The following is a 144,179-nucleotide window of genomic DNA, read 5'->3' as shown; positions in this document are numbered from 1 at the left end:
CGATCTGGCCCCAGGGGGTGCCCCCACGGTGGCCTGGCCCGCGATCGGGGCCCACCGATCCGCGGGCGGGCCTGTGCCGTGGGGGCACTCTTTCCCTTCCGCCTCCGCCACGGCCTCCACCATGGCGGAGGAGGAAGTGACTCTCCCCACTGTGCATGCACGGGAAACTGTCGGCGGCCGCTGACGCTCCCGCGCATGCGCCGCATTTCCGCGCCAGCTGTCGGGGCAACAAACGCCATTTCCGCCAGCTGTCGGGGCAACAAACGCCATTTCCGCCAGCTGGCGGGGCGGAAATCCCTCCGGCGCCGGCCTAGCCCCTCAATGTTGGGGCTCGGCCCCCAAAGATGCGGAGCATTCCGCACCTTTGGGCCGGCGCGATGCCCGTCTGATTGGCGCCATTTTTGGCTCCAGTTGGCGGACATCGTGCCGTTGGGGGAGAATTTCGCCCTTGGTGACTAAAAATATGGGAGAATTGCTAACAATGCTTGGGGAAATGGGATATCAGGGCAAAATTCTCCGTAATCGGCGCGATGTCCGCCGACCGGTGCCAAAAACGGCGCAAATCAGTGCGGCATCGCGCCGCCCCAAAGGTGCGGAATCCTCTGCATCTTGGACTGGACCGTGCTGAACTGATTTCCGCCCCGCCAGCTGGTGGAAAAGGCCTTTGGTGCCCCGCCAGCTGGTGCGGAAATGACATTGCCGGGCGGCGCATGCGCGGGAGCGTAAGCGGGCGCTCACGGCATCCCCGTGCATGCACTGTGGAGGGAGTCTCTTCCGCCTCCACCATGGTGGAGATCGTGGCGAAGGCGGAAGGAAAAGAGTGCCCCCACGGCACAGGCCCACCCGCGGATCGGTGGGCCCCGATCGCGGGCCAGGCCACCGTGGGGGCACCCCCCCCCCCCGGGGCCAGATCGCCCCGCGCCCCCCCAGGACCCCGGAACCCGCCCGCGCCGCCTTGTCCCGCCGCTAAGAGAGGTGGTTTAATCCACTCTGGCGGGACAGGCAATCTAGCAGCGGGACTTCGGCCCATCCGGGCCGGAGAATCGCCGGGGGGGGGCCCGCCAACCGGCGCGGCGCGATTCCCTCCCCCGCGGAATCTCCGGTGCCGGAGAATTCGGCAACCGGCGGGGGCGGGATTCACGGGGGGTCGGAAAATCTCATCCCAGCTCCCAGAGGAAAATTCTTACCGACAGCAGAAACCCAACTTTACACTGAATTAAATTATGATTTTCAGAAAAAAATCCCTCTGAAAGATAAGACTCTGGATAAAGGAAATGGCAGCCGAGATAGTGGATCCATTAGTTATAATATCCCCAAATTCCCTAGATGCAGTAAAAGTTCCAATGGATTGGGAAAAAAAATGCTAAAAGGGAGGGAGGCAGAAAGTAGGAAACGATAGACCAGTAAATTTAACATCTGTCACTGAGAAATTGTTAGAATCCATTTTTAAGCAAATAATAACAGGTCAAGTCACAATCCATCAGAGTCAGCAAGGTTTTATGAAGGGAAAATCATGTTTGACTAATTTGCTTGAGTTCTTCGAAGATGTAGCAAGCAAAGTGGATAATGGGGATCCTGTAGATGTAGTATATCTGGACTTCCAGAAGGCAAAGGTGCTGCACAAAAGGTTAATGAACAAGGTAAGATCACATGAGATTAGGGGTAATTTATTAGCTTGGATAGAGCACTGACTGACAGACAGAAGGCAGTATTGGGATAAATGGGGCTTTTTCTGATTGGCAAGATGTAACTAATGGGCGCCACAGGGTTCGATCCTTGAGCCCCAACTATTTACAATATATATTAATGATTTGCTGCAGGGATAGAAGGTACTATAGAAAATTTTCAGATGAATCTAAAATAGGTGGGATGGTAAGCTGCAATGAAGAATTAAGACATTTACAAATGGACATAGACAGGTTAGGTGAGTGGGCCAAATGGATGGAGTTTAACGTGGATAAATGTGAGGTTATCCATTTTAGTCAGAAAAATAGAAAGGCAACTTATTGGCTCAATGAGGAGAGACTTTGGGGTGCTCCAGTGCAGAGGGATTTGGGTGTCCTCATGCCTGAGTCACTGAAAACTCGCATGTAGGTGCAGCAGATAATAAGGGTGACAAATGGAATTTTGATCTTTTTAGCTAAAAGAATTGAGTATAAAAGTAGGGAAGTGTTGCTGCAACTGTCTGAGGCATTGGTGAGACTGCACCTGGAGTACTGTGCACAGTTTTGGCTGCCTTATTTAAGGAATGATGTAGTTGCAATGGAAGCAGTTCAGAGGAGTTTACTAGATTGATTCCAGAGATCACCCGTTTGCCTTATGAAGCGGGATTGAGCAGTTTAGGCATATACTTTCTGGAGTGTAGGAGAATGAGAGGAGATCTAATCAAATAATAATAATCTTTATTGTCACAAGTAGGTTTACATTAACACTGCAATGAAGTTACTATGAAAAGTCCCTAGTCGCCACATTCCGGCGCCTGTTCGGGTACACAGAGGTAGAATTCAGAATGTCCAAATTACCTAACAGCATGTCTTTCGGGACTTGTGGGAGGAAACTGGAGCACCTGGAGGAAACACATGCAGACACCGGGTGAAAGTGCAGACTCCGCACGGACAGTGACCCAAGCCGCGAATCGAACCTGGGACCCTGGAACTGTGAAGTAACAGTGCTAACCACTGTGCTACCGTACTGCCCCTAATCAAGGTACATAAGGTGATACAGGGGATTGACAAACTTGACATAGAGACGATGTTTCCGCTTGTGGGGAAATCTAGAACGAGAGATCATAGTTTTGGGATAAGGGGTAGCAGATTTAAAACAGAGAGGAGGAGAAATTACGGCCTGATACTCCGTCGGCCAATGCTGGAATTGTGAAGATTTTTTTTGCCGAAATCGTAGCAGGCGCCGGTTTCATGCCAAATCGCAATTCTCCGGTGCCTCAACTGCACCGTAAATGTGTTCCAGAATGCACATACAGTAAACATTGGCCTATCATTAGCGGGCCTGACCCGGTATTCTCCGGGGCCTCCGTGATTCTCCTTCTCCGCTGGATCGAATTCCCAACGGTGAGGTTCACTTGTGCTTTTACAAATTGTGAAACTGACGGCGTGGCTGTTGAGGGAGAGAGAGGGGCTATGGAAAGTGTCCACCATCGTCAAAGTTTGCTGACGATCGTGTCGCTGGCTGGCGGGCTTCTGCCAGGGCCGGGGGGAGTAGTGAGGTGATTGCCAGGAGCTGTGGGATCGGAGTGGGGACATGCACGGAGCACCAGTGCCGCAGCCGGCAAGGCAGCCATGCAGCTGCGCACGCCGCTGACTGCCCGCTGTGAACTTAGGGCCACGGGTCATATGAGTGTCCCTCCAGGGCACTTCCCCTAGGTGCCCTCTGGCCCCAGTCGACCCATCAGCATGAAGGGCACGCTCCAGCGCAACCCATGCCATCTTGTTGGCTGGGATGAATGTGTGTGGGGAGTGAAGTGTGTCTCTGCGGCTGCAGCTTTTCAGCCTCCGAGTGCCAATCACGGACCTAGCAAATCCCGCACTGTTTCTCATTTGCATCAATTGTGTTCCACGTGGTGCCGGTGCTAGCCCCTCCATGGTCACTGAATCGGTCCAGATCGGGCACAAGTTTTGCTGTCGTGGAAGTCCACGAATCTTGTCCCAGCGTTAACACTTAGTCTCAGGAACGGAGAATCACGCTGTACTTCTCTCAAATGGTCGTGAATCTGTGGAATTCACTATCCCAGAGTGCAGTGCATGCTGGGACATTGAGTAACTTTAAGGAGATAGACAGATTTTTAATTCGTAAGAGTTGAAGGGTTATGAAGAATGGGTAGGAAAGTGGAGTTGAGACCAAGATGAGATCAGCCATGATCGTATTGAATTGCGGAGTGGACTTGAGGGGCTGAATGCCTACTCCTGCTCCTAGTTCTTATGTTCTTGAACTCTGAAGACCCAATTTAAATGCAGATATTTGGAAGTGGCTACATTGAGAAATGGTCATCTTGGTTTTAAAAAGCTCAAGTTGACAATATATTAGAAATCTAAACTGGAAAGGACTTTCCCCTTAAAAGGCTGCCTCAAAGATGGCCTGTCAGACCTCCAAACAAAACAAATATCACAAGAAAGATTCACTGCTTCATGCAGTGGAACAGGGCTAGCAATGAACTGGTTAAATACTTCATTTAAAAAAAAGGGTTAGATATGTTCAGCACTGCTGATCTTTCATTACTCTGAAGGCCACTGAACCTCTGAATGTTCCCAGTGTGAGACGATAAGTACCAGGTGGCCAGCAACATTACTGTGTAATCATATGAAAAGCAGTGAGGAGATAAAATATTGCACTTTATTTACTGGCAGTTTAACTATTTAACGTCTTTTCAGCAATATGCACAATGGTGCTTGCTGTACGATATACATAAACAACAGTTACATCTGGTAGCTGAATGTGTATAAAATATACATTTTTTGTTTACTCATTCTTGCGATGTAGGCACCTCTGGCAAGGCCTGAATTTATTGCTTATCCCTAATCGCCCTTGGGAAAGTGGTGGAGAGTGTCTTCTTGAATTGCTGCAGTCCACATGGTGTAAATACACTCACAATGCTAAATATAAACATATATATATACACATATATATAAGGGCAGCATGGTAGCACACATATATACATATATATATATATGGGCAGCATGGTAGCACACATATATAATATGTATAAAAGGGCAGCATGGTAGCACAGTGGGTAGCACTGTTTCTTCACAGCTCCAGGGTCCCAGGTTCGATTCCCGGCTTGGGTCACTGTCTGTGTGGAGTCTGAACGTTCTCCCTGTGTCTGCCTGGGTTTCCTCCGGGTGTGCCGGTTTCCTCCCAAAAGTCCCGAAAGACGTGCTTGTTAGGTGAATTGGACATTCTGAATTCTTCCTCTTTGTACCCAAACAGGCAGTGGAGTGTGGCGGCTAGGGGATTTTCACAGTAACTTCATTGCAGTGTTAATGTAAGCTTACTTGTGACAACAAAGATCATTATAAAGATCATTATTATATATAAAAGTTCCTGACCTCCATTTCTGACCTCCGTTTCTGACCTCCGTATAGAGCCTGGCTACACCCGGCCTCCTTGCAGATCTTGATTGCTCTATGAACTCCTATGGTAGCCCTCAGCTCTCCTTTCCACCGGAGTACTCCAACCTACCCTTTAACTGCCTCACCAACCCAGCCTCCCCTCATTCACTCACCCTGGATTACACACTGTACAATCTTGGATTATTGTCTGAACAATTCTCCATGACCTTTCCTCAGTTACTAATAATAACAACATCCTTTCAGCCACAATGATGAAACAAAAGCTACCACAAAAGAAGTGTTCCAAAATCAAGCTCATCAATCAAACCATCCAAAGCTCCATATAAAAGTCAACTTGTGCATTCCCTTAATAAGTATCCTCCATGTGCCTTTGCCTGAACTCGACCCCAGTTGCTACAGCACCATTCGTGAATGTCTGCTGACTTATCAACGGGGTGACTGAAGGACGTCTTGGAGTAGCTAAGGCCTGACCTGGCCTGGCACCAGCATGGGCAGCAGTCAGTCAGGGCTAGCCGAAGCCCACTGCAACGACACTGCTAGTTTGGTATTAGAGGGAGGACAAATGCTGTCATCCTGAGAGAGGTGATGTAGAGATGCCGGCGTTGGACTGGGGTGAGCACGGTAAGAAGTCTTAGAACATCGGTTAAAGCCCAACAGGTTTGTTTCGAATCACTAGCTTTCGGAGCACTGCTCCGTCCTCAGGTGAATCCTGAGGAAGGAACTGCGCTCCGGGAGCAAGTGATTCAAAACAAACCTGTTGGGCTTTAACCTGGTGTTGTAAGATTTCTTACTGTCCTGAGAGAGGACAGTCGGTTTGTGCTTCACGAATCCACCGCCATTCGCTCGGGGAAACGCCTCTGCAATACCAGCAGTGTTCTCAAGCACAGATTGCTAGACCGCTACGGCACCCTGCAAATCCCTTTTCGCAGTGATATCCACAGCCACAATGACAGCAGTCTGAAATTGCCTGGCCTCAATTGGAGATTCCATTGCAGCATTCAGAGGCTGGAGGGCTTCTGCTTGTGCTACAAGGGAAGATGAGACATCAATCTTTAGACACTTGGCGCGACCTAATGGCCACGCTGCGCCAGAAAAGCCGCTTGCCGTGGTGCAGCGTGGCCGATGAAAGCCGGGAAACCCCCACTTCCGGGATCTACCCAGCTCGCCATGCCTCGTGGGATCCAATGCGATCTCACGAGGTGTCGCGATGTAAATCCCGCCCATTGTGGGCGGGATCACTTTTTGTCAAATCTGCATGTTAGAGCGAGACAGTTAATCTCACTCTAATGTGCAGATTTCCCGACGTACCTGAGGCTTTGGGATTCAACCCCTTTGCCTCAGAGACCTGGGGTTAGTGCCGCTCCGCACTGGTCCCCACGAACGGGGACCAGATGAAATGGTGCTCATTGGGGTCTCCTAAGGAATCGGAAGTCCCCAACTGCATGCCCTTTGAGCTGGATGGTGCCCTGGCACTTCTGGTGGCAGTGCCAACTGGTATGGGCACTGTCAGGTTGGCACTGCCAAGGTGCCAAGCTGTCATTTTCTGCGATTGGACCGGGGGGTGCCTGGCGTGGATTTTGATGGGTGTACAGGGGGGCCAGGATCCTTCCATAGTGTGTTTGGTCTTTGGGGGAGGTCGGGGATTGTTTCAGGGGGCCTCACAAATTTTTTAATGGCGTCCCGATCTCTCGCTACACCAGGGAGTTTCGGCGAGCGGAGCTCCCCACACAAAACGGGACTATGTGTGGCCTCAGCCATGCATTCCCCATTCAGGCCCCTTATACAACGCAAGTCACGTTGAATAGCCATGTGTTTATCGGCACTGCGAGTGCTAGACAACACACAGCTAATACCAGTTCATTAGGGTACTATGTTCCCTCTTGGGAGAATCGCTCCCACTGTATCATGAGTGGGTTCACAACTGTGCTGATAGAGCTGACACCACTTTCCCAGTGACAGTGATGCTTCCAAACTCTGCCCAAAACCCTGTGCAAAGTTGGTACTGGGTTTCTGTGTTTTTATTGACAGTGACAGTAGAACTTCTAGTAGGTTTGTTTGTGCACCAAGCAATTTTTGTGCACACCCATATGCCTTTTTATACAAAACTATTAAAGTTCTTATCTGAGTCCTCTGCAACAAAACCTGTGCGCAACTTCACCCTCACAAAGTTGACTGCTGCGTTCCTGTTGCCCCCTGCCCTAGCTGCAGGCCATGAGGTATCTCACCACTTGTAGATCCTGCCTCTGTGCTACCCTCTAAGGTCTGCACAGTGCCATTATTTGAGCTGGTAACTGTGAGTGGCAGAACGAGTGGTGGTCTGTCATCATCGTTAGTCTCACCTTTTTCTCTTTGCACTTTACATTCCTTCACCACTGTCTGCCCAGTTGGCAGAGCTTGTGTATCTGAAAAGAGAAAGTCACAAGTACAAGGTTACAGTGAAGGAAGGTGGTGCAGGGTTGGGAGCAAGAGATGCATGGCCGTAACACCTGCAGTTTCTAAATCAGAAGAGATTTTGGGGTGAGGACGTGAGATTAGTTTAGATCATACCATCATTGTCAATGCTTTCAGCCCCATCCACTGGCCACAGATTCAGTCACGTCTATTGCAATGATGTCCCACAACGTCTCCTCCATCAAGATGTGAATATGCAACCATGTGTGTCCTTCCGCTGGTTAGCTGCTGCTGGCTGTGCTAATGCATCACCTTGTCCTGGAAGTGAGAGGGAACGTGTCAGTGAGTGCGATGCAATGTGTCATGATGATGTGCCTGTCCTGTATGAACAACTCTCAGTGTTCACGAGCTCCGAGATGTGGGTGAATAACTTCCAGCAGTGCTAGGTGTGAGAGAGTGAGGTGAAGATATGAATGTGAGGTATGAATGGTTGGTAGAGATTGTTGGTAGCTGAGAGGTATCGGTGTAGAGCATTGGGCAGTATATGATGCCAGTGGTACAATGGGTGTGGTATGGCATGTTTGGATGCATTCACTGAACTTGACCACTCATATGAGGTCATTAAACTGTTCATGGCATGACATCTAGGTCCTTGCAGCTGCACTACTGAAATTGGTGGTGAAGGTTATCCACTCCCATTACTTTCACAGCCTCTGCCCCCAGAGGCCTCCTTGGTTCACTGTGGGTAGGGGATCTATCTATTCTTTTCACCTCCTGCAAGAAGACCTCCAGTGCTCCCCAGGAGAAATTTGAAGCACTCTCCCTGCCTTATTGTGCCATTCTGGGGCCTTTCTTAGGTCAAACTGACTTCTAGAATGACTTCCATCGCAAGAACAGGTGGTATGAAGTTTGTATGCTGGCTGTATCTACAGCAACGGGCACATGTTAATCGTGATCTCCCCCTGCCTATTTTTGGTCAGATTTTGACCCCTCTTGTCAGTTACCTGTATAAAAAAGAATGACTTAAATTTCACAGCCTGTTACCAGACAAGGTATTCCTAAAGCACATCTAGTAGCTAGTTGCCATCTCTGGTGGAGACAAAGGGACATGTTAGCCATCTCATCAAGACATTTCCTGTGTAATGCCCGGACCGATTTTGTGGATTGACTTTCCCATTTGGAATGTACAAAGTAATGCTGAAGAGCTGTCCCAGGTTATCCATCAGTGTGTGTAGTCCAAAAGAAAAAGTACTGGAAGTTGGGCACAGAAGTAAAAGCCAGCACTTCTGTAACTACCATTTTTGCAGGTGTCTCTCTTTCTCAAAACAGGTTATGGAATCAACATGATCACCAACCCTTTGTTTAGAAAAGAATGTGTGAAAAGTGAAATGGTGAGCAGCCCTGTTTCTTGGTCCACTTAAAGGAACAGCTAGAAGCTGTTTTGCCATTAATTCTACCAAATGTCATTGAAGTAAGTTGTGGGACATTAGGCAGCCTAAGTATGTAACTATTCTGATTCATCCGTGAACCAACTTCTCAGAAATTTTATGAAAATAAATCTCGCAACCCGCTGTGAACCATTCACTGTATAAGACCCTCTCACTTCAATTTTAACTCATCAAAACCATTCAAAAGAATATTGGCGCACCATGTGGTAAACTGGAGTTCATAAATCAGATTGAGGTAACTATAACCCGTGAACGTGCACTACCTATCTGTATCTAATCTTTGTTTGTGAATGTCTATGAGAATGAGTATGTGAAATGTTGCATTTAATTTAGGTATCTGTGTGCGAATAAATTTGTTTTTAAATGCACAAATGCTTGCTGCTGAATTATTTAATAGGGCCACACTCTCTAAGGGTTAAAAAAGCTCCTCAAGGCTATTTTGCCATTCAGTTAGATAATGGCTGATCTATACAGCAACCCCATGTCCTGGGTAGTGTTGCAATATTGTTAGTGGACTAGTAATCCAGAGCCTCAGAGTAATGCTCTGGCGACCCGGGTTCGAATCACCTTAGCAAGCGATCAAATTTGAATTAAATAAGAACACCTCGAATTAATAGTCTAATTAGATTGGATTGGATGTGTTTATTGTCACATGGACCGAGGTGAAAAGTAGTTTTCTGCAAGCAGCTCAAACAGATCATTCAGTACATGAAAATAAAATAAAATATAAAATACATAACAGGGCAACGCAAGGTACAAAAGGTAATATGACCATAGAACCATTGTTGATTGTTGTAAAGACCCATCTAGTTCACTATTGTCCTTTAGGGAAGGAAATCTTCCATCCTTACCTGCCATGTGATTCCAGATCCACAGCAAATGTGGTTGACTCATAAATGTCCTTGAAATGGCCTAGCAAGCCATTCGGGCAAAAAAATGCTGGCCCCACCAGCTACCCCACATCCCATTAATAAGTATAAACTGTGCATCCTTTGAAATTGGCAGGCAACAAAAATCCATACATTTTAGTCTTGAAAATTTTACTTAACCCAGCATTCACATACATTCAAGTGAGAGCTCCAGAAATCGAAGACCCTTTTGTATGAACAAGGGCTTCCTGATTTCACTATTTAAAAACCTAGTTATAATAATATTATGCCCTCTTGTTTTGAATTCCCCCATCAGACGACTGGTCTACAGGATCATTTGAAATTAGCAATCACGACTTCTAGAATTTAGGAGACACTGGTGACAACAAGTGACTTTTTGTTTGGCTGAAATATATTTAGATGTTACGAATGTCAAATGTGATTTTGCGAGATGAAATATTTGCGCTTACTGAGGAGTGGTTTTCAGGTGGAAAACTAGCACTTTTCTGCGGTGGAAAGCTAGCACTTTTCTGTGACTTTATTTGACTTTCTCCACCCACCCTGAATTCAATCTTCCCTTGGTATTCATGCACTTTTAGCAAGAGTAATTATTTGGCTCGTGGCCAACTAATGAAAATTCTGGCTGGAGATTTCATCCTTCCTAGGTGTCACTGAGGTGATGAAATGCAGTGTCTCACTGACACCAGCTGGCTCAACCCTGGTTTGCATTGAGGAGGAATCCAACAAAAAGAATAGTGACTTTTTTTTTCCCGCAAGAAACATTCAGTTAACCTCACTCCTGATCACACTTACAGAAAAGTATTGGAAGCTACATTTTAGGAGGTGCAGTACAAGAAACTATCTTAGCATGTTTGTCTGTATGACATGTTGTGCTACTTTAGATCACCTTAAGAATCGCATCAGCTCGATCATCAGATGTAGCAATATTATGAAAATTTCAATTAGATCAGTGGATTGAAGTGAATTAGCAACTTCACTTTCCTGACCTAGGGCCCAGTCAACACTTCCTGGCTTCTGCTACTTTATAGATTGACATTTGTTAAAGCTATGCTCATGCCTAACGTACGTCTCCTGTATGAAGGTCAATCACTGGTTGCCCACTTTGTGTAATGAACAAAGTGAAGGTTATAAATTGATGTTCTTTGTTGAATTAAGCTTACGATATTGAATGTTAATCCACTTGTGAGCTCTTCAAACCCTAGGTAATGATGGCAGCAGTGTGCTCAACAGAATCAAATATGAATGACTGGCCAATCGATCATTGAAATTTCACACAATAGATTGTGAGACTGTGTGGCTTAAAATCTTTACACATGCATTACACAGATTAAACATTACAGAAAAGTGGGAGGTGTGAGGAGCATGGAGGAACTGAGGCAAATAGAGAAATAGGGTGTGATTTTCTGGCCATTCATGGTGGCAGGATTTTACAGTCCTGCCAATGGTTTTGCGGGTGCATTCAACGGGAAACCCATTGACAATAGCAGGACCAGAAGATCCCTCCACCGACTCCTGGTGAATTGCCCGAGGCTGCTGCAGATGTGCCACGAATGGGGAGGGGGGGGGGGGGAGTCCTGCCTTACGGAAATAAAGGTGGGTGGATGAGATGGGAGACGGTGAATGGAGAGGTTTGGAGAGGAAATGGATATGGTGTGCTGGGGATGGAGATAAGGGATGGTTGGGACCATAGAAAGGTGGATTGGGAAGATGGATAATATGGAAAAGGGGAATAATGGAGGAATGTGGCAAAATGGGGTTGGTGGAGAGAGGACTTGGGCAAGAGAGGAGGATGGAGGAGAGAACAAAAAGATGGGGAGCGAGGAGTGGGGAGGGAGGAGGATCAGGAGAGAGAGGTGTATGAGAGGAAGGAAGTGAAGAGAGAAGGAATATGGAGTGGGGAGATGGGAAAAAGAGGAAGGTTGGATCAGTGGGGAGAGGGGGATACATAGAAACTAGAAGCTGGCGGAGGCCATTCGGCCCTTCGAGACTGCTCCGCCATTCATAAGGCTGGTTTAGCTCAGTGGGCTAGACAGCTGGTTAGTGATGCATAATAAGGCCAGCAGCGCGGGTTCAATACCTGTACCAGCTTACCCGAACAGGCGCCGGAATGTGGCGACTAGGGGCTTTTCACAGTAACTTCATACTTGTGACAATAAAAGATTATTATTATTATGATCATGGCTGATCATCAAGTTTAATACCTTGATTCCGCCTTTCCCCCATATCCCTTGATCCCTTTAATCCCAAGAGCTATATCTAATTCCTTCTTGAAATTACACAACATTTTGGTCTCAACTACTTTCTGTTGTAGTGAATTCCACAGATTCACCACTCTCTGGGTGAAGAAATTTCTCCTCACATAAAAGGTTTATCCCTTATCCTCAAACTATGAGTCCCTAGCTCTGGACCCCCCACCATTGGGTACATTCTTTCTAAATCTACTTGGTCTAATCCTGTTAGAATTTGATAAGTATCTATGAGATCCCCTCTCATTCTTCTAAACTCCAATGAATATAATCCCAACCGATTTAGTCTCTCCTCATATGATAGTTTCACCATCCCAGGAATCAGCCTGGTCAGCTTGGCTGCACTCTCTCCAGAGCAGGAACATCCTTCCTGAGATAAGGACACCAAAACTGCACGCAATACTCCACATATGACCTCACCAATGCCCTATAATTGCAGTAAAACATCCCTATTCCTATACTCAAATCCCTTCGCTATCAAGGTCGACATACCATTTGTCTTGAAAGAGAAAAAAGCTTTGACAAAGATCATTGGACTCGTAACGTTAGCTCTTTTCTCCCCCTACAGATGCTGTCAAACCTGCTGAGATTTTCCAGCATTTTCTCTTTCGTTTCAGATTCCAGCATCCTCAGTAATTTGCTTTTGTACCATTTGCCTTCTTTACTGCCTGCTGTACCTGTGGGAAAGAGGGGAATGATTGGAGAAAGGAGATGAGAAAGAGAGAAGAGTGGAGAGAGCAAGGAGTAGCGAGAAGAGAGAGCAGGATAGGGGAGAGAAGAGGACGAAGAGAGGTGTGATGAGAGGAGAAGGAGGGCGGTGTTATAAAGGTGAGAGAGACAGGAAAGGATGTGGAGAGATAGGGAAAGAGGGTGCGGGAGGAGGAATGTGGAAGGGGAGGAGTGAGAGGAGAGAGGAGGAGGACAAGAGGGGGAGATCGGGAGAGAGGAGAAATGGGAAGGGAGAGAGAGGAGGATCAGCAGAAAGAGGAACGGGAAAGAAGGTGGGAAAGATAAGGGGAGTGGAGAGAGGAGGGTGGAGAGAGGAGAGTGAATGGGAGAGAGGAGGGGAGAGAGAAGACAGGAGGAGGGGAAGAGTGCAGAGAATAGGAGGCGATAAAGCAGAAAAAAGAGAGAGCAGATGAAGAATTAGTAAATAATGGCGTGGGTGGAAACAGCCACCAGAATGCACTTGTTTTAACGTATCTGCTTTGATGTTCAACTTATGTTTTGAGTTTGTTGAGCTAACGATTGCTGCCAGTTGTTATTTGGTACATGAATCATGCAGCCTCCATCCTGGCACTTTTCCAGTGTGGTTTCCTGGTTCCAGGAATACAGGGAGCTCAGTGTGGCCTCAGGTCACTTCCAACAGTAAATAAATACACATTCCGAATTGTAATCACTGCACAGTAACAAAGCCCCTCAGTTATTAACTTTTGTCATAAAAATTAAAAATAAATAAATTGCTGGGAGCCATAGCAGCCCGAGTGTGAGAACGTTGGTTCACAAGGTGACTATATTCTCTGTTCCATGTCCAGTTTGTGTTACTCTATATGTTCTCTGTTTGATCACCACATGAAGGCTCATACAGCCAGTGTCCCAGCCCTTGCTCCGGATTTGCAGCCTATTTGAGCCAAGCAAAAGCAATCTTGACATTCATGCCTTGCTGTTCAAATCCAACTCGGCATCCTGATGTCCTCCCTCACCCTGCCAACCCAACACCCCAGTCATGCCCCTCCCTCTTCAAATCACCACCCGCACCCACCCCCCATACCCCCAGCAGCAGCAAGCTGCTTTACTTGTGTCCTGACATTGCATACCATCTTATTTCCTGTTGCCTTTGCTTCATTGTCAGTTGTCTTTTCTCCAGCCACTAAGATCCCTGTTCTGTGGGACTCCCCACATGCCCTCAAACATCCTTCAATAGCCCTCCCGAGCCACTCTTTTACCCTCCTGCTGTTCATTGCCATGTTGGGCACTCAGAGATGTGTCTGTCTCTGTGAATTGCAATGGAACCTATTTGTCAACTTCCCTTCGGTTGTTTATAACATCCATGAAACTTTACAGCACTATCGATTAATCGAGAAACAAAACCTGCAAAATCAAGACACGCAGGCAAATGTTTTGGGGACATGGGTGGAGGCGTGGCTTAAGTAGGGTGCTCTTTCCAAGAACCGGTGCAGACTCGATGGGCCGAATGGCCTCCTTCTGCACTGTAAATTCTAAGATTCTATGTTCCTTAGGGAAGGAAATCAGCCGTCCTTACCTGGCCTGGCCTACATGTCACTCCGGACCCGGTTGACTCTTAACTACCCTTTGAAATAGTCCAGCATACTACTCAGTTCAAGGGCAATTAGGGAAGGGCAACAAATGCAATAACACGCACGACCAATAAAATAAAATAAAGTCAAACGATTGGTTGCAGAGCATGTTATCTCTGGCTCATCAGAAGGAAGCCATGCGATGGATAACAGGAACTGTAGATCAGCTAGGATGTGCGTGAATACAGAATGTGGTGATCGGTTTTCTGACCCATGACCGAGGCAGCGTCCAAACTGATGATCCGTCAATGGAATCTGTCTGTTTCGGCTCCCCCTTCCCCAGCCAGTTAAACGAAGTGTGGATGGCCGGATGTACTGAGAAGACAACAAGACCGTGTCCATCTCCAAGCCGGTCAATTTCTTTGCTCCACTCCAGTTAATTGGTCAGACGTGGTCCAAACTCACACTGGAATCATAACTGAGCAGTCTGTGAGAGTAGTTCTTTCTGACGCAAGTTAACAGCTGCAACAAACATCTGTCATTACTGGAAATATCCCAGCATCCCTTTCTTTCTTTGCCAAGAGCTGCGGAGGAAAAAAGAGATCTGGGGCGAGAATCTCCGACCCCCCCGCCGGGTCGGAGAATCGCCGGGGGCTGGCGTGAATCCCGCCCCCGCCGGTTGCCGAAGTCTCCGGTACCGGAGATTCGGCGGGGGCGGGAATCGCGCCACGCCGGATGGGCCGAAGTCACGCCGCTAAAATGCCTGTCCCGCCGGCGTAAATTAAACCACCTACGTTACCGGCGGGACAAGGCAGCGCGGGCGGGCTCCGGGGTCCTGGGGGGGGGGGAGCGCGGGGCGATCTGGCCCCGGGGGGGTGCCCCCACGGTGGCCTGGCCCGCGATCGGGGCTCACCAATCCGCGGGCGGGCCTGTGCCGTGGGGGCACTCTTTCCCTTCCGCCTCCGCCACGGTCTCCACCATGGTGGAGGCAGAAGAGACTCCCTCCACTGCGCATGCGTGGGAAGCTGTCAGCGGCCGCTGAAGCTCCCGCGCATGCGCCGCCCGGAGATGTCATTTCCGCGCCAGCTGGCGGGGCACCAAAGGCCTTTTACGCCAGCTGGCGGGGCGGAAATCCCTCCGGCATCGGCCTAGCCCCTTAATGTTGGGGCTCGGCCCCCAAAGATGCGGAGCATTCCGCACCTTTCGGGCGGTGCGATGCCCGTCTGATTTGCGCCGTTTTGGGCGCCAGTCGGCGGACATCGCGCCGTTTCCGGAGAATTTTGCCCGTGATTAGAGAAGGAAGGGATAAGAAACATAGAAACATAGAAAGTAGAAGCAGGAGGAGGCCTTTCAGCTCTTTGAGTCTGTTTGTCATTTATTATGTCCATCGTTGATCATCAAGTTCAAAGAGAAAGGAAGGATGAGTGAAGTGATAGATAATGAAGGGAGGGACAAGGGATGGAGGGATAAGTGAAGGGATAAGGGAAGGGAGGAATAAGGGTAGGAAGGGATAAGGGAAGGGAAGGATCAGGGAAGGGAGTGGTAGGAGAAGGGAGGGATAAGCAATTGGAGGAATAAGAGAAAGTAGGGATAGGGAAGAGAGAGATCAGCAAATGGAGGGATAAGGGAAGGGAGGGATAAGGAAAGGGAGGGATAAGAGAATGGAGGGATAGAGAAAGGAGGGATAAGGGATGGAGGGGTAAGGGAGGGGAGGGATCAGGGAATGGAGGAATAAAGGAAGGGAGGGATAAGGAAAGGGAGGGATAAGAGAACGGAGGGATAGAGAAAAGAGGAACAAGGTATGGAGGGGTAAGGGAGGGGAGGGATCAGGGAATGGAGGAATAAGAGAAGGGAGGGATAAGGAAATGGTGGGATCAGGGAAGGGAGGGATAAGGGATGGATGGTGAAGGGAAGAGAAGGATCTGGGAGGGAAGGGATAAGAGAATGGGAGCAAAACGAGAAGGAACAGGGATAGAGATTCAAGAGGGGAGGGACGAGGGAGATATAAGGGAATGGAGGATAAGGGGAGGGATAAGACATAGGAGTAGAATTAGGCCATTTGGCCCATCGAGTCATAGAACATAGAACATTACAGCGCAGTACAGGCCCTTCGGCCCTCGATGTTGCGCCGACCTGTGAAACCACTCTAAAGCCCATCTACACAATTCCATTATCATCCATATGTTTATCCAATGACCATTTAAATGCCCTTAATGTTGGCGAGTCCGCTACTGTTGCAGGCAGGGCATTCCATGCCCTTACTACTCTCTGGGTAAAGAACCTACCTCTGACATCTGTCCTATATCTATCTCCCCTCAATTTAAAGCTATGTCCCCTCATGCTAGACATCACCATCCGAGGAAAAAGGCTCTCATGTCCACCCTATCTAATCCTCTGATCATCTTGTACGCCTCTATTAAGTCACGTCTTAACCTTCTTCTCTCGAACAAAAACAGCCTCAAGTCCCTCAGCCTTTCCTCATAAGATCTTCCCTCCATACCAGGCAACATCCTGGTAAATCTCCTCTGCACCCTTTCCAATGCTTCCACATCCTTCCTATAATGCGGCGACCAGAACTGCACGCAATACTCCAAAAGCGGCCGCACCAGAGTTTTGTACAGCTGCAACATGACCTCATGGTTCCGAAACTCAATCCCTCTACCAATAAAAGCTAACATAACGCACGCCTTCTTAACAACCCTATCAACCTGGGAGGCAACTTTCAGGGGTCTATGTGCATGGACACCGAGATCTCTCTGCTCATCCACACTACCAAGAATCTTACCATTAGCCCAGTACTCTGTATTCCTGTTACTCCTTCCAAAATGAATCACCTCACACTTTTCTGCATTAAACTCCATTTGCCACCTCTCAGCCCAGCTCTGCAGCATATCTATGTCCCTCTGTAATCTGCAACATCCTTCTGCACTGTCCACAACTCCACCGACTTTAGTGTCATCTGCAAATTTACTCACCCATCCTTCTATGCCCTCCTCCAAGTCATTTATAAAAATGACAAACAGCAGTGGCCCCAAAACAGATCCTTGTGGTACACCACTAGTAACTGAACTCCAGGCTGAACATTTCCCATCAACCACCACCCTCTGTCTTCTTATAGCTAGCCAATTTCTGATCCAGACCGCTAAATCCCTCAATCCCATGCCTCCGTATTTTCTGCAATAGCCTACCATGGGGAACCTTATCAAACGCTTTACTGAAATCCATATACACAACATCAACTGCTTTACCCTCGTCCACCTGTTCGGTCACCTTCTCAAAGAACTCAATAAGGTTTGTGAGGCACGACCTACCCTTCACAAAACCGTGTTGACTATCCCTAATCAAATTATTCCTTTCTAGATGATTATAAATCCTATCTCTTATAATCCTTTCCAAGACTTTGCCCACAACAGAAGTAAGGCTCACTGGTCTATAGTTACCGGGGTTGTCTCTACTCCCCTTCTTGAACAAGGGGACAACATTTGCTAACCTCTAGTCTTCTGCCACTATTCCTGTAGACAATGGTGACATAAAGATCAAAGTCAAAGGCTTTGCAATCTCCTCCCTAGCTTCCCAGAGAATCCGAGGATAAATCCCATTTGGCCCAGGGGACTTATCTATTTTCACACTTTCCAGAATTGCTAACACCTCCTCCTTATGAACCTCAAACCCGTCTAGTCTAGAAGCCTGTAACTCAGTATTCTCCTCGACAACATTGTCTTTTTCCTGTGTGAATACTGACAAAAAATATTCATTTAGCACCTCTCCTATCTCCTCGGACTCCACACACAACTTCCCACTACTGTCCTTGACTGGCCCTACTTTTACCCTAATCATTCTTTTATTCCTGACATACCCAAGGAAAGCTTTAGGGTTTTCCTTGATCCTACCTGCCAAAGACTTCTCATGTCCCCTCCTGGCTCTTCTTAGCTCTCCTTCCTGGCTAACTTGGAACTCTCAAGCGCCCTAACTAAAGCTTCACGTCTCATCTTTACATAAGTCTCCTTCTTCCTCTTGACAAGTGATTCAACTACTTTAGTAAACCATGGTTCCTCGCTCGACCACTTCCTCCCTGCCTGACAGGTACAGACTTATCAAGGACACGCAGTAGCTGTTCCTTGAACAAGCTCCACATTTCAATTGAGCCCATCCCTTGCAGTTTCCTTCCCCATCCTATGGATCCTAAGTCTTGCCTAATCGCATCATAATTGCCTTTCCCCCAGCTATAGCTCTTGCCCTCTGTATATACCTATCCCTTTCCATCGCTAAAGTAAACGTAACCGAATTGTGGTCACTATCACCAAAGTGCTCACCTACCTCCAAATCTAACACCTGTCCTGGTTCATTACCCAGTACCAAATCCAATGTGGCCTCGCCTCTTGTTAGCCTATCTACATACTGTGTCAGGAAACTCTCCTGCACACATTGGACTAAAACTGACCCATCTAAAGTACTCGAACTATAGCGTTTCCAGTCGATATTTGGAAAGTTATCTCTGGAACTTTTCAGAGGCCTATAGAAAACTCCCAACAGGGTGACCTCTCCTTTCCTGTTTCTAACCTCAGCCCATACTACCTCAGTAGACGAGTCCTCATCAAACGTCCTTTCTGCCACCGTAATACTGTCCTTGACTAACAATTGCACACCTCCCCCTCTTTTACCACCTTCCCTGAGCTTACTGAAACATATAGACCCCGGAACCTGCAACAACTATTCCTGTCCCTGCTCTATCCATGTCTCCGAAATGGCCACAACATCGAAGTCCCAGGTACCAACCCATGCTGCAAGTTCACCCACCTTATTCCGGATGCTCCTGGCACTGAAGTAGACACACTTCAAACCACCTTCCTGCCTGCCGGTACACTCCTGCGACCTTGAAACCTTACTCGTGACCTCACTACTCTCAACCTCCTGTACACTGGAGCTACAATTCAGGTTCCCATCCCCTTGCTGAATTAGTTTAAACCCTCCCGAAGAGCATTAGCAAATTTCCCCCCCAGGATATTGGTACCCCTCTGGTTCAGGTGTAGACCATCCCGTTTGTAGAGGTCCCACCTACACCAGAATGAGCCCCAATTATCCAGGTATCTGAATCCCTCCCTCCTGTACCATCCCTGTCGCCACGTGTTCAACTGCTCTCTCTCCCTATTCCTCGTCTCGCTAGCACATGGCACAGGTAACCCAGAGATAATAACTCTGTTTGTTCTAGCTCTAAGATTCCACCCTAGCTTCCTGAACGCCTGACTCACATCCCCATCCCTTTTTCTACCTATGTCGTTGGTGCCTATGTGGACCATGACTTGGGGCTGCTCTCCCTCCCCCTTAAGGATCCCGAAAACACGATCCGAGGCATCAAGGACCCTGGCACCTGGGAGGCAACATACCAACTGCGAGTCTCTTCCGTTCCCACAGAATCTCCTATCTGTCCCCCTCCGTCATTCAATTATGGCTGATATTTTTCTAATCCCCATTCTCCTGCCTTCTCCCCATAACCCCAATCCCCTTATTAATCAAGAACCTATCTATCTCTGTCGTAAAGACACTCAGTGATTTGGCCTCCACAGCCTTCTGCGGAAAAGTGTTCCACAGATTCACCATCCTCTGGCTGAAGAAATTCCTCCTCATCTCTGTTTTAAAAGATTGTTCCTTTAGTCTGAGGTGGTGTCCTTTGGTTCTAGTTTTTCCTACAAGTGGAAACATCTTCTCCACATCCACTCTATCCTGGCCTCGCAGTATCCTATATGAGAGGAACAAGAGAAGGGGAGGATAAGAGAAGGGAGGAATAAGGGAAGGGAGGGATGAGGGAATGGAGGGAGAAGGGAATGGAGGGATAAGGGAATAGAGGGATAAGGGAATGGAGGGATAAGAGAAGCTAGGGATTGGAGAAGGGAGGGATAAGGGATGGGAGGGATAAGAGAAGGGAGATAAAAGAGAAGGAAGAATCAGGGAATGGAAGGATACGGGTATGGAAGGCTAAGTGAAATGGAAGGCATAAGAGATGGGAGTGATAAGAGAAGGGAGGGATATGAGAGGTTTAAGTGAATGGAGGATATGGGAAGGGATGATAAGGGAATGGAGGGATAAGGAAAGAGAGGGATAAGAGAATGGAGGGATGAGTGAAGGGGAGGGATAAGTGAAGGGCGGGATATGGGAAGGGAGGTTAAGTGAGGGATAAGGGAAAGGGATAAGGGATGGGAGGGATAAGGGAATGGAGCGATAAGTTAAGGGAGGGATAAGGAGGGGATAAGGGAAGGGTGCGATAAGGTAAGTGTGAGATAAGGGAGGGATAAGGGACGGGAGGGATAATGGAATGGAGGGATATGGGAATGGTTTGATAAAGGAATGGAGGGATGTGGATAGGATAACAATAATAATAATCGCTTATTGTCACAAGTAGGCTTCAATGAAGTTACTGTGAAAAGCCCCTAGTCACCACATTCCAGCGCCTGTTCAGGGAGGCTGGTACGGGAATTGAACCCGCGTGCTGCCTTGTTCTGCATTAAAAGCCATTGTGCTAAACCAGCCCCTAAAATAAGTGAAGGGAGGGATAAAAGAAGGGAGAGATAAGGGAAGGCAGGGATAAGGGAAGGGTGGGATAAGGAAAGGGAGGGATAAAGGAAGGGAGGGATAAGGGAAGGGATGGATCCGGGAAGGGTGGGATAAGGGAAGGGAGGGATAAGGGAAGGGAGGGATAAGGGAAGGCAGGGATAAGGGAAGGGATGGATAAGGGAAGGGTGGGATAAGGGAAGGGAGGTATAAAGGAAGGGATGGATAAGAGAAGGGAGAGATAAGGGAAGGGTGGGATAAGGGAAGGGAGGGGTAAGGGAAGGGTGGGATAAGGGAATAGAGGGATGTGAAGGATAGGATGTGAAGGGAGCGTTTAGGGAAGGGAAGGGATAGAGGGATGAGGGAAGGGAGGGATAAGAGACGGGAGGGATAAGGAAGTGGAGGGATATGAGACTGGGAGATACGCTAAGGGAGGGATAAGGGAAGAGAGGGAGAAGGAAATGGAGGGTAATGGGTAGGGAAGGATAAGAGAAGGGAGGGATAGGGGAATGGAGGGTACAGGGAGGCATAAGTGAATGGAGCGATAAGGGAAGGGAGGGAAAAGTGAAGGGAGGAATAAAGGAATCGAGGGATAAGAGAAGTGAGGGATGAAAGGGGGGGTAAAAGATGGGAGAGTTAAGGAAAGGGAGGGATAAGGGAAGGAAGGGATAAGAAATGGAAGGGATAAGTGAAGGGGGGTATAAGAGAAGGGAGGGATAAGGGAAGGGAGGGCAAAGGGAAGGGAGGAATAAGCGAATGGAGAAATGAGGGAGGGCAGTGTTAAGAGAAGGGAGGGAGGGATGGAAGGATAAGGGAATGGAGGGATAGGGAAGAGGAGGGAGAAGAGAAGGGAGGGATAAGGGAATGGTGGGGTAAGAGAAGGGATGGAAAAGGAAGTGGAGGGATAAGGGAAGTGGAGGGATAGGACAAGGGGTGCAATAAGAGAATGGAGTTATATGAGAAGGCAGGAATAAGGGAAGGGGAGAGATAAGAGAAGTGACAGATAAAGGAAGGGAGGGATACGGGAAGGGATGGATAAAAGAAGGGAAGAATGAGGGGAAGCAGGAGGAGGGGGCAAGACAGAGAAAGATGCGAGAATTATATCAAAAGATGTGCAGGTTATTTGGAGTTTTGGATATAGAGTGAGGGAATGGGTGTGGTAGGGTTCTCTTTCAGAGGGCCAGTGCTTACTCAATGGGCTAAATGGCCTCCTTCTGCATTGTAGGGATTCTATGATGCTATGAAGGAGGAAAAGGCAGAAGGGACTAACAAGGCAAGGGATATACAATGAATGGTAGTACCCGAGGAAGTACAGAGAACCAGAGGGAACTTGGGGTCCATGTCTATAAATCACAAATTTACCAGAATGACAGGGAGTGGGATAGCTTGATCTTGGTTTCGGACAATGCTTGGCACAACATCGAGGGCCGAAGGGCCTGTTCTGTGCTGTACTGTTCTATGTTCTGAAGCAGCAGAACTGGTAGATAAGGTGGTTAAGAGGGCAAATGGGCTTCTTGCCGAGGCATATTATATAAGAGCAATGAGGTTATAATGGAGCTATATAAAACACTCGTTAGGCCACAGTAGAATACTGAGTGCAGTTCTGGTCGCCACACTATAGGAAGGGAGTTATTGCACTAGAAATGGTGCAGAGGAGATTCACCAGGATATTGCCCGGGTCGGAGAATTTCAGCTATCAAGAGAGGTTTGTTAGACTGGGGTTGTTTTCCTTGGAGCAGAGAATGCTGAGGGGGGACCTTATTCAGGTATATAAAATTATGAGGGGCATAGATAGGGTGGATCGGAATAAACCTCATTGGAGAGGTCAATAACCAGGGGGCATAGATTTAGGAGGTTTAGAGAGGATGTGAGAAAATACTTTTTCATCCAGAGGGTGGTGGGAATCTGGAATTCACTGCCTGAAAGGGTAGTAGAGGTGGGAACCCTCACAACATTTAAGAATGATGTGGAGATGCCGGCGTTAGACTGGGGTGACCACAGTAAGAAGTCTTAGAACACCAGGTTAAAGTCCAACAGGTTTGTTTCAAAAACTAGCTTTCGGAGCACTGCTCCTTCCTCAGGTGAATGAAGAGGTGGGTTCCAGAAACATATATATAGACAAAGTCAAAGATGCAAGACACTGCTTTGAATGCGAGCATTTGCAGGTAATTAAGTCTTTACAGATCCAGAGAGAGGGCTAATCCCAGGTTAAAGAGGTGTGATTTGTCTCAAGCCAGGACAGTTGGTAGGATTTCGCAAGCCCACGCCAGATGGTGGGGGGTGGGAAAGAGTGGGTCAAGAGAGAGTAAGGAAGGGAAAGCGAAGAAATCAGGAGAGAGGGGACAGTGAGGAAGAGAGGGGGACGAGACTGAGGCAAAGAGGTGGAGATTAAGGTAGAAGGGAAGGAGCCAGGGAGAGAACAGGAAGGAGAATGGGGAGAGGAAAAGGAGAGAACAAGGGGAGAAGAGAGTGGGTGGGATGGGAGGAAGAAGGGTGGAGGAGAGAGAGAGAGAGCAAAGGAGGAGCTGGGGATAGATTGGGGTGGATGAGAGCAGGCGAGTTACTGAAGAGAGGGTGGGAGATCTTGGGGAGAAGAGGGGCATGGAAGTATGGGAATGGATGGGATAAACGGGGAGTGGAGGGATAGGAAGAATGTGAGTGAGGTGAGATGGTGAGGGTGTAAGTCCATTCCCATAGCGGCAGCAAGTCTTCAAGGTGAACAGCCTCTGGCATGTTCGAACAATGTAGGTAAGGAAAGTTGGCAAGTTAGATCTATAACTTCAGGATAAGGACTGACTGTAAGGGCTGGGATGGGCGGGCTGGGATGCGAAGCAGGGGTGTGCATGTGCCACGGCTGCATGAGGCACCAAGGAGACCAACTCCCTCACCATCACCAGGCTAAGAATCGTCATGGCTGTGGACAAGCACCATCATACCTCGCAAGCGTACCTCCGACCAGCCCAGATACAGCCACCTCGGTGGATCCTTGCACACAATTCAATGGGGTGGCACTAGGTGATGACCCCAACATGAGTGATCAGGAGGAGGTGAGAGAGGCCGAGCCAGCTGTGGGGAGTTCTGCTTGGAGGATGGAGGGCAGACACAGCCCTGCTGAGCTGGGCACAAATAGGGAGTCCAGGGAGTCACTGGAAAGGATCTTCTGCCAAGACAGGCAGCAACAGATGTGTTTCGACATGTGAAATTTCTCTGTAGGGACAAATGGGAAGGCTGGCTCCTGATGCTCGGGACCTTCTGCTGACAGTGTTGTCCTCAATCACCACTAGACCCAGAATCTGAAAGTGGTGCACCCTGTACCCACTGCTGCATTTCTTGTGTTCGCCCCCTGCCCTCCCCCAATTGTGTTTGGCATCCTTGTCCCTCCTCTTATGACCCCTCGATGCCTAGAGGGTGACCACTCCGACACTGCCTGAGTTCATTTTGAAATTCTCTCCCCTCAACATGCCAATGGCCAAGTTCCCCTCTATACCCTTCACCCTGGGATGGCAGCTTGCTATGTGTCTGCCTGCATTCAGCTGGCTTGCCCTAGACAGTGCATGCAACCCAAGAGCCCCTCAACAAACTCTCATTGAGCTCTTTATCCATCTTAATTTACCTGCTTAATGGATTGGATAGATTCTCAAGAGTCACCCTCCTTCCGCCCTGGGTACAGTGCCAGGAAACTGGTATCCCACCCCCCCCCCCCCCCCCCAACCCCAACCCCAACCGCTTCCCTCCCTGCCCTTGATGGGGCCTGAAAATTCAACTCCTAATTGTAGCCACGTAAAATGGGTGTGTTCCGATTAATCTGGCCAAAACCCAGTTTGAAATGGCTAACCCGAAAGACTGCTGGGAAAAGCAGCTAACAAGACACAAGCAGGCAGCTGCAGACAGTATTGCATATTCGGCTCTGGGGAAGTTAGCCCAGATCGATACTCAGGGCTATCAACAGTCCATCAACCCAGGTATTTGCAGTTACATTCAGGACTGTTTGCAGCCCATCTATCCAGACATATGCAGTTAAATCGGCTATCCCTGGGAACAATTGCAACATATTAGCAATTGAATACCGGGCCAGACCTGTCGGCGCCTGCAGTGGCCGAAACAAAGACAGGTGAACGACCACCCCCCGATCGAGGAATCGCCTCACCATTGGACACATCGACCCCAGGGATTGGGAACAAATCCAATCACTTGGGACTCAGGGTCAAGGGCCGCCCCGGGAGGCGGGAAGCCCCTGGGCCCTATAAAAGTGAGGGGCCAAGTTCAGATCTCTCTCTCTCTCCTCTTCGCCTGCTCGAGACCTTCGCAAGAACAGCAACTGGCAACAGTAAGTTTGAATCCAGCGATCACTATCCGGTAGAGACACCTAGCCACCGACCTGTAGCAGCCTTTTGAATCCCGCGGGCCAGATCTGATTGGACAAGCCATTCGTTTCCCTGACCTGGTGGGCTCTTCCTAAGTTAAGTATTGGCCAGTAGTGATAGGTTTATTATATAGAAAGTAGTATTAGGGTATTAATATTGCTTGTTGTATATAATAAATGACCGTTGTTTTAATCCTTACTAAGCGGTGTGCTGTATTATTAATCATAACCTGAACTTGAACCACGTGGCAGTATCATAAAGATACCTGCCGACTCATGAGCAAAGGTGACGTAATCAGAGCAAATAGACTAAGGTTAAAAAGAGCAACATAATCTTAACTGGTGCGCCCAATTTCCGCCATAATCAGATTCTCCCTCTCAGTTTTGTTTGGGGACCGAATATGCTCTTCCAAATTGTAAATGGCTTCAGAAGTTCAGTTCAAATAAACAATAAAACAATGCCAGCTATAACCTCGTGGGCAGTGGCTCAAAATTGTTCGATCCCCCGCCCTCCCCTTAAGTAGAATAAATAAGACGGATCTGCTATCATGTTCCTAACAGTATGTGTTAGACACGAGGAGAGCTCCTCGGGGGCTCAACTGACATAAATGAAAGCATCTGATGGGGGTGGTTTGGTGTGTGTGTGTGACCAATCATGGTGTGGTGGAGTAGAAGTATAGTGCTGTGCTTCGACAGGGATTGAGTTACAAACAGGGAGCTAGTTGATGCTGCACAGTGTGGTGAAAATCTCTGGCTCCCAAGTCGGGACTCGTGCGGGTTTTGGAGGTTGTTTCAAAGATGCCACAAGGCAGCACCGACGTCCCGCACAAAGCCTCAAGGTGTGGCATTCGTAGCCAGGAGCGAACAACAGAGGGAAGGAACCCTGGCGGCCTGAAGCCAGCTATTTCTTTCTAAAGTTGGCAAACGCGTTCAAAAAGTCTTCACATTTGAGCTGAGTGAAGACGGGGCTCCTGAAGTGACCGGAGGTGAACCGCAGCCCGGGCTGCTCGGTAAGTTCCCCCCCCTCTCCAGTTCTGAGGAAATCTCCATGCTTTTCGTGTTTTCTGCAAGGACATTTCATTATTGTGGCGACCCCCCCACCCCCGTCCTTGTAGTGAGTGGCAGCTCCTTTGATCCACATACTCTCCGGTTACTGATTTATCCCAATCTAACCTCGATACTGAGCAAGAATCCAGCTACAACCTTTTGTGCAGAAAACTGCCTTAGAGTTCCCTCCAATTCGGCCAGATCCCTTCGTCCCCCCTTTTTCTTTTGTACAATGGCAGGCAAGAGACTGCTGGACTTCTCCCAGTAGAATCGCCAGCTCAGGGGTTTCATCTTGGTGGGGAATGAAGCTGATAAGTGTGTGTGTGTGTGTGTGCGTGTGTGTGAGGATGTGTTTTTTAAACAATATATATACAGCATTTGAGCTAAGACTCACTGCCCTCCCCACCCTAAACGGCGTGGACAATCACAGTTGTACCAAGATGCTGGACATTAACAACGAAGTTCTGTCAGCATCTGAAAGAAGAGCTGGATTAAATCCTGGGCATGAAATCCTTCCGACCCTTGCTGAGCCTCTGTGTGTTTTCGGTTTGTTTAAAATTCTGACCAGTTTGTTTTCTCCCCCTTTTCTAAATTAGAGTTTGCACAACACTTGTGTTACCAGTATGTGTGATCATACAGATAATGGAGACAATGCAGATTGACTAGAACACTGACAGTTCGACACATCAGTGCAGATCCACACACTAAAGAGGGATTGCTTTGAAGTGTAATAGCACTTGATCATGTTACAATGCTAACGTGTCTTGGGTGAGATATTAGACTGAGGTCCTGTGTAAATTGTCGATACCATAACATGATTCCAAAGAAGAACAAGGGAGCTATCCCTTCTGGCCAATATTGGTCCATCAATCAACGTCACAAAATCAGATTTTTAAAAAATAAACATTTTATTGAGGTATTTTTGGTAAAGTGACAATAACAAAATAAACAATATACATGAAACCATAAACATAGTGCAAAAGCCATTTACCTCTCGTACAGGTCCCACCCTTATTGACCCCCTACTCTGATCTAAACTACTCCCCCTCCCCGTCTGCTGACGATTAATTTCCTGCAAAGAAGCCGGTTGCTACCTCTGGGTGAACCGTAACAGTGACCCTCTCAAGGTAAACTTGATTTTCTCTAAACGGAGAAAGCTAGCCATGTCCAATAGCCAGGTTTCCAACTTCGGGGGCTTTGAGTCCCTCCATGCTAATAGTATCCGTTTCCGGGCTACCAGGGAGGCAAAGGCCAGAACGTCTGCCTCTTTCTCCTCCTGGATTCCCGGATCTTCTGACACCCCGAGAATCGGCACCTCTGGACTCGGTGCAACCCTTGTTTTTAACACCGTGGACATGATGTCCGCAAACACCTGCCAAAATCCCCTAAGCTTTGGACATGTCCAAAACATGTGGACATGGTTCGCTAATCCTCCCGCACATTTTGCGCACCTGTCCTCCACCCCAAAGAATCTGCTCATCCGGGCCACTGTCATGTGAGCCCGGTGAACAACCTTAAATTGTATCAGGCTGAGCCTGGCACATGTTGTGGACGTGTTGACTCTACTTAACGCGTCTGCCCATAGACCATCCTCTATCTCACCTCCCAGCTCCTCCTCCACTTGCGCTTCAGCTCCTCGGTCTGCGTCTCCTCCGACCCCATAAGCTCCTTATAAATGTCCAAGACGCTCCCTTCTCCTACCCACCCTCTGGAAACTAACCTGTCCTGAATCGCCCCTTAGTGGTAGGAGCGGGAAGGTTGATACCTGTTTACGAAGGAAGTCTATGTACATATCCCCCATCCTCTCAACCCCCCCGCTCTCCGCCATAACCGGATTCTCCCATCCATACTCCCCGGGGCAAACCGGTGATTATCACAGATTGGGACCCAGCCCGGTGCTCCCACATGCCGCCTCGACTGGCCCCAAACTCTCAGGGCCGCCACCACCACTGGACTGGTGGAGTACCGTGCCGGCGGGAACGGCAGAGGTGCAGTTATCAATGCCCCCAAACTGGTGCCCTTGCATGAAGCCGCCTCCACCCGCACCCATGCCGACCACTCCCCCACCACCCACTTCCTGATCATGGCTGATCATATATTAGCCGCTCAGTGATAGTTGCTAAAATTTGGCAGCGCCAGCCCGCCCTCTCCCCGACTCCGCTCAAGTATTACCTTCCTTACTCGCGGGGTCTTGCCCGCCCAGACGAAGCCCGTGATCACTCTGTTGACCCGCTTAAAAAAGGACCACGGAATAAAGATGGGGAGACACTGAAATACAAATAGGAATCTCGGGAGGACCATCATCTTCACCGTTTGCACCCTCCCAGCCAGAGACAACGGAAGCGCGTCCCATCTCCGAAAACCGTCCTTTATTTGGTCCACCAGCCGGGCCAGATTCAATTTATGCAGCCGGTCCCATTCCCGCGCCTAGGTACCTAAAGCTTCCCTCTACTAACCTAAAGGGCAGCTCAACCCAGTCGCCTCTCCTGTCCCCTCGCCTGGACCACAAACATCTCACTCTTTCCCATATTAAGCTTGTACCCCAAAACCACCCCCCCCCCCCCCCCCCCCCCCCCCCGGACCTGTCCTCTCCAGCCACTCGAGGCTCTCAGAATAATTGCCAACGGCACTATAGCCAGCGCAAACAACAGTGGGGAGAGGGGGCATCCCTGTCTCATCCCCCGGTGCAGTCTAAAATAGTCCGATGTTGTCCTATTCGTCCGTACACTTCCCACAGGAGCCTGATACAGCAACCTGACTCAGTCAATAAAGCCTCGCCCGAATCTAAACCGTCCCAGTATCTCCCACAGATAGTCATTCTACACGATCAAAAGCCTTTTCTGCATCCATTGCGATCACTACCTCCACCTCACTATTTTCCGGGGGCATCATGATCACATTTAACGGCCTTCTTACATTTGCCACCAATTGCCTGCCCTTAACAAACCCCGTTTGGTCCTCCCCAATAACATCGGGAACACAATCCTCGATCCTGGAGGACAAGATTTTGGCCAGCAACTTTGCATCTACATTCAACAGGGAGATCGGCCTGTAGGACCCACACAGCTCTGGGTTCTTGTCCCGCTTAAGAATCAGTGAAATCGTTGCCTTTGACTTCGTCGGGGGCAACACCCCTCTTCCCTTGCCTCATTGAACATCCTCAACATCACCGGCCCCAATATCCCCGAGAACGTTTTATAAAACTCCACTGGGTACCCGTCCCGACCCGGGGCCTTACCCGCCTGCATGTCCTTCAAGCCCTCCACTGTCTCCTCCAGCCTTTCATTTTTTATTAGCCCAGAAACCATATCAGATGGGTTTTTTTACCTCTAAAATGAATGGCCTGCTGACAAAATCAATAGAATTTGCAGAATGTGTGATTTCGTAGAATGAAATTTTGTTTGTAACTTTATCTGCTCTGGAACATGGTGCCTGTTCTCCATTTTGTTTGAAGAGGAATTTTACCCATAAATATCTTCAAAAACCAATGCCTTCAGAAATGGTGTTGCACCTGGTCTGGATTAAGCAGATGTTTCTTGAAACCATTTAATGACTCGGACTCCACCGCACAATGGGGTAACAAGTTCCACAAATTCACCACCCTCTGCCAGACGTAGTTCCTCCTCACCTCGGTTCTCAATCTCCCGCCTCTTAACCTATATCTGTGACCTTCATAGAAGAGAATCCCTATAGTGCAGAAGGAGGCCAATCGACCCATCGAGTCTGCCCCAACCCCTCGAAAGACCACCCTACCAAGACCCGATCCCCTGCCCTATTCCTGCAACCCCACCCTAAGGGGAAATTTAACATGGCCAATCCACCTAACCTGCACATCTTTGGACTGTGGGAGGAAACCGGAGCACCCGGAGGAAACCCACGCAGCCACGAGGAGGAAGCGCAAACTCCATACAGAGGTCAGAATGGAACCTGGTTCCCTGGTGCTGTGAGGCAGCAGTGCTAACCACTGTGCCACCATGCTGCCCCTCATTCTAGATTGCCCCCCGCAAGGGCAGTTGCCCACTCAAATGTGCCAATTACATTTTACAACAAATACTTAAAATCCAATGGCATTTCGCAACATATACTTAAAAGTTTACACCTACACTGCCAGATTCATACATGTGAGTTGTTACCTTACATCATTTGCAAGAAATGGATTTGCTTTTCCCTCTTCTGTTTCTGTATAGTAGCGAGACATCAAAGGAGTAAACTGACCGTCACACCAGCAAATGATGAACAGTTCCGAGAATACTTAAACTGTATTCACAGTTGTGAGGCTTTCATGTTTGTGAAGTAGTTCACCAGCAGCCAGTGATTGACTAATTAGGTCTGAGGGAAGTGTAGGACTTGGATGCAGGTTCTGTACTTATGCTGGACCCGTGTCAGAGCAATAAATGGCTCTTTTCATCATGACTTTGGACTGGTGTGGGAGGCTCCTAAAGATAGCTGTAGGCCAAATTAAAAATTGCAGGGTGTTTTGCATCTGGCAGGATCGGCAATGGGAACAGCTGCGAAACTACTAAGGATTTGAATGGTTTACTCTGAATCTTGTCATCAATGGGCTTGCACTCTCTTTCTGTTTTTTCCCGACTGATTTCGTGGATGTATAATTTTTTTGATATTTTTATTTAAAACAGGGCATTTGGTGAAAATGCAAAATGGTCAGGAGATGATGTTGGGGCATGAGGCAGGATTAGGTTGGGATTGGTTGTTGTGCTGCTGCATAAGTGCAGTGTGCAGATGCAGTAAAGAAGACCTTGGGGTACACAGCCAGAGTTTTTATTTGTTTGTTTATGGGACTTGGCTGTTGCTGTCATGGTCAGTATTTATTGTCTTCAAATGTGGTGGTGAGCTTTCTTTGTTGAACTGCTGTAGTCGGTCTAGTGTAGGTTGTTATGGGCCAGGGCTTAGAAACTCCAAAGAGTATTGTGAAGTTCACCTGACCTATAACCTTTATGTAGAATTTGGCTAGGACGAGCACAAGAACCTTCACTTCAGGTGTGATTCATCAGACTTCCTGGGCGCTTTTATCAAAACAAAGTTTATTATGAAAATGTAGTAAACATACAGCAAGAATTTCAATTACAAAAATAACAGCTGCAGTAATTTATGTATATAACTCTTAATGAATCCCCCTTCGTAGCTGTTCCAATTCAATACAAAATCCAATGAACCTAAACCCATTTCAAGGGCGTTGCCCAGCACACTAATCTCACTTGAATGGGACTGGTCCTTTCCTTGAGATCCAGCCTCCAATCAGCAGATTCAAAACTCCTTCCGGAAAGCAACTCCATCTTTAAAGTTACTGAGGCAGTTTGCCACACCCAATGTGCTTTCAGTTCCCTGGAACAACTTTAAAATGAAAACAGGGAAACACTACTTCTGCAGTCCAGAGCAACAACCCAAAACTGAAACCCAAACACTAAACCCCCTCTCACCTGACAGCCACAGCCCAGCTCAACCCACAAATGACATCACTGAAGCCGTGCTACAAGTCATGTGGTCAGACTAAACCTTTCTTAAAGGGACACTCGCTTGACAAGGTACAATAGTGCCGTTGGAGATGGAGTTCATCATAGAATCATGGAACTTACAGTGCAGAAGGAGGCCATTCGGCCCATCGAGCCTGCATCGGCCCTTGGAAAGAGCACCTTACCTAAGCCCACACTTCCACTCCGTCCCCGTGACCCAGTAACCCCATCTAACCTTTTTGGACACTAAGGGCAATTTAGCATGATTTTTCCACCTATACTGCACATGTGGGAGGAAACCGGAGCACCCGGAGGAAACCCATGCAGACACGGGGAGAAAGTGCAAACTCCGCATGGACAGTGACCCAAGTCGGGAATCGAACCTGGAACCCTGGAGCTGTGAAGCAACTGTGCTAACCATTGTGCTATCGGGCCCCTACCATTGCATGATTCTGGCCCAGCAATAATGATGGAATTGCAATATATTTCCAAGTCAGGTGTTCTACTCCAGAAAGTTAGGTGAAGGATAGAACCGGAGCCCAACCTGTGTACTTTTAATAAGCATTTATTTATAATTTACACATTACAAGCAGGTACCTCTTAACCAACAACCACATTTTTAGGCTATGCCATATGCAATCAACAACATGTGACTTGGAGATGTACTCACAGGTGATGTAATGTTCTACATACTTGCTGCCTCTGTTGTCCAGGTGGTAGAGGTCACTGGTTTGGGAGATACAACCGAAGAAACATGGCAAGTTGACACTGTCTTATAGGCCGTGCATACGGCAGCTAAGTTGCATCAGTAGTGAAGGATGTGAATGCTTAATGTGGTAGATGGGGTGCCATTGAAGCAGGCTGCTTTTCCCTGAATGGTATTGAGTTTCTTGAGAGTCGTTGGAGCTGCAGTCACCCAAGCAAGTGGAGAGCATTCTCTTGTGCCTTGTGGAAAGACTCTTGGGTGCCTGGAGGTGAATTATTCACTGTGGAATGCCCAGTCTCTTGACCTCACAGCTACAGTATCATGATTGGTACAGATGGAACATAGAGCCCAAGGGATAATAAGAAGAGTCTTGTATATGGCACTAGTTTATTCCCATTTGGACTACACAATTTAGTTCTGTAGTGTTTTGAAGAGGGTAAAGCTGAAGTCAGCCAAAATGGTACCGAAAATTGGGCATCAAGCTGTGAAGGCAAGTTATTCAGGGTTTTGAGATTCCAACTGACCCCAGAAAAATACTCCAGGCATTGATACCACCTCAGAACAAGGAAAGCAACAGGCAGCTTTGTTACTGGATTCTAAAACATAAAACGAAAAAAGAAGAGGAGTAGACCATGTAGCTCTTCGAGCCTGCTCCGCCAATTCAATATGATCATGAATGAGCTTCTGTTGCAACTCCACTTTCCTGCTCACCCGCCAAATTCCATGACGCCTGAAGAGTCCCAAACATTGTCTACCTCAGCCGTAAATGTATTCAACGATGGAGCATCCACAACCCTCTGGGGTAGAGAATTCCAAAGATCCACCACCCTTGGCATGAAGTAATTTCTCCTGATGTCCTAAATGACCGGCCCCTTATCTTGAGTCTGTGCCGCCATGTTTAGACTTCCAGACCAGTGGATTGCCCAAAGGGATTGTGGAGGCGTGTAGTCTCAACAAATATAAGATAATCTATTTTTGACATGGCAAATGATGTGAGGTGAACGCAAGAGAAAATGAACCAGATGGAACTTGGTGGCCTTTCTGCTGCTGCATATTCCAATGTTTTATTTGTGGAACCATGTTATTATGCCTTTACCACAGCTGACATGCATGTGTGCTTTCATGCCCATAATGAGCCCAATACAACCTTCCAGCGATTGTTATAACTGGCACCATAGTCCCTGAAAATAGATGGCTGTGCATTGCCAATTGTCTCTATGCCAAGAACCCGCTCAATTGGTATTGGTTGAACGTACATGCCATTCACTGAAAACCGAAGCTTTAATCTTGTAATCACTTTTCTGTTTTTCTGAACACCGCTCCATTTAGTTGTAAGGGAATGTGAGAACAGGAATGGCTTACTCATCCCTTATGCCTGAGGGAGGGATGTTGGGTCTTGGGTGGAGAGTTCAAGATTTCCACTGTGAAGAATTGTACGATATCCCTGAAGTTACAAGTTCTAACAATTTTTTAAAAAATACTTGAAGATAAGTAATCATTACAACAGGTATTGTGCCAACATGACACCCCAGAATGTCTTCCAGCCAGTGACGTATTTCTGAAATGTATTCACTGTTGTAAGGTTGCTCTTTCCCTCGAGTGGATTTGATAATCAGCTTAATCATTTCAAAGATTGGATTTCCTTTTTAATCTTCTATATTCGAGAAATTATAAAGCTGTGCTCTGCAGCCTGTCTTCATAATTTAATCCCTTTAGTTCCAGTTCCATTTTGGTGAATCTGCACCGCGGTCCCTCCAAGGCCAATACCCATTTTTCCTGTGGTGTTGTGCCCAGTATTGAATGCAGTCTCGATTCAAGGTCTTAAGTTTGTGCTGTTTTATTTTCGCTGTCACCCTTTTGTATTTTCGTGCTCTTTGAGATGAAGGCCATTAGGCATTGTAATTATGTTTGTACTTTACCACTGCTAGGGTGGAAGGAGGTCTTGTAGCACAGTGAGTAGCATCCCCATCTGAGCGGGAAACCCCAGGTTCAAGTCCCACTTAAGAACTTGATGGGCCAAATGGGTTGATTATCAACTTAAAGATCGTTCAGATACACCTATGAGAGGTGGTAAGGAGCAGGAAAGCCTCCTGGTCAGTCAGAACCTGCAGAAGGTAACAGCTAAACACTGCAATACCTTGAGAAACATAACCATGAGCCAACACATGGAAGTACATGGTTGACCATGCCCTCTCAGGGCATGATCTCTGAAGAGAGAGAGAGACTTGTCCACTAGCTTGTCGGTGACTTTAAGGGAGTACTACATTGTAAATAGTCTTTACGATGAGATATCAAACCAAGGCCCTATCTGCCCCCTCAAGTGGAGATACAAGGCCCCAGGGAATCATCCGGAGAAGATGTGTCCTGGCCAGCATTTAATTTCCAAACATTATCGCTAAAATTGATTATCTGGTGCACAAATTGACTGCTGCATTTTCCTGCGTGATGGTACATAATTGAAGCTGCAAAAGGTACTCAATAAATGCATGTTCTGTTTTTGTTTATTTTCAAAAGGAGAAAATAACATTTTATTCTACACTAAGAATCAGAATTTGCAATCTAGATTTAAAACTAAATATTTGAAGAGAGATCTGGTTTGGTGGAGAAGAGCCAGTAGCATCTAGAAAAATATTTGGCAAACTTTTCTTTTGCAGGGGGATGATTAATAGCCAGAAGTGCTGTGCATCAATTGAGAGGTTAACAGTCCCCTTTTCACTTTTTACTGTAGGATATGCAGGTTGTGTATAAGAGGGAAAGCCTATAAGTTGAATGAAACTTTCTGTGTCTCTTTGGGCAAAAAAAGTACCAGTGTGTCCAACAGTATATACAATGCCTCTGTACATATGCACTCTTTGTTCTACTGATGGGTGTGACATACTCCTTGTTCTACTAGTGGGCGTGGAGGAAGAATGCAGAATCTATTGGAGTCATTGAACAAAGGTATTTTTAACTTAAAATATTATGATTTAGTGGGCAATTGTGTCAGATTCTTATTTAATATATGGTACTCAAACTTTGGATCCAAATATGATTCGGAAAATAGTTATTTGCCAGAATTCCGAAGGTGAAATGGAAGGTAAATGTTACAAATGGCTATTTTATTTAAATAGGTGGAATAAGTCTAATTCCATGAGAATTTTTACAGAATGACCAGTAAATCACTCAACAAATTACACAAATACATTTCCCATTTGTATTACGAGGAAAAATGAGAGTTTGCCATCTGTCCCGTGGAGAAAGTGGGATTTGAGGTTGGAATCATATTGTGGGTGGTCCATTCAGAGAGCAAGATAGCAATTAATATAATGAGATTCAATACCTCAAGTTAGTTTACGAATAGTGCTTTTATGAATACTTTTAAAAATTACTGCGCTGAACATTGAAATATATAGTGATGTGTACAGCAATTGGTAGTTAGGCAATAATTACAGAGTTTCCTGCCCACTTTTTTTAAGTATAGACAAAATTTGGCACAGAAACTGTAGTATTTCCATGGTCAGAATAGAGTTTAGAAAAGCATTTTCATGCTATCATTGTTTGTGCGTTTCCTTGTTGGATTTGGATGGGTTCTGCAGTCAAAGCCAGTATCGAAACTGAGTATTTCAGATGACTGAGGTGATTATAGGTGGAAAGCAGACAGGCTTTCAAATGAATCTTTTTTTGTTAGCGTTTTTACACAAATTGATACATGGAATGTCAGAGGTTTGTATTCCCGTGAGTGGAGGACATTAAGGGATGGTTTTACCAAGGATTTTATATGGACGATTATGGAGAAGCTATTTCGGCAACTATGGCTGGGATTTTCTGCGACCGATTGAGATAGGCGTGTTCAGTGTCGAGATTTGAAAATTTCACGAGGAGGCATGGCTGCATTTCCCACTTAATTTTAATAAATTTGCATTTCATCATTGAGGCCACAAGCCGGAATCATCCCTCGATGGCATCAGATGTAAATCCCATGTCTGTGTGATTTACAATAGGCTTTGAAAGGCATTCACCTGGCGACCTGAACCTGGAGGTGAATTCACACAGCTTAGTGTAAGGAAATGGCTCCTTGGATTCAGAGGGGGTCACGGGTAAGTCTCCATAATGGCTTCTGCAACATTACCAGAGAGAAGGGAGAATAGGGAAGCTTGGGCAGCAGTGCAAGAAGAGGTCATGGCAGCACGACTGAAGGTTGAATGCAAACACATGTCTCGGTAATAGTGGGAAGGGGGGGTGGCGTTGAAGAAAATGGCCAGGCAAATGGAAAAACATGTTAAATATGAGCACTCGTCCACAGCTGAGACCACTTGGCTTGAGCTCAATTGAGTAGGTCTAGTCCAGGGATAGTACCCACTCACACAGCACTAATTCCTGAGAGTGCTTGGTCAGTATTCAATCTCTCGAGTGCAATGAATCCTAAGTCCAATGAAGACTGTGGTGCTGCAGAACCATTGGGTGACACCGCAAGCTTGAAGATCCCCTTGGAAAGGTGGCCATGGAACATTGAATGGTGTGCCCCTAATCTCATGGAAACATCAGCCTAGTGTTCAAAGCAAACCAGAAAGCTATGGAATGCAGGTTAGGACAATGCATGTACCTGAGATGAAAACTCAGGATGCCACCAAGTGACTGAAGCTGTCGCCATGGTGGGAATTTTGAGCAAATATCATGTTCAGTAAACAATGGCATCCATTTGGTGGTCAGGACTCGTGCATCAAAGGGGCCTTGAGAGGCAGTGACCAGGCGTGGTCCTTAAGAGACACATGCTCGAATTTCTTTGTGGTACAGCAGTGAAGAGAGACAGGATGTTGGACCCTGGTGATCTCTGTGTACCTCATTGCTTATAAGGAGGAGAGAAGACCAAGATGAAATGCGATGGTGGCACTTGGATTACCAAAGGCAGGAGCAGAACCCTCCAGACTAAGGGGTGGTGGGGCCTCTGCACATGGAGGATGAACTCCAGAGTGTCATCATTCCTAGGTGCATCAATAGAACCAGGATCTATAGACAGCACATGTGCTACATGCAGATGAGCAAGAACCAGTGTCCTGACTACTGCGCATATCAAGAGAACTGTTCACATACACATGCCACCTTCTGCAGGTTTTGGTGCCATTGGGACTAGAGGGCATCTAGTGACAGTGAAAGTGAACGCTGCACTCAATTGGGGATCTCTCCAGCCTCCATCCACAAATGCACCCGGGAGGTCATGGTGCCATTTTTTCCAAGCGACACAACATTGTCAGCTTCGACCAAGATCAGGCTAGCTAGGAAGCTAGGGTTGGTATTTTGTGGATTCCGACAGATGCAGGGTGCTACCAACTGCACTAGTGTGGCCCTTAAATCTCCCCGGCAACAAGCAGCCCAGTATCTGAACCACAGAGGCTTTGATGTTCAGCTGGTCTACGGCCGTAACAAATGGATCATGCAGGTTTGTGTGCATCCACCGGCAGTGTACATCCTCCGCAGGTCTCTGATCTCTGACTGCTTCCAGGGACAGCAGAGGCTGCAGGATTGGCACCTGAGCCAAGGGCTTCCGGCAAAGGACATGGCTGATGCTGCCCATACAGCAGCCTCCAACCCTGCTGAAATGAGAAATGAGCTTACCCCAGGCTCCGACTCCTGCTGAAAGAAAGTAAAACGAGGGTATTGCCGCAACCCGGAGTTTGGTGGAATGTAAGATGGGCACCAAGATTCGGGTGTCTTGATCTGGCTGAGCACTCCGTACACCCCAGAGGGTGTTATGCGTCATAATGGCTTGCTGCGCGCTACATAACCTACCGATGGGGGGATAAGCTCAATGATGGGATGAACAACTGCACGTCTCCTCCGATAAGGCTATTGAAGGTGAGGATATAGCCCAAAAAGGCAATTGCTCTGTGCAGACTATGCAGATGTGCTCATGAAGCCCTCGTAGCCACAAGATTCCAGGAGGTTCAGGACATTCTTGAGAACTTAACATTGCATCTGGGAATGTCAGCCACCTATCTGGCTGAGTGCAGCACACACACATGAAATGCTGCTGAGATATAGCAGGCACATGGACTTTACCAGCGCTTGATGCTTTGAGCATCACCTATTCCCCTCAGCACCACACCTTCCCCTGTCAGGAATACTAACACGATTGGGGCAGGGACGCCTCTTAAGATGCTGAGCACACATGAAAGAACCTTGTGAAGTTTGTGAATGGGATTCTTACAGCAAATATAAGCCACTTTGAGTACAGGCATTGCTGACCTGGAGGGTGACTTTGAAGCCAGTCAGTCACCGTGCTCGAAAAGTTGCATGCTCCACAGGGGAAAGGCTCTGAAGGCCGACATTTTTGTTTTGTGCAGGAACCAAGATTTCAGATCTGACTGACATGAACACTGCTCATCATAACAAGGCGCCTCTTGGAAGTGTATTTACAATGATCTGTATTACATCATGCCCACATTGTGGAACCACGTTTCCTTGACCTTTCTAACCATGTTGCTATGTCTTGGGTGCATCCACAATGGTAGCCGCCTCGGACTGCTGAATGCCATACGCCCTGTGTCTGTGATGACTTTGGGTGTCCTCTGGAGTGTCAAGACCTGGAGGGCCTCGGTCTTGTTGCGTGGCAGGCCTCCCTCTGCATGTGGGGTTGGAGCTAATGAGATGACTGAGAATCTAGGATAAGAGGTCACCGGTTGGGAGGTGGTAGATTTAAAACTGAGATGAGGAGGAACTACTTCTCGCAGAGGGTGGTGAAATTGTGGAACTTGCTGCCCCATAGTGCGGTGGAGTATGAATCATTTAAACGGTTTCAAGAAGGAGATAGATATATTGGGATATGGGGAACTAGTAGGGAGGTGGATTTGAGATTAGCCATGATCTGATTGAATGGTGGAGCAGGCTCAAAGAGGTGAATTCCTACTTCTGCTCCTAATCCCTACGATTGGAAGAGGAGATATGTGTGGGTCACTCCGTGTCACCTGGATCGATTGGCCCTGATGTGTGCCAGCTGATCCTCCTTATGGGTTCCCGAGGGGCACCTGGCTGATTCCTTGAGAGGCTTAGAAAGATTAGAGGGGGATCTTATTGAAACATGCAGGATACTGTGAGGCCAACATGCAGTGAATGTTGCAAGGATATTTCCACTGGGAGGAAAAACTAGAACTGAGGGCACAGCCTCAGACTGAAGGGATCATCCTATAAAACAGAGATGAGCAGGAATTTCTTCAGCCAGAGGGTGGCGAATCTCTGGAACTCTTTGCCGCAGAAGGCTGTGGAGGCCAAATCAATGAGTGTCTTCACTACAGAGATAGATAGGTTCTTGATCAGGGGTTATGGGGAGAAGGAGAATGTGGATGAGAAACATATCAGCCATGATTGAATGGCGGAGCAGACCCGATGGGCCGGCTCTGAGACCAAAGTCTTATGATCTTAGTTAGAAGCAACTGGGTTGGAAACAATTTTTCCCCAACATGTGACTTAATCCTCAAATGGGCTCTCGATCCAGCACTTAAAGACATTACAATTGATGAGAAGGTCATTGACGAGAAACTCTGCTTATCAGCTCAGAATGTCAGGGCTCATGCTATAGAACTGCAGAATACTGGTAAAAGGTACGATGAAGCGGAGGAGAGAATCCTTACTGTCGAATGTAACTTTTTGGTTGAAGCCCGCTTGCAATCCTTCTGTCAGAATTCCTGAATGATCTGGCAAACCAAGACAGTGGAAAATGTCTGGGTTGTTGATTTACCAGAGGGAGCTGAGGGTAAGCTCCCAGTTAAATTCTTTGAGAGCTGGCTACCAAGTTAGTCTGGCTACGAAAGCAGGGCGAATTAAGTTAGAAAGGGAACATTACATCCAATCTTTTGAGGCCAAGGTAATCAGCTCCCTGGCCTGTAACTATGCATTTTCATAATTTTGCCAAAGAGTTTTTGACGAGGAGTGAGGTAATGATGGAGCAACATGTTGCCTCTTTCTTTCAAGGTTTCTCGGTGGTGATACAACAAAAGCATAAGGGTTTGATCAAGTTGGAAAACAGCTGAAGGCTATCAGATTGCAATATGCCGCGCTGTATGCTGCTACATTGAGGGTGATATCCAACAACTCTGTGAAGATGTTCCACAATCGGTCAAGGCTTTGTGAACCCTATAGAAAGACATTTTGCAGTTTACTGTAAATTCTGGACTCTCTTCCTTGTCATTATAATTCCTTCCTGATTGTGTTATTATTTATCATGCTGGTAGGGCTGATTTAATAATCACAATGAGTATTTTATCCTTAATACCAGAGATTTCCTTCTGTTTTGAATAGAAAACACCCCTCAGCATGCTCCTTCTAGTTAAGGAGTGTGCTGTGCAGGTTGTATACTAGGGCTGTGAGATAGATATCCATCTTTTTTTATCTGTACATTTATATTGGTAGTATATGCTTTATGGTCTCCTTTGCTTTAATCATGATAAGGACATGTTCGCAGACTTGCAAGCGAGGGGCACCCTTCCTCCTCCGCTAACACAGGTCACGATATTGCTGATACCCAAAAAAGACAAGGACCTGATAGAATGCGGATCATATAGACCCATTTCACTGCTTAATGTAGACATGAAGATACTTGCAAGTGTCCTGACCAAGAGACTGGAGAGCGGTGTGTCGGAGGTGGCCGCAGAGGACCAAATGGGCTTTGTCAAGGGTAGGCAGCCAACTGCGAACATCAGACAGCTGCTGAATATAATAATGACCCCCTCCAGAGAGAGAACACCAGAGGTGACCATCTCCCTGGATGCAGAAAAGGCGTTCAACAGAGTTAAATGGAAGTACCTCATTGAGGTACTGGAGCGGTTTGGCCTGGGGACAAGATTCACCACGTGGGTGAAACTCTTATATAATTCCCCCAAGGCGAGCATTCGGACCAACATCACTAGCTCGGAATACTTCCAGCTGCACAGAGGCACAAGGCAGGGATGCCCACTGTCCCTGCTCTTGTTCGGCTTGGCGATCACTCTGCGAGACGCAAAAAGCTGTAAGGGCGGCCAAAAAGGGGGCAGAGGGCACAAAGTGTTGCTCTATGCAGAGGACCTGCTTCTCTTTGATTTGGACCCACAGAACGGCCTGAAAGCAATCATGCAACTTCTGGGAGGCTTCAGATCCTTCTCGGGCTCCAAACTCAACTTGGGCAAGAGCGAGGCATTCCCGGTGAACCCGAACAGGGAAGGGACAGAGCTGGAGGGACTACCATTCAAATCATCCCAAAACAAATTCCGCTACCTGGGGATCCAGATAGCCCATGACAGGACACAGATCCACAAGTGGAACCGGATGAGTCTGGCGGAGGAAGTAAAAGACTTACAGAGATGAGATGCACTCTGCTTTCCCTGGTGGGGAAAGTGCCGACTGTGTCAAAATGAACGTGCTTCCGAGGTTCCTCTTCCTGTTGAGATCCATATCAATCTTCATCCCCAAGGCCTATTCCCACACAGTAGACACAATGTTTGTGTGTGGGGTAAGAACAAGAGGATCCCTAAGTCTACACTGCAAAAGAGGAAAAACATGGGCGGTCTAGCCTTGCCAACTCTCCATTACTACCACTGGGCAGCCACAACCAAGATGGTGAGAGGATGGATACGAGAGTCAAACTTGGAATGTGTGAAGCTGGATCCTTCTGCAAGGGAATGATGCTCCACGCACTCGCCGCTACAGCACTCCCATCTCCCCATCAAAATCCACATCCAGCCCAGTGGTGGGAGCCACATAGAAAAAATGAGGCAACATTTTGGTCTAACCAAGATGTCCTCCACGGCCCCCATCTGTGATAACCACAAATTCCCATCAGCCATGCTTGACGCCACCTTTTTAAAAAATGGAGAAAGGACGGGGGGACGCGAGTGCTTAGGGACCTTTACACAGGGGACAGACTTGTGACCTTGGACTTGCTGACGCAGGACTTGGACCTGCTGACAGGAAAGGAGCTCCGGCACCTTCAAATGAAACAGTTTCTCCGCAAGGAGAAGGCAAAGTACCCCAGGGTCCCGAAAGACACCCTACTAGAGGAACCAATCAACACAGACAGTAAGGAGGGGCGGGGGGAGAACTGTGGGAGCATATACGGATAGGGCAAGACTACCACTGGACGAAGCTAGACAGAAATGGGAGGATGAATTGGGGACGGAAGTGGGTTGGGGACTCTGGAGTAAAGCACTAGCTCCTGCGCTAGGCTAAGCGTCATGCAGTTTAAAGTGGTGCACAGAGCCCACCTGACCAGAACTGGAATGAACAAGTTCTTCCCGGAGGTGGAGGATAAATGTGAACAATGCCAGAGGGGCCTGGCCAACCACGCCCCACATGTTCTGGGCCTGACCCAGACTGTCCGGTTCTGGACAACCTTCTTCGAGGAGGTGTCCAAGGTTGTAAGGGTGGAGCTGTGCCAGAGATTGTGAGGTAATGCATTTTGGACGGTCGAACACAGGTAGGAAATATACAGTGAATGGTAGAACCCTCAAGAGTATTGACAGTCAGAGAGATCTAGGTGTACAGGTCCACAGGTCACTGAAAGTGGCAACACAGGTGGAGAAGGTAGTCAAGAAGGCATACGGCATGCTTACCTTCATTGGCCGGGGCATTGAGTATAAGAATTGTCAATTCATGTTGCAGCTGTATAGAACCTTAGTTAGGCCACACTTGGAGTATAGTGTTCAATTCTGGTCGCCACACTACCAGAAGGATGTGGAGGCTTTGTAGAGGGTGCCGAAGAGATTTACCAGGGTGTTGCCTGGTATGGAGGGCATTAGCTATGAATAAACTCGGTTTGTTCTCACTGGAACGTCGGAGATTGAGGGGCGACTTGATAGAGGTCTACAAAATTACGAGGGGCATAGACAGAGTGGATAGTCAGAGGCTTGTTCCCAGGGTAGAGGGGTCAATTCAATAACTAGGGGGCATAGGTTTAAGATGCGAGGAGAAAGGTTTAGAGTAGATGTACGATGCAAGTTTTTTACACAGAGGGTAGTGGGTGCCTGGAACTCGCTGCCGGAGGAGGTGGTGGAAGCAAGGACGATAGTGACGTTTAAGGGGCGTCTTGACAAATACATGAATAGGATGGGAATAGAGGGATACGGACCCCGGAAATGTAGAAGATTTTAGTTTAGACAGGCAGCATGGTTGCCGCAGGCTTGGTGGGCTGAAGGGCCTGCACCTGTGCTGTACTTTTCTTTGTTCTTTCTTCTTTGTTATTGGCAGCCTTTGGGGTATCAGACCAGCCAGATCTCCATACTGGGAGGAGGGCCAACACCCTAGCTTTTGCTTCCTTAATCGCAAACCGGAGAATCCTGCTCAGCTGGCAATCAGCAGCACCACCCACAGCTGCAGACTGGCTGGCAGGCCTGGAGAAGATCCAAGTGCACCATCTGAGGGTCGGAAGAGGTCTTCCGCAAAGCGTGGGGGCTATTCATCAGCCTGTTCCAAGACCTATTCCATTCCAACAGCGACTAGGAAGAGAAGGGAGGGGGAGAAAGAAGGAGGAAGGGGGGTGGGGAAGAGTGGGAGGGAGACAAGGGAAAGCACACAAAAGAGAATGGGGCAGATGGCGGTAGGAGAGGGAAGGGAACCCAAAAGAAGCGCAAAACGAAGCACATGGGGAAGGGCTATGCAGGCCCCCCCCCTCCGCAACAACATAAACAATACAAAATAAAAGCCTCAGCAGAAAGAAACGGAGTACAGTACGTGGCACACACGGCAGACGGCAACATTAAAGAGGGGAACTAAACTACCAACGAGGGGCGGGCAGGAGGGAGGGTGGGACCTCGTGTAAAAACCATTGTTTGTAAATATCAGATATACTTGAGCTGTTACTCTGTAAAAACTGGAAATACTAATTTAATTTTTTTTAAAAAAAGTGGTAAATATGAGTAGCGCCACTGCTGGGAGGTTGGCGAATACAGTAAGGGCATTTGGAACTCCTCAGTGTGGTATTTTGAGGGGGAAGATGTCTTGTGTAAAGTTGGAGAGCCCTGCAGGTCCTCCCATTTTGTGAAGAGTACCCCCTTAAAACTAGCAATGGCAGCTGCTACTTTAAAACTTTGCTCCTGGAACGTGCAAGGAGTTCATCATCCTATTAAAAAGATTTTGTCTTCCCTTAAAGGAAATAGTTGACATAGCATTAGTGCAGAAACTCATTGAGATGACGAGGAGCACCTCCAATTGAACAGGGACCGGGTGGCGCAAGTTTGTTTTTGCCTCATTCTCGACCAGTAGCTGAGGTGTTGCAGCATTATTCAATAAAAATGTGCCTTTTAGAATGGAGGACAGTGTGAAGATAAGGGAGTTAAGTATATGATCGTGAAGGGGTTACTGTATGGGGAAAGTGTCTTGATAATGAATGCCTATGGTCCCCCAAATTATTTCCCTGATTTGTTATTAAGGTCTTCATGGGGTTTGCTGAATTAACATCAACTAATTCCTTTTATAGGTTGGGACTTCGACTGTCAACTTAATCCTTTGGTGGACAACCTCTCTGTAACTAGGAATCTTCACTCCCCCCACCCCGCACCCAACAGGCAAAGGCATCAGTTTGTGAGGAGGTAGGATGTTTAGATGTGTGATGAACACTGCATCCAAAAAGTTCACTTTCCTTTCTGCTCCCTACCAATGTCATTATAAGGCTGAATTTGATCCCTACTCAGTTCATTCTCTCTCCGATGTAAGACCTTCAACCCTGTGGGAAACCTGCACTGGCGAGATGAATGTTCTGCCGAGGTTATTATATCCTTTACAGATGCTGCTAATCTTGCTGTAAATGAAATTAATGGGCTGCCCAGTTCTTTAACAGCGAACAAAAAGAAACCTTGCTTAAAAATAGCTAAACTGCAGCTTCCCAGTTCAAAGTGGGGGTGGGGGGAGGGAGGGGGGGGGGAGGGCAGGGATGGTAAGCGGTGCTGAATATTAAAATATATCAGTTAGCTTCTCATCTTAGATTCAAATAAGAATGGGTCATGAAGACCCTTCCTGCATTTGGCTCGATATTGAAGTTGGCCAGTTTGTGTACTCCTTACAGGCCCTGTTGTTTCTCAGGGGTTTCAATCTGTGCAGTCAAGTGTGAAAATCCTACAATTAACACTCAAGCATGGTCTGTGAGCTGGAAGGGAGATCTTCCACTCTCTCCCATTCAGGGCAATCTGGATTTCCCACCAGGTCTTATGGACCATGGACTTGATATCTTGAGGGATAGGATTCTTCTTAGGCTGTGAGATATGTTTAGTGGTGCTTCCTTCTCTTGTTGAACAACTATGTCAACAAATTGATATCCCAAGATACTCCTGATTTTATCTCCTGCATCTTTGATGCTAATGGCTCCCTGGGAGAAAGAATCTTCATATCCACGAAACCTTAATCAATTAATCAGCAAGTTTTATGACACCATGTGAATATACTAGAGACCCTCTGTTTTTTGGGAGTATAATCTTTGCAGTGAATATTGATGAAGAGACCTGGGCAATATATGAGAAAATAATAATAGAATCCCAGACTGTAATAGATGAAGGAAACTCAGTTTCAAATTCTACACCATCTGCATTACTTGCCAAGCTTAAGACACCGGTTAGACCCTACCATATGCTTGCTGTACAAAGTAGTCGAAGGAGACTCCAAACATTGGGCTGAATTCTCCGTTTTGCCGGCTGTCCGGGGGGTTCCCGACAGCGTGGGGCTGCCCCACAATGGGAAACCCCGTTGACTGGTGAAACGGAGGAACCCGCAAATTGTCTTTGCTCCTGTGTCAAAATTAAATCCTACTGGTCTAGTGTACTTCAAGACCTTGAAAAGATATTCAATACGCCATTCAAATTTGTTAAATTTGAGCTCCCAGATTGAAAGATAATTGACAACAGTGGAAAAAGGCGGTATAATATTCTAACATTGCAGCATGGAAGAATATTCTTTGCTCCTAGATTAGCGATAAATCTCCTTCAGTACAGAATTGGCATAAGAATTCCTGACCTGGTATCTTCTGATGCAAATCAGATGCATTCCGAAAAATATGGGGTACTTATCTCCAATATATAGTGCTCCTACCAGCTTGGCAGTTCCACCCAGGCACCTTTGCAGTTCCAGGGTGGCAGTGCCAATGTACCAGCTGGACATTGCCAAAGTTCCTGCATTTCATGGGGAAGGCCAGAGAGCCACCCTGTATTATTCCTGGCCACCCAGTACTCAGTGTGGACCAGTACTGAACGGCGCCCGGCTGCAGTCTCATGGGGGAGGCTGGTAGATCCCGGGAGGCTGTAGATCCCCAGTAAGCTCGCCTAAGTAGGTTTAAAACCTAATGAGGAGCGCCGTTTGGTCATGCCCCTTTTCGGCAAGATTCTGATTTTGGTGCCTCGTGGGACTTGGGTATATCCTGCAAGCCATAAAGGCTGCCGGGAAGCCTGCAAGAGACCTCTCCCGGGATCTACCGCCACGTTGCGCTCTCGCCCGAGCGCAACGCAGACAGTACATCGCACCCAACAGTTGGCAAGGGAAAAATCTGAAAGACTTGTGAGCCCCTGGAATCTCTTCAGAGAGCCTCATTTGAAATTGTTTAACAATCTTGTATGGGCATTATTAGCAAGGCCAGCATTGATTGCCCATCCCTCCCATCCCTATTTGCCATCAAGGTGGGTACTGCAATCCATGCTACCTTGATCCAAGATCAGTTCTGATGGAACAGTAATATACTTCCAGGTCGGGATGGTGTGTGACCTGCAAGGAAAGATGTAGGAGGTGGTGTTCCCATTTGTCTACTTGTCCTTGTGGATTTGGAATGTGCTGTCGAGAGAGCCTTGGTTAGCTGCTGCAGTGCATCTTGCAGATGGTATAAACCTACCTTGGTGGATGGGGTGCCAGTTACATGTACTGCTTTGTCTTGGAGTGCAGTTCTGCACGCTGCACTCATCTAGGTTCTAGTGAGGGAGAGGGTGGTGTATGGGTGCCCAGACTAATTCTGGGGTTAAGGTTTCAAATCCCACCATGGCTGCTGGTGGAATTTAAACTCAGTGAAGGATGGTGAGCAGGAAACCATTTGTCATTTTAAAAAACCTGTGACTTCAAACCCACAGCCCTTAACTGCCTCTTGAAATGGTGTGACAGGCCACTTTAGTTCAAGGACAATTTGGGATGGGCAGCAAATGCTTTGTTTGCCAGCAACTCCCAGATCCCCATGGATTTAAAAAAAAAATCCATCTTGTGTTAGAAGGTGAGCCACTTACTACAGGATTTCCAGCCTCTGACTTGCTCTTGTCGCCACAGTATTATGTGACTGATCCAGCTTTGTATGCAGCAACTCCCAGGATCCTGTTTAGAGGGGGAAATTCAGCAATGATAATGCAGTTCCTTTTATAAAGATCCAATGAAACTAAGCATTGTTATTTTTACAGCTTCTAACTTAAAGAACCAGATTAAACGATGTGCTCATTGGATAGTAATCACAAAGATCATCTCCAATCTCCCTCCCTCAGAGAAGCACATCTGGTTCACCTAATGTCCTTTTGAGAAGGAAATCTGCAGTCCTTGCCCAGCCTGGTCTCTGTCTGACTCTAGACCCACAGAAATGTGGTTGACTCTTAACTGACCTCTAAAATGGCTTAGTAATCTTCCAAAGTCACAGATCATAGAATCCCTACAGTGCAGAAGGAGGCCATTCGGCACATGAGTCTGCACTGACCCTCACCGGCTCAGTCTCCCACCCTATCCCCATAACGCCATCTAACCTTTGGACACTAAGGGGCAATTTGTTATGGCCAATCCACCTAACCTTCACATCTTTGGGCTGTATGAGGAAACCGGAGCACCTGGAGGAAACCCACTCAGACTCGGGGGGGGGGGGGGAGGGGATGCAAGCTGACAGTCACCCAAGGCCAGAATTGAACCCGGGTCCCTGGTGCAGTAAGGCAACAGTGCTAACCACTGTGCCACCGTGCTGACATGGGAAATGAAAGAGAAGCATAGAGATACCCTTTGTGAAGACTATTCATTGAGTGTAGCTATCTCCCAAGGTGTACTGCAGCAGTTTACCAAGGCTCCCGTGACGCCTTCCGAACTCACGAGCAGTGCTACTTAGAAGAAGACGTACAGCAGACACATGGGAACACTGCCTCCTACTACTTCCCCTGCAAGTCACACACCATCCTGACTTGGAAGTATGTTACTGCTCCTTCAGAACTGATCTTGGATCTAGTAGCATGAATTACAGCTATTTAAGGGCCAATGGGGATTGGCAATTGGTGAAACTTGTGGATTTGGATTTGTTTTATTGTCACATGCACCGAGGTACTCAGGAAAGTATTGTTCTGCGTACAGTCCAGACAGATCATTCCATACATGAAAAAAAACATAGGACATACATAAACACATAATGTATATACATAGGCACAGGCAACAGCTGAGCATACTGAGTGCAGTACTGCTCAGTAGAGTAGATGCGTGAAGACATCAGTTCAGTGGTAACGGCGGGGAAGAGGCTGCTTTTGAACCTGTTAGTGCGTCCGTATTCTTAGACTTTTCTATTTCCTGCCTGATGGAAGAAATTGGAAGAGTAAATAATCCGAGTGGGAGGGGTCTTTGATTATGCTGCCCGCTTTCCCAAGGCAACGGGAGGTGTAGACAGAAGCGATGGATGGGAGGCGGGTTTGTGTGATGGACTGGGCAGTGTTCACAACTCTCTGTAATTTCTTATGGTGTTGGGATCAGCAGTCATACCAGGCAATGCAGCAAGATAGGATGCTTTCTATGGTGCATCTGTCAAGGTTGGTAAGAGTTAATGTGGACATGCCGAATTTCCTTAGTTTCCTGAGGAAGTATAGGCGCAGTTGTGCTTTCTTGGTCGTAGCGTCGACATGGGTGGACCAGAACAGATTGTTGGTGATGGGCACACCTAGGAATTTGAGGCTGTCAGCCATCTCCACCTTAGCCCCGTTGATGCAGACACGGGTGTGTATCATACCTTGTTTCCTGAAGTCAGTGACCAGCTCTTTAGTTTTGCTGATATTGAGGGAGAGATTGTTGTTGTTACACAACGCTACTGGGCTCTCTATCTCCCTCCTGTACTCTGACTCATCGTTGTTCGAGATCCGACCCACTGCGGTCCCCAACCAATGAGGGAGGCCCTGTGCCGGGCCGGTGCACTGGACATCCAATTAGAGGCTGATTACTCATCAGCAGCGGTGAGTCTGAAAGAGTGGCAAAACTGGTAAAGTACGGCTAAAGCAGGCGCCCGCGAGGCAAGAGAGGCTGCTGAGGTTTGCGAATCAAACCACGAGGTGAGCAAGTCTGCGTCAGATGTCAGTACTAGCGGATCAAGGCCAGCAACAGGTGCGCGAGGTGAGATGCCCTGAATCCAGCCACGAGGATCTGACTAGCGGAGGAGCGGACCCAGGTTCGCAACAGTCACGCGCCAACACCGTGAGGTGAGAGAGAATTGTGGAGGCAGGCTGCCTTGGAAGACCAGACAAGCGAGGTGAGTGAGATTGTGTGAATGGGAGTGAGGAGTGGGGGAGGGAATTGGGTTGTAGACTTACAGGGAGGGAGTGTGTGAAGGCCAGGTTGCATAATGGAAGGAGGGAGAGTTTGTGATGAGGTTGTGGGGTCCACGGGTGTGGAGAGTTTTAGTGGGGGGAAAATGGGCAGAGGAAAGCAGTGTGAGAGTTTGGAATCCATGATCCGAATCACGTCTTCATAGTTAAAAGATGAATCCCATTTTTGCATAGCTTGAACTTGATTTTAAAAACGTGGCATTGAGGTTCCAAAAAAACACCTGCTCCTCTGGACACTTTGTGTTTCTTAAAATCAAGATCAATTTCTTCAGCAGTGTGAAGACTACCAATCTGGCAGTCAAAAATGCAGAAAATTGAAGGTGAGGCAAGAGGACGAAGTATTGAACAGTGCACAAACTGCACTGCATTGATCCTCATCCAAAGTATCGGGAATCATCTGATGACTTGGACTTGATGATTTCTGGAGATCCTACATCGCCTGAGAAAGTTGAACAGGAATTGGACTTTGAAATGGCAATGGAACTACTAGCTATTCCTGATTCTTCTGTCGAAGTGAGGGAAGAAACCTACCCTGAAGATATTGCCTTATGGCCAAAATCTGTTCCACTGGGTATGAAAGAATATTTTGTACTTAAAAAAAAAAACCCAGAAAACATTGGCAATATGAAAAATTTGAGAGAGTTTTGTGATGAGGTCGAAAGCAGGCTGGAAGTCTAAAGTCTAAATCCCTTGGGTGAAGAGATATGGGATGACGGAAATTAAATTGATTGAATTTTTTGTTTGGGAAACCTCTAAAGCTGTTTGCAAATTATTGCTTGACCCGAGTGATGCTGCCAGACAAGGACACTGATGTTGGACTTGGACTCACTGGGCACTTCACTCACGTGAATTTATAGCAACTTCCTTTTGTGAGAGGAAGTAAGGAAATTGACATTTTGTGAAACTGAATGAGACTCTGTGAAATAAACAGAGTGGCAATGTATGCATCTTGTTGTTTGGGTTATTTCCTCCTGCACTGGCCTTTGCTACAGTGATGTAATCATCTGATTTTCTTTCCATTCCATTGCTCATCGGCATGTTCCATGTTTGCTCACCTCAAGATGCACATTGCACCATTGACCATCTTTAACGTCACTCTGACAAGAGGTAAACCTGGATTACAATTCCGCAATTATTCATATAAACATGTATTTACAAGTTTAAAAAGCAGTGATCAATGTGTATATTTTTGGATTTGGGGGCGCGCAGGGTGCAGAAAAGATGAGTGCCAGGCTTCGCGAACTGTATACCTAGCAATGGGCAATTAATGGAACCTCAATGAGCCTTACTACATCACCAGATTGAATTTAATCTGGGGGGGGCGGCATGTTAGCACAGTGCCTGGGTCCCAGGTTCGATTCCCGGCTTGGGTCACTGTCTGTGCGGAGTCTGCATGTTCTCTCTTTGTCTGTGTGGGTTTCCTCCGAGTGCTCCGGTTTCCTCCCACAAGTCCCGAAAGACGTGCTATTAGATAATTTGGATATTCTGAATTTCACTCTGTGTACCCGAACAGGTGGCAAAATGTGGTGACTGGGGGCTTTTCATAGTAACTTCATTGCAGTGTTCATGTAAGCCTACTTGTGGCACTAATAAAGGTTATTATTCTTATGTCCTTTGTTCATCTAAATCACAGGTACTTGGTTGCATATGTGCTCCTTGTTAGATATTATGGTCTGGATTACACTGTCTGAAGGGGTGGTGGAAGAAGATACAATGGTAATTTTCAAAGGGGAATTGGATATATAATTAGAGGAAAGATAAAGGAGGCGAGTGGGACTAATCAAACCAGTCTGATACTGGTCTGATTTTCCTTTTAGCAAGTTTGAATCTTAATTTGGCCAGTGGTTTAAGATTGCTGTTAGAATTTAAGTGCCGTTGTGTCCTCACAGCTGTGGAATAAGTTGAGTAAGTCGACCTTTAGAAGCTTCAAAAAATCTTTTCAGAAATGTGGGTCGACTGAGCATAAAATGTGTCCCACTGGTGTTGGCCCAGGAGGACTCATCTCTGTTCATTGGTCACCTCTTGTGTTATCCTCTTGGCTACATGGCCCGTACTGCCTGCTTGATCTGAGGTGGAATATGGGTAGAAAAATGAAATGGGGGGAGATCTGAAGCTCTGAGCCATGCTTGTGAACTGAATGGGGGTTTTCTGCAGTGCCATCACCCACTCTATGCTTGAATGTAGAGAAGGTTGTATTGTGAGCAGCAAATCTAGTCTATTAATCAATTTATTCAAGTAAATAGCCAGTCCAGTTGGAAAGAGTGTTTCTGCCTTGGACCGTGAGATGCGAGGAGATAAAAGGGCAGGTGTTGTACCCCCTGCGCTTACATAGAAAGATGCAATAGGAAGGGGAGGCCATGCAGAGGATGACTGAGGAGTGGTTGATGGTGTTGAGGATGGAACTTTTTCTTTGGAATGCTGAAAGGGGAGGCCAGGGGAAGATGAGTATGTTGGTGGCAGAAGTGATTGAAATTGTGGGAGTTGGTGGTGTTGAAGGTGATGACAAGTGGGGGAGGGGTACCTTTTTTATTGTGGTTCTGGGAGGGACAGGAAGTGGTGAGAGCAGTACAGGAAATGGGACAAAGATGGTTGAGGGCTCGGTCAATCACAGTGGTGGCGAATTCCCAGCTGAGGTGAAGTGTGACATATCTAAAACACCGCTGGTATGATCCAAACAATTGCGACAGTGATGGAGAAACTGCGGGAAAAGAAACAGCTGTCAGAGTCAGTAGGCTTAGAATGAATATTGGTCAACAGCCTATCCCTAGCAATGGAGACATGGGGCAGGATTTTCCACTTCTGAGACCGGAAGCATGAATAAGGCCATTTCCCGACATTGATTTCCCTAATTCTGAAAGACATCCCATTCACACGGAATTTTCAACTTCCAGAGTCCTAGTAAGCCTGGAGTCCTGACAGCCTCCTCACTCTGCAGGCCCAAGGCGGGGACTGAGGTGGCAGATGCTAAGGCCAGCAAGTTAGAAGGCCCACCTCTCTTCACTCGGACAGGGGCCCAAATCTCTGTCATCGTTAGGGCCCCTACTCCTTACATCGTGTGCTCCCCTTCCCCATAAATGCCGCCATACATCTTCCAAAACCACTTACCCTGTATCCACTATGTACAGAAGCCATAGAATAACACTGGGAAGCGTTTCAAAGACTTCAAGAAATGAAAGAAAATCAGACATTCAAACCCTAGTTGGAATAAAAGCCCCTCTAAAAATTCATAAAAAGCTATTTATCGAGCACAACCATTGAATAATAATCATCTTTATTGTTGTCACAAGTAGGCTTATATTAATGCTGAAGTGAAGTTACTGTGAAAATCCCCTAGTCGTCACACTATGGCGCCGATTGGGGTACACACAGGAAAAATTCAGAATGTCCAATTCACCTAACAGCACGTCTTTCGGGACTTGTCCGAGGAAACCAGAGCACCCGGAGGAATCCCACGCAGACACGGGGAGAACGTGCAGACACTGCACAGACAGTGACCCAAGCGGGAATCGAACCTGGGACCCTGGTGATGTGAAGCAACAGAGCTAACCACGTGCTACCATGCCACCCATTACAATCTCCCCTTGTAAAAACACACTCTCATCACAAGATGGAAGCAAAGTTGATTCTGTTGTTATTGAATTCAAATCCGACCCCCTGTTTGGCCATCCCATTGAGGGAGGCAAACAACAGATTGGCATTTAATTCTGACTTGATATTCTTTACCAGACTTTGTTTTGTAGGAAAATCCTTCACAACAGACGTTTTCAAACCCGCGGGCAGGTTTTGGGAGGGTCGCGGTGTTCCCGATCGCAGGAGGAATGGCAAACGTCTGAGACCGGCTTTTAAAAATGCCGTCCATGACTGGCTTTTGAGATTACTGGACATCCTGCGCATGCATGACGGACCAAGCAGTGCGCAGGCCCAGGGCCCAGTGGGTTGGACCACTTCCTCCTGATGTCAGCACGCTGATCAGGCCCAGTTTTCTTTTCAGCAAATTACCTGAGTCCTCCCACCTTGAAGCGGCGGCAGAGAGCAGGTTACGCGCCCCTTATGCTGATGTCACGTGTTCTGGGCACAAGAGAGATTCCTCCATTTTGCAGCTGCCAGCTGTGCTGGTGTGAACTCCAGGATCTGTGGTGAACAACCCATGAAGAAGAAGCTGAAAACAGAAACAAAGCAGCATAAAGATTGAGGTACGGTTTATTAATTATGCCACTGCAAATCAGGATTCAAAGTTTATGTGCGTTATATGTAGAGAAGCACTGGAAAATGCAAGTTTCAAATCCTCAAAACAAGACATTTGAAGACTAAACATGGCGAGTTTGAGGAGAAACAGCTCTTGATTTTTTTCAATGGATGCAGTGAGATCTTCAATCATTAGCTGAAGGCATTATCAGAAATGTAACATTGAATAACAAAGCAAGTGAGATAGTGAGGATCAAGCAGGCTGACCTGTCGCATGAAAGGTAAGTGAGAATGGTGGATTGCAAAGATCGGCCGGCATGGGTCCCAAAGGATGGCTGGTTGGTACAAATGGGTCCCGGCCAAAAATGTTAGAAAAAACACCGCTTTACGATACATCAGCTTGGTTCAGTTGGACACCTTTTCCAACCGAGGCAGAAGGCTGTGGTTTTCAACACATATGGTGTTCTTTGTGCTATCTTTCAGACCACGTGTTAACCAAAGCCTCTGTCTGCCTGTTCAGATGTCTGCAAAAGAAACCTTAATACTATACAATAAAGCACAGCGAGTCCTCTTACTATCCAGACCAATATTCATTCTTCAATTGAAACCAAAAAACATACAAAACCAATCCTCCATCTCAATTGCTGATGGTGGGACTTTGCTATGTGCAAATTGTTGCTATATATGCCATATAAGAATAGGGACTACAGTAATAATTGAATATGAAGCATTTGAGCATTCCTGAGGATGTGAACAGTCACTATAATGTTTTTCTCTTCGTCCTCACTGACCTGATTATTGTACCCATTTCTGCAACAGAAATGCTTCATAATATAGTTTATAGACTCTATAAAAGGCAAGTTCAAATAATGTTCACTGAACAATCAGCATTAAACCTTTGCCTCTCTCTCTCTTGGAAACTTAATCTTTTCATGTTGGCAGTTTGCAGAAGATATTTTTAACAGTGGGTTTAACACAATCATGTCGGGTCTATTGATGGAAACCAGTGATTTCCGTTCCTGTTTTCACAGTAAAAGGTAACAAAATACCTCACGTGGTGCATCCCTTCAGAAATAAATGCATTTCCATGTTACTGTGTAGGAAATCCCCAAAACGAAAATACTTGGGATTTGTTCAAAATGAATACGTTATACAAATTGGTGGGATGGAGAGAGGGAGGTATCGGACTGGTGTCAGAAATTGGCAAGAGGGCTGGCCATGCTGGGAACACGCGCTTGATCATGAGGCCAAGAGTCAAAGCAAAGAAGGTCTCATCTCCTCCAATTAAAGCCCCAGAGGCCAATTAATACCCGGACAAATTCATGACATGCAGCCGTCTGTCCTGGGAGGGGTTTTGAGGTAAACTGGGCAGAGGTGAGAGTCTGGGCAGGCAGCCGCTCACTGTATTGCTGGTACTAGCTTTCAAAAGAATGCTTGCCGATCCATCGGGAGTGTTAAGTGATACCTTTTTTAAAAAAAACACTCGTTAGGCCAATATAAAGCCAGAAAAACTGCATGGAACATGAGCTTCACCCACTGTAGTGGGGTACTACTATAGAATTGAGGCCCATGCTCGGAATATTCAAGGTTTAGGTTGGTTTAGGTGGGGCACTGGGCACGCAGAGCTCACTGTCAATATCTAGGTGAGATTGGGGGTAACTGATTGTGTCTGCAAATTGGTAGCCTCTCCAAAGCCCAGAACTTTATTTTTGTTTTCCAAGAAATGAGCGATGGAACTATGGGTGCGATCGAACCATGTCACATAGCGAGTGCATTTAGCCACCTGTCTCCTGGCACTCATAATGAGAAACACAACGAGGCGCTGCGTAGTGTGTCCCAGTCACCGGTGGGCATTGCCAGGGCACTCCAGAGCATGTCCCAGTCGCCAGTGGGCATTGCTGGGGCACTCCAGAGCATGTCCAAGTCACTGAGGAGCATCAGAAAGTGTTGACACCGTGCTGCAGACATTGGGGAGCCGCCAGGGCAGGTAGAACTAGATGACACAGGCAGCCAGGCTTCGATACAGCTGCCCCTCCATCCTGAGGTGAACCCCAGGGCTCTATGGGCACCAACTGGGAAGAGGGGGCACTGTGTGGCAACAGCGGCCACCAACCCCTGAGACCCACCCCTGACAGCGGCGCATCTCGGAGTCAGCACCCAGAGCAGGGTGGCAAGGTGGAGCATGTGCTGCCAGCTCTCAGAGAGTTATCATCATCCTGCCGCCTTCGACAATGACCCGCTGACAGTGTCGACAGAGTCCTATCTCCCTGGAGTGATGTTACACAGACCCTGGGAGGGTGGAACAGAATTGGGGTAAGGAAGAGAAAATGGGGAAGGCTGGGGGAGGGGGGAATGATGGATGAGGCCATGCCCTATGTGAAGCAAGCGAGGATGAGGGCCTCTGGGCTTGTCAGACCCTCGCCGCTACCACCTGACCTGTCCTGCGGGTCCTCCCCAGACACGTCCTCCGGTCCCTCCTTGTCCGGTGGTGCCTACTTGGAGGTGGTCACATGTTCCTCCACCTCCATATTGTCTTGCTGCTGTGCCAGGTTGTGGAGGACAGAGCAGACCACCACAAAGCGGATGATCCTCCGAGGGTGTACTGTAGTGCCCCACCGGAGCTGTTGAGGTATCGGAACTGGATTTTGAGGAGACCGATGCACCGCTCAATGACACGACAAGGCCCACGTGGCCACTGGGCTTACAGGTCTCTGCATCGGTGATCGGCCTCCATACTGGTGTCATTAGCCAGGTCCTCGGTGGGTACCTCTAACCCTCCAAGAACCAACCGGCAATCCTGGGGTGGTCCTCAAGAGGCCCGGGATGTCCGACTGCCCCAGGATGCACACTTCCTTGGAAGTATGCACACATGTGCATGAGCTTCATGTGGTGGTTGCGCAAGAGCTGGATGTTCAGGGAGTAGAACCCCCTTCCTGTTGATGGAGGGCACTCCCTGATAGCCTAATGAGTGGACGGCAATATGTGTGTCATCCACTCCCCCTGGACTTGGGGCGTCCCATCGATGCCGGAGAATCCTGCTGCCCGTACATCCTGTTGGGCCTGCTCCATGTCAAAGTTCACATAGTTAGCTGCCCTTGCAAACAGGGCATTGATGACCTCACGGATGCACTTGTGTGCTGTAGTTTCAGATTCCACACTGTCCCCATTCTAGCCCTGGAATGATCCTGAGGCGTAAGAATGTCAGGGCTGTGGTGACCTTGATGGCCACCGGGGGGGTGGGTATCCTCCTCAGGTGCCAAGTCCACAAGGACGTGGCACAGGTCCATCCTGTGTAATATCTAATAATAATAATAATCGCTTATTGTCACAAGTAGGCTTCAGTGAAGTTACTGTGAAAAGCCCCTAGTCGTCACATTCTGGCGCCTGTTCGGGGAGGCCGTTACGGGAATTGAACCCGCGCTGCTGCCATTGTTCTGCATTACAAGCCAGCTGTCTAGCCCACTGTGCTAAATCACCCCTCTAGAGAATTGGAGAGTGTGTGAGACTGACAACCAGCAGCGTCGTCCACCATGGCCCCCCCTCCAATCCCTGGCCATCTGGTACACCCTGTGCCCCTGACACCCGCATGTAACGTTAGCTGGACTGGGCGCTGGTCCCCTTCCCAGTGCACACCCACCTCAATCGCCGGAAAGTCCCCGATGCAAGGACCCAGCCTTTGGATGTTCGTATGTTGGTCGCTATGTCCATGGTGTTGCCCCCTACAGTGTTCAGGCACAGTGTCGCGACATCACAGTCTGAATGGGATGCTAGGCGATAACTTCTGCATGCAACATGGCATGTTCACTCATTGGAATCCACTTAGTAGCTTAGAATTGCACACTTAACTACGTTTGCCAATTATCCTTTAGCCGCGTGGAGGGTACGTGGTCAGCAGTGGGAGTTATGACTGGTCGGTGGTGCAGACAGGCAGGGGTTGAGATTGCACCTGTAATGGGAACATATGATCCAGGGGCTGGCATGTCCCCCCTCCCCCTGGTCGGGCCCTGACCCTTGGCAGTGCCATTCTGACACCTGGGCACCCTCGCCCTGGTGATGCTCCTGCTGGCTTGGTAGGGCCCCCTGGGCTCCATGGCAGTGCCAAAAGATGAGGGCCTGAGGGCCACCCTGCACTATCCTCTTTGGAGTGAGTTAGCAGATCTCAACATGGAAGACAATGGCACCACAGGAGTCTTAGTACTCTCGGCCTGGAGAAGGCCACATCAGCCAGGATTCCCCACTTTAAAGTCTATCTCCGTGGACCTTAAATGAGATGTGACCCATATCTAACTGCAATGCTTGACATTGATTAATGGCCATCTGGCAATCCCTGCCTAGATTCCTATATCGGGAATAACCATCTGGGCTAATTATTGGATTGAGCACTGGTGTAAATGTACCTTCGCTCAGTTGGTTGGATGGCTGATTTGTGATGTGGAGTGTCGTCAACAGCGCAGGTTCAATTCCCGTTGAGGTTATCCACGAGGGCCCCACCTTCTCAAACTTTCCCTTGCCTGAGATATGGTGCCCTCAGTGTGGCACAGTGGTTAGCACCGCTGCCTCAGAGTGCCATGGACCTGGGTTCAATTCTGGCCTTGGTGACTGTGTGGAGTTTGCACCTCCTCCCCATGGTCTGCTTCGGTTTCCTCCCACAGTCCAAAGATGTGCAGGTTAGGTGAAGTGGCCATGCTAAATTGCCCTTCGTGTCCAAAGGTTAGGGATTATGGGGATGGGGTGGGGGAGTGGGTCTAGGTCAGGCCTTGGTTGGTTCAGATGCGATGGGCCGAATGACCTCCTGCACTGTAGGGATTTTATTCCGCAAGAAAAAATAGCGCTCCCTGTCAAAGGGAGGAGCGTCCTATGGGACTGTGGCAATTTTCATTTCACCTCAAAATACCAACCCCATGAAGAGGGGAGAGGACAAAGAGGTAGGAAGCAGCATATCCATTTTGTGATCTGTTTGACGTGAAAGAATAAAACTGTACAGGTCAACTACAAAATGCACCTTGACCAGGTCTCGTTCTGGAATATTGCTAAAATACACTGCCAGAGGAGAGATCAGTGTTTGTAAGTCAAGGAAGTATTTGTTCAGTAAACTGCCATCTCTGGCTATCTTCCAACCAGTTCCCTTCAAGAGCAAGAGTAACAATGGATCCCAGTGCACTGACTATAAGAATCATAGCATTCTCACAAAGGAGGCCATTCAGCCTATTGTGGTTATGCCAGCTCTTTGAAAGAGCTTCCTAAATAGTACCACTTCCCTGCTGTTTCCATATTCCCTGCAAAATCTTCTTTGACAGGTATTCCCTTTGAAAGTTACCACCTAATCCGCCTCCATCACCTTTTTCAAGCAGCACATGCTGGATCACTGTGCGGAAAATCATTCTGCCAGTTATCAAGCCTCCTGTCACATATACTTGCATAGTTTAAATGGCTGCCTATGTCATTTTATTGTGTGTTATACTCACTGTAACAGAACATTCACAATAATCCAAGTGAGCACTCTGCTACCTCTTTGCGATTACACCAGTGAAATTCTCTTTTGTGGATTGACTACCCTTCTAATTTTTCATGGGTGACGCCACTTATTTGTCCATGGAATGTGAGCACCACTGACCAGGTCAGCATTTATCACCCATCTCTAATTGCCCTTTCAGGAGGTGATGGTGCACTATCTTCTTGAAATGCTGCTGTCCATGTGGTGTATGTGCATACATTCGGTGTTGTTTGGGAGGGAATTCCAGGACATTGACCCAGCATCATTGCCTCTGCTGTTGCTGTGTCCGCTGCCTTCAGCTGCATTAATATCAAATAGAGCGAATCAAATTGGCATCAGTGAATTCCATCTCTACATACGTCTTAAAGATGGCACAAGTCTCTTTTGGAATAGAGCACTGTCCAAATGTTCAAGGGCTTGGAGCTGGATCCACATCTAGGATGAAACTGACAGAATGAAAGTTGTTTTTCTCCACTTTTGGCTGTCAGGGCCTAATGGAAAATATGTTTGTGCCTGAACTTCAATCGATTTGCGATGCAAACCTGCACTTGCAGCACAAAATCTGCGCCTTAATTTATTACTAATTGGCAGTCCTCATTCTGGGGAGGCCACAGGTGGGTAGTGTGGGAAATGGAAAGTTGCCAACTGCTCCAGTAGGCCATGCTCCTCCGAGAGGCTAGTTTTGGGGGACATTGTTGGCAGAGTATACAGTGCTTCTGCTGTGCATCTTACCGGTGCTAAAGCCAACCTGGGTAGATTTGATGCTGACAGAGGTTGCCGAGAAAGCAATTCATAGGATCATAGAATTTACAGTGCAGAAGGAGGCCATTCGGCCCATCGAGTCTGCACCGGCTCTTGGAAAGAGCACCTTACCCAAGGCCACTCACCCACCCTATCCCCATAACCCAGTAACCCAACACTAAGGCCAATTTTGGATACTAAGGGCAATCTATCATGGCCAATCCACCTAACCCGCCATCTTTGGACTGTAGGAGGAAACCGGAGCACCCGGAGGAAACCCACGCACACACCGGGAGGATATGCAGACTCCGCACAGACAGTGACCCAAGCCGGAATCGAACCTGGGACCCTGGAGCTGTGAAGCAATTGTGCTATCCACAATGCCACCGTGCTGCCCAATTCTTCATTTCCTCAGCATCAATGTCCCTCCCACTTGACGGGAAACGAAGAGACAAAAAGAAAACGAGTTCCGTAAGAAAATTTCAGCCAATGAAATACCGACTTCAGCTTCAACAAAATCTGCCAGCAAAATTGCTGAAAATGCAAAGATAAGTTTTCAGTTTCATGGGTTACGTTAGCGTGTTAAAGTGCAGGGAAGTGTTAAATTCATTTATATTTAGTCAGGTTTGGATTGGTCTAAGGCGGTCATCTTTTTAACAAAGAAATACTGCTGTCAAGAGTTAAATAGAAAGAATGTGTTCGAAGCCATCCTCGTCCCTTCTTGCTCCTGCAAGCTTAATGGATTTTAAATGGCCCAACATCACAATCCCAGGAGATGTTGGTCCAGATGGTCTGTAAGTGCAATAGGAAGTAGCAGAACATCATAGATTAAGAGATAGTCACGTCCACTTGTATATTTAGTGGAAGTCGATACTACAAAATTATAGTGTTTATTCATTGCTACTCTGTAACAAGTCAGCGATGTTCTGAACTTCTCAGTTCATTTGCTGAGCAATTATCAAAATACCTGTGTGTGACATAGGAACAAGCCAATTGTAAATTGTCTCTTAAAGAAATCATTGTTTTCCCAAAAGGAAAAAACAGTAAAAACTGGGAAATAAGAATAGTGGTCTGAACTGTTTTTTTTCCTTCTGGGTTGGAGTTTTTAAGAGAAGACACTGGAAAATAATTTGCGTGATTATAAGCTCTTAAACAATCAGACACAGCATTATATGTTTGTGGGGTGCAATAATGAAGTTGTCTTTTTTTTTAGCTGAAGCTGCAGTTTTGGGTGAGAGCTCTAAAAGTGAGGTCTCCGATCGATCAATCTTTATTGAACGTGTCTGACCCTGTCATGAGCACATTTCCTGTCATCTAAGCAAATGCTGAGTGTCTTCAAAAGGTTTTTGTTTAGATTTTGCCTCCCTCCCACACACCACCCTATGGATTTGATTGATTGAAGTAGATGGTGAATGAATAAGATTTCTTCTGGGAGGCGTAAATTAAATCGTGAAGTTGGCGGGACCGGGGGGGGAATTGGCGAATTGAGTTGACTCATTCAAGTTTTCGATTTAAAAAAAGGAAAATGAAAGGAATAATTATATTTGTTATGGAAAAATACAAAAAAAAATTCAATGCCACATTTGTGCAGATTGATGGACAGACTCAGCTACATGCCAAAAATGCTCATCAAGCTGGTACTTAGTTACAGCATATAATCATGTTTCAGGACGAGAGATTCTTGAGGCGCAGTCAAAATGGGTTTGAATCAAATCTCATTAATTCAAGAATCTGCAGCAAACCTCATGTCTGTTCAGCCAAGAGTCCTTTTTTATGGGGCGGCACACTGGGTACCAGGAACCAGGTTCGATTCTGGCCTCGGGTGACTGTTCTCCCCATGTCTGCGTGGCTTTCTCCGGGTGCAACAGTGTACAAAGATGTGCAGGTTCGGTGGGGTTACGGAGGTAGGCAGGGACTGGGCCTAGTTATTGGAGGGTCTGTGCAGATATAATGGGCCGAATGGCTGTCCTTCTGCACTGTATGGAATCTATGGAAATCTTTGAAATTATTATTTCATCCTCCTGCCCCTTTATTATTGAATATTTGTTTGTGCAATCCTCTTAACGTCCCTCCCATCAACTTTGACGATGCTCAGATTGAAGAACAAGCCTGCATTGAACTGTCAGGAATCTAGATTCAAAGTGAATCTCAAATGGGATTACCAAGTGAGTGAAATGAGTTATGAGCAGGTGAGAAGGGGTGAAGTGGCTTTCCACTACTTTCCAACCTCCTTGGTTAGTCACAAGAAAAAGGATTTAAGTTTATTTTTCATGAGGGTATGCACTTTTCCAAATCTTGAGTATAGTTTACTATTTAAGCTGTGAGCAATAAGAAGACAATCAAAATAAGGTTTTCTTGAGACAAGGAAAGAGCATGGGCGGCTCATGCCGGAATCGGGAAACGTGATTGGGCGGAGATTTGGTTTTGATTCCAAAATCGTGCGGGCGCAAATTTCACGCCAAATCACATTTCTCAGGTACCTCGACAGCAGCGTCCGTCCAGAACGCACGTACAGTAAACGCCGTTTGCATATCATTAACGGGCCTGAACCGGTATTCTCCTGGACCTCTGTGATGCTCCACCTCCACTGGAGCGAATTCCCACCGGTGAGGTTCGCTTGTGCATTTAAAAATTGTGAAACAGGCGCTGTGGCTGCTGAGGGAGAGAGAGAGGGAGTACGGAAATAGTTTGCTGACAGTCACGTACCTGGCCACGGGGCACGGTTTTTCTTCATCTTTGATCCGTAAGTTCTAAATGTTGCAGTCAATTTTCGATTAGCTGATTTTTTTTTTTTGATGCCGTCAGACGTGGAAAATGTTACCAGCAAACCAAGATCTCGTAATAATTGTAAGTATTTGGTAAGTTGGCATCTCAAACCAGGCGACATGCTTATTCCAAAAGAATGCTTCCTGTTCTTCCCTTGCATCTGCGAGTGAGAGAGTGAGTGACTGCATGAGCACCCTCCAACATGGAGGAACACAACCCTTGGGTACTGGATGGAGGCTGCCTCCGACTTCCCTTCTCCTGCCAGCTGGGCTGCCCATTCCTTGAACTTCCTGAGGTATCTTTCTCATACTTGCAGTTTAACAAACAACCCACTGGATTGTGTGTGAGGGTAATTGATGCACTGCAGGTTGTCCAGAATGTTTCTGGGGCAGCGCCCTCCAGACCAGTGAGCCCAGACATATAGGGAGGATAAGGCTCCATATAGCAACACATTAGCAACACTTGCTAGTTCCTGCCCCCCCCTCCCTTCTCTCTGACAGCATCTGAACTTTTATGGAAGGGTCAGCGACCCACTGTGGGACCCTCCACCTGCAAACTAGCTGTGGGGCCGTGAGGCATCACCTCATCACATTGAGTAGCTCTTGTTTGCATGAGCTGCACAAGATGGTGTCCTTGACACCGAGGCCCATGTCCTCTCTGCCATTCAGTAGGTGAGTGTGAGCAGTGGAGGGTTCACTTATCCTGATGGAGCGAATTAAATCAATGGCCGCGATCTAACGGAAAGATTTCAGACAGGTTTGGCCAGGAGTTCCTCCCCGGTTCTGTCGCTGACTTCCCACTCCTATCTAACCACACTTCTTGGGTCTTGGGGAATTTCTCTCCCAGCTAGCCCACACTGGGAGGAAAAAGCGCCGCGGTGCAACATGGCCGGTAACTGCTGGGAGACCCGCTCCCAGGATCTACGCGGCTCGCCATGACTCACGAGACATTGGGAGGTGACCTAGTCCCCTTGTGAGCGGGATGACATTTTGGGAAATCTGCATATTGGAACGAGACAGCTACTGTAATGTGCAGTTCCCTGAGGTAATCAAGGCGTTGGGATCTGTCCATTTTGCCTTGCAGACCTTGGGTGAGTGCTGTTCATTACTGGTCTCCACAATAGGGAACAGATGAAATGGAACTCGTGGCAGCTTCCCAGGGAGTTGGAGGCCCCCAGGTGCATGCCCTCTGGGCAGCATGGTACCCTGGCACAGCTGGTGCTACCTGGGCTCCTTGGGAATGCCAGCCTGGTGACCTGGCAGTGCCACCTAGATGCCAACCTGGCACTACAATGGTGCCAAGGTGGCATTGCCAGATAGCTGCGGCAAGGTGCCAAGCTGGCATTTGTGCGGCGGTGATCGGGCTGAGTTGTGGGGGGGGGGGGGAGAGAGGGGCTCTGGTGACCCCCCCCCTTAGTGAGTTGGGGCGGGAGGTGGTTTTGGGGGTCATGTTGGGGTCTCGAGATCGGGATGCCGTTTTTAAATGCTGTCCTTATCTCTCCTTGCACTGAGGAGTTTTGGCGAGCGGGGCTCCCCATGTTGGAAATGGGACTAACTGCAGCCTCGGCCGTGCGTTCCCCACTGAGGCCCTCTAACCGGAGTCGCGTTAGATTGCGTTGTACTTCTCGGAACTGCAAGTGCCGGGAAACAAGCGCTAAATGTGCTCGCTATGGGACAAAGTTCCTATCTGGTTCAATCGTGCCCTTAAAATTATTTTCTTCACTGGGGAGCTGAATTCACTATTCAGACCAGCTGCTCCGAGATCAGGCTACCATTTTGAAACAGTGCCCACACCTCTAAGTGATTGAGGGTCCCACACACCCACCACCCAAGGGCAATGTGACCCCACACATACATGGGCACCACCCCACAAGTGAGAACACCCCGCTATGGGGTCACTGAGGGTCTTGACCCTGGTAGTGCTCCTTTCAACATGGCAGTGGCATCTGGGTACCTTGGATGTGCCATGGTGGCAGTGCCAAGGTGCCAGGGAGAGGCAGGGGGCCACCCTGCCCTGTCCACCCAGGGGGCTCCAATGTCCCACCCCCGCATCCCGGTGCCGTTCTGCCTAGTCCAGGTTACTGTGGACCAGTACTAACTGGCGCCTGGCTGAGGTCTCCCTGGGGAGGCCGATACATGCCAGGAGCAGGTTAGATCCAGTGTCAACGTGCAAGACTGGGTCGTGCCCATTTTGGGTGGCACCAGATCACGACACCTCGCGAGACCTGGTTAGATCTCGCAAGGCACAACGGCTGTCAGGAAGCCTGCGTGAAGTTTCTCCTGGCATCTACCAGCCGGGTGGCGCTCCTGATCGGATGGGACGTGGCCTGTAGATCGCACCCATGATCTAGTTCTTGCACTGCAGGGTAGTCCTCTGATGGAAGCTGTGGGCACTGACCACCCTGGAGACTTCCTCCCTCCCATGCTGGGTTGGTCAGACGGTTTGCTGCCCTCCTTCCATCCTCTGGGTAGAGGATGCTCCTCCTGGCTTCCACTGCATTGAGCAGGATTCCACAGACGCGTCTCTGAATTTCCTGACCGGAACTCCCCATAATCAGTGGGCTGTCTCTTTTTTTTTAATATATTTTTTTCCAAACTTATACAAAAGGTTACAAAACATAAACAATTCGGGGAACAAACTCCCCAAACACATTTTCCCCACCCCCTCGTGACAAACAGCTTCTCAAACAAGCAGTGTCCACTACTGAGCTCTGGTGCTGCCAGGATTGATGGATCTGGCAGCCAGTCAGATTGGTCAGTAACTCCTGAGAGCAGGACTTTCTCTCACTGAGGGGCGGAAATCTCAGTGAACAATATAACCTGCCCTTGGTGTGTTATGTCTGCAAACGGGCTTCCTCAGCAAGCAAGTCAGACACAGAAGGCAAAAAAAAGTTTGACCCAGTATTCTTATTTCCCTGCTTTACTGGTGTTCCATTTTAAGTATAAAAGACCAGTTCAGATCAGTAATCTTATTTCCCCGTTTTACTGATTTTTCTTGTTTTGTTTCACCCTTGATACAGCATATTTAATATTTCTATGGCTACATGGGAAATCCAATAACAAAAGTAATTGTGGCCGGAGGGTGTTTCCATGAGGGATGGGATAGGTTGTTACATGGGAGGGATGGAATAAACGCGATGGGGATAGGATGAGAGGCATGGCATAAGAGTAGGGCATGGGATAGATGGATGAGATGATGGAATTGGTTAGGTGTGGCAAAATGGCAGGGACAATTCTTTGGTTTAACTTGTTATTCCAAATCTCTTTGTGTGCTGACAATGAAGATTCAGTAGATTTAAATGAAAAAATGTTAGAAAAACAGTCAGTGTTGATTCTGTTGCTGAAGAAGACCCATACCCTTCAGAGATTCTGTACAAGTTTCTACGCCGCCTAACTCGAATGAGCATGCCACCAAAACACACTTAAACTAAGGAAGGAGCAGTAATAATGTTGCTACAAAACTCGAAACCTAAACAAAAACTAGGGCCGGAATTCTCCGTCCATCCACGTCAACGGGTTTCTCTGTTCCCGCTGCAGTGAATAGAGTTTTGGATGAGCAAGGGGTGAACTCAAATAGGTAAATCCTGGCCAAGGGGCTGGATTTTCATGTTGGAGGTGGAAACCGGGAGATATGAATTGGCCCTTCATCGTGATTTCACCTCCACCCCCCTTCCCCCAGTCTTGAGATTTACGGCAGGTGGAATCCTCCAGGGTTTCATCCCCTGATTGGCCTGGAGGTGGGGGTGGAGGCGTGCCTAGTCCTGCACTGGCAAATTAAAAGGCCTACCTCTGTAACCAAAAAGCATCGGCACAGTGCTCCCGAAGCACCAGCAGCTCTGCTATATACAGTTGAACTTTCTGACCACTTTTTAAACTTCCCCTCAACCCTTCACTCCCCTCACCATCTTAGCTTTGCCCTCCTAGCACATTTTCCACTTATTGTAACAGTTGAAAACCATTAAATTGCCCATAAAACTCCCTAAGTTAACAGACTTCCAGCCTTGCTACCTCAATGGATGGTCAACTGAATACATAAAATCAATGGGGAAAAAATACACTTGGTTGTCATACTAGGCTGTCCTTTTGAAAATGTGAAATACTCTTTTTATTCATTAGATAAACTCAGCTGAAAACTTATCCACATTTACAATGTTGATCTTTTACTTGACAACTTTTTTCCAGTTGGCAGAACTAAGAATCTTGCAAAGGCATTGTTTGAGTGGTAATTTCATCTTCCAGCTGTATCACTGGAATAACTCCATCACCTTACTGAACACAGATATACTTCATGATGCAGTGTGAACTGGAAAGGGGGGGGGGGGAACATTTCCTTTATCTTTTAACCCTTCCCTTCACCAACCCTTGGTTAAACCCTCCATTGGTCTGGTGTAAACCCTTGGCCTCCTCCAAGAAAATTCAAAAACTTAAAACTTATATTGAGCCCACAACACTATCACTTTCATCCTGCGTTGGTGTGGGCGGGTTGATTTCCCCCACCCTTGTAAAAATGGGGGGGGGAGGGGGGGGCAGGACCTCGGGTCACCCGGTCCTGCCTCCATTAATTCCAGCAAGGTCTTGAACAACAGACCTTGCATCTTGGAACAAGCCGTTTGGAAGCTGTTTTAGGTGATGGTAGGTTCTAATGGGCAGAGTTTCATTTCATTCAGTTTGTGGGAACAGTGGGGGCGATTCTCCGATATTGAGGCCAAGTGTTCGCGCCATCTTGAACGCCGTAGCGTTTCACGACGGCGCAAACAGGGCCTGGACACGACCATGGGGGCCAGCACGGCGCTGGAGCGGTTCACGCCGCTCCAGCATCCGCACCGCGCCATCCCGCGCATGCGCAGTTGGGGCAGCCCAATCCTGCGCATGCGCAGTTGGGCTGCGCCATCCTGCACATGCGCGGGCAACGTCTCACGCACGCCGGCCTCTCACCAACATGGAGGCGGTGTTCTGGGGCCGCGCGGAAAGAGGTAGGCACGGGGGGGAGAGGCCGGCCCGCCGATCGGTGGACCCCGATCGTGGGCCAGACCCCATCGGAGGCCACCCCGGTGAAGGAGCCCCCCCCCCCCCCCCACAGGCCCCCTCCCCCCCAACATTCCCACAGAGTTCCCGCTGGCAGTGACCAGGGGTGGCCGGCGCCGGCGGGAACCTTTCGTGTCGTAGCGGCCGCTAGGCCCATCCGGCCGGAGAATCACTGCTCGCTGGTGCAAATCGCGTGCCGCTGGTCTCTGGGGGGTGGGAGAATTGCGTGCGGGGGTCGGGGCGCCGTGGCGCGATTCGTGCGGCGCCCCGGCGATTCTCCCACTCGCCGTGGGGGGGGGTGGAGAATAGCGCCCAGTGTGTCCATTTCTCGAATAATGTTGAGCCCAACAGATGTAAACCTGCTTTTTCAACTCTGGAGACAATAGTTCTCCATTAAACGTTCATATTCCAAACTATACAAGTCACAAGGTCAGACACACAACGCAATTCCTATTTATATTCCTAGGCCTGTTTTTTTTACACACGGACAGCTTTATGCAGCTTTTTCCAGAGTGTAATGTTAATTATCAAGTCTTTGGTGAAAGAATAAAGAGAAATCCTGTATTTATTGTTACAATAAAGATACTAATTTGATAGAAAATGTTTTGCAGATCTCTGCTAGTATTAAATATTACAATTTTCCATTTTTAAGTGTATCGTGACTAGTTTTGGTACGTTACAACAGTGTCTGTCTTAACTTCAAAAGTTTGTTGTTCATAAAGTGTTTTGGATTGTGCAAAGTCTATGAAAGACACAATATAAATGCAATCAATTTCTCCCTTTGGAGAAAGCCAGAATCCTTAAACTGCTTGGCTTCTCAGTATTATTAAATGTAGCGTGTAAATCTATCTATAGGTTAAATCAAGTTCTTCCCTTCTTGTTTAAATACAGTACTACACCAGGAATTTCCTTTGGGTTTGACCTGCTGAGCTGCTGTGGCTTCTGCCAAAGATACTGTGACAGCGCAGGAGAAGCCATTCCTGATGCATCCCTTCCCTTGGCAAGCTATTAATGCTAATTGCCTCCTACACTTTGAAAATAAAATCCTACTATTGAATCATTCAAATGAAATACCAGCAGCACAGCAAAATGTCCAAAGGAAGCAGCAGATAATTCAAATCAAGTGACTGGATTAAACGGAGCCAGCTGTTATGAGTTATATTAGTAATAATATAGAGCTGATTTGAAACATTTAACCATTTGGCAAAAAGCAAAATCCAACTGTCGAACAAATGAGGCATCATTTCCTCAGGAAGTGTTGTACAGCCTTGTATCCTGTGTCATAATATACACCAGTATATCATGGTGCAGACACACATTGATGGACACACAGTGGGACCAATCAACATACAGAACACCGCAGCCAATCACCAGTGAGAGCACACGCACTATAAAGACAGGGGGCATCAGAGTTCCCGCTCATTCGAGTAGCAGCTAGCTAGGAGCACAGAGCTCACAGCCTGCAACACAGACATTCACCATGTGCTGAGTGCATCAACTGGTTAGGACAAGGCAAAGGTCTTTAGTTAAAGCTAGTATCGTATTTACAGACAGTTCAAGTATGTTTAAATAGTTAACCTTTTAATAAAATAGTGTTGCACTACTTCAAGTGTTGGTGACCTGTATGTGATCCAGAACACCCAACACATCATCCTGGAACTCTTTCCCTAACAGTACAGTGGGTGTACCTACACTTTACTGCAGCGGTTGAATAAGGCAACTCACCACCACCTTCTGAAGGGCAACTAGGGATGGGCAATAAATGCTAGCTTAATCGGCGACGCCCACATCCTTTAAATTAATTTTTTTTAAAAATATGACACAACAGAAGACCTTTGGAGGTAAAAAAGGAGGTTAATACTCACTGCCATTTCCTTTGTACTGTTTATTTTTTTACAGGAACTTGTACAGCAGTTTTTCAAGGAAGGTCAGAAATTATGCAATTTAATACTGGGGAAGTGCAATGCTTTTTAAAAGGAGCGGCAACTTCCATTTTCTCAAGTTGTTTATGTTTTGTTTTTATCTCTGCAGGCATAGATCAGCGGTACAGACTGTAAACTATGGTGCAAAGGCAACAGCATATCAGGAAACCTTGGACGTGACTCCTGCCACAATTGATTGTGTGCTGAAATCTACTGTTTCCCAACTCTCACCTGCTCCTGTACAACGCGCACACCAACGAGGCATGGGGAACGACAGCCAGAACCCTACGTGCTTCACCAATGATTCGTTCAAGTACACCCTGTACTGCACTGTGTACAGCATTGTGTTCATTCTCGGGTTGCTCACTAACTGTACCTCCCTGTACTTCTTCAGCTGCAAAATGAAGATGCGGAATGAAACGACGATATTTATGACCAATCTCGCGGTGTCTGACCTCCTCTTCGTCTTCACGCTGCCCTTCAAGATTTTTTACAACATCAATCGGCACTGGCCGTTTGGCGACGGGCTATGCAAGGTTTCTGGGACGGCGTTCCTCACAAACATATACGGGAGCATGCTGTTTCTCACCTGCATCAGCGTCGACCGATTCCTGGCCATAGTTTACCCGTTCAGGTCTCGGACCATCAGGACAAGGCGAAACACCAGCATAATCTGCGCCGGGGTGTGGCTCCTTGTTCTCAGTGGGGGAATCTCTGCATCTCTGTTCTCCACCACCAACAACAGGGGGGATAACTCCAGCACGACGTGCTTTGAAGGCTTCTCCAAAGACACCTGGAAAACCTACCTGTCCAAGATCACCATATTCATTGAAATAGTTGGATTTCTTATTCCCTTGCTGTTGAACCTGACCTGCTCCTCGTTGGTGCTGAGGACGCTGAGAAAACCAGAGACGTTGTCTCCAATTGGGGCCAACAAAGAAAGGGTGCTCAAGATGATCATTGTGCACTTGTCCATTTTCATAATATGTTTTGTGCCCTACAACTCCATCCTATTTATCTATGCCCTTGTGCGCTCGCAGGCAATTGCAAATTGCTCCTTGGAGAGGTTGGCCAAGATCATGTACCCGATCACTTTGTGCCTGGCCACCACAAATTGCTGCCTCGACCCCTTTGTTTATTACTTTACATCAGAGTCCTTTCAGAAGTATTTCAACATCAGGCCCCGCAGCAAGCTTGATTCCATTTTTAAAAGCGAAACACCCCTAACGGTCAAGGGGGAGCCAACGGCAGAGGGAGCAGTGGGTTCTGTCAATCGGAACGGAGCCAATATTCAATTGGAATCTCAGTTTTAAGCTTGTGTACCTGAGTGAGAGAAAGATTGGCTTCAGGACTTTTTAAGACCACACCTGATCCACAATGTATGCTCTGCGAGGTAATGCTCCAGGATTTCAGAAGGGAAGTGCTGGAGATGACGTATGTTGCCACACGCTGAATAGAATGCAGTACCTTGCTAGAACAAAAACAGCCACTGATTGCAATGATTCTCCAGTAGCAGGATTTTGCACTGCTGTACGTCGAGCAGACACACTTACCACTAGTATGGTTCACTCACAAGCTTTCATGGCCATAATGAAGAGAAATTCCCTTTATTAATTCTGAAATGTCAGTTAAAACCGATGATGTGTAATCTCACTGTACGCCGTATTGCTTTTTTTTTGATGTCCACGAACTGGGCATCCATTCCGTCATTTAGTTGTAAAAGAATGAAACGAAATGAAATTCGCTTATTGTCACAAATAGGCTTCAAATGAAGTTACTGTGAAAAGCCCCCAGTCGCCACATTCCGGCGCCTGTTCGGGGAGGCTGGTACGGGAATTGAACCGTGCCGCTGGCCTGCCTTGGACTGCGTTAAAAGCCAGCTCTTTAGCCCTGTGCTAAACCAGCCCCTTATGGTAAATTGAATATTTAACCAAATTGTGCCAGTTTTGGCTTTTGCGGTTCTGGCACCTAGTTTCTAACTCAAATACTTTACCAAGTCTTTCAATTAATTCCTGCTTTAAAATCAGCAGTAATCTCCATCTGCACTGATGGGCCCCTGACATGAATCATGTTAATATTCAAAGAAGGACTTTAGAGCATTGGCCACCACACTTTTGACACATTGCGTGCAATCCACTGGCCGTGTTGCACCCAAGTGGAGCGCAACGCAGCCAGGAGGTACCAGGAGAGGCCTCCTGCGGGCTTCCCCCACAGCCATTATGCCTCGCGAGATCTACCCAGACCTCACGAGGCTTCTCAATCAGGATCCTGCCCACAATGGGCAGGACCAAGCCTTGCATGCCTAAGTAGGTTTAAAACTAGCTTAGGAGTACTCACCCGAGATCAATCGGGCTCCCGGCATCTAACGGCCTCCTCAGGGAGTCCCCAGCCAGGTGCCGTTCAGTACTGGTCCACACAAATGTGGAGCAGATGGAGCGGTATCTGGGAAGTCTCCCAAGCTATTGGTGGCCCCTGGGTGATCAGGGACAGGGCAGGGTGGCCCCCCTGGCCCTCCCCCATGCTCACGGGCACTTTGGAAATGCCACCTTGGCACTGCCACCCAGGTTGGCATGGCCATGGGTCAGGGCTTGAGGAGGTCATGCCCTGAAAAGAGGGTTGGGGGTGCAGAGTGGGTATGAAGGGGTCTCTGGATGGTAGGGGTGAAGAGTGGGAGTCCTGGAATGGAGAGGGGGTGGCAAGGAAGGCCTGAAAAGGGGGAGCCCTCAGCTACGCCTTAGCGAGGTGTCCTCACTTAGGGGTGTGTGAGGTAGTGTCCATGTGTGTGTGTGTGTGTAATGGGGGGGGGGGGGGGGGAGACATTGTCCGTGTGTAGGGTGACCCTCAAGCCCACTTAGAGATCAGGGCACCCTTTCATAAATAGTGGCCCAATAGAGGAGCCAGTCTGGATCAGTAAGTTCAGCTCCCCAGTCATGAAAATAATTCTTAAATGTGGACTATCCCAGCGAGAAACTCTACAGGGCCCCAAAAAAGTGACCAAGTGTGGTTAGATAGCGGTGGGGAATTCGCCGAGAGAGCCGGAAGTAAACTCCCAGCAAAACCCGCCACAAATGACACTTTTCGAAACGTTTCCGTTAGATCGCACCTATTGTCTTCTCTGACAAATATCAAGGATGTAATGAAACTAGAGGGCTTCAAAACCTTGAGGAGAAAAATATAGCAGAAGTTCAAAAGAAATTTCTAAGCCTTTAAGGCCACAGTTATTTTGATGGGATGGAGAAGACTAGACAACAAATGAATTACATATAGAATCTGAAGCTTGAGAGTCACTATTCTGTGTTGGTAACAAGTCATTCTGTTCAGAAGTAGAGCTGCTGTACTATTTAAATGAAATGTTGCTTTACTTATTTGTGTGTGACTGCACTTAACATAATTAAAATAAATTTGCATTTAAGTGATTGCAGCCTGCCTTAACTAAGTGTATTTGCAAATTTTGTGTCAAGTGTAATCTATATCATCTCGTCACTAATTTTGAGCATTTACTATCTGGATACGTGATCCGTACCAATTGCTTCCAAACATATCACTACACATGTACATAGAGCTGTCCCGTACATAGAGCTGTATTGTAAAGTAAGTTAAAGCGAGACCAGCAGCGCGGGTTCAATTCCGTTACCTAGCCCCTCATCTGAGGAGTGGCGATCCTCAGGTTAAATCACCACCAGTCAGCTCTTCCCCCTTAAAGGGGAAAGCGGCCTACGGTCATCTGGGACCATGGCGGCTTTACATAGAGCTGTTAAGGATAATAGATCCAAGTTCACTGTCTGAACAACTGTGGATAGTCCCATTTCCTTACACTTCTTAATGGACCTTTTCAGTGCTTAGGTTACATAATGGATTTTACTGACAAAAAAGTGAGGCTCGCTTTTGGAAGAAATTGATTGACAAAATATGCCTGTGTATGATTGGATGACATCCTGGTCATGGATACACAGACTTGACTAATTGGAGTAAAATTACAAGCTGGGAATGAGGTTGAAGGCCAAGACACACACTGTTAACCTTGCAGGCTGGCGAGGCAGTCAAGTGATAGGTGCAGTTCCTGCAATAGATTCTCCGTGATTAAGAGGCATTAGGCAGTAGACTGAATGAATGTAGTATTGTATTATTTCATAATGTAATACATTTGCTAGCTTTTGGGCATCCAGCACTAGATTGCTATCGATGTACATTTTTACTGTCCCAACTCTGGAAACTGGTAAGCATAAAATTGAAACTAAGCACTCATGAGGGAAATAGGATGTTACCAGACACCGTTAATCGAGCTCTCTGAGATCAGTAACAGTAGGGTAAGAATGGACAGATGGGAGATTGTTTCAGTGTCTAGTTGAGCAAGAGCAGCTGTCCTCTAAAAGAACAGTTTGTGTTTATTTAGACCCAGAGTTAGCGATTGATATAATCTGGATGCTAATGTGATGCTGTACTGCAGCTGGGTCAGGCTGTAGCCGCAATTTCGCCCTCCCACCCACCCCCTTAGTCTCAGCACAGAACAGAAAATAAGATTGTTCTGATAAAATTCAGCAACTTCCTCTGCTTGCAACACACCTGTCTCTTGCTTCAAGTCACAAGCCTGCCTCAACCCACTGGGTTCTGTCTCTCAGGAGGAGCCTCTCAAAATGCAGCTGCTGTCGCCAGTAAAACGATTTGGGGACTGAGGAATAAAGCCTTCTTTACCGTTTACACTCTAAGCGTCGTTATTGAGGGTACCACAGTAACCCTTAGCTGACAGAATATTTTTCGAATCTCAATTTTCAAATCTTCAACTGACCATCCCCCTCACAACTTCAATGATTTCTAATGTTTAGCAGGATAGACTTTCTGTCGTCCAAATGATCAAAGAGAAAAGAGAGACACATGGAGCTGGATCTTCCAGCCTCTCTCGCTGCAGGATCTTCCGGACCCGCCGAAGTCCGCGGAGATTTCAATGGCTCGCCACATCCGACATGGGGGAAATCGCCACGGCGGGGCCGGACAATCCCAGTCATAAACTCATTCACCCGCACACAAACAAAATGGCTGCAAATTTATATTGGCGGGAATTCCACTTTTTTTTTTGTCTCTTTTTTTTGGAAATTTTTTATTTAAAACTAATTTGTAGCATTTACAGAGAAAAAAGAAGGCCCATATGCAAAAAGCCTTAACATATTGAAAACGAACAGTGGGAAAGAATAAACATATTAATAAGGCACTTCCCCTATCAGCTCTGTTTGCCCATGCCCCACGTGTTCAACTAAACTAATGTGGCTCTAACCCCCCCCACCCCCCCGGGTGCTGCTGCTGTTGGTTTCCTACGCTGGTCCCTGCAAGCGACTTTCTCCCCCGGGAGATCCCTGATCCCCCCCCCCCCCCCCCCCCCTTGCCCACTTAAGTCTTCTCTGCTCTCCTGCCCGGCTGCCCCCCCCCACCCCCGAGGCTTGACCTGCCAGGTCAGCCCTGCGCTTGGCCCTAGCCTGCCCCTTCTCCTACTCTCCCTGGTGCCCCCTGACCTACACTGACCCCTGCCCTTGGCGCCTGACTGTCTCCCGCCCGAGCGCTCGGGCCCTCCCCCCACACACCAAGGACCCATTAACCTGATTGTATCTCCCCGTGCCCTTTCAAGTCCTTTAACCGGACCCTAGCCCATCCCCCCCAACAGAGGCCCCGATCTCCCGCCAAAAGATACCAAGTGCAGGGCCCCCTTTGCAGGGCCCCTCTCTTTCTCTCTCTCTCTCTCTCTCTCTCCCCCCCCCCCCACCCCCTGTCGTTGCAATCTCCCAAAATCACCCTAAGCAGTGCGCCCTCCAGCCCCCGCTCTCTGTCCAGGCTGAAAACAATCTTAGATTAAACATTACAGTACAGGATACTTTAACAGACCGCCGCCACACAAAAGCTCTGTGAGCCCAGAGTCCTTTAGTTCAAGTCCAGCTTCTTTTAATAAAAGTCCATTCCTAGTCAGAGCCAGTTAGGTTAACAGACCGCCGCCACTGTAGAGCACTGAAAAAACTAAGTGCCCGTTAGTTCAAGTCCAGCTTCTTATCTTTAATGAAAGCCCAAATCTGTTCTGGTGCCTCCAAGTAGTGATGAAGTTCCTCAAACATGACCCAAAGCTTCGCAGGATACAGCATTCCAAACCTCACCTACTTTTTGTAGAGGGTTGCCTTTACCTTGATGAATCCTGCACGCCTCTTGGCCAGCTCCGTTCCCAAGTCCTGGTAGATGCGTACCTCGCAGTTCTCCCATCTGCTGCTCCTCTCCGCTTTGGCCCATCGCAGCACACGATCCCTGACAGCAAGCCGGTGAAAGCGGACCACCAAGGCCCTCGGTCGGTCGCCCGTCCTGGGCTTCCTTGCGGGGGCTCTATGCGCCCCATCCAACTCCAGGGGTCGAGGGAAGGCCTCCGGTCCCATCAGCGCCTCGAGCATACCCATCACGTATGCACCCGCATCCGATCCTTCGCAGCCCTCGGGGAGGCCAACGATCCTCAGGTTCTGCTTCCTGGCTCTATTCCCCAGCTCTTCAAGCTGCTCCTGCATCCTCCTCTGGCGGGAGTTCAGCTCCTCCACCTCATGCTCCAGCTCCATTACCGTGTCCGCCTGGCTGGAGGGCTTCACCTCGACCTCCCTGAGCGCCTTCTCTTGGACCGCCTGCGCCTCGACCATTCGATCCATTACCGCCCTCATCGGGTCCAAAGTGTCCCTCTTCAGTTCGGTGAAGCAATTCCTGAAAAACTCCATCTGTTGCTCCCTTGGCCAGTGAGCCTCCGCTCCCTGGTCCCTGCCGTCTGCCATGCTTCGCCGCCTGGTCTGGGGTCCCCGCTGCTCCCGCTTCAATCCTTGCCGCTCCACTCGACCACTTCTGGTCCAACTGTCCATACCCCGGGGGGAAAACCTCTTCCCTTCGTCTCCTCCACCGATTCAGGTCGCCAGATCCCGAACAAATCCTTTGAAACAGGTCCGTTTGCCCATCGCGGGCGGGAGCAATCCGACCTGCGACCTGCTTCCTCGAGGGCGCCACCAGAAGTCGGAATTCCACTTTCTGCAGTTGTATTTGGATGGATTTGGATTTGTTTATTGCCACATGTACCGAGGTACAATGAAAAGAAAAGAAAATACATAACGGGGCAATACAAGGTACGCAATATAACTACATAAACACCCTCATCGGATGAAGCATACAGGGGAGCACCGTTAATCAGGTCAGTCCATAAGAGAGTCGGTCAGCCCATAAGAGGGTCCAGAAGGAGAGATCAGTCACTATCTGACTAAATGACAGATCAATCCTGAGGATTTACATGTTTCCAATAATGTTGCTGTGATGCAAGCAGCGTGCGGAATCAAGTGAACTGTTGCTGTTTGATTGTGAACTTTTCACACACAATTCAGCGAAATGTTGATGCTGGTGAGTGGAATGGATGGAACAAAAACAGAAAATACTGCACAATCTCAGCAGGTCTGACAGCACCTGTGGAGAGAGAAGGGAGCTAACGTTCCGAGTCTGGCTGACTCTTTGTCATAGCTGGAGAGAACTGGAATAGGGTCAGATTTATACTGCTGTGGCGGGGAGCGCGGAGCAGTGGGGTTGGAATGGATGGGCTGCACTTTCTCCCTTTTGCGCATTCTACACGGGGCAGCACGGTAGCACAGTGGTTAGCACAGTTGCTTCACAGCTCCAGGGCCCAGGTTCGATTCCCAGCTTGGGTCACTGTGCGGAGTCGGCACGTTCTCCCCGTGTCTGCATGGGTTTCCGCCGGGTGCTCCAGTTTCCTCCCACAGTCCAAAGATGTGCAGGTCAGGTGGAATGGCCATGATAAATTGCCCTTAGTGTCAAAAAAGGTTGGGTGGGGTTACTGGGTTATGGGGCTACAGGGATAGGGCGGAGATGTGGGCTTAAATGGGGTGCTCTTTCCAGGGGCAGGTGCAGACTCGATGGGCCGAATGGCCTCTTTTCTGCACTGTAAATTCTATGTAAATGCACTAGATTACTACGGTGTAGATTTTGAAATGTCACAAAGATAGAACAGCAGGAACCACTAAACCCAGCTTTTTGAGCTTGGGCATAGCTTGAGGTAAGACATTGCTGAGGTAAGTGACCCTGATCGATATGTGGTGTCACACCACAATCCCTCTGGACAGCTGTCGACTACAACTGAAGCCACCGGAAAGATTATTGTAGAACAAAGCGCAACTGGAAATTTGCTGTGAAGCCCATGTTAAATTGAAACAAAGCAGTGGCAGAATGTAAGTCTATCTTCAACCGTGGCAACAAAACTACAGCAGCTGTGAATCCCCTGAACAAGCTGGAGACACTTCAGGGATTATGCCCGCTGGAAACATCCTATTCAGTCTGTTCTAAACAAACGTTCATTCACTGTCCAAAGAGCTGCTTTTTTTTTTGATCTGGGAATTTGAGCTATGCTTCAGATTTGAAAAAAAAAGTGATACCTTGAAGGTTACTAAAACTGAGCTCGAGCTACAATATATACTGATAATTTGGGCCAAGTGATTGAAGCCACCAGACACACGGTTTGTTCCAGGGCTAGTCATTATGGGGGTATCTTTAGTCCTGGATTAGGTGTAGCGCAACCACTATTGAAATGGTAACTAATGGATGTTACACCTGACGATCCATTCAGTTAACTTCAATGAGAAGGAGGAATGGGTAGGGCTTTCAAGAACCTGAGTGGAAAAAAGTCATTATTCATCCGAAACCATCAGGAGGCATCATTCTTCCAGCCACCTGTACAAATTATTTTTATAAATAATTTCCGAGAGGGGGAGAGAGAGAGAGAGAGCTGGGGAGCAGCTTGGGAACAGGTAAGTGATATAAAAACTTACCCTCAGGTTCCAGCGACCTTCATTTCTGGAAATGGGAGAGAGCGGGGGAGCAGCTTAACAGGTAAGTGATAGATATTCTGCTATTCTGAGTGACCCAACTGGGGTATGGGGGGGGGGGGGGGGGGGGGGGGACTGAAACTCGACGTCACAGGAAAGCTGTGGCCTGATTGGCCTGTAGGGAATCTGCACTAAATTTAAAAATTAAACATTGATAAACTAATAAAACATACTTAATTAATTACTTAATCATAATTTAGAGGGGTATCTAACCCAGAGACTGGAGAGTACTGTATTTAGCATTTACATTTATAGTAGAAATCTAGTGCTAGGAAACATATAGTTAACAGTAACTTTTAATTTAAAAAAAAATTATTTTTAATTTAATTTATTAATTAGTTAACGCAGTGTCAGTCAGAGGGGTGCAGTGCTCTGACTGTGAGATGTGGCAGGTCCAGGAGGCTTCCAGTGTCCCAGATGGCGATATCTGCAGAAAGTGCACCAACTGCGGCTCCTCACAGACCGCATGGATCGGTTGGAGCAGCAATTGGATGTGCTTGGGAGCATGCAGGTGGCAGAAAGCGTCATAGATAGCAGTTATAGTGATGTGATCACACCCACAGTGCAGGCAGAGAGATGGGTGACCACCAGAGGGTAGGGCAGTGGATGTTGTCAATATGGACTTCAGTGAGGCCTTTGACAAGATCTCTCATGGCAGACTGGTACAAAAGGTGAAGTCAAACGGGATCAGAGGTGGGCAGGTAAGATGGATACAGAACTGGCTAGGTCATAGAAGGCAGAGAGTAGCAATGGCAGGCTGGAAAGGCGGAGAAGGGCGTTCACATTGTCAAGCGGCTCCTCTGTAAGGCTGCCGCTGCCGGGTCGGATTTCTGCCTCGCCCTGCTGACCTATCGCTTGGCCCCACCAGCCACTGGTCTCTCACCAGCCCAGCTGCTGATGGGTCGCGCCCTCAGGACCACTGTGCCTTCCATCCTGGCACCCACAATAGACCATGCTCCGGTACTGAACAGAATGCAACTGCAGCGCGGTCGCCAGAAGAGGTCATATGACACACGGGCAACTGATCTTCCCGCCCTGGCCTCTGGAGACGAAGTCCGCATCCACCTACCAGAAGGTGGCTGGTCAGCACCTGCCGAAGTTCTCCGACGCATGGCTCCCCGTTTGTTCCTGGTTCGCATGCCTGATGGATTCGTTCGGAGGCGCAATCGCCGGGCTCTTCGCCTACTTCCACGCTCGCTACGAGACCTTACACTGACACCGTGTCCTCCTGTTGTTCCTGATAGCGACTTAAGTCGAGCTGCCTGCTACCATGCCCCTTCCGTCGTCGCCCGTTGTCAGGCCCGCACCTCAGCCGGTGGTTCCAGACCTACCCTTGAAGCGGTCAACCCAAATTCATCGCCCACCTACTAGACTGGACTTATGAGACTGTTTACACGTTGAACTCATGCAACCACTGTATTCACATGTTTATGTTCTTATCATTACAGGAATTCGTTTTATCTTTCCACATTTCTCCGTTCTTTGTTATGGTACAACCTCGTTATTATGTCACACCCGACATCGCCCCTTGTATATAGTTAAGCCCCATGTACATGCTGTAAATATTACACACACACACATTTAGCTGCACTCAGTACACATCTCTATTTATAACCACGTAGGCACATAATCTTGTAAAAAAGGGGGGGATGTCATGATATTCAAGTGAACATCACAGCACATACACACATACATAATGATGGACAGATCAACGGACCAATTAGCACACACAACACGACAGCCAATCACAGACAAGAGCATACACAGTACAAAACAAGGAACACGACACTTCCTGGGCAGTCCATCAGGAGACGGCTCAGGGCACAGACCTCATTGCCAGCCACTCAGACCGTCACCACGTGCTGAGTACCAGAGTTTACTATGTCAATAGTTAAATGAAATAAAACTGCGTTGTACCATTCGCAACCGTGTTGGTTCGTCTGTGTCTCAGAGTACCCAACACATCAGCCTCCTTCTGCACTGTAGGGATTCTCTGCCTGTCTTGTTTTTATGTTGCAGAATGACCAATATAATTATTGTAAGCATACTTTATTAAGAACAGGATGTATACACACAATGAAGGCCTGTGCAGCCTGGTTTCAACTTACATTTACGTGTGCTTGCTGATCTCTGACCCCATGTCAGGTGACCCACGAAATACTGAGTGTACTGTACTATATCTAATATTGGATTTACTACCACATTCACTCTAATATCATGACAGAGGAAGAACATCTTGAATATCCCTCTGGATATCAACCCAGAAACCAGTACCTAAGCACCAGAATGAATGTTCGATCCATGCACCGGCCAATTCAGAGGAGGCAGATTGTTACTGAGAAAGGCTTATTCTTCACAGCGATCCCTCATTGCTGCACTAAGTGTCAGCTTAGAGTAAGTACTCAAAGGTCCAGGAGTAGGGTTTGTACTACAACATGCATTTATATTGCTCACTTAGCATAGACATCCAAAGCTTCAAAGATGTGGAAGGATTATGAGGGGTGACCAAAAAGCTGATCAACAAAGTGGTTTCTAAGCAGGGTCTTAAGAGGAAGAGGGGTGGAGGGGTTTAGGGGGGCAATGCCAGAGTGTGAGGCCTACTTGGTTGAAAGCTTAGCTTCTGAGCGTGGGATGGAAGTCCAAAAGGGCAGATCCAAATAAGCAGATAGTTCCACAGGTGAGTTGTAGAGCGAGAAAATATTACAGGGAGAGGAAGGTGAAAGTCCATAAAGGAATTAAATACAAGGTGAAATTCTAACTTTGAAACTTTGGGAAGGCAAAGGTGATATAAGTGACTCCCTTTTTTCTTATGTTTTGTAATCTTTTTATTATAGGAGACCTCCTTATGTATCTAATGAAGGATATGATAAGTGCGTAAGCTAATCAAGTACTCTACACTGCAAATTAATGATAAGAGAGTTTTGTATATGTTAAAGTTTACAGAGCGTGGTGGATGTAAGGTTGACAAGGAGCCTATTGGAAAAGGACAGAGGGATGAATAAGTCTTCAGCAGCAGATATGCCAAAGTAGGGGAAAAGACAGGCAATGTTACAGAGGTTGGAGTAAGTATTTTTGGTGATGGAGAGAACCATGCGTTTAAAAATCTCAGTATGCATCCTTTAACAAGACGCTTTTGCTCAGCCCCTGGTGCTAGTTTCCTTCCCCCTCACCTACCCCAATCAGAGAGCTGCCTGCCAGATCCCATTCAGCACCGGCAGCTTCTGTTACAACATATTTCAAAGAACAAAGAACAAAGAAATGTACAGCACAGGAACAGGCCCTTCGGCCCTCCAAGCCCGTGCCGACCATACTGCCCGACTAAACTACAATCTTCTACACTTCCTGGGTCCGTATCCTTCTATTCCCATCCTATTCATATATTTGTCAAGATGCCCCTTAAATGTCCCTATCGTCCCTGCTTCCACTACCTCCTCCGGTAGCGAGTTCCAGGTACCCACTACCCTCTGCGTAAAAAACTTGCCTCGTACATCTACTCTAAACCTTGCCCCTCTCACCTTAAACCTATGCCCCCTAGTAATTGACCCCTCTACCCTGGGGAAAAGCCTCTGACTATCCACTCTGTCTATGCCCCTCATAATTTTGTATACCTCTATCAGGTCGCCCCTCAACCTCCTTCGTTCCAGTGAGAACAAACCGAGTTTATTCAACCGCTCCTCATAGCTTATGCCCTCCATACCAGGCAACATTCTGGTAAATCTCTTCTGCACCCTCTCTAAAGCCTCCACATCCTTCTGGTAGTGTGGCGACCAGAATTGAACACTATACTCCAAGTGTGGCCTAACTAAGGTTCTATACAGCTGCAACATGACTTGCCAATTCTTATACTCAATGCCCCGGCCAATGAAGGCAAGCATGCCGTATGCCTTCTTGACTACCCTCTCCACCTGTGTTGCCCCTTTCAATGACCTGTGGACCTGTACTCCTAGATCTCTTTGACTTTCAATACTCTTGAGGGTTCTACCATTCACTGTATATTCCCAACCTGCATTAGACCTTCCAAAATGCATTACCTCACATTTGTCCGGATTAAACTCCATCTGCCATCTCTCCGCCCAAGTCTCCAGACAATCTAAATCCTGCTGTATCCTCAGACAGTCCTCATCGCTATCCGCAATTCCACCAACCTTTGTGTCCTGGACTGAGAGGTGATGGATGTCAGGAACAGTGTGGGGGGGGGGGGACCTTAGGAACGGCAGGAACATATTTAACATGCCTGATATCCAGGGAAAGCTTTCCCCAACATTCCTCAACAGCCATAGCATATCTCTGCAGCACCAAAGTTACATCACTGTAGCATTAGACTGGCAACTTAGAACAAGATTAGAGACCACTTTGTATCATGCACTTGTGCCCATTAGAAACTAGTGTGAAGCTGCTTAAATTCATAGAATAATTCAACACAGGATGGAGCTGTTCAATCTATTTGGCCTGTTCTTTGAAAAAAAACTATTAGTCCCATCCCCCAGTTCCCTCCTTTTATTACGCTCCTGTATTATCTTTTATTACACTTCTCTGTGTGGCTTGATATGCTGTGGAGTGTAATATGTGTTACCCAAACCTTGGTTACTGATGAGGTCTTCTGACTCTCGATGAAGAAGACTCAAGCTCGTCCAGTAGTAACAAAAGGTTTATTGAGTAACTATAACAATAATTGCGTGAGTTCTTTACTTTAACATTGATATTAGTGATAAGGTTAACAAGATCTAACTACAGTAACTATGTGTAACTACACTAACCATCTGAGCTAATCTGATACTCCTGTCCTGGTCACAGCCCATCAAAAGAGAGAGCGAGAGAGAGACCCAATGTGGTTGCCTTTATACCCCTGTTGGTCCAGCCCTCTAGTGATCATCTGGTGCTACTGATTACACATTACCCCTTATGTACATGCACATATAGAGATCACTACACTCCTGACTTGGACCGTTAGCACAGTTGACTGGACAGCTGGTTTGCAGAGAAAGGCCACCAGCGTGGGTTCAATTTCCATACCAGTCCCGCCTTCCCAACCTCGCCCGAGGTGCGGTGATCCTCAGGTTAAATCCCACCACTCAGCTCTCCCCTTCAAAAGGGGAAAGCAGCCTATGGTCATCTGGGACTATGGCGGCTTTTTACTTTAATCTTTCCTCTCGAAGCTTAATCTGCTTCTACCACTCATTCAGGCAATCCAATACACATCATAATGACTAGATGCACCAAATAATTTCTCCTCAACTCCCCTGTGGTTTGTCTATCACTGATCGTAAATCTGTGTCAGCTGGTTACTGAACTACCTGTTGATTGGAAACAGTGAGCTTGATTTTCACAGAGCCAGGAAGTATTACTACCTACTGGCTGTTCATCCGTCCCCCTACACCCCCTGCTCCAGGGTCGGCTGCTCTCATTCTTGCCCCTGGCGTTAAGGAGGCAACATACTTTCCTAGACTGCTGAAATACCTCTCTGTCCGCCAGCTCTTGAATATCCGATAACAATTGATTTTCCAGGCTTCCACAGATCCCCTTGAACAGCTGATATTCTTGCCATGGTGCCATGGACTCTGGCTGCACTCCTCTGTTGAACCATCACTTTCATCAATCTTCACAGCTGATTACTGGTTGGAGAGTGAGATGCACTCAGGGGATTCATGCATTACCTGCCTACTTTTTTTGACTCACTGGTGGTCACCCATTCCCTCCCTCCATGCATGCTGTTAATCTGCCGGCTGACCACATTGATAAACTCACGATCCACAAAGCTCTGAAATTCATGAATGTGCTGCAGTGATGCTCAAATTTCAAAACCTGGAGCTCAAGCTTCTGCAGATGACAACGCTTCCTGCACATGAGTTGAGGTGAGGTGAGAGTGACTGCCCTTGACATCAACGCTGCATTTGACCGAGTACGGCATCACAGAGTCCCAACAAAATTGGAGCTGATGGGAATCAGGGGGAGCACTCTACGCTAGTTGGAGTCGTACCTGGCACAAAGAAAGATGGTTGTGGTTGTTGGAGGTCAATCAACTCAGCACCAGGACATCACTGCAGGAGGTCATCAAGGTAGTGGTCTCGGTCCAACCATCATCAGCTACTTCATCGATGACTTCCTTCCACCATAAGGTCAGGACTGGGGAAGTGCGCTGAAGACTACACAATTTTCAGCAGCATTTGCAAATCTCAGATACTGACGCAGTCCATGTCCAAAAGGAGCAATACCTGGACGATATCCAGACTTGGGCAGACAAGTAGCAGTGACACTCGTGCCACACATGTGCCAGGTAATGACCATCTCTAACAAGAGAGAAAATAACTGTCACCCCTTGACGTTCAATAGCATCATTATCACTTAATCCCCCACTATCAACATTCTGGGAGGTACAATGGACCAGAAACTGAACTGGATCAGCCATATAAATACTGCAGCGGCAAGAGCAGGTCAGATGCGAAGAATCCTGCAGTAAGTAACTCATCTCCTGACTCCCCAAAGCCTAACACAATCTATAGGGCATAAGTCAGAAGTGTGAAGCAACCATTTCCCCTTGCCTGGATGAGTGCAGCTTCAACAACACTCAAGAAGCTTGACACCATCCAGGTCAAAGCAGCCCTTCCACAAACATTAACTCCCTCCACCACCGACGCACAGTGGCAGCAGTGTGTACGATCTACAGGATGCACTGCAGGAACTCACCAAGCCTCTTCAGACAGCATCTTCCAAATCCACAACCACTACCATCTGGCAGCAGATATATGAGAACACCAACACCTGAATGATCCCCTCCAAGTCAGTCACGAACTTGACTTGGAAATACATCGCCGTTCCTTCACTGCCGCTGGGTCAAAATCCTGGAACTCCCTCTCTAACAGCACTGTGGGTGTACCTACACCACATACACAGCAGCAGTTCAAAAAAACAGCTCACCACCAGCTTCTCAAAGGCAATTAGGGAAGAGCAATGAATGCTGGCCTAGCCAGTGACGCCCACATCCCTTGAATAAATCAAAATAACACAGGAAATAGCCTTGTATTCCCATATGGAACAGCATATGCATTCCTAAGGGTTGGAGCTGCCCTGCCATTCTTCTACATGGTAAATAATAACATTTACTACTTAAAAATTAAGGATCCCCTGCAAGTCAGTTCTCGGGCAGCACGGTAGCACAAGTGGATAGCACTGTGGCTTCACAGCGCCAGGGTCCCAGGATCGATTCCCTGCTGGGTCACTGTCTGTGCGGAGTCTGCACGTTCTCCCCGTGTCTGCGTGGGTTTTTTCCGGGTGCTCCGGTTTCCTCACACAGTCCAAAGATGTTCAGGTTAGGTGGATTGGCCATGCTAAATTGCCCTAAGTGACCAAAAAGGTAAGGAGGGGTTATTGGGTTACAGGGAAGTGAGGGCTTAAGTGGGTTGGTGCAGACATGATGGGCCAAATGGCCTTCTTCTACACTGTATATTCTATGTTCAATGTTCTTGATTCTTCTGACACTGAAAATAGGGAAAATAATTGATATACTTTGCTTAATCATTTTGATATAAAGAACACTGAAATTTTCAATTTTCCAACTGCGTAGCACCCTAACTTTGGAGAATGGGAAACCAAGCTACAATACTCAACAGCCAATCAACTTATGGCCAACCTGAAATGTTGTAGTCTTTGCTTTTCTCTAAGTGATCCCAAGGGGCTGAGCCATTCTTCCGATCTGCTTCATATTGTTCCTGAAATACATCACCCTCCTCCCAGTCTGCTTCACAGTGATCCTGACCTGCTTCGCTCTCCTCCAAGTCTGCTTCACAGTGATCTTGACCTGTTTCACACCCTCCCAGTCTGCTTCACACTGATCCTGACCTGCTTCACACGCTCCCAGTCTACTTCACAGTGATCCTGACTTGTTTCACACACCTCCCACTCTTCTTCACACTAATCCTGACCTGCATCATACTCCTCTCAGTCTGCTTCACACCCTCCCGGTCTGTTTCACAATGATTCTGACCTGCGTCACTCTCCTCCCGGTCTGCTTCACAATGATCCTGACCTGGTTCACAAACCCCCCGGTCTGCTTCACAGTGATCCTGACCTGCTTCACACCCTCCCGGTCTGTTTCACAGTGATTCTGACCTGCATCACTCTCCTCCCGGTCTGCTTCACAGTGATCCTGACCTGGTTCACAAACCCCCGGTCTGCTTCACAGTGATCCTGACCTGCTTCACACTCTTCCCGGTCTGCTTCACAGTGATACTGATCTGTTTCACGGTGATACTGACCTGCTTCACACCCTCCCAGTCTGCTTCACAGTGATCCTGATCTGCTTCACACTCCTCCCGGACTGCTTCACAGTGATACTGATCTGTTTCACGGTGATACTGACCTGCTTCACACCCTCCCAGTCTGCTTCACAGTGATCCTGATCTGCTTCACACTCCTCCCGGACTGCTTCACAGTGATACTGATCTATTTCACGGTGATCCTGACCTGCTTCACACACTCCCAGTCTGCTTCACAGTGATCCTGACCTGCTTCACACTCCTCCCACTTTGCTTCACAGTGATCCTGACCTGCTTCACTCTCCTCTCAGTCTGCTTCACAGTGATTCTGACCTGCTTCATACTCCTCCTGGTCTGCATCACAGTGATCCTGACCTGCTTCACTCTCCTCTCAGTCTGCTTCACAGTGATTCTGACCTGCTTCATACGCCTCCTGGTCTGCATCACAGTGATCCTGACCTGCTTCACTCTCCTCTCAATCTGCTTCACAGTGATCCTGACCTGCTTCATACTCCTCCTGGTCTGCATCACAGTGATCCTGAACGGCTTCACAGTCCTCCCGGTCTGCTTCATAGTGATCCTGACCTGCATCACTCTCCTCCCAGTCTGCTTCACACCCTCCCGGTCTGTTTCACAGTGATTCTGACCTGCATCACTCTCCGCTGGTCTGCTTCACACTGATCCTGACCTGCATCACTCTCCTCCCGGCCTGCTTCACACTGATCTTTACCTGCATCACACTCCTTCCAGTCTGCTTCACAGTGATCCTGACCTGCATCACACTCCTTCCAGTCTGCTTCACAGTGATCCTGACCTGCATCACACTCCTGCCAGTCTGTTTCACAGTCATGTTGACTGCTTCACCTCCCACCTGGTCTGCTTCACACTAATCCTGACCTGCTTCACACTCCTGCCAGTCTGCTTCACACTGATCCTGAACTCCTTCACACCCTTCCCGGCCTGCTTCACCGTGATCCTGACCTGTTTCACATTCCTCCCAGTCTGCTTCACCGTGATCCTGACCTGTTTCACATTCCTCCCAGTCTGCTTCACCGTGATCCTGACCTGTTTCACATTCCTCCCAGTCTGCTTCACCGTGATCCTGACCTGTTTCACACTCCTGCCAGTCTGCTTCACAGTGATCCTCACCTGCTTCACACTCCTTCCAGTCTGTTTCACAGTGATGTTGTCCACTATGTCTACAAGGGCAGGCGATAAACAAGGCTCCATTGGCAGCACCTTCCAAACTGGTCATCTCTACCACCTAGAAAGTCAAGGTCAGCAGGCACAGGGAGCACCACCAACTACCAGTTTCCTTCCACCACACACCATCCTGACTCGGCACTATATCACTGTTTCTTCACTGCTTCTGAATCAAAATGCTGGAATTCCCCTTCGAAGAGCATTGGGGGTTTACCTATGCCAGCTGGACAGCAGTGGTTCAGGACTTATCACCACCTTCTCAATGGCAATTCGGGATGGGCAACAAATGCTGGTCTTGCTAGTGATGCCAACAGTCCATGAAAGAATGAAAGAAACTGAAGTGTAATTGGTGTCTTAGCAAGGTTTGGATCTAACTCAGCTGAGGGGAGCATTGTTTTGTTGCACCCAGGGCAGTCTCAACATTTGACAAGTTTTGAGAGACTTAACATTGAGGTGACTATTAATAGAACAGGGGCAAAGAATACCCTTGGAAGAAAATGCATTCTGAGAACGTAACTTCTGTAACTCCAACAATTTACTAAATGTCTCATGTTTGTTTGTTACTAAAAATCAAACACATGTAGCAACATGATGACTGCCTTCCGCCCTGAGTAGTATAACTAAACAAAATTGTTTAAAAAACAACCAAACAAAATTTGTTTTAGAACTATTAATAACAATACAAATTGATTTGAAACAATTATTAATGACAAATCTTTCAATCGTTGAAGATTCCGCATATGAAAGCACCCTTTCACTTGTAACAGGCAATGGTCTATATTGAAATAGGGTTTACTTAGCAGACAGTGCGCATATGGGAAACTGGGTTCTGTCAAAACACAGCTGCTTCATGAGGCAAATTTCACTAGAACGCTTTACATTGTTGGAGAGGTGGACTAAATTGTTCAGGAATCACCCTCTCAGGCTCCTGTGGGCAGACATACTGTGAAGAAATCATTCTTGCAAAGACTACATGTGCTATGCTTTCTTTGTTAATGACTGATCTGCGGCTCAGAGTAAATATATTTTTTAATGTCTCCCAGTCCCATCATTGGCCTCTCGAATTCTTCCTTGAATTTGTTTCTGTGTCACCAAGTCCTTGTGTCGAACTCCCACTCGAGTTCCCTATCCATGTTCATGACCATTACATTTTCTCAGCTCGTTGTCTACCTTTCTGACTCCAGCTCCTTTCTTCACTATTCCTCTCCCACTTGTTCTGTAACTTTCCCCTTCACAATTCCTCCTCCCTTTGCCGTATGTTTCATAGAATTTCATAGAATTTACAGTGCAGATGAAGGCTATTCAGCCCATCGAGTCTGCACTGGCCCTTAGAAAGAGCACCCTACCCAAGCCCACACTCTATCCCTGTAACCCAGTAACCCCACCCAACGCAACCCAACTTTTTGGACACGAAGGGCAATTTAGCATGGCGAATCCACCTAACCTGCACATTTCTGGACTGTGGGAGGAAACCGGAGCACCCGGAGGAAGCCCACGCAGACACGGGGAGAAAGTGCAAACTCCGCATAGACAGTGACCCAAGCCGAGATTTGAACCTGGGACCCTGGAGCTGTGGAGCAACTGTGCTAACCACTATGCTACCATGCCACCCGTTTCCCCATGCCCCTGTATGATTCTGACAGGCTTGTTTCATTGCTGATGGATTTATCTGTTCATGATGATAACTGAGCAGTTCCTGTTCAGAGGCCGGCTCGGGGATTATGTGGGGAACTGCTGGGTTACATTCAGCAGTGGAAGGGGAATGACTGGGAGGAATACAGTCCAGCAATTTAATGAGCTAGGGTGGGTCCAGAAAACAGCTGATGGAGGGTTGGGCATGGGGCACGTGGAAGAGTGATGTGGTGTGAAACCTTGTGGAGTATGGGGGTTCAGCACTTGGATCAGTAAGAGATGATAAATTAGGCTATAGAGTACAGGCAAGCCACTGGACGCAGAGGCACCATCATCGACAGACACCAGTAGGAAGCAAAGCTTTCTTGTGGCGTGGTGCAGCGGAGGCAGAATTAGCTAGTCTCTCACAGTTGCTGCTGGCTAGCCTTCAGGAGTGGGGAGGGGAAGAGTCATGAATGTGAAGCTAATTCGGGTTTGAAGCTCACGCATAAATGGAGAAGCAGAATACAAAATGACATCTCTGGGAATTAAGTAGTTGGTATAGGAGGTTTGTGTGTGTGTGTGTGTCTGGGGGGTGGGGGGGAGGAGTGGAGGGGTGCAGCACAGGGCAGTAGGAGGGCAGAGGGTGTGGGTGTTGATGTGTTGGGTAGGCTGGGTCGAGGTGAACTGCACTTGATGCAGTATAGCGAGAGACAGACCTCCAACACTTGATAAAATGCAACACGATTTTATTCAACATCCAAACTATTATACATGTTCAGCTGTGGGCCGGCACTATGCTGACTTGACTGGAGACCTGACACTAGCCTGACCAGACTAACTTAACTACCACATAGTGTAGGCACTGGCTAGCTCACGAGCTCTGACCGTCTCAGAGGTTGGGTCCCGAGAGAGCGGGAAAACTGGTGCCCTCTGGCTTTATAGATGGTCGTATCCTGTCTGGTGATTGGCTGCTCTGTTCTGTGTGCTTACTGGTCATCCTGTGTATCAATCACTGCTTGTCTGCACTCCATTGTATACATAGATGTATATTATGACAGGTGTTAGCAGAAGGGAAGTCCATTCAGTACCAAATGAACATTTCAGGCTGTTTCAGAATATATATATAATTTTAGTGGGATGAATTTGAACTAATTTTAAAGCTAGTCTGCATATCCATTTCCTAAACAATAGCTGGGGTTATTGCTGATTTTCTAGACCTAAAGAGAACTGTATCCAATCTCTTCAGCCTCACATTCCCATATACTACCTGTACAGTATTTTCCATCAGTTCTTACTGCCTCCACCCTTTCTGCTGGCCTTGCCCGACCCTCTTCCTTTCTGTCACCTCCTGGTGACCCCATCATGTCTTCAAGACTTTGTGTGGTCAATTTAAATTGAGGGGAGAAGAAGAAAGCTGTAAGGCTGAGCGTTAATTTATATCTCCTCCCCCGCACTTCCTCACAACATGCAAGGCATTTACCATTGGGTCTTGCTATCTTTGCGGCAATATTCTTTCCTCTCGAGTCCGCAAAGTGCAAAGCTCTGCTTAGTTGCCCCTTAGTTGCCAGCAGCAGTGTGCAGCAGAGCAATCCCGAATTCCGGGAGACTCACTATTAATCCGGGAGAGTTGGTAGCCAGCCCCATTCATTACCAACGGCTGGCTCCTGTAGGCTCTGCTCTCTGAACTGTGAAATTCTGTGGGGCCAGTGGAGTAGCCCCATACCAAGCACAGGCCTGGCATAACTCTTTGCCCATTGTGCTCCCATAGATTATACTGGCCAGGTGTCTGAATGGCAAGCGATTCCCTTTATACCTGTATCTAGTTAAATAATATATGGAGAGAGCAGGAGGGGCTCCAACACAAATTGTTGGGACATACCACCTAGTTAACCATACAACAATGATCTGTTTGGAAAGGAAAAATGAAACAAGGTGTAGGAAATCGGGCCACATGTTAATATCAAGATGGGTTCGCGCATGCGCTTGACATAAAAGCAGGTTTTCTGTGTGAAATAACTAAGTTCCCAATCATAAATGATGGTCTTTTTTTGTGTCGACATTGTTTTAATCTAATTTCACCAGAGTATAGATAAACGGGCAGCACGGTAGCATTGTGGATAGCACAATTGCTTCACAGCTCCAGGGTCCTAGGTTCGATTCCGGCTTGGGCCACTGTCTGTGCAGAGTCTGCACATCCTCCCCGTGTCTGCGTGGGTTTCCTCCGGGTGCTCCGGTTTCCTCCCACATTCCAAAGATGTGCAGGTTAGGTGGATTGGCCATAATAAATTGCCCTTAGTGTCTAAAATTGCCCTTAGTGTTGGGTGGAGGTGTTGACCTTGGGTAGGGTGCTCTTTCCAAGACCTGGTGCAGACTCGATGGGCCAAATGGCCTCCTTCTGCACTGTAAATGCTATGATAATCTATGAAACAACTGATGCAGTTCCATTCACAACAGTCTCCTTTCCCTTCCCCGATTCTTTTATCACACTTGTTTAGTCCTCATGCAAAATCGTATTCGAGGGAGAACGGTCAACTGATTAACTTTACTTTACAACACTGCAGAATTCCTAACTCCACAGGACACACCATTAAGAACAGTGAGACAGATACAAACCGGCTGCCACTTGTCCCTGGCCCGTGACACCCTGACCAGCTCAGTTGCTAAAATGTGCCAGTACCCATGAGGCAGGGAGATGATAACTTTTTTAATTTGAGCATTGGGCCCCATAGATTAGACTCTGCTGCTAGTTAATATGACATCAATACTCTCATTTATGCTGGTATCTGGAGATGTACAATTTAAAATTGCTTTACATGCCTGGGATTAATTTAAGATACCTCAATTTACATATAATCAAACATCAGCAGCATTAAATCTAAATTTGGGAAAACAGTGACTAACATCCAGAGTGGTGTATATTGGGACATTTTGCTTACCAATCTGTTCTTTGTTTATTCTGAGGAAATTCAGTTATAAACACAAATGTAGAAGGTGTTTTCCAATGGTAAAATTTAACTCAAACGTTTCCGATTTGAAACTTATTTCCTAATATACAAAATCTAGAATGTGTATGGGGCTAATGAATGCATTGAAAACATTTACAAGGCTGTCGTTTTATGTTCTGTTTAATTTCTACATGCAAATTATTCTCTTTAGTTGGAAGAGTGGGATGGCATTCTAGTCTCTAGTTATCTCCATGGACACCATCAATGGTGCTCTTTCATCAAGAGGCCCACTTGAGCAGTGCTGGGTGAAAAAAGACAGGCTTATTTTTCTTTCCTCTTCAGAAAGGCCCCAGCTAAAGCTGCCAGCTGAGCCTTGGCAGTGGGAATGTTAAGTGTGAACGGGATTCAAATTCAAATAGCGCACAACACAAGGATTTTTCAATCTTCTATTTCTGATGGTCCATTGTATAAAGTAGACCTGCTAAAGTTCTCGGCACACACACACACCCCAGGACACAGGGGAGGAACTTTGAATCGTCCTGGGTTACCCTAGCAACAGCATTAGTTCAGTACAAAGGTAGACACTAAACGCATGAATTCACTCTTACTTGTCCAGCCACCATTATGTTTGAAAAATGACATTCTCAAGTTAGAAAACTTTGATCGTTCCGCCTCAAGTGCTTCCAGAATATGTTTCACAAAATAAAACTGTTTCTGCTAATGAGTAGGGAGTTTTGATTTGTTAGTCTGATAATAGTCAGTGAACAAGTAGAGTTGCATTTGCTAATTCATTAAGGATTTTAGCTTTAAATAAAGCCTGAGGCTATCCTTCTCCTATTCCCCTCTTCCCAATTATGTTGTTCATCATAATTAAAACAGTACCCTCAAAGCCAATGTGCAAATGGACAAAAATCTGTGTGCGAAATTATGGGAGCAGGAACCCAAAATTAGTGCTGGTTCTGGGTGGGATTTTGCAGCTGTTATAATCCCAATGCAGGTCCCGGGATCAGAACCGTACAGTTTCCCATGAGCTTCCCGGAATGTGAACTTCCTCTTTAAGGGGGTGGGGCATTGCCTTAACAAGGAGAGCACCAGCTGTTTAAAACCTTGGCCTGCATGCAAGTCGAAAAAGGGGATTGGGGGAGTTTTGGAATTGTATTGTAACAAACCTTGTTCATTAATTTCTACTATCATCTATGCGTCCCGCTTACCGCTGATTCGACAGCAGCCCTCCTCTCCCTCACGGCGTGTTTTCCGACAGCTCACCATTGACCCGCAGCTGGATCTTCTGGACCTGCCGATACCTGTGCCATTTTGCGTGGCTCGCCTGGTTGCATTTGGCGGGACCAGAAGATCCAGTCCCGGGGGGGGGGACTGGAAAATCTCACCCTTGTCGAAACAAAATGGGGCGCGATTCTCTGGTAACCCAACGTGATCGGCGATCAGGCGGAGAATAGATTTCGGTGCTGGTTTGATGCTGGTCCGCCATGTTCCACCCCATCCAAAATGTGGTCATTGAGACGCGCGTCGTGCGCCATTTCAGAACCGTTAGCATATCAGCGGCCGGCCCTCCCGCAATGGTCCGCCCCCAATTATTTGAGTTCCCGATGGCATGGGGCATGGATGGTCTTGCCCGACATGCCGGTTGCGGACGGTGTCCAGCGCGGTCACACATGACCAGGATTTGTGCCGCTGGTGGGGTGGGGGGGGGGGGCTTCTGCTTGGGCTGGGGGACCTAGTGGGGGTGGGCAGGGTGTGGTCTGTGGGGACGCGGTTGGCGGGTTGGGTTTGGGCATGGCTGGCGCCATGTTGGACGGTGCAACCGGTGTCGGTCACACGCGCATGTGTGGCCTGGGACCTGGCCATTCTGTGGCTGTTTGCGGCGTTATCCACGGGACTTTAACTTAACACTGGTGCTAGCCCCTCACCAGTACCGGCATCGGTGAGGGGTCGGCGCCAAATTTCCTGTCGTAAAAGTCCACACACACTACGCTGGCGTCAGCACTTCGTCTCCGGAATGGAGAATCCAGCCCATGGTTATTTAGCAACTAGTAAGTAAATACATTTTCAGATCCTAATGCAGCAAGAATCGCAGAGAAAACAGGATGTTCTGGAAAATAAATCATAAGCTGTTCAGTTCTCACTGACATGAATAAGCAATCAGTCACATTTAGTCGCTGTGTGATACAGGGCTGCCATTTGCCTTGAAAGTGTTCGCGGAAGTGTTATAGCAGACTGATCTTAATTTGGCAAAATCTAAATTTGTTTAGATTTTAGATTGTAATGAAAAAAAAGGATGGTCATCAACCAGAGCCTATATAACCCTGTCCTTCCCCAATTCCCACATTTGACCACTTTCCAGAAAAAAAGATGGTGTGGATTTTCCGCCGGCGGGATTCCCCGTTGCGCCGGCAGCGTACCCACGCCCATAGGTTTTGAGGCGGCTTGAGGTGACCACGATGGGAAATCCCACTGGAAGGTGGCGTGAACAGGGAATCCCACTGCCGCTGTGGGCGCGCCGCCCAGGAAAACGCCACTGGCGGACCGGAGAATCCAGCCTGACATGTTTAACAGGGGAACTTAAGAATAGGAATAGGCCATTCAGACCCTTCAGGCAAATCCTGCCATCCAACTGCATCATGGGTGACCTGTACTCAAAATTTTAGTCAGCCTGTGCATCTTTCCATGACGGCTCACTGTTCTCCAAGGGAGAATGTGAAGTCAATGAAAACAACACAAATGATTTTGACAGGATGATACTTTTTTGAGCATTAAAGCTTTAATTAATTCAAGCCAACACGGCAGCTTATTATAATGCTTTACAAGCCAAATAGTATTGACAATGGATACATTGATACGCTTCCGCTTAATGTCACCATTGCAAGGCTGAGCATTTGCCAGCTCTAATGAAAATGAGCCTTGTTTTAATTTCCATGTGCTTGAGTAGACCCAATTCGAAGATTCAAACAGGCTCTTGAATGCACTGTGCAAATAGTCAAAACACTTCCAGAAAGAGTAGGCGTGATTTACTACTTTTGATATTTTCTACATCTGAGGAGTATCAGGCCACTCTACATCCCACACAGCAGGACTTACAGCTGTCTGCAACTGAAAGGCACAAGAACCCATCTAAAATGAGAATAGGAGATTGAACGATATATACCTGGCATCTGCAATCAGTGAAAATCTAATGCTTTCTGAGTAATGTTCTAATAAGTCATTTAACAAAATGAGGAAATATCTGAAGACTTTGCCTTGAGTGCGAGCCATGGCTCAGTGCTTCCACGCTTGCCTGGGAACCAGGAGAGGAGTTGAAGGTCCACTATGGAGACTTAAGATCACAATCTAGGCTGACACTCCAGTGCAGTACTGGGGGAATGTGCACTATTGGGGGTGTCACCTTTCAAGTGAGTTGCGCAACTGAGATATTATCTGGTCCTTTGCAGGGGTGTTAAAGATCCATAGCACTATCCGAAGGATACAGGCCAAGTGCCGGAAAATAGGACGAGAGCAAATAGGTGCTTGATGGTTGGCGTGCACACGATGGGCTGAAGGGCCTGTTTCCGTGCTGTAAAAACGCTATGGGCCGATTTCTCCGTCCCGCCGCACCAGAAATCTGTTGGGATTCTCTATTTCGCCGACTAGTCAATGGGGTTATCCATTGTGAGGCAGCCCCATGTCGTCGGGAAAACCCCGTGCTACCACCAAAACGGAGAACCCCGACGGCGGAGAATTCAGCCCTCTGACTCTGAGCAATATTTATCACTCAACCGACCCAACCAAAAAAAAATTACCCGATCATTATCATAAACCTCTTTATGGGATCTTGCTGTGCACAAATAGGCACCTACATTTCCCTACATTACAACAGTGACTACACATGAGATGTACTTGAGTCAAAGTTGACTTGAACAATAAGTTCAACGTTTAAGGGGCATCTTGACAAATACATGAATAGGATGGGAATAGAGGGATACGGACCCCGGAGGTGTAGAAGATTTTATTTTAGATGGGCAGCTTGGTCGGCGCAGGCTTGGAGGGCTGAAGGGCCTGTTCCTATGCTGTACCTTTCTTTGTTCTTTGTTCTTTGTTAATAAATTTAAATTAAGTAGTTTATCCTGACAACCTGGTCTTTAGCCTTGTGTGTTCCCATTAATTATTTGGCACATTGTATCCCAGTATCTCAAATATTTTGTACAAGTTATGGTTCATAGGAAATATGGCTTATCCAAGGAAGCAGACTTATTTCAAAGGTCACAAAGACAAAGTATTGGGCAATAGCCTGAATTCAGTATTGACAATATCTTATGCATCCCAAAACTATTTGGCTGAAGCATGAATGATGTCTGACAAAAGCAGCGCCCAGTTGGAATGTTGAGCACTGAGGTTCATGGTTCTGTAGCCACTTAAAATGGCCAACTCCCGATTCAAAATGGCGAATGGCAAGGGCTGATAGGAAAGTCAGCCAACAGGACAAAAACGAGCAGCTGCAGGTTGGCTGTGTATTTACCTCTGGAAAGGCCAGACAAGATCGATACCAGCAACCATCAGCATAACAAAACACCAGCCATCTGCATACTAATGAGCAATCCCCGGGAACATTAAGCAACATTTAGACACACAAACCAAAACCAGACTCTTCGGCACCAGCAGAAGCCTACACAAAAGGAGGTGAACGAGCACCTCAAGGCCGCCCATCGATCAGGGAACCGCTCCAGCATTGGAGAAAATCGAACCAAGCGATTGGGACAAAGTCCAATCACTTGGGACCAGGTACAGAGTCCGCCCCGAAAGGCGGGAAGCCCCTGGGGACTATACGAATTGAGCCCCAAGTTCAAATTGCTCTCTTCTTCACCTCTTCACTCTTCAGCAGCTCCTCTTCAGCTCTTCTTCCTGCCCGGGTCACCCAGCAACAGCAAACAATGACCGGAGCAGTGAAGATCGAACTCGTAAGTTTAATTCAACGCTCGCTAGGAGATAGGCGCTCCTAGCTACCAATCTGTACCAACTACGAATCCCGCAGGCTCAGAACCCGAACAAAAGGCCATTTGTTTCCCTGACCTGGTGGGCCAGTTCCAAGTTAAGTGTTGGCCTGTTAGTTGTAGAAGTAGCTTAGACGTAGAATTTGTGCATGACTAGCGATTACTGTGTGTAATAAATGTGCTTTGATTTAAATCTTACTAATCGGTGTGTTGGGTTATTGATCATTACTCGGACTTGAACCACGTGGCGGTATCATAAAGATACCTGGCGACTCAAGAGCAAAGGTATTAAAACAGAGCAATTGAACTAAGGCAAAGTTAGCAACAGTTCATAGCTGAGGATAAGAAGTAGGAGATTTTGCAAGCATTATTTTTGGACCATATTATGACCACACGAGGAGAGGTGAAATAACTCTCCGATTCTCCCACTCCAGGTTTGATCGTAACGGGGTTTTGTGTGAATTTAGAGAGGAAGTGCTTTGTCAATTCTGTAGGAGTCCCAAGAATTACACTTTCAGATTGTAAAGAATTAGTCAGACAGGTTTTCTTAGGTTAAACAAAAAGGAAGATAAGTTGATTGAAACTATTTTCTTGAACTAAACAAACTAGTTCAGAACCACCATTTATACGTCACACACATTTGTCTGGGCCCACACCTACACCCGTCCAAATAACAGAGTAAGAGTATAGGCTTATAGGAATTTCACAGTTTGTGAAAAATAAAACAGAGGAGTATATGGTTAGCTGTACCGTGGCTGGTCTCAAGGGAATGAGTCCTCGTTGCAGCCATTTTGTTTAGTTGTTTTTCTGGACATAGTTGCATGGACAGATGTCCACATTTTATTAGGTTCACAATAGATTTATTTTCCCAGGGTGGTTACTTTACAAAATCATGTAGCACTTCTGGAAGAGAGAGGCACAGAGGGTACACAGCTTGTACAATCTGTGTTCAGTACAGTATTGTCTTTTGTCCCCTCTCTCCTGCTTGGTAAACAGTCCTTTAAAGTACCTTGCTAGCTGTATATTCCAGGAAAAGTCTATTAGTTCATGCCTGCTGCAGTTATTGTTTCAGAACAGGTGATTGCATTTTGATATCTTAGTCTGAAGATAGTGTGAAGCCAATAGCGGGATGATGCTTTTCACAGTCTCCAGGGGATTGAGCATTTGTCCTTTGCACCTCACTTGGTGGAGTACAAGATTGTGTGGATTGCTACAGTCTGGGCTGTTTTCCATTGTCTGCAGAGAATGTCCTAATGTTTCAATTCCAGCTGGAAAAAGAAAAGTAGAAATTGTATTTTTTTAAAAACATCCTTGTAACAACCAGCTTTATCCAATGCAACAGGACTCAAGACATGAGTTGTAACCCAAAACAAAATGGTTGAGTTGAGGATTTGACAGAAAATGGAAGAGAGCCAGCATTTCCTTCAATACAGATAACAACTTGCATTTATAGAGCATCTTTGATATGGTGAAATGTTCAAGGGCACTTCGGGGGAGCTCTATCAGACAACATTTAACACAAAGCCACATAAGGAGATATTAAGATAGGCAACCCAAAAACTTTGGTTCAACAAATAAGTCTTGAGGCGAGGAAGGTGGACAGGTTTAGGGAGGAAACTCCAGGAATTAAACTTGTTTGGCCTCATATTTGGATATGGCACCATGTGAAGTATCTCATTCTGGTCAGCCAGTTGGAAGAGGATCTGTAAACATATCCCTTACAAAGTCTCCTGCAGAAGCTGCAGTGTTGACATGAATTACACTAAAAAATGGAATGTGTTCGCTCATAACAAGCTAAAGTTTCAAGCTGTTGTTGCCCAAGTCATTACTGGGTCAGTTTGTCCGCTATATGTTCACATTCTGTTCCAGTTGACTTTTTATTCAGGAGCACAGTCATTTCTTGCAAAATTGCCTCACTTTTGGAAGTAATGAACATTCTCCACAACTGCGTTATTTTTCAATAGTGTGTTCAAAATAGCCTAATAATGTGTAGAAAAGATGTATCTTACCTATCCTTTAGTATATAATGTCAATAAGACAGCAAAGTGACCCAGTGGCATTCATGGCTGTGGTTGATTACAAAGTGACTGTTCAACAATGGTTTTCATCAGCCATATTGACAGCATTTAGTAAAGCAACAACTGTTCTTTAAACACACCTATGGAGTTGTGTTGAATCGTCTAGACTTCATATTTCCCCCAGGGAGCACTAAATAACATTCACTCCTTGATTCATGGCACAGATGCTTAATTGTACTTACCAACCTCTGCCCTTCCTGGAACTAGCCATCCCAATTCAAACTGAGGAACATTCATATCACTGAGTCGAAGGTTGCAGAGTTTTAATCTCATGTCCGGAGATCTGGTTCTGAATTTTGAGTTCACGGTTTTGTCAGGAATGTAGGAAGTTAGCAAGATTAACAGCGAACTTGAGATGAAAACAAAATAACAGAAAAATAACAAGATTAACAGGTGTCTCGAGACATTGAGGTGCAAATGGCCATATCAGAAACATTTGTTTACCAGAGATCAGTGGGGTTATACAATGATAATTTCTAAAGGCAAGTGATTTGAGCAAGATAGACAGCAGAATCCACAGAGGAGAATATCAAAGAGACTGATCAGTATAATTCATTGCTAGCACCCTCATTGGGGAAACAGGTTAGTTTTCCATCCAACAGTCAGACAGGACAGTTCCACCTGTGATCCGAGCAATGGAGGCTTCTTACATCTAGGAGGGCGGCATGGTAGCACAGTGGGTAGCACCGATGCTTCACAGCGCCAGGGTCCCAGGTTCAATTCCCGGCTTGGGTGACTGCCTGTGTGGAGTCTGAATGTTCTCCCCGTGTCTGCGTGGGATTCCTCTGGGTTCTCCGGTTCCCTCCCACAAGTTCCGAAAGACTTGCTGTTAGGTAATTTGGACATTCTGAATTCTCTCTCAGTGTACCCTGAGGCACGATCAATTTGACTAAAGACGAAAGTTGAATCCAAACTGAGGCTTTATTGGTATCAGATGTGTGGCCTCCCACAGCAGCTGGCGAAATGGCTGCGAGCTGGAAGCCACGCATATTTATACCCCACCTCCTGGGCGGAGCCAGCAGGCAGGGGCCACAGGTGAACCTGTAGTGCAGGTTCTACCATACATCCTCTAATATAAGTACAACAGTGGTTTACCACATACCCGAACAGGTGTCAGAGTGTGATGACTAAGGCGCTTTCAACAGTAACTTCATTGCAGTGTTAATGTAAGCCAACTTGTGGCAGTAATAAGGGTTATTATTATTAATATAACATTTAGAACCACAGCAGAGTGCAGATATTCTCCTATAAAAGATGCAGTTTTGTGCCTTCGCTGAACCAGCAAGAGGCGTAGTCACCTAAGCGGTATTGTGTGGTAACTGTGAACTGGATTTGACCATACAGTTTCTAATATTAGATACTGCTTGGGAAAAGGGTGTTTAAGTTAGTTCAGGTAATTGTGGGTGTACTTTGGGAACAAGAGGTAAAGCCAGATAAAAGGACGCTTTCAAATATTCATGGACTCAGTTGTCATCATGTATATTAGTTTTCTGTCATGTGTTTTTAAATTTTTTTAATTAATAATCTTTGTTAATTGTTTGCACAATGACTTAACTGGTTCCTCATTAGTCTGTATATGGTTCCTCACATTATTCCAAAAACAAACACCACCAAGAACCAGTGTTTCAAGTTATCCTTTGGGGTTTAAGACACTCTCGCAGGTAACATTAGCGGAGTTCCTAACAATTCCTCTCATTTCTACTCATGCACTGTCGGCTAAGCAGTGTAATATATCAGAGGCAATGGAGGGATTTAAAGCGATAGTAGTGGCGAAGTGGAGCTGGGTGTCATCAGCGTGCATGTGCAACCTGACATGTTTTCGAAAAATGGCACCAAAGGGGTAGCAAGCATATAGGAAATAGAAGAGTCCGCAGATAAATTCTACAAAGGAGGAGAAGGTACGAGAAGAGAAGAGGGAGAAACAAAGTTATGATTTGATGATAAGGGCCACACTATTGTCCTAGTGGCTTTATGGAACAGGTGAATGAAGATCTAGGTCGGTGGGGCAGCTGCATTTCAGAGAAAGATGTCATCACCCCTTAACCAGGATTCTGTCAAAACCATGGTGTTGACACAGCTATCACAATAAGCTCAATAAACAAGGAATTTTCCGACAGTGAACAGGCATTTGAAGGAAATACGGCAAGTAGGAAATGAGAGGTGTGGTGGTCACCACTAGTGACATATTATATGTATTACGACACTGTCTGTATATTAAGAGTACAATGGTAAATCCCTGCCTGCTGGCCCTGCCCAGCAGGCGGTGTATAAATGTGTGTGCTCTCTGATGCTGCAGCCATTCTGGTTCCAGCTACAGGAGGCACAACATCTTGCTCAATAAAGCCTCGATTGTTCCACTATTCTCGTCTTTGTGGTAATTGATAGTGCATCAATTTATTGAGCAAGATTTTTTAAACGATGGATCTCCGCACCAAGCCTGATCACCTGCAGCTGAGCCCTCACGCAGCCAACGCTACGTCCACCTTTGATCACTGGCTAGCCTGCTTCGAAAGCTACCTCAGGACAGCCGCTGAAGAACCCTCGGACTCGCAGAAGCTCCAAGTCCTCTATTCACGGGTGAGCCCTGACATTTTTCCCGGGATGCGCCCACCTACTCCGAAATGATGGAGGTCCTGAAGGGACATTACGTTCGACCAGTAAATCAGGTATACGCCAGGCACCTCCTGGCCACGAGACAGAAACTCCCCGGGGAGTCTCTGGACGATTTCTGGCGTGCCCTGCACATCCTAGGTAGGAACTGCGACTGCCAGGCAGTTTCGGCAGTCCAGCACACAGAACTTTTAATTAGAGACGCTTACGTCACGGGCATGAAGTCTGCGTACGTCCGCCAGCGGCTACTGGAAGAGGGTACGCTCGATCTTGCGGAACTAGGAAGTTCGCTAATTCGTTCGAAGTGGCCTCCCGTAACATTCAGTCCTACGCCCCCGACCACGCGGCACCCTCGTGGGCATCGTGGGCCCCACAAGCTGCCGACTCCAGCTCACCGCAAGCCTGCGCCGTGTGGCAGCCAGTCAACTCTGGGGGCCCCAAGTGTTATTTTTGCGGGCAAAACAAACACCCCAGGCAGCACTGCCCAGCACGGAACGCAACCTGCAACGGGTGTGGGAAGAAAAGACACTTCGCTGCTGTTTGCCAGGCCCGGTCGGTCACAGTTGTTTCCAGGCCCGGCGTTCCTACACCCCCCACGTGCGACCCAGGGGCGCCGCCATTTTCCCCTTTGCAAGCCACATGCAGCCCGTGGGTGCCGCCATCTTCCTCACTGCAAGCCACGCGCGGGCCGTGGGCGCCGCCATCTTTGATGCCGCCTGCCATGTGCGCCCCGTGGGCGCCGCAATCTTCGGTGGCATTTTGGACGGCACCTCAGGACTCCTGCTCGTCTGGCCGTTCATCGCCTGCCGCTACTTCTGCCACCGCTGACCAGCCCGGGACCTCCCAGCATCTGCCACAGCCCGCCTCTATCACCCTGGATCAGTCCCAGCCCCGCAACCTCGCGACGACGATGAAGATCAATGGGCACAAAACGAGCTACCTTTTTGACTCTGGGAGCACAGAGAGCTTCATCCACCCCACTAAGGAAAGGCACTGCTCCCTCCCGGTACACCCCGTCACCCAGAAAATCTCCCTGGCCTCCGGATCCCATTCTGTGGAAATCCGGGGGTACTGCATCGCGACCCTCACCGTCCAGTGCGTAAAGTTCAGCAACTTCCGGCTCTAAGTCCTCCCCCACCTCTGCGCTGCCCTTTTACTCAGCCTGGACTTTCAGTGCCATCTCCAAAGCCTAACTTTAAAATTCGGCGGACTCCTACCCCCCCCCCCCTCACCGTCTGCGGCCTCAGGACCCTTAAGGTCGATCCACCTTCCCTGTTTGCGAACCTCACCCCGGATTGCAAACCTGTCGCCACCAGGAGCAGACGGTACAGTGCCCAGGACAGGACCGTCATCAGGTCGGAGGTCCAACAGCTTCTGTGAGAAGGGGTCATTGAGGCCAACAACAGCCTCTGGAGAGCTCTAGTGGTGGTAGTGAAGACTGGGGAGAAGCACAGGATGGTCATTGACTACAGTCAGACCATCAACCGGTACATGCAGCTCGACGCGTACCCCCTCCCACTCATATCTGACATGGTCAATCAGATTGCGCAGTATCGAGTCTTTTCCACAGTGGAAGTCCGTCTACCACCAGCTCCCCATCCGCCCGGAGGACTGCCAATACACTGTGTTTGAAGCAGATGGCCGCCTCTATCACTTCCTTAGGATTCCCTTCGGCGTCACTAATGGGGTCTCAGTCTTCCAGCGAGAGATGGACTGAATGGTTGACCGGTATGGACTGCGGGCCACCTTTCCGTACTTAGATAACGTCACCATCTGCGGTCACGATCAGCAGGATCACGACGCAAACCTCCAAAAATTCCTCCAGACCGCCAAATTCCTTAATCTCACGTACTATAAGGAGAAATGCGTGTTCCGCACCAACCGCTTAGCCATCCTTGGCTATGTTGTGGAAAATAGAGTCCTAGGGTCTGACCCCGACCGCATGCGCCCCCTCCTAGAACTCCCTCTCCCCCACTGCCCCAAGGCCCTGAAACGATGCCTGGGGTTTTTCTCCTATTACGCTCAGTGGGTCCCTAATTATGCGGACAAGGCCCGCCCACTCATTCAGTCCACAGTTTTTCCCCTGACGGCTGAGGCCCGCCAGGTCTTCAACCGCATCAAGCCAGACATCGCCAAGGCCATGATCCACGAGTCCCTCCCATTTCAGGTGGAGAGCGATGCATCAGACGTAGCTCTGGCCGCCACCCTCAACCAGGCGGGCAGATCCGTGGCCTTCTTTTCCCACACCCTCCATGCCTCCGAAATTCGGCGCTCCTCTGTCGAAAAGGAGGCACAAGCCATTGTGGAAGCTGTGCGACATTGGAGGCATTACCTGGCCAGCAGGAGATTCACTCTCCTCACTGACCAACAGTCGGTTGTCTTTATGTTTAATAATACACAGCGGGGCAAGATCAAAAATGACAAGATCTTGAGGTGGAGGATCGAGCTCTCCATCTTTAATTATGAGATCTTGTATCGCCTAGGTAAGCTCACGATCCCCTGATGTCCTATCCAGTGGTGCATGTGCCAGCGCACAAGTGAACCGACTCTGGGCTCTCCACTGTGACCTCTGCCGGGGGTGTTGCTCGTTTTAGCCTTAGTTTATTTGCTCTAATTCTGTCACCTTTGCTCTTGAGTCGCCAGGTATCTTTCTGATACCGCCACGTGGTTCAAGTCCGAGTAATGATTAATAATCCAACACACCGCTTAGTAAGAGTTAAATCAACGCTCATTTATTATATACAGCAATCAATACTTATACATTAATTTTACCTCTAAGCTACTTCCTACAACTAACAGGCCAATACTTAACTTTGGAAATGGCCCACCAGGTCAGGGAAACGAATGGCCTTTCGAATGGGTTCTGAGCCTGCGGGATTCAAAAGCTGGTACAGGTCGATAGTCAGGACTGTCTATCTGGTAGCAATCGTTGGAGTAAAACTTACGTTCTCTTGCAGAAGGGTCTCGAAGGGTGCGGAGAGGAGAAGAAGGGCCGATTTGAACTTGGCCCCTATTCTTATAGTCCCCAGGGGATTCCCGCCTCTCGGGGCGGACCTTGTACCTGGTTCCAAGTGATTGGACTTGGTCCCAATCACTTGGTTCGATATTCTCCAATACTGGAGCGATTCCTTGATCGAGGGGTGGTCGTTTACCTCTCTTTGTGTCAGCTCCTGCTGGCGCCGAAAGGTCTGGGTCGGCTTTGTGTGTCTATTTTGTATCAATTGTTCCCGGGTATTGCTGATTAATATGCAGATGGCTGGGGTGTTGTGATGTTGATGGCTGCAGGTAACGATTCGGTCTGGCTTCCCCAGAGGCGAAAACACTGTTTTACCTGCAGCTGTCTGTTTGAGTCCTGTTGGCTGATTTTCCCATCAGCCTCTTCCGTTTGCCATTCTAAATCGGGGTTTGGCCATTCTAATCGGGAGTCAGCCATTTTACATGGCTACAGGGGTCACCCGGTTCTTCCATTTCATCAAGGCCCGCAACCTGCCCTACTCCATTGAGGAGGTCAGGACCGTCACCAGAGGCTGCCAAGTCTGCGCAGAGTGCAAGCCGCACTTCTACCGGCCAGATCGAGCGCACCTGGTGAAGGCCTCCCGCTCCTTTGAACGCCTCAGCGTGGACTTCAAAGGGCCCCTCCCCTCCACCGACCGCAACACGTACTTTCTGAACGTGATTGATGAGTACTCCCGGTTCCCTTTTGCCATTGCATGACCCGATATGACTTTTGCCACGGTAATTAAAGCCCTGCACAGCATCTTCACTCTGTTCAGTTTCCCCACCTACATCCACAGCAATCGGGGATCCTCTTTTATGAGCGATAATGTGCGTCAGTTCCTGCTCAGCAAGGGCATCGCCTCGAGCAGGACGACCAGCTACAACGCCTGGGGAAACGGGCAGGTGCAGAGGGAGAACGGGACAGTCTGGAAGGCTGTCCTGCTGGCCCTGCGGTCTAAAAATCTCCCGTCCTCCTGCTGGCAGGAGGTCCTCCCAGACGCACTCCACTCCATCCGATCGCTCCTCCGCACCGCGACTAATGAGACCCCTCACGAACGTGTGTTTGCCTTCCCCAGGAAGTCCACCTCCAGGGTCTCGCTCCCAACATGGCTGTGTAGCCATCTGGGATGGCCACGTCCCGATTGCAAAATGGACACTTTGCAAAGAATGCAGGGAAAATTGGACAATATCAAAAAAGCAAGCAGGTGCAAGGTCTGTCTGTTGATTAGAGCTGTAGCTCTCAAACAAGACCGGTACTGCAGAATCATCTACATACTAATGAGCCATCCTCGGGAACAAAAAGGCAACATTTAGGTAAACAATGCTAAGATAGACACCCCGGCGCCAGAGGAAACTAAAACAAAGCAAACCAACGGCCACTTAGGACACGCCCAGCAATCAGGCAACCCACTCCTCTATTGGAGGAAAATTGATAAGAACGATTGGGAAACGGCCCAATTAATTGGGGCCAAGTTCAAGGCCCGCCGAAAATCGCGCAAAGCCCTTTTGGGTATAAAAAGGATTCCCCAAGAGAGAATCACTCTCTTGGCCTTGACTCTCAGCGAGGAGAGACCTGCCAAAGCTGCTCCAGACCAAGTAAGTTCCAAGTCAACGCATGCTATGAGATAGATGCTCCTAGTTGCTACACTGTAAACAGCTCAATCCAGCAGCCGCAGAACCGAGCAACGGCCATTGTTCCTCTGATTGAGTGGGCGCCCGAAGCTAAGTATAGGCTTTTAGTAATAGCGATAGTTTAGGTTGTAGAGTTTATGCATGAGTAGATTTGACTGTGTGTAAATAAATGAGCATTGCTTTTGAACTTATTAACTGGTGTATCGAGTCTTTGATCAGTATTCGGTTTTGAACCTTGTGGCTGTATCGAAAAATCCTGGCGACTCTTGAGCAAACTAAATTAAACAGAGCCAAATTAAGAGCGAACACAGTTAGCAACAGCTGACAGTTCCTGGACCCGTCCTCCTCCGGAAGCATGTGCGGACCCATAAGTCGGACCCCTTGGTCAAAAAAGTCCACCTCTTACATGCTAACCCGCAGTATGCCTACGTGACACACCCCGACGGGCACCAGGACACAGTCTCCCTCCGGGACCTGGCACCCGCTGGATCCACACCCACGAACCCGACCTGATACCGCCACCCCCCCATCCCCCGGTTGCCTCATTCACCCCTGCGCCACTCACCCTCCCTCCAGCGAACCTCAGCGCAGCCCCCACCCCAGTAGGGTCCGTACTCCCACTGGATCCACTAGTACGCTATGGAAGGTATCTCTAAATTTCCACCTCCTTGATAAAGAGTCAGTCTTCTTTTTAATATGAAGATAGCAGAATACAAAGCCATTAAGATAGTTAGAGGCAGTTGGGGTAACAAAGATCAATAATCACTTGAGTATATAACACACTGAATGAACTATCAATGGAGAGAGCGACAGGAAATGGAGGGGGAAAAGGTCAGGGGGCAAGGTCAGTAATGGAATGGAGATGTCAGAGGGAGATAGAGACCACAGTTATATTTTGCCTGATTGCTTTGTAAAGAGTAGTTAGCTTACAGTGGAAGGCACATATTTCACCAATAGGCATGCATTTCATTAAAGAAGAACCGCAGTGTTTGGAGGAATGAGAGAGAGATCTGTTTATTCTGATGTACTCCTCCAGAATTTGGGCCACAAAGGGAAATGAACATTGCAGGGGATGATAAAGTAAGCAGAACAAAACAGGGCATTTTGAGCCAGCATAGAATAATGGTAAAGTTACATTTAAAATTCTGGAAGTGAAGGCAGTATTTTGTACAATGAACAAGACAGTGATGTCCCAGACCAGATGCCTGGTCGAGCCGTGCAGAACTAATTTCAGCTGGAGTAATGCTAGAGGAGCTACACTGGGTTTAATGCTCCGCTTCCAGTGAACAGAAAACCCCCGAGGGAATGGATTGGAGCTGCTGATTTATCTGTCAGTGAGGGCAGCAATGACCTGCAATGTGATGCTTGTGTAACATGTGAAGAATGGTCACTGGTTTGATGTTTTGAAGGCAACTTTTATCTGCGTAATGTACCAGCAGCAGTCAGTGCGTTCAGGAGAAAGAGGAGGAAGAGGAGATGTGGCGGTCAGTACCTTCAAGAGGAAAAGGAAGACAGCATAAGGACATAAGAAATAGGAGCAGGAGTAGACCTAACATATCATCTAGCCAGCTCCGTCATTCAATAAGATGCTGATTGGACTTTCACTGTGGCAGCGGTGCCGTCACCAGCGCCCTCAGGCTTGTTCCTTTGCAGGACGCCATCTCCAACCTGTTCCATGCCGCCCCCTCTCCCTCCATCACCCACTTACGGATCATCGCCACGTTGGCTGCCCAATAGTAGCCACCCAGATTCGACAACGCCAGCCCTCCTCTGTCCCTACTACGCTCCAGGAACCCCCTCCTTACCCTCGGGGTCTTGTTTGCCCACACAAAACCCATGATGCTCCTGCCTACCCTCTTAAAAAAGGCCTTGGTGATCATAATCGGAAGGCACTGGAGCACAAAAAGAAACCTCGTGAGGACCATCATTTTAATCGACTGTACCCTGCCCGCTAGCGAGAGTGGCAACATATCCCATCGTTTGAAGTCCTCCTTCATCTGCTCCACCAGCCACGTCAAATTAAGTTTGTGCAGGGCCCCCGAACTCCTAGCTACCTGGATCCCCAAGTACCGAAAGCTCCTTTCCGTCCTCCTCAACGGTAGGTCGGCTATCCCTCTTGCCTTGTCCCCTGGATGCACCACGAAGAGCTCACTTTTCCCTGCATTGAGCTTGTAGCATGAGAAGTCCCCAAACTCCCTTAGGTTCTGCATGACCCCCACCATCCCATCCACTGGATCTGCCACATACAGCAACAGGTCATACCCATACAGCGACACCCGATGCACCTCTCCCCCTCGGACCACCCCCCTCCATTTCCTGGACTCCCTTAATGCCATGGCCAAAGGCTCAATTACTAATACAAACAACAGGGAGGACAGGGAGCACCCCTGCCTCGTCCCTCGATACAGCCAAAAATACTCCGACCTCCGCCGATTCGTAACCACACTCGCCACCGGGGCTCTATATAGGAGCTTAACCCAACTGATAAACCCCTCCCCAAACCCAAACCTCTGCAACACTTCCCAGAGATACTCCCACTCCACTCGGTCAAAGGCCTTCTCCGCGTCCATAGCTGCCACTATCTCCGCCTCTCCCTCCACCGATGGCATCATAATCACGTTTAGGAGCCTCCGCACATTGGTGTTTAGCTGCCTGCCCTTTACAAATCCCGTCTGGTCCTCGTGAATCACCCCGGGACACAGTCCTCAATCCTCGTAGCCAGCACTTTTGCCAGCAACTTTGCGTCCACATAATGAATGTTAATTTGAATGTGACAGACAACATGCGATATGAAAAGCAGACTGAGAAAGCATTGAATTATAAAATTTACAGTGCAGAAGGAGGCCATTTGGCCCATCGAGTCTGCACCGGCCCTTGGAAAGGGCACCCCACTTAAGTCCATCCCATCCCCGTAACCCAGTAACCTCACCAAACCTTTTTTTTGGACACTAAGGACAATTTATCACAACCAATCCACCTAATCTGTACATCTTTGGACTGTGGGAGGAAACCGGAGCACCCAGAGGAAACCCACGCAGACACAGGGAGAACGTGCAGACTCCGCACAGACAGTGACCCACGCCGGGAATCGAATCAGGGACCCTGGAGCTGTGAAGCAACTGTGCTAACCACTGTGCTACCCTGATGGTGAAATGTGGAAAGAAGCAGCAAATGTTTCAATACTGTCTCAAATCAGATGGACCTAGTTGTACAAAGCAGAAAGTGACAGCTCCTTGGCTCTAAGGAAGGCCACATGATGTGGGGTAAGCCCCTTGTGTATGATGTGTTATGTACTCTGGGATAACACAGGTTGCAACCCGATGCAGCTTTAACCAAAAGATACTCCAGACTTTGAAGTAAGTTCAATGTGATTTATTGAACCATCAGCACAGTTCTCTACGAGTTCGACTCTCCTGCTAATCTTGCTGTAGTGACTCAGTCTAACTAACCAGTCTGCTCTAAACCACGTGGTGGGTGTGAATCTTCATATCTTCCCCTGTCCTACTCTCTAAGTGTCGCCTGTGGAAAGAGACAGAGCCTGTATGCCCTGTCCTTTTATATGGGCTGCCCCCTTGTGGTAGTGTCACCTCTGGGTGTCTTGACTGCCCATTGGTTGTGTCCTATTTTATGTGTTCATTAGCTGTATGTCTGCATGTCATGACATCTCCGGTGCTCCCTCTAGTGTTTACTTAGTTGTAGTGTATTTACATTAACCCCTTGTGTATTTACAGTGATGCATATCACCACAGTGTACATTCGTGAAGCCCCTCGAGCTTCAGCTTGGGATTGGCGTCCGGGAAGGTAAAGGTTGGGATGTTGTGCACAGTTTTAGCAACAAGTGAACAACGTTTACATTGAATAAAAACAACATATTACTTTTGCAGACTGTCACTTGGCTTTCTGTGTTTGCGTAGAAATTGGTGCAAAACATAAGACTTAGATCAGTAGATAAACCGACTGCTACAGTAGCCAAGATTTACTAACCACATTCAGTTAGTTTGTATATTGCAATGCATCTGATAAACAGAGAAGGGTCTGTATAATGTCACGCAGGAGATCAGGAGGCTGCGACATATCAGGATTGTTTTTCCTCTCACAATCTATTTTGGGTAATTAAAGAATTGTGTACTCATGTAATTTTGTTTTTCATTCTAATAAAACCTCTTAAAGTACCACATTTACACTACCCCCACATTGACACAGAAGCAAAGGAATGTTCGTGAACAAACTAAATAGCTTACTTAAAGAGAAAAATACAGGCATTGGTTGGGGTGGCAATATTAGGACACTGTTCCCAGTGCCAATTATTCTGGGAGAGAAGGATACAAAATTCTGGCAGGCCACCATCCTCCTGTGATGAGAAGGCAATTAGACCAATGAAGAGCCTGGTTAAAGTTAAGTTTAGGAAGCAGCTAGGACTTTTTGGTTGGCCTCCATTTTCCTGATGTGTCGGATAACAATTGCCTGGTTGTGGGCACTTAGCAGCAGGGTATAGCTACTGATGACATCCCTCTCCATGGCAATAGCCCGAGTGGTGGCATGGTTGGTCAGTGGTTAGCATTGCTGCCTCACAGCACCAGGGACCCGGGTTCAACACCAGTCTTGGGTGACTGTCTATATGGAGTTTGCACTTTCTCCCAGTGTCTGCGTGGGTTTCCTCCGGGCACTCTGGTTTCCCCCCCACAGTCCAAAGATATGCAGGTCAGGTAGATTGGCCATAATAAATTTCCCCAGTATCCAAAAGGCTAGGTGGGGTTACTGGGATATGGGAATAGGCAGGGTGCTCTTTCAGAGGGGAGTGCAAACTCGATGGGCAGAATGGCCTCCTTCTGCACAGTAGTGATTCTATGATTCTGAACCAGTCTATTCTCAACCTTGGTGTCACATTTAACCCCAAGACGAGTTTCCGACCTCATATTTGTGGATCGCTGAGACCCATCCATCTCTTGGTTCAAACTTGGACAAAAGATCTGAATTCCAGAGGGGAGGTGAGAGTGTCCTTGGCATCAAGGCAGCATTTGATGGAGTATGGCATTAAGAAGCCCTGGAAAAACCATACCCTGAGTCAATGGGAATCAGGGGGAAACTCTCTCAAGTTGGAGTCATACTGAGCACAAAGAGAGACAATTGTGGTTGTTGGATGTCAGTCATCTGAATTCCAGGATATCACTGCAGAAATTCCTTAGGTTGGGGACCAAGAGCCAACCATCTCAGATGTTCCATCAATAAACATCCTTTCATCATAAGGTCAGGCGTGGGGATGCTCACTGATGATTGCACAATGTTCACCACTATTCATGACTCTTCAGATACTGAAGCAGTCCATGTCCAAATGCAACAAGACTTGAACAATATCCAAGCTTGACTGGCAATGACAAATAACATTTGTGCCACACAAATGCCGGGCAATGACCATCTCTAACAAGAGGGAATCTGACCATCACCTCTTGACTTTCAGTGGCATTATTGTTGCTGAATCCCTCACGATCAACATCCTGGGGTTTACCATTGACCACAAACTGTACTGGACTAGCCATCCAAATACTGTGGCTATAAAAGCAGATCAGAGGATTGGAATGCTGTGGCAAGTAACTCACACCCTGACTCCCAAAGCCTGTCTACCCTTTAGAAAGCACAATCAGGAGTGTGATGGAATACTCTCCCCTTGCCTGGATAAGTGCAGCTCCAACCACATTCAAGAAGCTCAACTCCATCCAGGACAAAGTAGCCCGCTTCACTGGCATCCCATCCACAAACAATCACTCCCTCTACCACCGACGAACAGTGTGTGCCATCTACAAAATGCACTGCAGGAACTCACCAAGGCTTCATGGTGAGCACCTTCCAAACATATGACTGCTACCACCTAAAAGGGCATGGACAACAGATACATGGCAACACCACCAACAAGAATTTTCTCTCCAAGGCGCTAACTATTCTGACTTGAATATTTTTGTTCCCTCATTGTCACTGGGTCAAAATCCCAGAACTCTCTCCCTAACAGCACTGTGAGTGTACCTACACCACATGGCCTGCTGGGTTCAAGAAGACAGTTGAACACTATCCTCTCAAGGGCAATTAGGGATGGGAAAGAAATGCTGGCCTAGTCAGCGATGCCCACATTCCCTGAATGAATGTTTAAGAAATACATATATACAAGGTATAGTCCAAGCAATAATCTAACTCCATGCATGCTGCTAAAAGGTCTCTGACCACTCCACAACTAAACCTTGCTTTTCCAGATACCCTAATACTTCAAGGCGTACATGTTGTTTCACCTGGAAGGAGCATTTGGGGTTTGCAATGTGAGAAGGGAGGGTGTTGCATATCCTGTGTTTTCCGTGAAAGGTGTCGGAGGAAAGGGAGTGATTGTTGGGGGTGACTGTGGAGTGGATCAGGCTTTTATGGAGGGAATAGTTCCTTCAGAATGCTGCAAGGAGAGAGTATGCTGGTGTGTCACCATCCACAGTGAATTATGCAAATCACTGATGTGTATACTCACTGCAGTCATGATGGAATAATTCTGCAGCTGTCCACTGTGCCACCTACAATTGAGCTCCCAACACAAACCAGAGGGTAGCTACTGGGCTAATCTTTGACATGGCTCATGACCCCGGTGCATGACCCATCTGCTCACGGCTAACTTGCATGGAATAAAAACAATGCTGTCACATGAAAGCTGATAAAGTAAAGCAATGGCATTCTGAAACAATGCTGCTGTAGCTTGAATCACTCATGGAGATCCCGGAGGTACTTGGCATATTGGGTATTAAGATTAGTGGTGGTCTGCTGCATCCTGTACATCATGAGGGCACAACCTTTGCAATCAATGATATTGGAACCGGTTGACAAGGAACAGCAGGAAAAAGAGTAAAGGTTCAATCCATAGAATCCCTGCTGTGCAGAAGGAGGCCATTCAGTCCATTGAGTCTGCACCAAACCTCTGAAAGAGCAACCTACCTATGCCCACTCCTATAACCTGTTATTGAAAATATGGAAAGATGTGTCATTTGAAACATGGAAGTCTGGCAATATCTGGTCTGAGAGAAACATGAGAGGATACAGGGAAAGATCCCACAAAGGGTTAACAGCAGCTGCCAGGGAAGGATTGTAAAATGCAGATGTCCTTGGTCAAGCAGGCTCAGCAAACAAGACAAACAGGATTTTGAATGAAGCCAAAGACAATGGCTCACACCTTCATTGAAAGTAACTAACTTAGTAAGGATTTGGAAAAGAATGGATGAGGTTCAGTTGAATTTGGTGAGAATTCTATGTATGAAAATTTGCTAATACCAGGTAAATTAAAGAAAACTAGAGACTATCAGTCTACGAGAAACATAATTCAAAGCCAAAATCAAAGTCAAAATTGAGCTGAGGACACAATTGGAAAATAAAACTATAGAAATGACAGGAATTAAAAGTAACACCTCTTGAAGTCAAAGCATTTTGAATATCACAAAGGAAACAATGTAATCAGATCTATGAGATGAAGTCATGTCAAAATGAATACTTAGTTGGATTAAAAGGTTTAGATCAAAGATACTTTTTACAATCAAAGAAAATAAGAGTTACTTTACAATAACGTCATAAAAACGTAATAGTTAGAAAGAGAATGTAAACCGAGAGACCAGGGCATGAACTACCAGAACGACAACCAGAACTCAGAGAGAGGGGAGAAGCAGCTAGAGTCAGATTACAGTCAGCTCGGTCATGGGAAAGAAACAGGGCAAAGCAATCGAGCTAAAATAGCTAAGTACATCTAAGGAAGACTAGAATTTAAAGAGGAACCAGAGTCAGCTCAGAGATAGCTCTCACAGCTCTGTACATGGGAAAGATAGGACACAGCAACTGAGCTGATCAGCGAATACATCTAAAGAAGACCAGACTTTAAAGAAGATTAATTGTCAAGTTGGGCCTGAAGGTCCTTTCAACCAACCAGAAGGATCCAGAAGCAAGATCTTTTTACTTTTCTGTAAAGACAGTGATTGCATCTTTTAAAAAGAGAAAAAAAAAATCATAATAAAATAACTTATAAGTATTAACCTGAAACAGTGGTTATTAGTCTACTTTACTTACTTAGCAATGCAGGACCCAGGATCGATGCTACTAAGTGGTAAGTACATAGAACATAGAAAATACAGCACAGACCCTTCGGCCCACAATGTTGTGCCGAACCTTTGTCCTAGATTAATCATAGATTATCATTGAATTTACAGTGCAGAAGGAGGCCATTCGGCCCTTTGAGTCTGCACCAGCTCTTGGAAAGAGCACCCTACCCAAACTCAAAACCTCTACCCAACACCAAGGGCAATTTTGGACACTAAGGGCAATTTATCATGGCCAATCCACCTAACCTGCACATCTTTGGACTGTGGGAGGAAACCGGAGCACCCGGAGGAAACCCACGCAGACATGGGGAGGACGTGCAGACTCCGCACAGACAGTGACCCAAGCCGGAATCGAACCTGGGACCCTGGAGCTGTGAAGCAATTGTGCTATCCACAATGCTACCGTGCTGCCCTTAAGAACAAATAAATCTACACTATATCATTTTCCCGTAATCCATGTACCTATCCAATAGCTGCTTGAAGGTCCCTAATGTTTCTGACTCAACTACTTCCACAGGCAGTGCATTCCATGCCCCCACTACTCTCTGGGTAAAGAACCTACCTCTGATATCCCTCCGATATCTTCCATATAAGTAGATGAAATCTTCGGTGAAGGTATGGGTCATACCGGGGGATAAGTTGAAAATATAGTTTTGACCCGAATAGCACCCACTGAAGCTTGCATCGGAGTCGGGGAGTGAGAATCCCTGATCACCATTTAGAATGTCGCCCCTTTTTGGTATAGGGGGACTTCTAAGAATAGTGGTGAGTTTTGAAAAAACAAACCCCACAGCCACACCTATCCTGTATATCTTGGGACACTAAGGAACAATTTGGCATGGCCAATCCACCTAGCCTGCACATCTATGGACTGTAGGAGGAAACAGGAGCACCCGGAGGAAACCTATTAAGATACAGGGAGAATGTACAAACTCCACACAGATAGTGATCCAAGGACGGGATCAAACCTGCGTCCCTGGTGATGTGTGGCAGCAATACTAACCACCAAAAGTCAAGATGTCCGCTTTCTAGCCTGGTTGTCCATGAACAATTCAACCAACAGCAATGTCAGTAACTGCAACCCCAACTCCCCATTCACCTACAGTATTGTGGTGGCTCGAGGCAATACCAGGGAGACTTCCAGTATAACTGAACAAGGGATTATTGATAACAAGCAAAGGTAAACTATACAGAGTCATTAAACAGGTCTTCACTCTCTTGCTTGTTACAAAACCCTGGGCTAATGCGCGGTCAATTCCAGCCCTACTTGACAATTAAATCAATCGATAGTTCTTAGAAAAATACCCAAAGTTTTTGGCCATTGGCTGCCCTATAATTACAGTCACCAGGTTTGTAGATTTAAACACAATGGGAGGGATTATCCACTGGCGGGATTCTCCCTTCCCCCGGCAACACACCCACGTCCACGCATTTCCCGGTGGCGTGGGGTGACAGCAATGGTAAATCCCATTGGCAGGTGCTGGAAGCGGATAATGCCAATGCCAGCAAGGTGAGCCACCGTGGAACACGCGGCTGGGAGATTGGAGAATCTCGCCCAATTACTTTTTATTTATAACAAGAACTGTGATAAAATATGCAGAAAATACAACTGGTTAAATATTATCCCCACTTAAGTCCTCAATAATATATTTACAGACCAAGATATGTACAGGTACTATATACAATAAGTGGTTGAGAAAACACAAGGGGAGTGAGTCCATGAGTTCATCACAATGTCAATCTATCGAGGAATGATCTAGGTCTCGTAGACTGCCTTAGTCCCCCAACCGGCTCCTCCAGCTCTGAGATAGCAATGTTGTCATCTGTGGAAGATTGTCTTTGATATTCAACTACTACAGCAGGGCATTCCCTTCTCCAGCTCCCTCCTGGGTCATCTCAGAACTCCTAGATTCCCTCTGTCTGGCTCCACCACAGGAGAACTGGTGCTGCCTGCTAGCTCCAACGGTTCCAAGATTGGGATTATGGTCCCCCGACTTCTTATATGGTCAACATGCTTCTGCACAGTCCTGCCATTAAAATCCACCACAGCCGAGACTGAGCCTGACTTTGACACAAATCCGCCAGGTAGCCAAAGGACCAGGTCATCCAGTTGAAATGAGTAGTCTCCTTTATGCAAAATGTGCTGTTTCCTCTGGGTGCCTCCACCCTTCCTGCCAAATTCAGGAAAACCCAGTCCATTTGGGTCCGAAGGCGACGGCCCATGAGTAATTCTGCCAGTGCGAAGTCCATGTTGGCATGGGGGGAGCTGTGTTATAAAGCAGAAGAACGTTGGCTAGCCTAAAGCTTAGTGGCCTACTGGACTGCTTCTTCATGGCTGTCTTGAATTTATGCACAGCTCTCTCTGCTAACCAGTTTGAGGTGGGGTGATAAGGGGCTGTTCTAGTATGGAGATTGCCATTGGTTCGGACAAAGTGCTGAATCTCTTTTTCAGTGGACAAAGTGCCATTGTCAGACACTATTACTTCAGGGAGGCCATGGGTAGTACAAATCTGCCACAGGGACGCTATTGTGGTCGCTGAGGTTGTCATCCCTATTTCTTGGACATCCAACCACTTTGAGTGGGCATCTACCAAGATGAGGAACATTCTGCCCAAGAAAGGGCCTGCAAAGTCCACGTGCAGCCTCCGCCGACCACACTGGTCCCATGGGTAGAGTTGGCTTTGGGTGAAAATATCTGCTGACTATGGCAGGGGTAGCACCATGCATTCAATACCCTTATCTATGCCAGGCCACCAAATGTAGCTCCTAGCTAGCATTTTCATTTTCATTTGGCCAGGGTGGGCACAGTACAATTCCCGCAACTCTCTTGCTAGGGATGGCACTCGAGAACTCCAGAGTATGAGTCCACCCTCACAACTGAGTTTGGCTTTGTGAGTGAGGTAAGGCCTTAACTGGTCAGATTTATCATGATTCCACCCAGTTAAGATCATACACTTCAATTTGGACAAGACTGGGTTGCATTGTGTCCAGTTCTTTATATGACCTGACAATACTGCGATTGGCGGTATTAGCTTGCCTTCATGGAGGTGCCCCAACAGAGGCCTGTGGTCAGTTATTATTGTGATGCGTCGCCCATAGACGACCAATGAAATGCCTTGACTAGATTACGGCACGGCCTTCTTTCTCGATCTGTGCATATGTCTGCTCAGCATTGGAAAGAGTTATGGAAGCGAAGGCAATTCACCTATCTGAGCCATATTCCACTTTATGGGACAGGTCCGCCCCTATTCCATATGGTGATGCTTCGCAAGTAAAGACGATTGGCTTACCTGGGTCAAAGTGAACCAATAGACTCAATGACTGCAAGGCCTGCTTGACGTTTTGGTAGGTTGCTCCTGTGGTTCCTTCCAATTTGAACACTGGTGTATTCTTAAGAGCAAATGTAGTGGCGCTAACGTTGTTGCTAGGTTGGGGATAAAGCATCCATAGCAGTTTACCAACCCAAGGAAGGGCTTTAATTCTCCAATGTTCTTAGGTGCCCAGACATCTCTTACAACTCTCATCTTGTCTTTGAGTGGATTTAGGTCTTTTGAGTCCACTTTGAACCCTAAGCAAGTGATCGCACTAACTTGAAAAGAGCACTTCTCACAATTCTTTGGATTCCCGCATCTCTAAATGTTTTGAGCACCTCTTCATGTGATGTTCCTGTTACTAGAACATCATCCAGGTAGACCACAGCCTGCGGGACACCCTGGAGCAGATTCTCCATTGTGCGTTGGAATATCGCACAGGCTGAGGAGATGCCAAAAGGTGACCTGGTGTATTGAAACAGGCCTTTAAGCATGTTAATTGTCGCAAACCTTTACGTATCTTCATCCAGCTCTAACTGCAAATAGGCAATGACTAAGGTCGAAATTGGTACACATGAGGCCTCCGCCAACTTCACATAAAGGTTTTTAATTCATGGAATTGGGTATTTATCTACTTGGGTTACTTGCTTTATCATAAGTTTGTAATACCTGCATATTCTAACTGAGCGGTCCGGCTTTCATACAGGGTCGATGGCGGCCGCCCATTCAGAAAACTGCACAGGTCTGATAATTCCCAATTCTTCCAGGCATTGAAGTTCGGCTTCCACTTTTTGGCATAACATGTAAGGGATGGGTCTCGCCCTGAAAATCTTTGGTGTTGAATCACGGTTGATGTAAATCTTGATGTGGAGATGCCGGCGTTGGACAGGGGTGAGCACAGCAAGAAGTCTTACAACACCAGGTTAAAATCCAACAGGTTTGTTTCGAATCACGAGTTTTCGGAGCACAGCTCCTTCCTCAGGTGAATCATTCACCTGAGGAAGGAACTCTGCTCTGAAAGCTAGTGATTCAAACAAACCTGTTGGACTTTAACCTGGTGTTGTAAGCCTTCTTACGATGTAAATCTTTGCTTTTACTCCCTTATTCGACCAAATTCATTCTGGAATACATCTTTATATTTACATCAGACTTCCTACAAAACATTACTCATATTTTGAAGATCTTCAACCAGTTCAACTTGATTTAGTGCAGTCAGTCTCACCCCATGAGACTTGACCATGTCCCTCGACAATGGTCATAGGTAGCTGGACATCTTGTTGCTTATACAACACTGGCGTTGTGGTTATCCCCAAACTTTGCAGGGTTTCCCCCATATATGTTGCAAACTTGGCCTTTGTGCTACTTAGGTTCAAAGACTAAATTATTTCTCGAAGGCATTTAAACATTTGTTCACCCATAACCATGGCCGATGTCCCAGTGTCAGCCTTCAACTTTAGTGGTCTTCCATTTACCGTAAAAACTATCTTAATTGGGGCTGTTTTTCTTACTTTCACTATGTTTAATCTGTACGTTTCAGATTCTTCATCTGAACTCTCCGCTTTGTTCACTGGAGTCATGACTTGTTTCAGTTTTTAGTTGGCATGCTCTGCCTGACGCTTCAACGGGCCTGGATGTGGCCCTTCCTATTGCACTGAAAACAAATAAATTCTCTGCAGCAGCACAATGCTTCGGGGTGGTCACCCCACATTGGTAGCAATCATGTGGGCCCATGACCCATTTTCTTCCCTGACCACTGCCTACGGACCTTACCTGGGTCCTCTACACATAGAAGGTCAGGAGACCCTCCGGGCAAACTTTGCACTGGCAGTAGAACCAAATGCTATATCCCAGCAACTGCACCACTCGCCTCACACACTGCTCAAGCATCACGGGCGGAATTCTCCGTTAGCTGATGCCGAAATTGGGAAAGGCAATTGGGCGGGGAATGGGTCTGACTCCGAAATTGCCCAGGCAGCGGTTTGATGCCAAATCGTAATGCTCAAGCACCTCAACAATGGTGTCAATGCGTTCCGGAACTCACGTACAATAGACACCATCTGCATATCATTAGCGAGCCTGACCCGGTATTCTCCGGGGCCTCTGCAATTCTCCACCTCTGGTGGGCCAAGTTCCTGATGGCTGTCCTCCCTCGCCACCTCCTCCATCAAGACAGCTTCAAAGAACCTTGGAAAATACTCTCCCCATCATGACATAAATCAGTGTTCTTCCTTCTCAGGCTCTCATTTATGAACAGTTGCAACACTGGCCCCAGTCAGAAAGCATCTCCCCTTTAAGAGGTCCAAGCTGGCTGTGGGTAGTGGAAGCTAGATTTAAGTATCATCATAGAATCCCGACAGTGCAGAAGGAGACCATTCGGCCCACCAAGTCTGAACCGACCGTCTGAAAGAGCGTCCTACCTCGGCCCACTACCCCGCCCTATCCCTGTAACCCCACCTAACCTGCACATCTTTGGACTGTGGGAGGAAACCGGAGCACCCGGAGGAAACCCCCGCAGACACGGGGAGAATGTGCAAACTCCATATAGGCAGTCACCCAAGGCCGGAATTGAACCCGGGTCCCTGGCGCTATGAGGCGACAGTGCTAATCATTGTGCCACCATGCTAGAACTGCACAGATGTGCCTGCTGAGATGTGCAGCCACTCAGCGACACTGCATGCAGACATCATCCAGATGCATAAAAGCACAAGGGGGTGTTAACTGAACAGTGCGCCCCCTCCCCCCCTTCCTGTCCACTTTCAGGGTGACTGAATTTTTCCATCAGCATTTGCTTCTGGAGAGCTGATCTGTACATTCCAAAAGATCACCCCTGTTTCACTCTATACTTCTTCATGAAAAGTGTGAAAACAGAAATTTAATTAGATAGTGGGATAAATGCCCTGATCCCGTGATCTCAGCCGGGAATTTTACTTATTTGCAATGTTGGTTAGCGAACTGAGGTTACAATGATGTAACTCCCATTGCTGCTTTCCCACTGGGAGTGTAGGATTACAGAATGTACTCAAGTGTGTGCTGTCTGAAGTGTGATTGGCAGCAAGTGTGCACATTGTGTAAAGATTTTAGCTGTGTACTGAATTTCTCTATGGCTTACATGTTAAGCCTTAAAAAAGCAGTTTGATAACATTAGTGATTTAATGTCAGTTAATGAGCAATATCTTATTACGAGTATTGGTTTACGGTGACTGAATAAGGCAAATTTTGTTTCTTTATCACAGAATAATTTATCTTTTTATTGATATCTGGGGATTGAATTCCATCTAAGTGTTCTTTTCGCTCAATGGCAAATAACAGGCCTCGATTATGTTAACATTGAAAAATGAGCTTTGTGGTGTTTATTTTATTTATATTCTTTGCACATAATTTTAACCCATAATATGATGGCATGCAAGGACAAGTATGTGAGTGATAATATTTGAAATAAAAGTGGGTACTTTAATCACATCTGGCTTCCTTCAGGCTCAGATGATGTCAGGAGGCCACGTCTGCCCAGGAGGGCTAGCTTGAGCTACCCCCTCCCTCTGTTCATTCCCCGCTCGCCGTTATCTGCTCACTGCGCAGGCACCCCACAGCCAGGTCCCGCGTGAATCCTGCAGTTTCAGAAGGGGGCACATGGTCATTGGATCAAGCAGTGATGGCAGGTGGGCACGTTCAGAAAGCACAAGAGAGCTGAGGGGTGGAAGAAGGTTTAGCTCAGTGGGCTAGACAGCTGGTTTGTGATGCAGAACAAGGCAGCGCAGGTTCAATTCCCGTACCAGCTGAGATCCGAATTCTCCTTCTGCCTACCCGAACAGGCACCGCAATGCGGCAATTAGGGCTTTTCACTGTCACTTCATTGCAGTGTTAATGTAAGTCTACTTGTGACAATAAAAAGATTTTTTTAAATGGTAGGAATGGAGTTCAGCAGTCCCGAGGAAGCACAGTCAATGGGTGCATGGTCATGACATTCAGTTGGACTGGGGGGGTTCTCAATTTTCACAGCAGAGAGGTAGAAAGTACCGGGCAGTCTTGGGGGAGCGTTTTATGGGCTTTGGTGATTCTATAAACTTCTTGGGTGCAGCAGACCTGGGATGGAATGTGATACTTGACTTACTGGTGGGTCCCTGGGACCTCTCATCAATGAAGGTGGGGGAGTTAAAGGCCTGACAGCAGGGCCCTGGATTCATGTTTTTGATAGATTTCTGCAAATCATGAATACCTTTTGATTGAACACTAGAATACAACAACACCACTAGCAACTTGTATTTACATGGGGCCTTAACATAGATAAGCAAGCTTCCTTATGTGGATCATTCGAGAAGGCAACAGCGCTGACAAATTAAAGTGAATAATCTGCTCTCCACTAGTGTCTCATAATCTGGCCTGCCAACATTCAAACAAACATTTTACACATGATGAACTGGGTAATGTTAGAATTAAAATTGGGAGATACCATAAAAATCCAGGATGATTATCCTGGTCTACAATTTGACTAAATTGTTTGCACATGGGCCAACTCTTCCAACACTGAGGCCTAGAGAAGAGCTCTAAATTCATACACAGGGAGAGACGATTGCCTCTACTATACCAGAGAATCAAAGTCTTGAGCTGGCCTCCAAGTCTCCGCGGGAGATATAAAGACACCAAAATGCTGAGCGATAAATAAAACTGAGAAATGAAGATGGACATAGACAGAAAAAGAGGAAGTATGGATAGAATCACTGTGTTCTGGGCAGTATTTCCCACTCATGTGGCGTTATTTAATGGAGTGAATGGGGATTTCTGCATTGCCTCTTTTCGAGCGGGCCTTAATTGGGCAGCGGCAGGCCTTCTCCAGATCAAGGACCCCAGGGACAGAATTCCCACTGCCAAGACCTGTCAGTCAATCAAAGGCCGGAAGCGCTATTGAACAGCAGTGCCACCAAGGGAGGCAGACATGCCAGGGTTCGCTTGTCACTCTCTCTGCAGGGCGGGCCCCCCACCCACCGGTGGATTAATTTCCAATTTAAGGGCCCCAATTAGCAGCAGGGTAGGAAGGTCATCCATGGGCTTTACCACCACAGTGTTAATCAGGATGGAGATGGGACAGTGGCAGGAAGGAGGCAGGTTCCCCGGCTGCCACTCTCCTGACCAGCTCCCGTCACCAAACCCACCACAGACACGGCTTTAAATTCTGCCCCGTCACCAGTGGAATAGAACTTTATTCCACAATGCTGAAGGATCAACCCCTGTTAATTTTTTTAACTAGTCTAATTGCCTTCTTAATCTGGTTAATCTTTAAAATGTCTGCTCCCAGTCTGGCCCTCTGGAGCATTTAGGAACATTGAGGTCATTCCCTGTTAGTTGTTGATAAGAGAGCAAAAGGAGAAAGAAAGGCCAAGAGACGGAGAAGAGAAGAGAAACTATGGGGGTGATTTTGAGCCTGCATTAGCCATCAGCAAGAACAGCAGTGCGGGAAGAAAATTTGGAGCGAATTGGAGAACACGATTCTCGCCGGCGAGAACACGTTTCCAATATTCCAGGCCCCCGCCGTTGGCATAACGAGAAAAATGCTCCGGGAGACCACGCAGAAACCTCATTTAACACATTTTAATATCATGAGGGAGCCCTCCCGCTGGGACCTCTGCCCCCATCAATGACGGCCCGATTTACAGCAGCTGTATGAAAACGAGAACCTGCCGACCTCACCTCTGAAGGGGATATTGGAGGTGAGCACTCAGGTCGCCATTATCATCAGGGTACCAGTCACAGAGGGTGTAGGTGAGAGGACACGGGGCACTCCGATACATTCAATGCGGGACTGGTTGGTAGGTTCAGCATCAGCAGCTCGGAGGGGTGGAGTCGCTCTCGGGCCTTAGCGTCCTTTCATGGTTGGAAGCCACGAGGTTTAAGGGGGTCTGGCGGCTGGTTTGCAGGCAGCGCTTACTGTGCCTGCTTCCTGAGCCTGTGGCGATATAACCGCTGGGGGGGGGGGGGGAGCTGCCCTTTCAGAGAGTAGGTGGGAGCAGGGGAATCCATAGGGTCAGCATTGGGGACGACCGTGAGTTTCTTGGGTGGGGTCCCATGTGATGCCAGGCTGAATGGGCAGTGTGAGGGACTTTTACGAGGAGTGTTGTCCTCATGAAGCCTGAAGACCCTCACACAGCGGGGAGGATGACTGTAGTGAGAATTAACCCTCAAATTCAGGCAGCACTGTGAAGCCAGAGGACATGAGTTGTATGGAAGTTCAAGACCCAGTACTGGTTATGGAGGCCAATCTTTCAGGAATTAGTGTATGGGTGGCTGGCCATTCAAGTTGGAAGGCTCATTTACTCTGCAGCCTGTGTGAGCTGGGGGAATGGCAGTGCCCTCTAAAGATAAAGTTGACAGGCTAATCATAGTCTTTATATGCTACAACAGGAAGCCAGTTGTCTAATCAGCACCTTGACCATTCTTTGATGAGTTACTTGTGCCAATCTAGTCAGCCTCGCAATGCATGAGTGTGCCACTGATTGGCACTCAATTTTCAACCCTTTGGAAGCCCAGCCCCCAAGCATTGGACTCCAAGGCTCATACTTTAGGGCAGCACGGTAGCACAAGAGGATAGCACTGTGGCTTCACAGCGCTAAGGTCCCAGGTTCAATTCCCGCTGGGTCACTGTCTGTGCGGAGTCTGAATGTTCTCCCCGTGTCTGCGTGGGTTTCCTCCGGGTGCTCCGGTTTCCTCCCACAGCCCAAAGATGTGCAGGTTAGGTGGATTGGCCGTGCTAAATTGCCCTTCGTGTCCAAAAAGGTTAGGAGGGGTTATTGGGTTACGGGGATAGGGTGGAGGTGAGGGCTTAAGTGGGTCGGTGCAGACTCGATGGGCCGAATGGCCTTCTTCTGCACTGTATGTTCTATGTACTCACATCTACATAACAGAAAGGTGCCACAGATGTGGTCCTCAATGCAAGGCGCTATGATGAAGCTGCATATCAGTCACCCCGTTCAAGGAATGCTGCGGGACAGCATCATGTTCCCGCATAAGGTTAGGGCGCAGTTGGATGCACTCAACTGCCCTCACTCCTCACCCTAGGGGGAGTGATTTGGCTCGCTGAGGCTCTCAAGGATTGAAGCGCTTCATTCAAGTGGAGGTGAGAGGAGGAACTGTGGTGAAGAGGCTATTGTGTGACAGGGGAAGGAGTGAGTGTGGTAGTATGCATTAGGGGTCATGTGGGACTGTGAAGCCGTGATGTCATTGGCTGACAGATCCCGGGTCCTGGTTGGCTGTTGATCTCTAGCTCCGCCCTGAAGGCGGAGTATAAGAACCAGGAGTTCTCCCCCGCAGGCCAGTCTGTTGCTGAACTGCGGGGAACAAGTCACGCTTAATAAAGCCTCATCGACTTCATCTCTATTCGTCTCTCGTGAGTCTTTGTGCGCTACAATTTATTAAGCGTGCTTAAAGGACTATGGAGCTCAGGATCGTCCCGGAATGCCTGAGGATCAGCCCCCACGCAGTGAACTCAGCAGCAGTTTTTAAACACTGGCAGACTTGTTTCGAAGCCTACCTCAGAACGGCCCCCGGCCGGGTCACAGAAGACCAGAAACTACAGGTCCTGCACTCGAGGGTAAGCCCGGAAATTTACCCTCTCATAGAAGACGCAGAGGATTTCCAGACGGCATTCGCAGCACTAAAGAGCATCTATGTTCGCCCAGTGAACCAGATCTATGCACGCTACCAACTCGCAATGAGGCGGCAAAGTCCCGGAGAATCGCTAGACGAATTCTACGCCGCGCTGCTAATTTTGGGACGGGCCTGCAGCTTCCCGCCGGTAAACGCGATTGAACACACGGACATGTTAATTCGCGATGCTTTTGTGGCAGGTATGAACTCTCCCCAAATCCGCCAAAGACTTTTAGAAAAAGAGTTGCTAGGACTCTCAGAGGCACGGGCCCTTGCAGCCTCCCTAGATGTGGCCGCGCGAAACGCCCGGGCCTACGGCCCCGACCGCGCGGCAGCCCCTTGGGTTCCGTGGACCCCCGTCGCGACAAACCCCCCCCCACAGGCTTGCGCGGTTCAGACGCCAAGTCGTCCCGGGGGGGCCCGCTGCTATTTCTGCGGCCAGGCGAAACACCCCCGGCAGCGCTGCCCGGCCCGCGCAGCGATTTGCAAGAGCTGCGGGAAAAAGGGCCATTTCGCGGCTGTGTGCCGGTCCCGGGGGGTCGCCGCTGTCCCCGGAGAAGAAGGAGTCGTGAGCGTTTGAAACGCTCCCCAGCCCCCCCAGCACCCCACGTGCGACCCGCAGGCGCAGCCATTTTGGGTCCCGGCCGCCGCTGTCCCCGGAGAAGAAGGAGTCCTGCGCATTTCAAACGCTCCCCAACCCCCCCAGCGCCCCATGTGTGACCCGCAGGCGCAGCCATTTTGGGTCCCGGCCACCACGAGGGGAGGAGGGGCGCCGCCATCTTGGGACCCCCCAGCCCTGTGCGACGCATGGGGGCGGCCATTTTGTCCACCCCCGCCGCCATCTTGGGAACCCCCAGCCATGTGCGATGCATGGGGGCGACCTTTTTGTTCACCCCCGCCGCCATCTTGGACGGCAACAATGGACCCCAGCATCGACGGCTTCACGGGGTTCGAGGAAGACGCTGAAGCACTACGACCACGTCTGGCCTCAATGGCGCTGGGCCAAGCACTGCTCCGGACGCTCCAGACGACGACAACAACGGTGCTGATCAACGGGCACGAGACACCATGCCTGGTCGACTCCTGGAGCACAGAAAGCTTCATCCACCCCGACACGGTAAGACGCTGTTTTTTGACCACCCGCCCCAGTGCGCAAAAGATTTCCCTAGCTGCAGGATCCCACTCTGTACAGATCAAAGGCTTCTGCATAGTGACCCTAACGGTGCAAGGGAGGGAGGTTAAAAACTACAGGCTCTACGTCCTTCCCCAACTCTGCGCGCCCACATTACTGGGATTAGACTTCCAGTGCAATCTGCAGAGCCTAACTTTCCAATTCGGCGGCCCAATACCCCCACTCACTATCTGCGGCCTCGCAACCCTCAAGGTTGAGCCCCCATCCTTGTTTGCAAACCTCACCCCGGATTGCAAACCCGTCGCCACTAGGAGCAGACGGTACAGCGCCCAGGACCGAACATTCATTCGGTCCGAAGTCCAGCGGCTACTGAAGGAAGGCATAATCCAGGCCGGCAATAGTCCCTGGAGAGCACAGGTGGTAGTAGTAAAGACAGGGGAGAAGCACAGGATGGTCATAGACTATAGCCAGACCATCAACAGGTACACACAGCTAGATGCGTACCCTCTCCCCCGCATATCCGACATGGTCAATCGGATTGCCCAATATAAGGTCTTCTCCACCGTGGACCTCAAGTCCGCCGACCATCAGCTCCACATCCGCCCAAGTGACCGCAAGTACACAGCCTTCGAGGCAGACGGGCGATTATACCACTTCCTAAGGGTCCCATTTGGCGTCACAAACGGGGTCTCGGTCTTCCAACGAGAGATGGACCGAATGGTTGATCAACACGGGTTGCAGGCCACGTTCCCGTATCTCAACAACGTAACCATCTGCGGCCACGATCAGCAGGACCACGACGCCAACCTCCAAAAATTCCTCCAGACCGCTAAAGCCTTGAACCTCACATACAACGAGGACAAGTGCGTTTTTAGCACAAACCGGCTAGCCATCTTGGGATATGTAGTGCGCAATGGGATAATAGGCCCCGACCCCGAACGTATGCGCCCCCTCATGGAATTTCCCCTCCCTCACTGCTCCAAAGCCCTAAAACGCTGCCTGGGGTTCTTTTCATATTATGCCCAGTGGGTCCCCCAGTACGCAGACAAGGCCCGCCCCCTAATACAGACCACGACCTTCCCCCTGTCGACAGAGGCTTGCCAGGCCTTCAGCCGCATCAAAGCGGATATCGCAAAGGCCACGATGCGCGCCATCGACGAGTCCCTCCCCTTCCAGGTCGAGAGCGACGCCTCCGATGTAGCTCTAGCGGCCACCCTTAACCAAGCGGGCAGACCCGTGGCCTTCTTCTCCCGAACCCTCCACGCCTCAGAAATCCGCCACTCCTCAGTGGAAAAGGAAGCCCAAGCCATAGTGGAAGCTGTGCGACATTGGAGGCATTACCTGGCCGGCAGGAGATTCACTCTCCTCACTGACCAGCGGTCAGTAGCCTTCATGTTCGATATTGCACAGCGGGGCAAAATAAAAAATGACAAGATCTTAAGGTGGAGGATCGAGCTCTCCACCTTCAACTATGAGATCTTGTACCGTCCCGGAAAGCTGAACGAGCCGTCCGATGCCCTATCCCGCGGCACATGTGCCAACGCACAAATTAACCGTCTCCAAACCCTCCACGAGGACCTCTGCCACCCGGGGGTCACTCGGTTCTACCATTTTATAAAGTCCCGCAACCTCCCCTACTCCGTGGAGGAGGCCCGTACAGTCACAAGGAACTGCCACATCTGCGCAGAGTGCAAACCGCATTTTTTCAGGCCGGATAGTGCGCACCTGATCAAGGCCTCCCGTCCCTTTGAACGCCTCAGTCTGGATTTCAAAGGGCCCCTCCCCTCCACCGACCGCAACACATACTTCCTGAACGTGGTGGACGAGTACTCCCGTTTCCCCTTCGCCATCCCCTGCCCTGACATGACAGCGGCCACAGTCATTAAAGCCCTTAACACCATATTCACACTGTTCGATTGCCCCGCATACGTCCATAGCGACAGGGGGTCCTCCTTCATGAGTGACGAGCTGCGCCAGTTCCTGCTCAGCAAGGGCATAGCCTCGAGCAGGACGACCAGCTACAACCCCCGGGGGAACGGGCAAGTAGAGAGGGAGAACGGCACGGTCTGGAAGACCGTCCTACTGGCCCTACGGTCCAGGGATCTCCCAGTTTCACGGTGGCAGGAGGTCCTCCCGGACGCTCTCCACTCCATCCGGTCGCTGCTGTGTACCACCACTAACCAAACGCCTCATGAGCGCCTCCTTGTCTTCCCCGGGAAGTCCTCCTCTGGAACGTCGCTGCCGACCTGGCTGGCGGCCCCAGGACCCATCTTGCTCCGGAAACATGTGCGGGCGCACAAGTCGGACCCGTTGGTCGAGAGGGTTCACCTCCTCCACGCGAACCCGCAGTACGCCTACGTGGAGTACCCCGACGGCCGACAGGACACGGTCTCCCTGCGAGATCTGGCGCCCGCCGGCAACACGCACACCCCCTCGACACCAATCACCCCCTCCTTGCCATCGGCACACCCCGCGACCGCCCGCTTCCCGGGAGGATCGGTCCTCCTCCCAGGTCCGACCAGAAGTGAAACTTAAGCAGAAACCGTAAAGCTCCCGGAGACGACAACACTGGAACATGCACCACCACCACCGGGGCTGAGGCGATCGACAAGGACGACCAGACCGCCTGACCGACTCGTGGCATCGGTGTAACACTGGAATGTTGTGGACTTTAACGAGAATTTTTTTCCTTTTTCCCTCTTACGAATACTGCAAATAGTTCAAAACAAAAGAAAAACCCTGTACATAGCCCAGTGTAGGGCACTGTGATGACATGCAAAAGTTTTTTCCTCCCAGGACCAGCCTTGTAAACCCCTACCACCATGCGAAGCACCACCCCGCCGGGTTCATTTTTAACAAGGGGTGAATGTGGTAGTATGCATTAGGGGTCATGTGGGACTGTGAAGCCGTGATGTCATTGGCTGACAGATCCCGGGTCCTGGTTGGCTGTTGATCTCTAGCTCCACCCTGAAGGCGGAGTATAAGAACCAGGAGTTCTCCCCCGCAGGCCCGTCTGTTGCTGAACTGCGGGGAACAAGTCACGCTTAATAAAGCCTCATCGACTTCATCTCTATTCGTCTCTCGTGAGTCTTTGTGCACTACAGTGAGGTTCAGTGGAAAGAGGCTCAAAAAGGGGGATGTGCCTAGGTAGATGTCCCAGAACCTGAAAGACTGTGGGTCAGGGCATTGTCAGGCTTCCTCATCGCTCACTTTGATGTTCTCTTCCTTTCGGTTTTTAATCTGGAGAATTATGGAACCAGTTGAGCTGGCAATTCTTTTGATTGCGATCGAGCAGCAGTTACCTCGACACGTTGTTGCATGTGGCCAGGACCAGTTCCTTGTAGTGGACGGGGAGACAGGGCCCGCTGATCTTCTGGGAGCAGGCTGGAACCTTGGAGGAGACATTACTGGCCATGAGTGTTCTGGTGTAGAACTTCTTACCTCTAGATGTCAGAGGTGGTACAAGAGTTGGCAGCACTTAGACTAGGAGGTCACCCATTGCTGGTGGCTTTGAAGTTATTGCCACTCTGAACGTTAATTCCAATGACTTCTTTTCAGGGCTGAACAGGTGACTTGAGCAGCATTTCTTAGTCAGCACCACAGAAGTATGTAACATATGCCCTATTTGCGAGGGTTCACATGTACATAAACTTTTATCTAGACCAGGAAAGTCAGGATATCAGGTCCATGGGCTTTGCCCACGTAGCAGGCATTCGCCAGGTGCAGAGTGGCATCAACTGCACCCATGGCATCATGGGACACCATTTTTGAACGGCAAGGGATTCCACTCCCTCAATGTCCAGATGGTCTGTGACCACATGATGAGTATCATGCAGGTGTATGCACGTTTCCCGGGGAGCATCCATGATGGTTACATCTTGCAGAGTTTGCAGATCCCAGCTGTCTTTGAGGGAAAGCAGTGGATGGATGGATGGTTCCTCGGGGACCAAGGGTACCCCCTCAGGATACCTGCTGAGACTCGCTACAATGAGATTCATGCGTCAATTCGTGCTCTGGTCGATTGGACTGCTCAAGATGCGATTCCTGTGCCTGGACCAATCGGGGGGAGTCCTCCAGTACATCCCCCAGAGGGTGTCCCTCGGCATCGCGGTCCATTGTGTGCTGCTTAATCTGGCACTGCAGCTGGCGGAGGAGTGCCACATCTCCTCTGATGAGGCTGAGGTCAAAGATGGCGGCGAAGATCAACGCACGGAAGAGGTGGAGGACGGACGTCGGGTGATGGCCAAGACCTGTGTGGGGCACAGGGCTAGGCATGCCCTCATGGCCTCTCGGTTTGGTGACAACCACAACTACGGTGCAAAGACCTCATCCGCCATGGTGTCTGACATCGTCTCACTACTGAGGTGCCTGCGGGAGGTCATCATGATAGTTGCACCCTTCATGGGCAGGGTGCCGAAGCGATGGGCCGTGGGTTGATCTTCGCCGCCATCTTTGACCTCATCCTCATCAGAGGAGATGTGGCACTCCTCTCCCAGCTGCAGTGCCAGGTTGTGCAGCTGCAGGAGAATGATCCTGACTTGCAGTGAAGACAGAGCAATGCCCCTCTCATTCTCTGTGATATGTCTGGCTCCTGCCTGAAAGGGAGCTGAACGAGACCTGCCACTGAACGTGCTCATCATGCGGCCCAGAGACGCTGGTTGACAAATCTCAGCTGCTGCTGCCTCCTCAGAGGTCAGGGGTCCCAGTGATTTTCTCCACCCACTGATCAGGTGGGAATTCTCTCAATGCATTTCCAGCCCTTGGCAACCTCATCACTAGAGAATACTGGAAGACAGAGTGGCCTGAGCATTGATGTTGGGGGTGGGGGGATCGGGTTTAATCTTCCATGAATGGGGTGTTAGGGGGGTGGTGTTGGTGTGGGACCAGCAACGTCAGCTCTTTACTGCGTGTCAGTGTGGGTGGGAGAGACAGAGCACTGCCATTCTCACACTCCACAGGAATGAAGCACTGAATGTGCCCTGCAGTTTGTGGAGCTGACTACCATGACATTACAGCGTGGAGGATCCGCATGGGCGAACAAAGTTATTGTTAATACAAATGCGATATTACAATAGTAACTTATCTCGACTGGTGCCTAGGTTCACCCGTGCCCACTAGGTGACTTTTATTCCTTAGTATTCCTCATCCTTGTACTATGTCTAGGTGTATCCCCAGGATCCACAGCAGAGGCTGAGGCGGTCTGCTGACCTCCGCACCCTATTACCTGACATGATCTTGGTGGATGTCCCCTGAGACCTTGATGGTCCTGGCCTACTTTTAGGTGCACAGGTGCTGCAGTGCTGCCCTCCGTGGTGTGCAGGGCTGCAGGTGTGCCGCTCACTGGGTTTAAGATGGGTTGGACACCCCCAGGGTGTCCTGCGTGGAAGACGGCTGTGCCCATGCCAATCCGCTTCCCTTCAGGTGCCCGGGAGCCCCCGAGCTCCCCCATGGGATAAAGGGGCAACTGGAGTGAGGTCCAGAAACCCCAACATCCTCTGGGCCTGACACTCATGGATTCCCACGAGTGCCTGCATCATGCTGTTGAAGCCCTGCACCTCGGAGCTCATGCTTCTGCCATGGAGGTCATAGCTGAGCCATGGAGCGGATATCGCCTGCCATGGAGTGCATATCCTGCACCAAGATCTCCACAGCGGATGCCACCCTCGCTGTGTTAGCTTTGTTGTATTAGAGTGACGGCACCATCTCCTTGAACAGAAGCCGATGGGACTCCTCCAGTCGACCTTGTAGTCCCAGGAGGGATGCTGTCATCCATTCCTGATGCTAGGGGCTTTTCACAGTAACTTCATTTGAAGCCTACTTGTGACAATAAGCGATTTTCATTTCATTATGATTCACTGCTTTTGCTGTTCCAGCAGCTCTGGGATGACCGGACCCAGGAGCATGTTATCAGCCAGGATCCTGGGCTACGGCGTCCCTCCGAGTGCCAGATCCCTGGGACATTCCTTCCTCTACCTGCTCTGGATCTTCAGCTGTGAGGTGCTCACCAGTGAGTGACCCAGAAGCCTGTCAACTAGTTATTCCAATTGAGGCGTGAGACTCCGCGTTGGTGGAGGGTGCGGGTGACAGCGTGCTGCCTCCTCAGTGCTTGTCTCTGAATTGTCTCTCTCAGAGCTCCTTGGGTCTGTAGTCTCCAGACGGCGCGAGGATGGTCCAGGCTGGCCGATAGATTGACGTGTAAGGGAAGCGAGATGACATTCGTGGATCACAGGGGATGAATGATGGGAGAAATTTAACTCAGGTGAGGCTTGCACCATCGCTGTATGTTTTGATGGTTCTCACCTTTGTCTGCTGTCCCCATCTCGCCCTCTGCTCAGGTAGGGTCCTGCACCTGGCCTGCCAACTCAAGGGCTCTCTCTCCTCATAGGGAGTTAGGCTTTTCAGTTCGGGCATGAGTGTGGCCATCTGTGCCCGCTCACACTGGTTGTGCCCATGTTTTCCCTGCAATGAGTCAGATGGGGAGAGGGTAGGCAGATGCCCTGCCAGATCAGATGGTGATGGAGGCTGGCATGTGTGGGACGTGAGCAGGAGTGGGAAAGTGAGGAGCAGGTTATCTGCTGGGGGGGATGAGGGGGGACCATGGGGAATGGGAGGGATGCCATGACAAGTGTTGGGACCCCGTGAGGTGTGAAGGCTGTGTGAAGGGGTGCAGCGGAACACATTAGGAGGAAAACTTACCCTGGCTGCATGAAGAAGGTCATTCACTTTCTTCCACCACTGTTGCCCCATCCTCTTATGGAGTAATCTGGTACTCACTATTGCAGCCACACCTTCCCAGGTGTTACCTTGCTTGATGGACATCTCGGGTAGGGGATGCCACGACTGTGCCCCACAACATCCAGGAGTTTGGTCAGGGCTCCCTTTATGAAACGTGTTGCTGTCTTTCTGGCAGCCACCCACCACCTCCCCTCCCCCTCACCCCCGACTGGACTTGGAACAAATAAAGGGGAGGCGTTTAAAAGGAGGGCCCCACTGACTATAGTTTTCCCTGGACGAGCGTATCAGCGGCACATTGCCACGAGTGCGGCGTGAATTACGTGGGGAAAAAAAATTCTTAAAGAAGCTGAATATGCGCTGAGGTTCTCCGCCAATGTCGCTGCCGGCATTTTCGCCCGTTTTCTCACTGGAACCGACACTTTGAAAAAATATGGTAAGATTCCGCCCCATGAGGGTAATACAGAGAATGAGAGACCTGGAAATGCTGAGACAAAGAAGGGGACCTGCAGAAATACGGAGAGCGTCATTCTCCGACCCCCCAGCGGGTCGGAGAATGGCCGTTGGCCGCCGTGAATCCCGCCCCTGCCGGTTGCCGAAGTCTCCGAAGGGAGAAAAGTCGGCGGGGCGTTAATGGCGCCGCAGACGTCGGAGAATGGCACGGGTGTGCGCAAGGCAGCCGATTTTCGGCCTGCCGATATTCTCCCGTCCGGATGGGCCGAAGTCCCGTCGACGTGATGACCGGTCACGTCGACGTAAAACAAACCTCCTTTTCATCGCCGTGAACCTGTGCTCCAGGTTCACGCCTACCAGCGTGGAGGTGAGTGACGGCCTGGGGGGTTGGCTGCTGGGCAGGCGATGGCGTGGCCGTAGTCTGAATGTGTGAGGAGAGGTGTGTCTCAGGTTGTGTGTGTGTGTGTGCGGCGGGGGGGTTAGAGTGGGCTGGACTCCGGGGGAGTGCCGGGAGGGGGGTCCGTGCCGGGGAGGAGGATGGGGGGTCCATGCCGGGGAGGAGGATGGGGGGTCCGTGCCAGGGAGGAGGATGGGAGGTCCGTGCCGGGGAGGGGGATGGGGGGGTTCGTGCCGGGGAGGGGGATGGGGGGGTCCGTGCCGGGGAGGAGGATGGGAGGTCCGTGCCGGGGAGGAGGATGGGGAGTCCGTGCCGGGGAGGAGGATGGGGGGTCCGTGCCGGGGAGGAGGATGGGGGGGGGTTCCGTGCCGGGGAGGAGGATGGGGGGTCCGTGCCGGGGAGGGGGATGGGGGGGGGAGGTCCGTGCCGGGGAGGAGAATGGGGGGTCCGTGCTGGGGAGGAGGATGGGGGGGGTCCGTGCCGGGGAGGGGGATGGGGGGGGGTCCGTGCCGGGGAGGAGGATGGGGGGGGTCCGTGCCGGGGAGGGGGATGGGGGGGGGTCCGTGCCGAGGAGGAGGATGGGAGGTCCGTGCCGGGAAGGGGGATGGGGGGTCCATGCCGGGGAGGGGGTTGGGGGGGGGGGGGTCCGTGCCGGGGAGGAGGATGGGAGGTCCGTGCCGGGGAGGGGGATGGGGGGGTACGTGCCGGGGAGGGGGATGGGGGGGGATCCGTGCCTGGAAGGAGGATGTGGGGGTGGTCTGTGCCGGGGAGGAGGATGGGAGATCCGTGCCGGGGAGGGGGATGGGGGGTTCCGTGCCGGGAAGGGGGTTGGGGGGTCTGTGCCATGGGAGGGGGATGGGGGGGGGGGGGGTCCGTGCCGGGGAGGAGGATGGGAGGTCCCTGCCGGCGAGGGGGATGGGAGGGGTCCGTGCTGGGGAGGGAGATGGGGGGGTGACCGTGCCGGGGAGGAGGATGGGAGGTCCGTGCCGGGGAGGGGGATGGGGGGGGGGGGGTCCGTGCCGGGGAGGGGGATGGAGGGGGGTCCGTGCCGGGGAGGAGGATGGGTTGGGGGGGGGCCGTGCCGGGGAGGAGGACGGGAGGTCCGTGCCGGGGAGGGGAATGGGGGGTCTGTGCCGGGGAGGGGGATGGGTGCGGTCCATGCCGGCGAGGGGGATGGGGGTTCCGTGCCGGGGAGGGGGTGGGGGGGGAGGGTCCGTGCCGGGGAGGGGGATGGGGGGTCAAGTGAGTTGGTCCACCTGGCCAGGTGCCAGCCTCCAACAGTTGGACCCATGCGGTCCATGCCACCTGGCTGGGGGGAAGGAGTGGATATGGGCAATGATGACATGTCGTCGTTCCCCCCCCCCCCCCCCACCAGGCCGTCATGTTTTCCGATCATCCAGCGATGTCCATGTTGCCCTGGATGAGGAGGAGGAGGAGGAGCGTGCCAGAGAGGCGGCGCAGGCTGCTGCAGAGGGGCAGGCGGCAGCCGCCCAGGCTGGAGGGACACCTGACCGACATGACGAGGAGGGTGAGGAGGACGTCGCGGCCCCACGGCAACGGAGGCACCCGAGGGCGCCCCGTGTGTACCGGCCCCGGCAGTCATACCAGGACCTCACGGACCGGGAATGCAGGAGGAGACTCCGGATGAGGCGGGAAACCGTGGCACACATCTGCCACCTGCTGGCACACCTGTCACCGCGTGGCACTGGCGGGGGACACCCTCTCTCCGTGTCCGTCAAGGTTACGGTGGCCCTGAACTTTTATGCAACGGGGTCATTCCAGGCACCGAGTGGGGACCTGTCCGGCATATCGCAGACATCGGTGCACCGGTGCATCCGGGCAGTGACAGATGCTCTATATGCCATGGCGCACCGCTACATCCGCTTCCCTGTGGACCGGGCCAGCCAAGATGCCCAGGCCGTGGGCTTCTCTGCCGTGGCCGGGTTCCCCATGGTCCAGGGCGCGATTGATGGGATGCACGTCGCCGTGCGGCCACCTGCAGATAACAGGGCCGTGTTCACCAATAGGAAGGGGACCTATTCGATGAACATACAGGTATTCTGCGACCACCGCATGATGATCCTGCACGTCTGCGCCCGTTACCCAGGCAGTGTACACGACTCATACATGTTGTCGCGGTCATCCATTCCTGGCATGTACGAGGGACGCCATCCCCGGCTGAGGGGCTGGTTGCTGGGCAACAGGGGCTACCCATTGCGATCGTGGCTGATGACGCCTGTACGGAGGCCACGCAATGAGGCGGAGAACCGCTACAATGATGCCCATGTAGCGACAAGGGGAGTGATAGAGAGGTGCTTTGGCGTGCTGAAGATGCGTTTCAGGTGCCTGGACCTCTCTGGGGGCGCCCTCCAGTATCGGTCAGATAGGGTCGGCCGCATCATTGTGGTGTGCTGCGTCCTGCACAACATAGCCCAACAGAGGGGCGATGTGCTTCAGGCAGAGCAGGGCGGAGTGGAGGAGCAGCAGGAACAGGCGCAGTCCTCCCCAGATAAGGGGGATGGGGGCAATGGTCAGGGCAGACGGGGTAGACACAGGCGGGTGGCTGTCCACCGTTACCGGCTGGCCCAGCGGGCACGGGACAGGCTGATAGCCGCCCGCTTCACTGACTAGATGGGCGTGGGAATCGGGTAGTATGGCCACAGACCGCACACCATGGCAACAGCTGACCACCCACAACCCCCACCCATCCACCCACCCAGCACCCTCACCCCCCTCCCCAACCCCACCCACCCCACCCGCATGCACACCACCCCCCCCATTGCCGATCCACCTGCGGCACAACGGCCGGGCTCACACAGTTGCGGGTGGACGCGTGTCTATTGCAGGCCATGGAGGATGATGACAACCCGCTCTGCGATGAGCTCCTGGCTCCACATCGTTGGACTATGTCTGACCCATGGCCACAGTACCACCATCCACCCGGACCATCCCAGCATGCGGCTGTGACACTGCAGCGCACGGTCCCGTCCTCTGCCCGGGGGGATGTTGATGGCGGCCCAGGGGGAAGGGGGCAGACTCACCTGGGGCTGAGGTAAGACCACCCCTCACACACACACTTGCGCTCAACGTACATGACACCCCCGCACGCTTTGGACAGAGCACAAAGGCAGCTTCTGTAGGTGTAACATTGACTTTAATAACCAAACGAGTTCATGCACGTGCCCTAGCCCCTAAAACGCATCTGCGCCCTGCACCCGTGCCAACGTACTCAGTGTCTAATTGTATGGCCTTACGGGCCCTTTGACTACGTCTACGTGGTTCCCCAGACGGTACAGCAGACCTGGAGGTGGACTCCTGTAATTCCTGCCCTCTGACACTGAATCCCTTTGGCGGCCATTTCCTGGGGTGTCCTGGCCTAGATGGGCCAGGCTGCGGCCCGGGCGACTGGGATGGCGAGCTGCCAGCCTGTCCTGCCCGTTGCCCACCCGATGCACCTGGGACAGAAGGGGGGGAGTCCGAGGTGTCGCGGTGTACCGGGACCTCCCCTACAGAGGGTGCCGGGACGGACCACACCACCTCCTCCTCCCTCGGGGTGCCCGATGGCCCCCAGGCCTCTACATGGGTGGGGGATGCGAACGGACTGGCCATCCAACGCCCCTGCGACATCTGGTGCTGCCAGTCCTGGAGGCCCGTGCTGGTATCGACAGGGGTCTGCAGGTTTGCAGCCATGGAGCCCAGGGGGTTGGCAAACCCTGTCTGTGACAGTGCGACGCCGGCTCGCACATGGCCACTGGCGCCGATGCCCTCAGCGATGGCCTGCTGAGACTGGGCCATGGCCTGCAGAGACTGGGCCATGGCCTGCTGAGATTGGGCCATGGCCTGCAGAGACTGGGCTATGGCGTTGAGCGCCTATGCCATTTGGCGCTGGCACTGGCTCATGGCCTCCTGTGAGAGGGCAGCCATGTCCTGGGCAACAGACGCCGCCTGCACGGAAAGCCCCAGGCCTCGCAAACCGTTCCCCATGTCTGACACCGTCGCACCCATTGCCTCCACCGCGGACGCCACCCGTGCGGTGTCGGCCTGGGTGGCACGCATGACCGGCACCACTCCCAGCTCCTGGACACGGGTGGACTCCTCCACCTGTGGTTCGGTGGTTGCATCGGGTCTATGGTGTCATGATATTCAAACACACACATCATGATGGACACACTAACAGGCAAATCAGAGTACACAACACCACAACCAATCACAGACAAGAACACCAACCACATAAAAAGCACGAGCACGACACCTGGAGGTCAGTAGGTCTGGGGAGAAGGGAACAAGACAGAGCTGTTGAAACACCACAAGCAGGGAGCCCCCCACGTGCAGAGTGCAAAGACCAAGTTGTAAATAGTGAATTTAAATAAAGAAGCGTTGTACCATATGCAACTGTGTTGGCTCATCTGTGTGTCAGAACACCCAACACCACATGGTACAGGAGTGGATCGATACCTGCCTACTAACCTGCCATTCTGGACATGGACCACACCGGCAAACCGCAGCCGATGCAAGTCACGGGGAACCTAGGCACCAACTGGAAGCTCTACAGGCAGCGATTTGACCTGTACATCCGTGCCACCGAAAAACAGAATGCCTCGGATGATTCGAAGATTGCAATGCTCCTCTTCCACGCAGGCCAGCACCCAACCGATGTCTTTAATTCACTGGTGTTCGAGGAAGGCGAAAACCAGGCCAAATATGACACGGTCATCCTCAAAATGGACAAGCACTTTCAAACTGAAGTAAACGAAACTTTCGAAAGATACATCTTTCAGCAACGCCTACAAGGTAAGGAGGAGCTTTTTCAACTCTTTTTGACGCACCTCCGGATTCTAGCGCAGTCCTGCGGTTACGGCACCACCACAGAGTCCATGATTAGGGACCAGATTGTTTTTGGCGTTGCCTCTAGTGGCCTACGCCAGCAGCTTCTTAAAATAAAGAGCCTCACCTTAGCGTCTGCTGTGGAAGCCTGTGTCCTCCATGAACATGCTGCCTGCCGTTTTGCCCGATTTCAGGCGTCCGAGTTGGCACGGAGGGGGTCCCCAGCCGTCGAATCGGCAAGCCAGGCCGCCCACGACGTTGAACGCATCCAGGCCGTCGATTTCTTCCCGCCCCACGGCCCGGACGACAGCGGCCGCTTCCCGCGCTTTTCGCGGTCTCCCGCGCAGGTGCGCGCCAAGAATAACGGCCACAACGAGGGACGCACTGCGCAGGCGCGCCCACCGCAAGATCGCACTGCGCATGCGCAGTGGCGCAACGAACGTCATGACGTGCAGCAAGTGTGGAGGTCTACACTTAAAAGGGCAATGTCCTGCAAAATACCGACAGTGCAACAGATGTGCCATGATAGGCCACTACGCAGCCCGCTGTCGTGCGGCTCAACCCATGGATCCGGCGCATCCTCGACAACCTCGCACACGAGTCAGGACCGTCCAGCCCACGCATCACGACTTCCAGTTAAGTGATGCAGATGACCAGGATGACTTCCGAGTTGCCGTCATTGATGTCAACAAGGTCAATGCCATCAATCCAGACGATGAGTGGTGTGCCACCCTGACGGTCAACCGATCGCGCGTCGCCTTCCGTCTGGACACCGGCGCATCCGCCAACCTGATTGCTTACTCTGCAGTCCAGGCCATGAAGGTCAAACCACCCATCACACCATCCCGGCTTAAGATGGTTGACTATAACGGGAACGTTATCCCGTCCGTAGGATCTTGCCAGCTACAGGTGACTCACAAGAGGTACACGGCCACACTCCCCTTCGAAGTTGTGGGCTCATCAAAGGACTCGTTACTGGGCGCACAAGCGTGTAAGGTCCTTCACCTGGTACAGCGCATCATGTCTCTCTCTCCAGATGAGATATCCGACTTCCCGGATGCTGAGTTCCACGCGAATCTCCATTCCCTCCTCGCTCACAACCAGGAGGTTTTTGAAGGCATGGGGACATTGCCACACACGTACAAGATTCGACTCAGACCGGACGCCATCCCTGTCGTTCACGCACCTCGCAGGGTTCCTGCGCCTCTCAAAGACCGCCTCAAGGCACAACTGCAGATTCTTCAGGACCAAGGGGTCCTATCCAAGGTCACGGAGCCCACGCCATGGGTCAGCTCCATGGTCTGTGTAAAGAAGCCCTCTGGCGAGCTCCGTATATGTATAGATCCAAAAGATCTGAACAACAACATCATGCGGGAACACTATCCCATCCCGAAACGAGAAGACCTCACCAGCGAGATGGCGCGAGCCAACATATTCACTAAATTGGATGCGTCCAAAGGATTCTGGCAGATCAAACTGGACCCGGCCAGCCGAAGACTATGCACATTCAACACCCCTTTTGGCAGATTCTGCTACAACCGGATGCCATTCGGCATCATTTCGGCATCTGAAGTATTCCACCGCATTATGGAGCAGATGATGGAAGGCATCGAAGGGGTACGTGTATATGTGGACGATATCATCATTTGGTCCACCACTCCGCAGGAACACGTGCATCGTCTTCGACGTGTCTTCACCCGCATACGGCAAAATGGCCTGCGTCTCAACCGTGCGAAGTGTGCTTTCGGCCAGACGGAGCTGAAATTCCTCGGGGACCACATCTCAAGGTCCGGGGTCCGTCCCGATGCAGACAAGGTTAGCGCCATCACAGCCATGCCACGACCGGCTGACAAGAAGGCTGTCTTAAGATTCCTGGGCATGGTCAACTTCCTTGGGAAGTTCATTCCCAACCTGGCTTCTCATACAACAAACATGCGCCATCTCGTAAAGAAATCGACGGAATTCAACTGGCACCAGTCGCATCAGCGGGAATGGGAGGAGCTCAAGCACAAACTGGTCACGGCACCAGTGCTGGCCTTCTTTGACACGACTCGCCCTACAAAGATCTCAACAGACGCCAGCCAATCTGGTATTGGAGCGGTACTCCTGCAAAAAGACAGCACGTCATCATGGGCCCCGGTTGCGTATGCCTCACGAGCCATGACCCCTACCGAACAGCGCTACGCGCAAATCGAAAAAGAATGCCTGGGCTTGTTAACTGGACTGGACAAGTTCCACGACTATGTGTATGGCCTGCCATGATTCACGGTCGAAACTGACCACCGCCCCCTGGTCAACATCATTAACAAAGACCTGAACGACATGACTCCTCGCCTCCAGCGCATCTTACTTAAACTCAGGAGGTACGATTTTGAACTGATCTACACTCCGGGGAAGGAACTCATAGTGGCGGACACTCTTTCCCGAGCAGTGAGCACACCACCAGATGCGGAGGGGTTCGTGCGTCAAATTGAGGCACACGTGACTCTGACAGCAGCAAATATGCCAGCTGATGATCCTTGTCTGGCCCACATACGCGCAGAGACGGCGACTGACCCTCTGCTGCAGCGAGTGATGCGCCACATGACGGAAGGGTGGCTAAAAGGGCAGTGCCCCCAGTTTTATAATGTGCGAGATGATCTCACCAATATAGACGGGGTCCTTATGAAATCGCATAGGATCGTCATTCCACACAGTGTGCGCCAGATGATTCTTCGTCAACTACACGAAGGCCACTTGGGCGTCGAAAAATGCAGACGAAGGGCCCGGGAGGCGGTATATTGGCCGGGTATTAATGAAGACATAGCCAACATGGTGCTCAACTGCACAACCTGTCAGAGGTTTCAGCCAGCGCAACCTCCGGAAACACTTCTACCACACGAGATGGTGACGTCCCCCTGGGCGAAGGTGGGTGTTGACCTATTTCACGCGCTCGGCAGAGATTACATTGTTATTATAGACTACTTCTCAAACTACCCGGAAGTCATGCCTCTCCATGATCTGACGTCGTCCGCAGTCATTGGGGCCTGCAAGGAAACGTTTGCTCGCCACGGCATTCCAAGGACTGTCATGTCAGACAATGGACCTTGTTTTGCCAGCCGTGAATGGTCGTCCTTTGCCGCAGCATATGGTTTCACTCATGTGACATCCAGCCCTCTGCATCCACAATCGAACGGGAAGGCTGAAAAGGGTGTCCACATCGCAAAGCGGCTCCTGTGCAAGGCGGCTGATGACGGATCGGACTTTAACCTTGCCTTGCTGGCCTATCGATCGGCCCCGTTATCCACGGGCCTCTCGCCAGCGCAGCTACTAATGGGTCGCTCCCTCAGGACGACGGTACCTTCCGTCCTGGCACCGACAACAGACCATGAGGCGGTTCTTCGGAACATGCAACTGCAGCGTGATCGCCAGAAAGGTCGGTACGACACACGAGCGACGGACCTGCCCCCCCTGTCCTCCGGAGACAAAGTACGCGTCCATCAACCGTATGGTGGCTGGTCAGCACCGGCCGAAGTCCTCCGACAAGTGGCTCCCCGCTCGTTCCTGGTTCGCATGCCGGATGGTTCCGTGCGTCGCCGCAATCGGCGCGCCCTTCGCCGACTTCCACGCTCACAGCCACACAACACGCCAGATCCTCAACAGGCTTCCGAGGATGACTTTGTGGAGCTGCCGCACATCACGCCCTTTCCATCGCCACCCATGGCCATGCCTGCACAGCAGCCGGTGGTTCTTGATCCACCCTTAAGGCGGTCAACCCGAATTCGTCGCAAACCCATTAGAATGGACTTATAATACAGTTCATATGTTTAATAAGTTGGACAATTTTACATGATAACCTGTTGTTGTTTATCGTTCCAGATGTCGTCTGACTGGACAACTGTTCAAATTTTTTTTCTTCTTCTCTCGTTCGCATTTCTGTTATGTTATGGTCCAACTGGATTCATGTGACGCACTCGACATCGCCCCATGTACATAGTTCCGTCATAGACACATGCTGCACACGACACACACACACTCTTAGATGCACTCACGTCACGATCATATTTATTACCACGTAGGCACATATCTTTGTAAAAAGGGGGGATGTCATGATATTCAAACACACACATCATGATGGACACACTAACAGGCAAATCAGAGTACACAACACCACAACCAATCACAGACAAGAACACCAACCACATAAAAAGCACGAGCACGACACCTGGAGGTCAGTAGGTCTGGGGAGAAGGGAACAAGACAGAGCTGTTGAAACACCACAAGCAGGGAGCCCCCCACGTGCAGAGTGCAA

The 144,179-nt window shown here is 48.8% G+C and overlaps 1 protein-coding gene across 3 annotated transcripts; it reads left to right on the top strand.

Annotated features, from left to right (window-relative positions):
- Positions 1-25,790: 25,790 nt before the first annotated feature.
- On the top strand, positions 25,791-73,507 carry lpar4 (lysophosphatidic acid receptor 4). Of its 3 annotated transcripts, none has more exons than XM_072505156.1 (3): positions 25,791-26,236; positions 44,869-44,980; positions 70,205-73,507. In XM_072505156.1, exon 3 carries the CDS (start codon positions 70,359-70,361, stop codon positions 71,406-71,408), a length of 1,050 nt encoding a protein of 349 aa, XP_072361257.1. In that variant the 5' UTR covers positions 25,791-26,236; positions 44,869-44,980; positions 70,205-70,358; the 3' UTR covers positions 71,409-73,507. The 3 variants fall into 3 exon arrangements, with proteins under 3 accessions (XP_072361257.1, XP_072361256.1, XP_072361258.1); XM_072505157.1 differs by lacking the exons at positions 25,791-26,236; positions 44,869-44,980 and adding exons at positions 50,956-51,070; positions 53,955-54,156; XM_072505155.1 differs by lacking the exon at positions 44,869-44,980.
- The last annotated feature ends 70,672 nt before the right edge of the window (positions 73,508-144,179 follow it).

The sequence above is a fragment of the Scyliorhinus torazame genome, chromosome 5 (assembly GCF_047496885.1).
Source record: "Scyliorhinus torazame isolate Kashiwa2021f chromosome 5, sScyTor2.1, whole genome shotgun sequence".
NCBI classification, from domain to species: Eukaryota; Metazoa; Chordata; class Chondrichthyes; order Carcharhiniformes; family Scyliorhinidae; genus Scyliorhinus; species Scyliorhinus torazame.
Note: the sequence above shows the minus strand (reverse complement) of the source record. Positions and strands in the feature narration are given on the sequence as shown.

Bases quoted from the DNA above. Each gene is read 5' to 3' on its own strand.
- lpar4 (XM_072505155.1), top strand. From the start codon at position 70,359: ATGGGGAACGACAGCCAGAACCCTACGTGCTTCACCAATGATTCGTTC.